The 138,710-nt window shown below is 53.4% G+C and overlaps 7 protein-coding genes and 1 non-coding gene across 10 annotated transcripts in view; 2 read left to right on the top strand and 6 right to left on the bottom strand.

Annotated features, from left to right (window-relative positions):
• The window catches only part of ANKRD54 (ankyrin repeat domain 54), a 10,164-nt gene extending 7,810 nt beyond the window's left edge, over positions 1-2,354 (top strand). The window contains exons 5-8 of the mRNA XM_052640145.1: positions 201-248; positions 320-444; positions 603-710; positions 1,026-2,354. Coding sequence (XP_052496105.1) covers positions 201-248; positions 320-444; positions 603-710; positions 1,026-1,100 — 356 coding nt within the window. The 3' untranslated portion in view covers positions 1,101-2,354. The remainder of the gene's footprint in view (positions 1-200; positions 249-319; positions 445-602; positions 711-1,025) is intronic.
• Positions 2,355-10,022: 7,668 nt separating this feature from the next.
• GALR3 (galanin receptor 3) lies at positions 10,023-11,767 on the bottom strand. Its single transcript, XM_052641163.1, has 2 exons — positions 11,409-11,767; positions 10,023-10,803 (listed from the first exon to the last, which is right to left on the bottom strand). Exons 1-2 carry the CDS (start codon positions 11,765-11,767, stop codon positions 10,023-10,025), a joined length of 1,140 nt encoding a protein of 379 aa, XP_052497123.1.
• A 4,807-nt stretch (positions 11,768-16,574) lies between these two features.
• GCAT (glycine C-acetyltransferase) lies at positions 16,575-23,246 on the bottom strand. Its single transcript, XM_052640456.1, has 9 exons — positions 23,004-23,246; positions 21,410-21,540; positions 19,804-19,905; positions 19,188-19,334; positions 18,432-18,586; positions 18,228-18,310; positions 17,882-18,053; positions 17,167-17,288; positions 16,575-16,886 (listed from the first exon to the last, which is right to left on the bottom strand). Exons 1-9 carry the CDS (start codon positions 23,197-23,199, stop codon positions 16,735-16,737), a joined length of 1,260 nt encoding a protein of 419 aa, XP_052496416.1. The 5' UTR covers positions 23,200-23,246; the 3' UTR covers positions 16,575-16,734.
• A 1,603-nt stretch (positions 23,247-24,849) lies between these two features.
• Positions 24,850-25,996, bottom strand: LOC128047863 (histone H1.0). The gene has a single exon (XM_052640249.1). The coding sequence runs from the start codon at positions 25,723-25,725 to the stop codon at positions 25,141-25,143; it is 585 nt and encodes a 194-aa protein (XP_052496209.1). The 5' UTR covers positions 25,726-25,996; the 3' UTR covers positions 24,850-25,140.
• A 26,820-nt stretch (positions 25,997-52,816) lies between these two features.
• TRIOBP (TRIO and F-actin binding protein) lies at positions 52,817-109,767 on the bottom strand. The gene is made up of 22 exons (XM_052639761.1): positions 109,654-109,767; positions 104,391-104,530; positions 102,920-103,094; positions 101,671-101,842; positions 93,932-96,002; positions 89,433-89,547; positions 87,641-88,747; positions 84,253-84,330; positions 81,708-81,845; positions 72,273-72,329; positions 69,549-69,617; positions 69,335-69,424; positions 68,838-68,947; positions 66,661-67,186; positions 65,907-66,017; positions 60,189-60,336; positions 58,354-58,456; positions 57,394-57,553; positions 57,201-57,314; positions 56,120-56,206; positions 55,128-55,291; positions 52,817-53,483 (listed from the first exon to the last, which is right to left on the bottom strand). Exons 1-21 carry the CDS (start codon positions 109,765-109,767, stop codon positions 55,130-55,132), a joined length of 5,847 nt encoding a protein of 1,948 aa, XP_052495721.1. The 3' UTR covers positions 52,817-53,483; positions 55,128-55,129.
• On the top strand, positions 97,607-97,679 carry TRNAG-CCC (transfer RNA glycine (anticodon CCC)). Its single transcript has one exon. It is a non-coding gene; the product is annotated as a tRNA-Gly (tRNA).
• Positions 109,768-117,733: 7,966 nt separating the features above from the next.
• NOL12 (nucleolar protein 12) lies at positions 117,734-124,164 on the bottom strand. Of its 2 annotated transcripts, none has more exons than XM_052640070.1 (7): positions 122,812-123,887; positions 122,608-122,713; positions 122,285-122,333; positions 121,628-121,770; positions 120,245-120,342; positions 118,902-119,936; positions 117,734-117,912 (listed from the first exon to the last, which is right to left on the bottom strand). In XM_052640070.1, the coding sequence occupies exons 1-6, from the start codon at positions 122,826-122,828 to the stop codon at positions 119,771-119,773; spliced, it is 579 nt and encodes a 192-aa protein (XP_052496030.1). In that variant the 5' UTR covers positions 122,829-123,887; the 3' UTR covers positions 117,734-117,912; positions 118,902-119,770. The 2 variants fall into 2 exon arrangements, with proteins under 2 accessions (XP_052496030.1, XP_052496029.1); XM_052640069.1 differs by lacking the exon at positions 122,812-123,887 and adding an exon at positions 124,028-124,164 and having other exon boundaries at positions 117,737-117,912.
• A 3,477-nt stretch (positions 124,165-127,641) lies between these two features.
• LGALS1 (galectin 1) lies at positions 127,642-130,976 on the bottom strand. Of its 2 annotated transcripts, none has more exons than XM_052640740.1 (4): positions 130,831-130,976; positions 129,432-129,511; positions 128,182-128,353; positions 127,642-127,844 (listed from the first exon to the last, which is right to left on the bottom strand). In XM_052640740.1, the coding sequence occupies exons 1-4, from the start codon at positions 130,837-130,839 to the stop codon at positions 127,698-127,700; spliced, it is 408 nt and encodes a 135-aa protein (XP_052496700.1). In that variant the 5' UTR covers positions 130,840-130,976; the 3' UTR covers positions 127,642-127,697. The 2 variants fall into 2 exon arrangements, with proteins under 2 accessions (XP_052496700.1, XP_052496699.1); XM_052640739.1 differs by having other exon boundaries at positions 129,432-129,514; positions 130,831-130,957.
• Between the last annotated feature and the right edge of the window lie 7,734 nt (positions 130,977-138,710).

Below are 138,710 nucleotides of genomic sequence, written 5' to 3'. Positions count from 1 at the left end.
CCCAGCCTCAGGTTCCCCAGCTGTGTAGGGAGGGAGTTGGGTTTGATCGCTGAATCCCCCCAGTTGCTGCCTCAGTGATGCCTCTTGGGGCTTGATCTGGCGCCGGAACCCTGAGAGACACAGTCCTGCTCCCTCCCGTGGGCACCCAGGGCCAAGCCCCCTGCGGTCCTGAGCTCTCAGTCCCTATTCTCCTTCCTCAGCGGCCTGCACCAACCACGCCCCCGTCATCACCACGCTGCTGCGAGGAGGTGAGTGCTCCCCTCCCCCTCCTTCCTCCTCCTCCCCTGCTCAGCATGCTCACCACTGCCTGTCCCCCCAGGGGCCCGGGTGGACGCCCTGGACCGAGCAGGCCGCACACCCCTGCACCTGGCGAAGTCCAAGCTCAACATCCTGCAGGAAGGCCACTCCCAATGCTTGGATGCTGTGCGGCTGGAGGTGAAGCAGGTGAGCGTCCCGCTCGGCTGAGCCTGCAGCACCGAGCAGGCGACTTCATTCACCGTTCATGTGGACCCCAGCTGACACCTGCTCCAGCGCACCCCTGGGCACAGCCTCAGGCTGCTCTGTGCCTGTGGGCACAGCCTCAGCCTGCCCTCTGGTCTCAGATCATCCAGATGCTGAGGGAGTACCTGGAGCGCCTAGGGCGGCACGAGCAGCGGGAGCGGCTAGATGACCTCTGCACCCGCCTCCAGATGACGAGCACCCGCGAGCAGGTGAGCGCGGCTGCGGTCCAAACCCCAGCCTGGCAGGAGCCTCAGGGCGAGCCGGTCCCCGCTCTGAGGCTGGAGAGAGAGGCATGGCTGCTGGTTGCCATCCTCTGTGGGCCTCAAAGCCTCTGTCCACCTCCTTGGAAGCAGCCTGGGTCCTTCTGTCTGGGGCAGCGAGGATTCATCCTTGGACAGCTGCTCCCTAGTCCAGGGTGAAGCCCTCACAGGCCCTGAGAAGAGACAGTGCCTGCCTCTGCACCTGTGGTGCTGTGGGGGGAGACCCGGGGCACCCCACCACAGAGCCTTGGTTTCCTCCCACAGGTGGACGAAGTGACTGACCTGCTGGCCAGCTTCACCTCCCTCAGCTTGCAGATGCAGAACATGGAGAAGAGGTAGCGAGAGCCGCTCCCCGCCGTCCCTCCTGCTGCCCGCCCCGCCCCGCCCGCTGCCCTCTTGCTACAAAGAAAAGGCCTGGCACCTGGGACCCCGTCTGCCGGGGCCTCATCCCAGCTGCTGGGAGGCAGAGGCGTTCTCTCACTGACCTCAGCGCCACTCCCAGCCGCAGTCTCTGTCGTGTCCATGGGCCGAGACCACAGCCCCCAGCTTCTTCCTTTGGCTCCCGCAGCAGCACAGCCATGCCTCTGCCCTGGCTGACTTGACACACGCTCTCCTCACAGGCCTCGTTCATCCCACAGCCTCCCTGGTGCCCTCAGCAGGCCCCAGACCCTCCTCTGAGTCCCCTCCCGGCTGTGGGCTTGTTGCAGCCAGCCGGGTGGGCTTAGGGCAGGCACCCTCTGGCCTAGGGGGCTTCTTGGCTGGCCCTGCACCTCTCACCAGCACTTAGATCAGGCTTGTCACCAGACTTGCAAGGAGACATGGCAGCTACTTTCTTTGGTTTGGAAGGGGTCAGGGGGTTGGTGAAGCCTAGACCTTAGAAATACAAGGTTAGGGAGGACCTAGCTGAACCCAAAGCAGAAAATCCCTGGCCCTTTTTTCCCCAATCACTGAAACACCGGGAGGGTGTAACCTTTCTGCAGCCTAGTTGTAGTAGGCGAGGAGAGGTCCTCAAGATGGCCACGTTCTAGTCCCAGGAACCAGTGAACACCATCTTATATGATGAAAGGGACTTTCAGATGTCATTAAGCTAAGGTCTTTAGACAGGGCAATTATCCTGGATTATCCAGGCAAGCCTGATGTAATCACATGGATCCTTATTAGAAGGAAGCAGGAGCTCAGAGAGGAAGTAGGGGACAGGGTGACCAAATCAAGAAACGAGTAACGCAAGGCAGCGGTCACAAGGCAAGGAATGAGGCGGCCTCCAGTAGCTGGAAAAGACAAGGAGGGCTTCCCTGGTGGGCCAGTGGTTAAGAATCCACCTGCCAATGCAAGGGACACAGGCTTGATCCCTGGTCTGGGAAAATCCCACATGCCTCCAGGCAACTAAGCCTGCGTGCCGCAACTACTGAAGCCCGTGCACAGCAGTGAAGACCCAGTGCAGCCAAAAAATAAATTAAAAAGATAATAAGGCAAGGAAATGGATTTTTCCTTCATAACTTCCTGAAGGAACCAACCTGCTGACACCTTGATTTTAGCTCAGAGACAGGTTTCAAATTCTGACTGCCAGAACTGTAAGAGAATAAATTTGTGTTGTTTTAAGCTACTAGATTTGTGGTAATTTGTTGCAGTAGTGAAGGGAAACTAATACTCTGGTGAAGGCTCAAAAACCCACAACCCGGCCACTTCTACCCTGGCAGAAGCCGACATTCCCCTTGGGGCTCAGAGATGCAGAAGGCAGCGCCCCCTCCTGGCAGGGATCTGCCACAGCGGGGAAGTCTGAAGGGAAGGCTTGCGAGACCCAGCTGTCTCTCAGAAACATTTGACTACGGAGTTAAGATAGACTTTTCCCAAATTATCAGTCCCGGTTCTGCTCTGGCTCTGCCCTACTTTCCCTCTCACCAGACTTGAGTCCTGGCTGCTTTTCAGGAGGAGGGGAGTTTGTCTCCCAAATCCCAGCTTGATCAGATCTGAATTGAACTCATGGGACCTAGCTGTTCCCCAGACCCTAAAGAAGAAAGGACCTCTGGGCAGGCAGGGGTGAGATTCAGGCTGGGGGCTGCCTCCTGGGCCCTGGGAGAAGGGAAGCTGCAAGCCCCATCGGGTTGCCAGGGTTGGGGAGAGAGGAGGGCAGAGGATGCAGTGTTATCCTGCATGCCACAGCCGAATGAATAAGTAAACATTTAAAAAAAGAGCAAATGCTCACGTGGGCCCTGAGTGGGCTGGGCTGGGCAGGGCGAGATGGAGAACCCGACAGGTTGCCCACGCAGGAGTCAGCTCTCTCACTAGCTGCTCCAGAAATTAACTGCGTTTGTGGGGGAAGCAGTGGGGAGCGCGGTGGTGGCAGGAAGGAAAAAATCCACGTCTGCTGATTTCACCTTCTGGGTAGGGTCCTTTTCTCTACACCTCCCATTTCATTCGCGTTGGAAGTACCTCTCGGGCACTTGCTTTACACTCACCAGGGTTCCAGGTGGGAGCACAGCAGGGGAAGAAAACAAAATCCCTGCCACGCAGATGGTGGTGATGGTTGGAGAAGGGTATTCACGGGTTCTCACAGCCATCCTGTGAGACAGCTGGCCTTCCTGCTGCTTTGGATGGGTAAGAAAAGGCAGGTTTGCCAGAGTGACCCAATGGGGCAGCTGGGCTGGAACCTGGACTCATCCCCAAAGCTCGCTTCCACCACGCCTGAAGTCCGAGTCTTCTCAGAAGCAGTTTCCTAAAACTGAGGGCCACAACATTTGTTGAGCTCCTGTTACGTGCCAGCAGGCCCATTATACAAGCCCTTTGATTTAGTGTTTGCAGTCAAAGGGTAGCCGGTGCCCTTGCTCACTATATTATAGATGCACAAGATTGAGGCTCAGAGAGAGAGTAACTTGCTTGAGGTCAGATAGCAGCACGTGACCCAGCCCAGCCCAGGAATCTCTGCCAAGATTCCCAAAGTGCCGATCTCCCCAGTGTTCGTAAGACACAGTAGACACCCATGGACCTTACTGAGTAAGTCTCTCTCCCCATGTGGAGAGGGGCGGGCCCTTTCCTTGCTGAGCACGTGGTGCAGTGTGCCTGGTGTGCGAGGCCTGCACCTGGCCACCAAGAGCGGAGTCATGGGACTGAGCTGGGTCTGGAGTGGTCTTTGCCCATCTTTGGTGGCTGCCCATACTATTATAGGCCTTCTGAAGTGGTCAGAGAGCTGGGAGCAGCAAGAGCCAGGCCTGGCAGACGGACGGCCACAGGCTGACTGTGGGGCCAGGAGATGGCATGGGAAACGTGGGGCCCAGGAGCGTGAGGGGCTGGCCAGAGAGGGAGGTGAGACCAGGCCACAGAGATCCTGCGCAGAGGTCAGAAGATTTGCCCTGGCGACAGAAAGCAGGTGACGCAGACTCACCTCCACCCTCAAGGTCATATGCGTCCTTACCCAGAGCAATCACCTTGAGCTCCGGGGAAAAGACCCCCTTCCACCAGATCCCCAAACTGCTTCAGAGGCTGAGCCCAAGCCAGGGTCAGGAGGACAGGATGCTGGACTGATACATACCTGGGTAATCCAGCAAAGTCCCCATCTCACTCCAGCTATAGGGAATGAAAGCCCAAAGCCCCTGATGCTAACTCTCCAGTGAACACTGAGGCTTTGGTACATGCAGGGAGATATGATCAGTTCACTTGACAGTTGAGGAAACAAACTCAGGGAAGCAAAGGAGTCTTGCCCAAAGCCCCAGACCAGGGCCCAGAGTGGTCCCTTGTCTCTGTGACTGGCCCGTGCCAGCCTGGTGACGTTCTCCCACTTTGGAAGCTGGGGAGGATGGCATGTTTATTAAATGCCCTAGGCCATCAGAATGCCCAGAGGGGGCATAGGCAGGTGAACTGAACCTCCTCCACAATTGAGTTGGATTGTGAGGTTCTTGGAGTTTTGTTTTCTTTTTTTTGGCCACACCATGCAGCTTGTGGGATCTTAGTTCCCCAACCAGGGATTGAACCTTGGCCCCTGCGGTGGAAACTCGGAATCCTTAACCTCTGGACAGCCAGGGAAGTCTCAGATTGTGAGGGTTTTTAGGGTTCTGATGGAGGCAAGGATCTTTCTGGGAGAGCCCTGGAAACCTCTCATATAGGTAGCAGCAGCCAGGAAGCAGCCTGTGGCGGTGTGCCTACCTTGCAGCCTGGCTCAGGCAGCTCAGTTCCACAGTCCTAAGAGGTCAGCTGCAAAGTGCAGGAGCCACGATTCAAACCCGGTGATGTGGCTCATAGTCCGTGGCTTGACCCCTGCACTGTGCCACCTGTCTGAGTTGACCTGGCAGGCCCACCAGATGCCCAGTCCAGCACCCTCCCCAGAACCACAGCCATCCAGAGCACCCCCAGGAACTCCCAGCTGGCACCCCTGTCCCCCTCAACCCCTCCTCACAACCCTTCCTCCTGCTTCAGTCTCACCCCTACTCAGAGCCCAAGCTGCTAAAGCAAGGTGGCACCAAGCAGATTCCTCAATAAATCAGTCTTGTCCTCTTAAGCCAGAAACAATTCCACCCCCACAGCCAGTCCTTCTGGCCTCATGACATCTTGGATCCAGCCAGCAACTTGCAAATGAGCCCTGCATCCAGGCTGAGGACTAATGTTCATTCATAGGGAAACTCAGGGTGGTTAATTGGTATTTATGTCCCCAGGTACACACCTTGAAGTTGATAGATGGTGCTGTTCCTGTCAGCCAGAGGCAGGGAGAGAGACTGGTTAACACAGTGTGCCAAGGTCCTCACCTCACCCACCCTCCCTGAGGCTGAGTTTCACCTTGGCTACATTTGCTACCCGGGGTGGGCTGGCGGTGGGGGTCACCATTGCACATTCGAATTCCTCCCTCCCCTTAAAAAAAACAAAACTATCTGCCTCTTCTCTTCCTTTAAAACCATGAAACTGAAATCAGACCAACTTGAATTAGACCCCAGCTCTGTCTGGGACTATCTCTGTGATCTTGGGCCAGTGACTTAATCTCTCTTTGCCTCAGTTTCTCCAAATTCAAACTCTAAAGCAGATGAGACACACCTTCCAGGGCCAAGTACGAGGTCTGAAATACAGCAGGTGCCCATTTCACCACTGCCCCACGGACACCCTCACCATGTGCCCCAGGCCCCTCGTCTCAATGGGTTCCCACCAAGCTCAACATCCCCCCACTGCCACCCCCAGTAGCCTAAGCCAGAAGACTGGGCGTTATCTGGGACATCGCTCTCCCCCACCCCATAACATTTAATCACTATTTAGCCTCAACAATTGTACCTCGTATGTGGTTGTCCCATCTGTCCATGTCTCTCTACCCACTGCCATGTCTTGGACACCTTCATCTCTCTGGGTTCTCACACCAGCCTCTTAACTAGTCTGCCTACCCTCAGCCTCATTCTGCTCTCCCTCCCCAAGTATAGTCTGCCTTGCATCCAGAAAGAGTCCCCTCTAGAGTATATCTGATCCGGTCACTCTTTTGTTCAAAATCTTTACATGGCTCCCCTTGCCCTCGAGACAAAGTATAGTCTTGGTTACAGATAGGATTTAGAGAATCCTTTGCAGCTGCCTCCCCCAACCTCTCCCACCTCACCTCCTGCTGGGGCTCCCTTGTACCCTGTCCCAGGCCCTGGGCTCGTCGTGTTGTGCCTGAGCCCAGGTGGAGGACTCCAGGTGATCTGTGCACATGTTCTCCTGTCTCTCCCTTCCACATCTGCCCTGACTTGCTCTTCAGGGCTTGGCTTGGGCATCAGCTCCTCCCGGAAATCGTCTCTGCCTTTCCAAGCTGAGTAGGACCCTCCTCTGGGCTCCCACAGTCCCCCATGCTTCTGTCTTGCTTTCCTGCAGGAGAACTCTGTGCTGAGTAGGTGTTCAGACTTGAATGCTGCAGGATCATCCCTAGGAGGTTGGTACAAACGGGAGGGTGAGAAGGTTACATAATTCAAATCTCCTTTCAAATAAGAGGAGCTCCCTCCTGACCCCCAGGCTGGCCCGAGACCTTGTAGGAGGCTCAGGTCAGGTGGATTCTCCTGGACCCTAGGGGCAGTGGCTGGGGCTCATTCAGCCTCTGGACAGCCCAATTGCCTGCCTGTGGTCCTCCAGGGCTCAACTCTCTCCACCAAAGTATTACAATCATCTGCTCTTCCACACATTTCATTAGCCTCCTGAAGCAGACCCAGGAGCCTCAGGGGCTGAGCCTAAGCCCAGCATCAGGCCATCAATCTTCCTGCCAAATCCATGGCAAAAATAATCTCCCAGCTCCAGGCCAGGCCCTTGGTGGTAGCTTTCCTGGCCCAGGGCTCACAGAGCAGCCTCTGGGTTGGATCCTTGCTGCCAGCCTGGCACCTCCAACCCAGCCTCTACACAGCAACCATGGGCCCCTCCCTTCCTGAAAACCTTCAGGGGCATCACTGCCTGCCTGAGAGGATGGAGTTCCTGCCCCCGCAGCTGACCTAGGAGGCACACATGACCTCACTGCACCCACCCTCCCTGCCTCCCCAGACCCTACCCTACCCTATCCAACCCTGTTTCAGCTACACAAATCCACATACTGCTCCCACCTGTACCTGCCTTGGCCTTTGCTCTGCCTGGCAAGCCCGTCCCACCTTTTCCCAGGAAAAATGCCTATTAAACGTCATCTCCTCTGGGTATCCTGCTTGGACTGGCCAAGGAAGGGAGGCCTTTCCTCCTCTGGGCCCTGTGAGCTCTTCTGTCATGGCCCCATGACGCAGTGCTATCCTTTCTTCTTTTGGTTTTTGGCTCTCCAGCTAGACTAAGCACTCCCGCAAGGCAGGGGCCAGGCCAGATTCACGTCATCTCTGACTTCCTCTCGAGGGCTAGATTAAGGCAAGCACTCAAATGTTTGAGGGATAAAGAAGGAAGAAAGGGTCACGCTTTGCCTTGCCTGGCACCTCTGTCCTCATGTATCATATGTCAGCCATGCGCCTACTCTGGGCCAGGCTGTATGGCCCTCCATTAGTCGGGGTGTCTGGGCTTCTTTAGCTCCATGGGCCAGGGAGACCCATTCAGAAGCAGGAGTCAGAAGCAGGTGGCCTCGGGGTCCAGCCAGGGTCCCTCTGCCAGGCCACTATGCAGGGCTTCTGCTGACGGACCCCTCCCCCAGGCCTGGCTCTGTCACTCCCTGGCTGGGCGCTTGTCTCCTGCCCATTCTCTTTGCAGTCGGTCACCTGTCCGTGCCCACAGAGGTGACTGTGGAGGAGCACCAGCCCACCTGGGTGGCTGGACCAAGCATGGCAGAGGCCACCCTGAGAGATTTTATTCTGTGCTTTGACTTTGCAGGCTCTCACCATTGTCGTGTGTAGCAACCTTGTCAGATGCTCTTAGATGTTTTTCCAACACTTCCTGGGCTGCCCAGAGAGCCACTCCTCTCGCCCAGTTAGGATCCTGGCTCTTCCTCAATTTTGCCAGTTGGCTATGATCAAGTACCTCATCTCGAGCCTCAGTTTTCACTTCTGCAAATGGAGGTGATATCCCTTGCCTGTTGGTGCGAGGCACAGATGAGGCAGGGGAGGTGTGAGTGATGGCCGTGGGAGACAGAGGCCACTCTGGGGGCTGCAGAAGTGGCAGCATCACAGCCCCTGCCCTCCAGGAAACTTTCCCACTGCTGCAGCCTGCGTCAGTTGGGGACATCTTGGCAGAGACCGGGGAGAAAGAGCCTGGGACCAGGTGTCAGCCCTGGTGCTGGGCCCTGGCAGCACTGGCTCCCCAGCTGGCTCTCAGCCTCCCCCTGAGAAGGCTGACTGCCACTCTGATCTCTGGGTCTGTGGCAGGTGGCAGGCAGTGAGGAGGTCTCAGCAGCTGCCCAGTGTCAAGGAGGGCCTTTCCAGGGTGCCCAGCAGCTGGGGTATGTGTGCCGGGGAAACAGAGAATTGGAAGGTCTCAGCCAGAAGCTAATAAACAATATTGGCTTACGGTGAAGGAGGAAGCGGGCAGCTCCACAACCATCGAGACTGATCTATTGGTTAATTAGGAGGTTTCCACAGCCACAGACTATGCCTGCTGTGTGTAGGGCCAGGTAGGGAGGGGGCCACAGGGTAATCAGGGCTGCTGGAAGGCCAGCTGGGGTCTGAGTGCAGCTCAATGTCTCCCCTGAGCCAGGAGCCTTAAATGGCTGAGGAATAATGCAAGAGGTTGGGGTCAGGCAATGGACCTAGGACTTGATGCCTGGGGCCTGCCCATCAGGACCCACTGTCCTGAATATCTAAACAGAATTCTGCTATAGCAGGGGCTGGGTGCCCTCTGCGGTTTCCAGGGCAGCCAGTTGAGTATGGGGAGCTATAGGTTTGGGGAAGAGAGCTGATGCAGAATCAGGAAGAACCAAGAAAAACACTGGAAACCATGGCATCTGAGAACAGAGGTCCCAGAGGTGGAGAAGTCGGTTCTTCTAAGTAGAAAAAGGTAAATAGCAGTAGGTTTGAATCCAGACTCTCCCAAACACTAGTTGTGTGGCAAATCGCTAAACCCCTCTGATTCCTGATGTCTACATTTTTAAAGAGGAACGAACGATATCTACCTTGCAAAACTGTAATTAGATTGAAGAATGTAATACCACAGTAGCTGTTCCCTTCTCCAGGGGATCTTCCCAGCCAAGGAAACGAACCCAGGTCTCCCGCATTGCAGGATTCTTTACCAGCTGAGCCATCAGGGAAGCCGCATGGGATACATATGAAGTGCTTAATATTTGCTATATTTATTTTGTATCTGTTAGTATTAAGTTACTCTGACTTACCTGATGGCTCAGATGGTAAAGAAATTGCCTGCAATGCAGGAGACCCAGCTTCCATCCCTGGGTTGGGAAGATCCCCTGGAGAAGGGAAGGGCAATCCACTCCAGTATTCTTGTCTGGGAAATCCCAAAGGCAGAGAGGCCTGACGGACTACAGTCCTTGGGGTCGCAAAGAACGGACACGACTGAGCGACCAAGACTACCACTACACTATTAAGTTACTCAGGACAGCGCTTCGAAGGGAGAAGGAGCTTGGTAGAGGAAGCAGGGCTTCCAAGATGCTAACAGAGTTGGCAGAATGGGCAGAAGGATTACCCTCCTTCCTGCCAGATTTGCTATGGACACAGTCTGGGGGATTCCTGGCCTGGGGGCCTGCGCTTGGCTGCCTGGAATCATTTTCACCGTCCAGGGGTGTCCACTCCGTGGACTGAGTATCCACTGCTCCTCAGAGGGCTCCTGGCTTTGGCCCCATCCCCTAGTACTGTCCGGCCCTGGAGGAAGAGGAAGGAGAGACAGACGGACAGCCGGCAGAGCGGAGGCACACAAAGTTTATTCTGGTCCTTTGACAGGTAGGTCCCTGCACGCCTCTCCACCACCTGCGGGCTCCGGACCTCGCTCCCCGCCCCAGTCGCCGCCCGCCGGCAGCCTCCCGCGAGGCCGGGCGTTCCCGGAGCAGCCGTCGGGGCCCGGGGACCCCGGGCGGACGCGACGGAGGGCGCGGCGGGCACCACCCGCGGGGCAGCGGGCGCGGGGGCGGCGGCGGCCGCAGGGCCACAGGCGGCGGAGGCGCGCGCGGAAGTGGCGGGAGGCGAGCGCGTAGACGAGCGGGTTAAGGCAGGAGTTGGCGTAGGCGAGGCAGTGCGAGGCCAGGCGGCAGGCGTAGGTGGCCGGGCTGAAGGCGAAGCGGCCGTACCAGAAGCAGAGGATGAGCGCGTGGTGCGGGCCCCAGCAGAGGGCGTAGAGCGCCGCCACCGCCAGCATGACGCGCCCCGCGCGGCCAGTGGCTCTGCGCCGGGCCTCGGCCGCCGCCGCGCCCGCGGGACCCACGGCGGCCCACAGGAAGCGCAGCGTGCGCCCGTAGGCCAGGCTCACCACGGCCACGGGCAGCAGGTAGCCGGCGGCGAAGGTGGCCACGTCGAGGGCGCGGCGGCGCGCGTCCTCCCAGGCGGGCACGCAGAGCTCAAGCGCGCCGTAGCGCACTGTGCCGTAGTAGCTGAGGTAGGGCGCCGAGAAGAGCGCCGCCAGCAGCCAGACCAGGCCCACGGCGGCGCGGGCGTTGCGCGGCGTGCGCAGGGCCCGCGAGCGCAGCGGGTGCCGCACGGCCAGGTACCTGCGGGCGGGCGCGGTAGTCAGACCCGCGGCGGGCGGGTGGCCTGGATATCGCCCGGATCTGAACTGCCGCCGCGGTGACCGCGCGCCGGGCCTCGCTCGCAAGGTTGTGGGGATGAAGGGAGTTAGCGTCCAAAGCGCTTGGAGCAGCGCCTGGCACCTAGCGAGGCTCGGTCGGAGCTCAGCGAGAAGTGACCAACCGGCCCAAGGTCATCAACGAGTCAACTAGAGAGTGAGCCTGGGCTTGACCCCAAGTTTCAACCCCTGAAAGCCGGTCTGACCACAACTCGGGCCAGATGTGGGCGGTAATAAATTAGCTGATGAATTTCATTCGTGTGTTCCTTTTGCCATTCATTTCACGCTTTCAGAGCACGGACTAAGTGCCAGGCCCTGAGCTGACACTTGGAACACAGAGATGTTCTCTGGATTCTCCCAGTGAAGATGGGGTGAGGGCAGGATGACCCCCTCAAGTATGCCCTGCAGGTGCCCCGAGACTGGGTGGTGGGGGCCAGACAGCTGTTCTTTTTCTCCCTCCCCCTCCCTTTTTGGTCCCCCATTCCCTCCTTCCCCTCCTCCAGACCGGGCCGCGTTCCCAGCCCAGCGCACCTGTCCACTGAGACAGCCGCCAGGGTAAAGCTGCTGGCGTACATGGTGAGGTAGATGAGCAGGTGCACAGCCTTACAAACCAGGGCCCCGAAGAGCCAGTCGTCCAGCGTGTAGATGGCGGCCTGGAAAGGCACGCAGCACAGGATGAAGCAGAGGTCAGCTGCCGCCAGGTTGAGGATGAATAGATCCGTCGTGCTGCCCGGCTCCTGCCAGGTACTCGGGCCAGGCTGCAGCAGCACTGCCAGCACCAGCCCGTTGCCCACAGTGCCCAGCAGGAAGATGAGGGCAAAGACCACGGGCACTGCCACAGCCCCCATACTCCCTGGGTTGTCTAGCGAAATGTTCTGGATATCAGCCATCTTCCCAACAGACGGGCACCTAAGGAAGAAAAGCTGGAGTCCTCAGCTCTGGTCACTCAATTCAGGGGTCTAGTTCCCCCACCATAGGCCTGGCCAAGTCTGCTGGGGTGGAAGCTTGTGGGGGATAGGGGTGCTGGGCAGAGACAAAAGTTATCCCTGAGACCCACTGTGCAAGCTCCTGGCAATCTCATTGGTGTCTAAGATGGGTTTCTCAGTTTCCTAGGAAACATCCCAAGGCCTGAAGGACTGATTAGGTAGTTGATAGACACCTTCAACCAATGATGCAGGTAAAGACACAAGCAAAGTGAGTGCGGGGAGGGGCAGTTCCAACCCCAGGATCTGGTGTATTTTCCTCACTTTTCAATGGGGATCTGAAATACAGGGAAGACTTTTGGATATTAGTCAAATTCAACCAAACATGGGTGACACCCCTGAGTCACTGGATAGTCCAGCTTAGTGAGAGCACCACATGGCACAGCTGGGAGCGCCATATAGGTCTCTGCCTCCTTCACAGATGAGAAAACTGAGGCTCAGAGAGGGGACTTGGGAAGCTAATATCACACTCTGAGTGGTAGATCTGAGGTCGTTGCCACCCTGGTACTGACTCCCAGGCTGGAGCACTCATCTGAGAGCTGTTATAGGCGGTGCCCCTGACAACCTGCATGTGTGCGTGTGTGTGTGTTACATCTATGTAAGCCATGATCACCTGACCCGTCACACCCCGTGGCCCACATCGGCTGCTACCTGTGGGTCTCTGTGCATGCTTGGACCTCTGGGGTGGCTAGATGAATGAACGGTAAGGGGGCCAAGCAGGGAGGAGGAAAGAAAGGTGGTATCTTTGAGACCCCCCCCCCCATCCCAGCATGCAGGAGCACCCCCCGCCCCGCTCCCCTCCCCACCGGCAAACCCAGATGGGCGACACAGACCTCAACCCTGGGCACTGGGCTCCTGCTCTCCCTGGGTGAACTGACCAGGCTGAAGCTGCCTCCTGGCTCAGTGGCTGCCTCTTGGTGCCTACCTGCAGGTACAGCTCTGCCTCCCACTGCTCCCTCTTCTCCTTTAAGGCCTCTCCTCTCCCTCCAAAGAAGTAGCCGCCGCCTCCTCAGCCCCTGATTTTCCCTGGGTGGCATGCTCTTCTGCCTGGCTCTCCTCTCCTCCGCCTCTCTGCGTTGCTTCTGCCTTTCTGCAGCGAGTAACCCATTGATCTCGCTCTCTGAGATTCTCGCTTTGTGGTTAACCCCTCTGTGCCCAAGGCCCAGTCCATTCCTGGCCCTCTCACCTCCTATGGTCCTGCCTGCTCACTCCACTGCACATCCTCTCTGCTCCCTGCTCCAAGAAGGGCTCCAACCCAAGTTCAGAAAGGACTTCTAGTCTTTTTTTTTTTTTTTTTTTTTTGCCACATGGCCTGTGGGATCTTAGTTCCCCAACCAGGGATCGAACCAGAGCCATCTGCATTGGAAGTGCAGAGTCTTGACCACTGAACGGTCGAGGAAGTCCCAGGACTTCTAGTCTTGAATGGAGTGTCCAGCGCTAGGAAACCAGATTAAAAAGTCTCTTTTTTCTGCAGACTAGGATTCCTCCTGGCCTGAGAATTTCAAGACCCATCAGGTTCCCTAAGCTGATTCCAGGGCTTCAGTCTGCCTGAAGCCTGGAGGGTCTATGTGCATGTCTGGAGTCTGACTTTTAGTCTTAGGACAGTGGGAAACTACAGAAGATTCTAGGGCAGAGACGTGACCTGCTCATTTATTTTGTAATTAGCTTATTATGGCCTGGGGTTAAAAGAATGGCTAGAGAGGGGAGTGATTTAATGAGAGACCCATTAAGAGCCTCTCCTCCAGGCAAACAGGTTACCAGTCTTGGTGAATGACGGGTGATTCGGTCATAGGGTTCTGGTCTGGACCTCCTCTTGGAAGGACCACATGGCCACATCTTCCAGAGGGTTAGAGGCCAGTGGAACAAGATGCATTGGATTTAACAAGGTGGTTGTTGGTACTAGACAAGTGTAGTGGGGGCAGAAGGCAGTCTGCAGTGAATGGGGAGGAGAGGTGGTAGGGGTTGTGTGGTCCTTCTAGAAGCTGGGAGGGTGGGGTGAATGTCAAGAAGTCTGTGCAACGGGAAAGAAAACAGTCTGAGAGGATGCTGACGAAGCCAGGACTTGCAACCAAGGTCTGAGGAGCTGGGAAGAGACTCTTCAGAACTGGCTTCCCAAGGCCCTGGGATGCTCACCAGTGCTCAGGCTCCTCTAAAGCCTGATGCCACCCATCCCAGATGTGAAATATCCCCGAACTTTTAGAAGCAGAAACTCATTGAATTGAAGATATTAGGGATCATCCCTAGATTCTGCAAAGCTGAATTCAGAACTATCAAAACTGCATTAAGGAGTTAGAATTGTAGAATCTTGTGATCTCTGAAGAGCAGAACTGTAGGATCTAGACTTAGAGTGGTGGGATTTGAGAACCTGGGGGTCCACAACCATCTTGTATGGAAGGAATGCACTGTGAGATGCCCAGAAGCCTGGACTCACAAATGTGGCAGGCCTGGCCCCTGAAAGTCCCTGACACACTGCCCTCCCTCCCTTTGGGAACCCCAAGCCAGCTATGCCCAGTCTGGGCTCTGGATGGGTTGGAGCAGTTTTAGGGCAAAGAGCTCCCAGGAGCAGCAGTGCTGAGCTGTGATATGACAGCAGAGGAGAGGAAGATGGTGGCAACCAGAGGGGGACCACCTATGAGGCAGGCAGGACAGGCACCTCGCCACCGCCTGAGCCCCAGCGGGCCCCGGGCACCCACACCTCCCCTTGTTCCAACTGCTGCTTCTGGCGGCTGTGGCCCTGAACCAATGCAGAGGGCAGATGGTGCGCCCTGAGAGCAGTCCCTGGAGATCTGGGGCCTGCAAGACATGGAACTGCGACTTTGTAGCTGGCCCTCAGCCCCATAGCCTGTCTTGGCCTCTGGCAATGACCCAGAGTATGTGCTGAGCCCAAGCATATGTGCCCAGAGGTGCCCTGTGCCTGCTGGCACGTCCTCTGACCCCTCGGGATAGTTGCAGAAGACCTGCGCCAGTACAGGTCACATGCTGAGCCATGAGCTAGCTGAAAACTTGGCGCCCTACTGCGACGAGCTGGCCCACAGTGTCACAGTGCTGGGCTGTCCCCAGGCACACAATGTCAGCAGCTGGTGGTGTCGGGAAACTGTAGGAGGAAGAAGCATGCACTCTGTGCCACTGGTGGGTAGACCTCACCTACGGCTGTCTTGTCTTGACATCGCCGACCGTGACCCGTCATCCCGTGGCTGCTCATGGCCACCTGCCATGACCTGCCAGCCTGAGCAGACCACACACATCAAGCTGCTGGCCTGGCCAGGGGCTGGGCACCAGGCGGTGGGTACTTGCTGCTGAAGTACACCTGGTGCTGGATGCCCTACCCCATGTGTGTGCCCCTGACGTGGCCACACCAGCCCCCTTCCCTGGGGCTGTATCCTCCAATACCCCAAACTCCTGGAACCCTAGCTTCAAGCTGCCTAGGATCACAGGCTAGGATTCTCAGAATCCCAGCATTAAGACCCTGCTGGCTGGGGCCAGAGCTCACCAGGCTGTCCCTCTCTAGACATCCAGGCTGAAGGGAGGGCTGGGGGTGTGGGGCACCAGAGCCGTGGTCCCCACCTTTCATGAAAAAGGGCTTTTTCATCCTCCCTGCCCCCTCGCCAGCAGACTATCAGCTCCCAAGGCCACACCATGCTGAGGCTGGTGACTCAGACCCATCCTTTACCCTACCAGGAGCCCATAAGGCTGAGTGGGGAGGGCTATGGAGAGAGAAGGGCTGCCACTGTGGGAAGGGACTGTCACCTCCAGCAGGGGAGCAGTGAGCTGTTGTCGGGGGGCAAGGGAGAATGGGGTCTTGCTGTGGGGCTGCAAAAACATCCTGTCCAAGGCCTGAAGTCTAGAGGGGGCTGGAAAATAGCAGCCAGAACCCGAGCTCACTGTGCCCCCTGGCGGTTCCTCTGACCAGGCCAGTGAGCCCTGGGAATATGGAGATGGAAGGGCCCCAGATACCAATGTAACAGCCAGTCTTGGTATAGCAGGGAAGACCGACGCACACATGGGGGAAGGGGCTGCCTAAGGCCACAAGAACGGAACGGAACGTCGCTCAGTCGTGTCTGACTCTTTGCGACCCCATGGACTGTAGCCTACCAGGCTCCTCTGTCCATGGGATTTTCCAGGCAATAGTACTGGAGTGGATTGCCATTTCCTTCTCCAGTGGATCTTCCCAACCCAGGTATCGAACCCAGGTCTCCCACATTGTAGACAGACGCTTTACCGTCTGAGCCACCAAAAGGCAGGGATAAAGTGGGGATAGAATATAGGGTTCTAGACTCTCGGGGCCTCTCCAATAGTGACAGACATTCTTTCCTCTGGGGCACAATCTTCTGCTTCTCCCAAACATGGGCTTGGGTGTCCAGCACCTTCTTATCTGGGCAGCTGTAGGCCATCCTTGGGGTGGGGAGCAGAGGACGAGGGGTTCACCAGGGCTAGGCTCTGGAGGCTGCAGAATAGGGGGGCGGGTGGCATGGGAAGGGGCCTGTAGGGCTGGTGCTCAGCTTCTCTCTACATCAGGAAAGCATCCAACTGAGCCAAACGGTGGCCCCGGCCTCTGTCATCCCACCTGCCTGGGTCCCTTCTTAATTTGGGAGAGGTGGTTAACTCTGAGAGCTCAAAGCCCTCAAAGCCCCATCTCCTGCCTGATCCTTTGACCAGCTGCAGGACTGGGGCTGCTCCGAGAGAATAAAGCAGACTAACACGTCACAGCTGATTTCCACACTGTTGCTTTAACCTCACACCCACAAGCACAGGCCTCATCCCAGCCTGGCGCCAGGACTGACAGAGCTCAGAGCCTCTGGCCTGGGCTGATCAAAGGCCCTCCTTTTCACTGTGTTGGGAGGGGGACCTCGGCTCTGCTTGTCACTACCCAGAACTCAAGGCAGTGCCCCGTGCAGTCGCCCCACCTCCACGAAGGCCTCCACACAGCGGTCAATGTCCTCCTCGCTGTGCACTGCTGAGATCTGGACTCGAATCCGGGCCTTGCCCTTGGGGACCACAGGGTAGCTGAACCCAATGACAAAGATGCCTGTGAGGGTAGAGAGGGTCAAGCTGGGGCTCACCAGAGCCAGGCAGGTTCTGGGGGCATGACAGATAGCTCCTACTTTTCTGGGGGCTACAGAGGGCAAGGGAGCTGCCAAAGGTCTCTCAAAACTGGGACTGCCTCACAGCCGAGGGTTTTCAAGCTTCGACAGACATCTGATCTAAGAAGGGTAGTAGGGCTGGGGGAAGAGGGGATATTCACAGTCTAAGGGTTCCCTCCTTTTCTTTTAGGACCCACAGCCACATCTCAAGCCCCGCCTCCTTACCTCTCTTAAGCATGTCATCCGCTATGTTTAAGGCCAGCCGAGCGTCACCCAGCATCACAGGGCAGATGGGGTGATTGGCTCCTGAGATGGTGAAGCCAGCAGCCTCCATCTGACTGCGGAATCTGTGGGCATGAGCTGGGTGTCACTGGGAGTTGGGGGACTGTGGAGCAATCACACCCACTCCTGATGGACATGGATGTGACCCAAGGCTTGTGGCCAAGTCTGCAGGAGGAACCAACAAAGACAGAGATGGCAGATGGGGTAAGAGGCAGAGGAACAGGAAGACCAATTAGGAAGGAAGAAAGACAGGACTGTACAAGAAGGGGGAATGCAGGATCATTTGCAAAGAAATGCACCGGGGAGACTTCCCTGGGAGTCCAGTGATTAATACTCCATACTTCCAATGCAGGGGGCGTGGGTTCGATCCTTGGTTGGGGAACTAAGATCCCACAGGCAGTAGGGCCAAAAAATAAAAAAATAAAAATACATGAAATGCACCAAGAAATGGAAGGAAAAGACAGATAGAGAGAAGAGGGCAGGGGCAAGCAGGTAGCCCCTGGTTAAGAGAGCCAAGTCCCAGTGCAACCCACTGGGGACACGGAGGTGGGCAGAGGCAGGACGCAAAGGCAGGGAGTTACGGGCCTGTGCAGCCACACAGGGCAGGCCCTCACCAGCTCCCTAGCCCCAGCGGGCCCCACCCTGCCCAGGACCGCACCGCAGGGTCTTGGCTGCCATAGACTGGACGATGGCGTTGCTCTCCATGAGCAGGTCCAGGGCTTTGGAGGCACAGCCAACAGCAGCAGGTGGCAGGCTGTTGGAGAAGAGGTAGGGCCGGGCACGCTGCCGTAGCAGGGACACCAGGGCCCCAGGCCCGGTCGTGTAGCCCCCTGTGAACAAGGGTGAGAAAAGGAGCCAGAGCTTACCCCATGGCCCTCCTGAGAGGACCGTCCATGCTGTCTTCTTCCCTGCAGCCCCAGGTCTCCCCTTCCCACCTCCCCCAAGACCCCTCCAGGGCTGTGCATGCAGATAAAGGGAGCCCAGGGACCCAAGCCTGCAGACACCTGATGCTCCGCCCAGGGCCTTCCCCAGTGTGGAGTTGATGATGGTGACTTGGTCCATCACGCCCAGCAGCTCATCTGTGCCCCTGCAAGGGAAGCTGCCACCTGAGCACCCCGGCTCATGGGTTGGGCGTGGGGGCTGGCCTGGTGGTTTCCCACCCACCCTGACGAGTCCAACCCAAGGCCTCAGGGGCCATGTGCTCCCACCGTCCTGTGGGCCCCAGGAAGCCAGTGGCGTGGCTTTCATCCACAAAGACCAAGGCACCATATTGAGAGGCAAGGTGGCAGATCTTCTGCAGGGGTGCGATGTCACCATCCATGGAAAAGGCCCCATCAGTGGCCACCAGGCGCAGCCGATGCTTCTGCAGGCAAGATATGGAAGGCAGTGGCTGGTATCACGATTTGGACCAAGTCACTTCCTTTCTGTGCTGCTTGGCGCTCTGAAGGCTCACTCTGCCTAGTGCCCAGAACAGAGGGGAGCACACACGTACCCTCGTGCTGAGGCTGGCACATCCTCTCCCTCCTCTGGGCCTCTCTGGGCCTTCCCCATCTCTTCCAGGGCAGTCTGGAGACATGCTTAGCCACTGGGCAGTAAGAATGCTCCCAGTCTCCTCTCCAGAGGGCTGGGTGGGGTGGGGTCAGTTCTGTCCATAAGCTTATCCCACTCTGATGCTGGGCAGGAGCCTGCCACACATAAGGTGCTTTCTGGAATTCAAAACAGCTTTGTGCCATGGGATAAAGTTTTGGGTCTGAGATTGTTGATGTTGTTTAGTTGCTAAGTCATGTTGGGTCTGAGGATCTGGGTTCAGATCTTGGCTGTTTCGAACTTTCAGACTATTTGCCTGTGAATGAGGAGACGGCTTCTGCAAGCCTCTTTCCCTTCACCAGGGTAGGGAGCAGTTTGCGGGGGAGGCTGAGGATAAGACCAGTCCTTGGCCCTGGAAGTATGAGGCCCTGCCGCACCTGGGCCTCCTGCAGCTTGGCCTCCAGATCAGCCATATCCAGGTGGCGGTAGCGGTATTTGTGGGCCTTGCACAGACGGATGCCATCAATGATGGAGGCATGGTTCAGCTCATCTGACAGGACTGCGTCCTCGGAGGTCAGCAGGGCCTGGTGGAAGGCAATCAGAAGCAGGGCCATCACCCAACCACCATGGGGTTCTCCTTCCCTCATGACTCCCCCTGAATCAATATTTCACTGCCAACCAGGGAATTCTTCTGGGCAGGGAGGCAAGGAGCCCTCTGCCTCTCTTGATCCCCAGGTGTTCCAGGACTGGGCTAAATCAGGGGCCCTGCTCTAGCAAAAGCAGGTGAGAACATGTTTGGTGAATGCCCGGCCCCTAACACCCTCAGCCTTCCAGCTGATGTAGGTTACCTCCCAAACACCCTGGAAGCTGGCCTCCTAGTAAGCCCCAGGATTCCTCCTGGAGACCTGCTAGCCCAACCTTGACCTCCAAAGAAATGGGCACTGGAGCCTCTCTACATGGCCCTGGCATCCTGCCAAGTTCTCTGGACTGCACACTCCCAAGCCCTGCTCAGCCTGGCAGGCCTCACCAACTCCCACCCATGGCGTCACATACCTCAAAGAGGCCAGCGTTGGCATCAAAACAGCTGGGATAGAGGATGGCATCCTCCCTTTGGTGGAAGCGGGCTATCTTTGCTTCTAGATCTTTGTGGATGCTCTGAAGTAAAGGAACGAAATACATATTAATGCCTTTGGGGCCACATGGGACAAGTCCTGGAGACAGAGGCTTAGAGGGCCACAAACAGATCCTCCCCCTTCTTTTTGCACCCCTCTGTTCTGGGCACAAGGGTTCACCCGGAGCTAACACAGGAATCTGAAGCATTAGGGGTCCACTGGGTGCCCCTCTTCCTCGTTGGGTTTTCATTTTACAGTGGGGGTCTGATGGTAGAATTATGATGCTAATGGCAGAGGAAGATATTTTCTCTATCAAACTGAGTACACTTTTTTTCTATTTTTTCTTTATTTTCCTTTTATTTATTTATTTTTTTGCCACACCACACAGCATGCAGGATCCTAGTTCCCTGACCAGGGATCAAAGATCAAATCTGCGCCCCCTGCAGTGGAAGCAGAGTCTTAAGCACTGGATCATGACAGAAATCCCTAAGTGCCTTTTTCTGTTGTTTAATGGCAAAAAGGAGGATTACGTAAGTACGCTAGGTTCATTTGGGCCTCCAATTGTTAGATTTGGAAGCTGTCCAGCCTAACTTGCCCTGGTTGGAAGTCAAAAGTTCCGTTCATTTCCCTTCATCTTTCTGAGAGAACAGTAATGATAATCACAAGGACTCAGAAGCACTGACTCTTGAGCGAGGCCATATGGGTTCAAGTTCCACCACAACAGGCTGTGTGCTCTGGGCAAGACAATTAACTTCTCGGGGCCTCAGTGTCCTCATCTCGAGAACAGGGGCAAGAATAGCACTTAGAACTTGGGATTATTATCTGCATTAAGGAGTAATTTGCAATGTTCTTAAAATAGCACATGATACATAGTCAGCACTGTAAGTTTCATGTATAAAGGGTTCATTTTGTAACATTTACAAAAGAAAATTATTAAGCAACATTTATTGAGCACTGCTGTGTGCCAGGCCTTGTTCTAAGCATTTTTACATGTATTGGGTTGGCCAGAAAGTTCATTCAGGGTTTTCCAATAAGAAGTTATGGAAAAACTTGAACACACTTTTTTGCCAACCCACTATTAACTCTTTAATTTGGGATAATCTTATTAATTATTATTTCCACTTTACCAATGAAGGCACTGATGCTCAGACCAGTTAAGACACTTGCCCATGGTAACAGAACCAATATATGGTGGTACTAGAAACCAAACTCAGGCAGAATAGCTCCAGAAACCTTTATCTCAATCCCTGCCTTCTATTCTTCCTTTCTTGAAGAGGAACAGGTAAGAAGCTCTGTTCTGTGGGTGGGGAAATGGATGCTCTGAGAGGTTAAATTTCTTGCCCAAGGCTTCACAGCAAAACAGAAGCTTGAACCCAGTTTTTCCAGTGAACAGCCCTTAGGCTAAGCATGGGCCCAGAGTTCTGGGATGAGCTGAATTGCCTAAACCAGCCCTTCTGACTGCAGAAGCAGACATCTGAGGTCAGTGCCCAACACTGGGGACCACCCCGTCCTCCCCCGCCCCAGCCTGGGCCATACCCTCGGTGTACCTGGGTGCCACAGATGAAACGGACAGAGCTAAGGCCGGCTCCAAACTCCTTTAGGTTCTGCAGACCTGCCTGGATGACCTCCGGGTGGCTGCTCAGGCCCAGGTAGTTGTTGGCACAGAAGTTAATAATTCCTGAGATGGAGTACAGGGGATGGACACAGGAGCTCAGGACAATCAGGGCCTGTAAAGGTGCCAGACCCTGGGGACTCAAGAGAGGAAATGAACCTGGAATCGCCCTTGAAGAGGCAACAACCACACAGTACGATCTGTTCCGGGGCAGAGGCCAGGTTGGGGAGCGGGGAGCCCCTAGAAGGCACCAAATTCAACAGCTATAGGAGAGGGAGGGGCAGAAATGGACTCCCAGAGCAGCACTTTGGAGAATGAGAAGGTTTGGATCACATTCACCCACAGCCCTTCCTCTCTGGCTTCTCCTACCTCTGAAGACAACCAGTAACCCCTAATCTGGCCCTTGGCTCTTTCTGGGTAAAAGAAGAGAGCATCACAGAGCCCTGCTATGGTCTCCAAACTCCACACAGTTGACTTTGCTGCCTGGTCAGAACTGTATGCCCAGCAGGGTGGCCTCTCTGAGACCTTGACCCTTGCATTTTAAAGCCCAAGGTGGACACAGCTGACCCAGGGAGGAAACTAAGGCTCCAAGAGGGCAAGGTTTACTCAGTTTGGGAGAGGCAAAACAGGATGGGAACCTGGGTCTCCTAATTTCCCACTGTTGGATCTGCTCCAAGGTTCCCTGGAGGAGGATAGAGACCTCTGTTTTACAAATAAGCACAACAGCACCAAATATTCCAGGCCTATTTCCTGGGCAGAAGACAAGTTTGGAGGCCTGTTGGTAACCAGCACCCCCCTGGGTCCTGGCACAGACAAGATGAGCAGTGACCACAGATAAGACAGAAACCAGGGCGGCCTGGTGGGCCAGTTTACAGTATGACTTGTGGGGCAGCCCTCAAGCCCCTTGCTCAAACAGTGATTTTGGCCAGAAAGTCGGTCTGTATGGACAGTTACATGACCTTCCAGCTTCAATATACCAGAAGAACTACACTAAAAGCCTAGCTCTTCCTGCAGCTAGCTGGGGGTTTATAGGCAAGACACTTCAAATCTATGAGCATCAGCGTCTCTTCGTTTGTAAATGGGACCAGTCATGCCCATGTTTTGAGATTTGCAGGAGTGCAGGCGCAGCAATTAGCAGAAATCTGAACAAAGCAGCAGCTCCTATGCGGTATTTCTTGCTGCTGCCTCCCCATCACGCTTTCTTGAATCCGTATGGTGGGAGCCAACTGGCTGTCTCTCTTTCTTCCTTACGTTCTCACAGGCTGGATCTCGGATCGAGCCCTGGCCTCTAAATAAAAATGGTGCTCAAAGGGCAAATAACCTTCTTTCTGGAGGAACGGATCTAATCAGGTTAGAATTAACTGTGGGAAAAGGCAAGTCGGCCTGACAGATGGGAAGCGGTCCTGCAGCGGCTACGTGTGCCTGTGCTCCGGCCCGCTCACTGCCTCCAGGACCTCCACTTCAGCGAAACCCTCAGGACACCCCGAACACCCGGCCAGGTCTGGCGATTCCCAGGAGGGGGTTGTTACCTCCCGGGGCGCCGTCCACGTGGATGTGCGGCCCCTGACAGGACGTGATGACTCGCTCGCTCTTCCAGGTGCCAGCTCCGCGGATGCTTTCCAGCTCCTCCTCCAGAATGCCACGCAGCTGAGCCAGCGCTGACTGCGCCCGGCTGCCGCGGGGGGCCCGGGACAGCGCAGCATGTAGGACGCGGCCAGCCCACATTTTGCCCACCTCGCCGAAGCTAGACTGCCCGCTCAGGTCCCTGCGCACAGAGGCCGCGGCGTGATCACGTGCGGGGGCTGGGCCCCGGCAGCCAATCGGAGCGAGAAGGGCTCTGTTCTAGGGCAGGGGAGGCGGACCTAGGAATAGGAGGGCGGGACCTGGCGGGATCAGCAGAGGACGAAAGTGGAATGACTTGTAAGTTGAGACTGGAGCTGTCCGTGTTGGGGGAGAGGAGGCGACGGGGATTGGAAAGCACATCAGGGCCAGACCCACCAGACCCCCACCCCATTCCCATGCTGTGCCTACACACACATCTCCCGGAAGGTAGGGACGCCCTCTGGACGCGGGCGCCTAGAAGCAGGCTGAGGCACGTTCCATATGCTCCGGCCCTAAGGTTTCCTGGGTTCTGTCTTGCTCTTGGAACTCTCCCCAGTGCTTAGGTGCAAAAGCCCCCAGGTTTCGCCCACCATATTGCTCCGCATTCTCCTTCAGTTTTTAGAAGTATGGAAAAACACACCAATCAGATTTTTTCTTAATTTTATTTTAAAGTTTGAAAATTACAAAGACAGCAAATTCTTCCAGGCACAAATAACACTTATTTTGAAATAAAAAGGGGCGAGGGGGGTGGGGAGACCGCAAGCGCGCCTATTTTAAAAAAAAAAAGGAAAGACTGTACAGGGTTTTTTTCTCCCAGCTCCCGGGTATGAAACGTTAAGTACTAACCCTAGATATGTACACACACACACACGTTAAGTACTACCCCTAGATATGTGCACACACACACACACACACACACACACACACACACACACACCCCAGACCTAGCTCTGTAAAACTACTTAGCAATTCAAAGTCGACTGCAGTATGTCTTACTGTCCACTCCACTCCCCGCCCTCCCCTCCTCCCCCCGTCTACTACTACATATAAAAAAAGTAGAGGTCTGGAGGTTTTTAAGTGGTGGGTGGTAGGGCTGAAGCCCCACTGGACTGCCAAGCAAAGCCACCTCTTATACAAGAACCAAAAATCAGGGGGGAAAGGAAAAAGGTCCTCCTAGGAAACAATACAATTGTGTGGAAAAACTTAAGTTTTAACAGGGGCACACTGAGGCACTTGGCTGACTGACTCCTCACCCTTCCCCTAAAGTTTCCACTCCCATTTAACAGGAGACTTTCTGAATCCACAGAAACCCCCACAGTGGCTAGTTTCTAGCTGACTGAAAGAAGCTACAGTTTCTAAGACCAGCTGTCACTTTAACCCTCCCTCCCATTCCCTAGGACAATAGAGAGGCTACAGGGACAGACTAACAGAAGTGAGAAGGAAACTGGGTTTGGACGTCCCACTCTCACCACGGGAAGGTGGCATACAGCCAAGAGAGGGCTTCCCCCCACCCCCATCTACCTCCTTTGCCGTCCAGCTGCTGCCATCCCTCTCTCCTCCCCACCAAGGTTCTGAAACTCTCACAAGGAGTGCTCAACTTAAAGCTTGATGGTCTCTGAGAAACTCCTACAAATCTTACAGTTCCTGGGCTCCCTGTCACCTAACCCCAACAAACTACCTTGCCCATTCCTCCCCCCAACCCGCCCCACCCCCGGCCCCGCCCCGCCCCGCCCCGCCCGGCGACTTTTACCTTCAGAGTGAACCAACCACCCAACTAAAGAAAACACACAAACCCACCCAAATTCCCAAACCCACAAGCAGATTAGTAACAAATAAAACAAAATATAAGTACATTCTCATCATTACAGAGATATTTGTTGTTGCTGTCCTTGCATGGTTGGTTAAGGAAAAATGAATTACTCCCTAATTTCTGAGGAATACAAATTCTGTCTCTTTACAAAGTCAGAAGGGAAAGGGGCAAAGGATGGCAGATGAGACCAAGAGAGAAGGAGAGAAAGTATTTACAGAAAATAGGCAGGAGTGTCCACAAGAAAAGCCTCATTGTCACTTCTTCTTGCCGGTCCTCTTGGCACTGGACTTGGCTTTGGGCTTCACTGGTTTGGTCTTCTTAGGCTTGGATGCCTTGACTGGCTTGGCTTTGACAGTCTTAGGTTTTTTGGTTTTCTTGGGCGTGGCAGCGGGCTTCTTCTTGGCCTTCTTGACTGGGGTGGCTTTGGGCTTCTTGCTTGGGGTTTTGGAGGCAGCCTTCTTGGGCTTGGCTGCCTTCTTTGGCGTGGCCACCTTCTTGACTTCTTTCTTCGTCTTCTTGAAGGCCACGGACCTTTTGGGCTCGTCGCTCTTGGCCAGGCGGAAAGACCCCGAGGCACCCACCCCTTTGGTCTGCTTGAGGACTCCAGTAGTGACCAAGCGCTTGATGGACAACTTGATCTGGGAGTCCGCGTTCTCACCCACCTTGTAGTGGCTCTTGATGTACTTCTGGATGGACTGGCGCGAGGAACCAGCGCGGTTCTTCTCTGCTTGGATGGCAGCCACGATCATGTCTGAATACTTGGGGTGGTCTGTGGACTTCTTGGAGGCCTTGGCCCGCTTGGGCTTGGCCGCAGGGGTGGACGTGGAGTTCTCGGTCATGGTGGCCTGCCTGGTCCTGCTGTTGAAGAAGGGACCTTCCAAAGGGCCAGCCCTCGTCGGAAGCCAAGGAAAACCTGATTCGGGATCTGCTCTAGAGCCTCTGGCTCCCAGGCCAGTTCAGAGGCCGGCTCTCGGGGGCCCGGCTCGGGTCGCGGGGAGGACTCACTGGGCCGTGTCTGCGTGGCCCAGCCCCGCCGGTCTGTCGGTCGGTCTCGGCGCCCGGCTCTGCCTCCGCCTCCTCCTCTTTCGGCCTCCCTTTTCCCAGCTCCGCGTCTGGCGCTCGGGCGGCGCATCCGGGTATTTAGCGGCGGCGGGCGGACCGCGGTGAGGACAGGGCTGCTGGCTGCCTGCTCCCGGCCCAGAATGGCGCCGCGCCGCCGCCATCTGTGTTTCTTCCGCCGAGCAAATCCGACCTTTCCCCCTAGCCCGGGCCTTCCTGCTCCCCGCCGCCGTGCCGGGCCGCTGCCTGGCTCTCTGAGCTCCTCCGCCAGGCGTCCAGCTGCCTCGGCCGCCGCCCCCCGCGCCCGCCACGCGCCCCAAACAGCGCTGAGGACCGCTGGCGCGCCGGCACATTTCCCCTTTGCGGGGGGCTGGCTCTGCGAGGCCTGGGAGTCCCGCTGCTTGAAAACCCCCGTAGGAAAGCTCCCCCCTGGGGCTACCGGAGACCCCACTCCCGGCCCGCGGCGGGACCCCCCAGCCCAGCAGAGGAGCCCGAAAGCGGCCCCAACTAACACACGCGGCCCCGAGACGGGCGACTCCCAGCCGCGCCGAGCTGGGACAGGGGGGAGGGGTCGCTCCCCCGGGGTCCGGTCACCTCTCGGGGGTCATCCTGCCACTGGGCCCCCCGCACCTCTACCATCTCTCAGTCCATGGGACCCCTAAGTAAACTTTCCCTGGAAGAGTTGGAAGGGCACTTTCAAACTTTGTCCCTTCCCCCTCGTCTGTGATCACTTCCCCAGCGCGCCCCCGACATCTGCATCAAGGATCTCTCCTGAGGTCGAACCCCGAATGCTGCATGGGTCCCTGAGGGAATGAAGAGGGGTCTCCCAGGTCTCCTTCTCTCTTCAAAGCGCCCCCCCCCCCCCCATCCTCCATGTATCCTAACTGGTAATTCATATATAGTCCTTCCTCAGCCTAGGAGCTTTGGGATGTCAGAGACAGAGCTTGCTGCCCCCACTCCTAGGACCCAGCCTGGGGGTCTAGTCCCCCTCCCAGAGCTCCCTGAAGACAATGAGCGGGGAGGTCCACAATGAAGGCGCTGCTCAGAAAGCTCTAAACCAAAGACTGTCTTGGGGACCCCTGGGATGAGGAGAAGCCCTGAGAGCTTTGGGAGTTTGGGAAAACGGGGCTCTGGCGGGGAGGTCGAGGAGAGGGTCATATTGTTTGAGTCCTGAGTGATCTTCAGAAAGTGTGAGTTGTTCAGGGAGCCCCGGCCGGGACCACCTCCATTTTGCTGGGAAGATGCGATGTCTTTGTTAAAATGTATGTATCTTTTCCCTTGCTGCTTGGCAGGTACAGATAAAGAAAACAAGGGGCACCACCGTCTGTGGGGAGCCTCGGAGGCTCAGAGGGCCTTTAGTGGTCAGAGGCTCAGTTCAGCGTTCCTGGGACCCCTCATCTGCCATAGACGTCCTATATTCACATGCAGGGTCCCTCTTGGCAGGGGTCCTAGGTTGAGATTCTATAATGCTCCCTCTCTGAGCCGCCTCCCGCAACAACCCGCTTTTATTCTGCAAGCAAAAAAGCCGACACTCTTAGCTTAAACAATACCCTGGTGGTGGGGGTTTATAGCTAGTCAAAGTGATGAAGGCATCTGGGTAGTAAAGTCCAGGAGCTGTTTGCAGACACCAGCTGTAGACGGGGAAGGGTTGGAGGGTTTAGATGGGGGAAGAGGGGGGAAACTGGTCGCAATTGGGAGGTGTGTATATGTGGGGAAAGGCTCCTACTGGACTTGGGAGTCTCTGAGGACAGGGAAATTAATGGGTTCCCCCCCACCTCATACACACACCAAGGGTTGGATTAATCCAGATGATTGGGAACGGGGAGGGGGAGTCTTGAGACTCTATCGGTATGGGATACTTTCTCCGGGGCTTATCTTGGTGGCACAGATGAGGAAGAGAAACCAGGAAGGGCCAGGTTAGTTCAAAAGCTCAACTTTCTTATTTGAATATTGTCAATTACTCCGAAGTCTCCTGGCTTGAAAACACAACATTCTGATGGGTTTGCTTTGGTTACTGTCAAAGACAGTTCTTCCGGTTCCCACTAAGATCTGGATGGGAAAATAGGCATCCACGTGACAGCCACAGGTCCGAGATGTTGTTTCACTCAGCGATCCTATAGACATGTCATCCCCTTATCCCAGGTCCCCGCGTGTCTAAAAATAAGGCCTGAATGAATTCAGTGGCACCATGATGAAATAATTTTATTTGCATAGCCCTCTCCAGCTGCTTCTTGATCCTTCGCGCCTCCTGCCTAGGGAAGCAGGTAACGCGATCACTCTCCTGCATCACCCGCATTTTACGGTGAAGGTCACGGGACTAGGAAGGATGGACGTGGAGGCGCTTTGTGAGGCTCAGCTCCCCACGCCCCGATGCCTGCACTTCATTTTGTAGTTCTCACATCTCGAATCCCCGCCCATCCCAGCAACCGGTAAATTCTCTCCCGGTCCTGAAGCCAGAAATGGAGGGAGGTGTCACCTCGGAGTTTCGGGGGCTTTACCGCCGGCGGACATCCTTTCTCCCTGCAGGCGCCAAGATTCTCTGCCCCTCCCCTTGTAAGGGAGAACTGGATAAGAAGGTGGGGCGCGGGGGTGGGGGTTGGCAGGGGTTTCCCCGGAGTTAGCCATAGAGTCCCAGACCGAGGTGGGCACGAAGAGAACAGGGTGCCTCCAGATTGGCTTGGGCTCAGTTCGCCTCGCAGACCCTGCAGAGTCTGGGGGGGGGGGGGTCTTCTAGACCGCGACCCGGCCCCACCCGCCTACCCTGGCAGGGTACCAAGCTTCGAGTCGTTTAGTGGCCGGCAGAAGGCGGAACTCCCTCCGCCTCATTTAACGCGAGCCCTTTAAAAACCAGGGAGCCGCAGAGCTGCGGGCAATTCCTCCTGGGAAATGTAGTCCCCGGGTGGCAGCCCCGCACTGCGACCCGCCGGGGACCTCCCGAGCCTCAGAACTGCGGAGCCGCCCCAAGCATGGGGAGGGGGTCAGACCTCGCCGGTCCATTCATGTAGGGAGGGGCCCAGACCTCCTTGCAGTTTTTCGGTTGTCAAAAGAGGCCCTTGGTGTTTTCATTAATCATAAAGGGGCTCTACCTACCTCTGGGGTTGGTGTGAAGGTGAAATGCAATCCTGTATGGAAAAGGGTAAATCGAGCTAGAATGCGGGGGTCTTCTAAAATGCCTGGGTGAATGTGCCGGTAAATTTACTGAGTACATTCAAGTCATACTTAACATCTCCATTTTTCAGAGAGGAGGTCTGTGATGGCTAAATGATTTGTCCAAGGTGGGTGAACCAGGAGGGTGACGGGTGACAGACTCTCAAGCCAATGACTTTCCTGCTCCAGATGTGAACTCATTCTGGTCTTTGGAAAACTAAGGTATTCATTTGATATGTGCCAGGCCCTGGGCTAGGGCTGTGAACAAGAGACCTCTGCTCTTGTGGAACTACTTTCTAGTGGAGAAACTAGGTAAGCAAAGAAGTCCGTTGTATGGTATCTCCGAAAGCCTTGATTGCAAAGACAAAAATTAGAGCAGGGGGACTCCCCAGGTGGTCCAGTGGTTAACAGTTCACCTTCCAATCGGGGGAAACAAGTTCGGTCTCTCCCTGGTTGGGGTACTAAGGTCTCACATGCTGTGGGGCAGCAAAGCCCAGGTGCAGCAACTACTGAGCCCAGAGGTGGAGCAGGTGCTTCACAACAAGAGAAGCCCTCGCACCACGTGAGAAGACCATGTGCCACCACGAAGACCCAGTGCGGTAATTTAAAAAAAAAAAAAAAAGCAGGGTAAGGGGGAGCTAAGAGTGCTGAGAGAAGAATGTTTGCAAGTTTAAATAGGGTGGTCAGAGAAGGACTCATCAAGAAGCGCACATGTGAGCAGATTCAAAGGAGATGAGAAAGGGAGCCATTTTTATTCTTGGAGGAAGAATCTTTCAAGCAGAGGGAATACCCAGTGCAAAGGCTCTGTGGCAGGAATGTACAGGGTGGGTGAATTAAGAAGGACACTAAGGGGAGATGAGGGTTAAAAAAAAAAAAAAAGATCTGGGGAACAAAGGAGGCACAGGTCACATAGCTCGGGATACCATTGTAGGGACTTTGGCTTTTACTCTGAGGGAGATGGGAGCCACTGGACAGTTTTGAGCAGAGGAGGGACATGATGGGACCCAGGCAGTAGCCAACCAGTCACCTGTTGCAGCTGTGTGGAGAAGCCGCAGACGGCAAGGACAGAAGCAGGGTAGGGAGTCTGTTGCAGTAATCTAGGTGAGGGATTATGGCAATTTGGTCCATAGGGCAGCAGTGGAGGGGACGGAAAGTGGTCAGGTCCCAGTAGGGCACTGCGGATTTTGGCTTGAGCAAGCAAAGATGGAGTTGTCATTAAGTGAGGCAGGCAAGACAGGGGTTTCAGAGTTCTGGCTGGGTTAGGTTTGAAATGCCTCCCAGATGTGGAGTAGAAATGCTGAGAAGGCAGATAAATAGAAGAACATGAGTCTAGAGTTCAGGGAGAGAGATCTACCTTCCTTTTCTCCCATTTAAAGACCCTCTACTTTGGCCAGGTGGGAACAAAACAAACTTGGTTTGGTCATACTGGGCTCAGAGGCCACTGGGGAGACACCACTGATATCATTGCAAACTGTGATTGTGTCAAGCGCAGATAAGGCTGAGAACCAGGACCTGAGAAGGAGGTCACAGGTGGGCTTTTGCAGATCAAGCGCCAGGGGAGGCCATGTGGTTAGAGGGGGGCAGGATGGGGAGTGTGATGGGAAATGTCCTCAGGTTGAAGTGCCAGCTGGAGCACGTGAGGCTTTGAGCCACGGCAACAGGTGTAGATTTTGCTTTGAGTGCAGTCAGAAGCTGCTATAGAATTTTAAGCTTAAAATTTTGTTTCTTAATTAACCCAGTTATTTTAAAATAAAAAATTTAAATCATGACATACATCACCCATGCAAGAGAGTATGCAACGTATATTCAGTTCTAAAACCAATGTGGAGACAACTGTTTCTTTTGCTCAAGTTAACATAAGAAACATCATCAGTCCATTGGAAACCCTGTTTATTGCTCTCCCTGATCACGTCTCCGTGACCTTTACCCTGAAATTCTGTAAGCAGTTCTCTTGTGTTTCTTTCTTTATGGTTTCCCCATATGTGTACTTAACCCCATACACTACTGTATAACTTAGTTTTGCCTGTTTTTGGACCATAGACAAATAGAATCATATCATGAGTATTTTCTTCTGTGACTTGTTTCTTTTTTTCAGTGTGTTTTTCAGAGTCATCCCATTGGTGCAGGCAGCTGTAGCTCAGTGGTCAGAGCACATACTGGTTGTGTAGGACCTGACATTTATACAATTTTTAGAGAGTCCTTTAAAAAAATACAAAATTTTAATAGAATATTAGGTAACAAGTGAATTTATATTTAGAGTGAGAAAACTCACAACAAATCCTAGATTTTAAAAAAAAACCTGGTAAATATCACAAAGATCATAAAATCCAGAAGTACATCTTTTCTGATGCACTGTTTGACCCACATTGCTAGGATCCCTCTCACGGCCATACAAGGGGCTTGCGCAAGGGAGAGAACTTTCACTGAGGCAGCTTCACAGTGAATCCATCCCAGAAAGTGGTATGTTCCACTGTAGGAAGAAGCTGCAGTTTCGCTTCATGCTACTTGTGATAAATGGCTCCCAGACCTGTCCACATCCTCTTTCCTGGAACCCGGGCATATGTTCTGTCACGTGGCAAGTTTGCAGATGGAGTAAAGTTTGCCAACCTTGAGATGGAAGATTACCCTCGATTATCCAGGGGGACTCCAGTGTAATCACAAAGGTCCTCAAGTGGGGGAAGAGGGAGGCTGAAGAGTAATAACCATAGAGATGGCATCATGAAAGAACTGACCATTGTGGGCTTTTAAGATGGAAAGAGCCCACAAGCCAAGAGGCGGGCTGCCTCTTGAAGGTGGAAAAGGCAGAATCCAGATCTTCCCTACAGCCTCCAGAAAGAACACACACCTGCTGACAGCTTGATTTTAGCTTAGTGAGACCCTATTTGGATTTCTGACCTCTAAAACTGTAAGGTAATAAGTTTGTGTTGTTTCAAGCCACCAAATTTGAGCCCATTTGTTTCAGCAGCCTTAGGAAATTAATATACTACTGTTTGGGTTGATATTTAGGTTGTTCCAGTTTCTTACTTTCCAGATAACGTTGCTGTTTGTGCAGCCTCAGCTTTACCAGGTCGAGGCAACTGCTTCTCATAGGCTACAGTTTGGCTGATTTGGGGAACGGCAGGATGAAGGTGGTGAGACCATTAGGGGCCATCTCAGTGAGCTAGAGGAGAGAACTGACAGTGGAGGTGGGAAGAAGGGTCAAATGTGAGAAATATTAAGGAGGGCTAGTCCGCAGGACTCCCTAAAGGGTTCCCTGTTGGAGGTGAGGGAGCAACCAGAAAGAGTCCCGAGTTCTGGAGCAGAAGCAAGGATGGTGGTGGAACCAGAGATGCTGATGGCCGGAAGTCTGATACCAGGACCCGTCCTCAAGGGCATCCCCATTCCCACCCTCGCTGGTGGCTCTCCTGGTCCCTTCTCATCCTTTACAGCCTCATGCCTTGGAAGCTGACCTCTCACCCACTTCTCTCAAGTTAGGAAAATGATCGAAATCCCATGTGAATTCAGAGCCAAATGATGGACAGAAAGATAAACACACACTCCCAGGACAAAGGAATGAAAATGCAGGTGATAGCTTCACCATTAAACTTTAACTAATCTAGGTGAACTAAACTTTAACTAGTTTCCTAAGATTTAAAGCAGCAAAGACATCAGCAAGGCAAAGACTGAGAGTTTTGATTCTTAGAAACAGTTTAATCTCCTGCATTGGCACCATCCTTTGGGAACACATGTGACTCTTCCACAGGAGAGGAGGCTGTGTGTGCAGATTTGGGAGGTGTCTGTAGTACACCAATTCAGAAAAGCAGACTGAGAACAATTTATGTGGGGATCTAATTTTTATAAAATAGGGCACTTCTTCCAGGTATATAGTAATAGTTCACATGGAGCTATTTCTGTGTGCCCAGCATTGTGCTGAGGGCTATCTGCTCTGTTGATAGGTAGTAATGTGACAGAGGGTGAGATGGTTGGATGGCATCACTGACTCAGTGGACATGAGTTTGAGGAAACTCTGGGAGACAGTGAAGGACAGGGAAGCCTGGGAGTGCTACAGTCCATGGGGTCACAAAGGGTCGGACACAACTTAGCAACTGAACAACAACAACAATGCATTTGGACCTTTTTCTGTTATTGTCACTTCCTCTGACAGGAAGGAACCTGTCCTAAGGGGTCTGACTCCATGCTCTAACCAGTTCTCAAAGCTTCCCCTCCCTTGGAATTCCCTGGTGGTCTAGTGGCTAAGATTCTGTGCTCCCAATGCAGGGGGCCCCAGGTTTGACCCCTGATTGAGGAACTAGATCCTGAACTACACCCATTTGGGTGTCACAAGTAGAAGATCCTGCATGCTGCAACTAAAAAGATCCTGCATGCCACTGCTAGGACCTGACACAGCCAAAGAAATGAATAAGGAAAAACAAATGCATATTAAACAAACAAACAAACTTCCCCTCTCTTAATCTGGGGACTAGGAGGGCAAATTTGTGGCTGTCCCTGGGAGCCCCAGGAGGAAAGAGCTCCGAGCACCAAGCCCTCTCTTATACAGGTCATTGAGATTAGCTGCCATCTGACCCATTGAAACAGTCCTGACCAAGGTCATCTGGCAAAGAAGACACCTATGCCCCTGAAGAGGGAAGTCACTCTGTGGGAAGGCAGACATCACATGTGGGCGGGAAGCCATGCTCTCCCCCAGCTGTGCCCCCACCTTCTGGCATCATTCCCATTTCAGGGATCAAGAACTGAGCTCCTGGTATGAACCTTGGGGCCAGCAACAGCCAGGCTGGGAGCTGTGGAAGTGGGATTGGCCTTAGAATCCAGTGAGCTTTGGGAATCTCAGGCTATTCTGGAAGAGACCTCAAGAGGGAGACACTGGGCCTTTTTACCAATAAATGCATGCGTGTGCATGACAGATGGTTTTTAAAAAAGCAACCACAGGACTTCCCTGGCAGTCCAGTGGTTACGACTTTACCTTCCAATGCAAGGAGTGTGGGTTCGATCCCTGGTCAGGGGGCCAAGATCCTAAATACCTTGCGGTCAAAATGAACATAAAATAGAAGCAGTATTGTAAAAAATGTAATAAAAACTTAAAAAAAAAACAAACATGCTGAGCTGTGACCAGTAGGTCATTCTCCAGGCTGGACAAGTGGGCTATGGATATGTGTCTGTACATCCATGTTATTATTGCCAGTTTTCTCTGAGGAGTAGAATTAGGTAATGGCAGGCTTTTTTTACTTTTATACTTCTGTTTTGTTTTCATTTTTGAAACAATAAGCATGCATTACTTTTGTAATGAACCTTCAGAATGTCAGAAACATGCATATGAAGAAAAGGCAAAAAATAATATGAAAAAACTGCTTCAGAGTAAATATGATGAACATTAAATGTTCAAAGCATATAGAATGTTACAAGCCCTTGGAAGAACAATGGTCACACCACAGTGGGAAGTAGTACATAAACAGATAAATTATAGACAAGTAAAAACAAATAGCTCATTTGATCTCATATATAAGCTAAGATGTGCAGCATTAAACAGTAGCAATGTCAGATTTTCCACCTTTTAGGATTTTTTTTTTTTCTTTTGGTCGCACAGCTTGCAGGATCTTAGGTCACTTAGTTCCCTGACCAGGGATTGAACCCAGGACCTTGGAAGCGAAAACATAGTGTTAACCCTGAAGGAATTCCATAAGATTTTTACAAATGGTAACAGGACTGGGAGTGAGTCAGGCACACCCTTCGCCTGCTCGTGGGAGAGGACATTAGATCAACATGTTTGGATAACAATTTGCTGCTAGGACTCAAGGGCCTTGAATTGTTCAAGGATCTAATCATGAGAAGAGAACCAGACAAACGCAAACCAAGGGACATTTACAAATGTCCCTGGAACATTTACAAATGTCCTGGAACCTCCAAAAACATTGAAGTCATGAAAAACTACAAAGTCAGAGACATGTCCCAGATTACAGAAGACAAAAGAGACCCAACTAAATGCTGTACGTGCTTTCTGGATGGACCTTGGATCTGAAAGAGAATAACTTCTAACAGACATTATTGAAACAGCTGAGGAAGTTTGAATGTGGGCTCTGCAATAGATAACATTGCACCTGTGTTCCATTTCCTAAATACGATCGTTGGATTGTGCCCTTGTGAGTGAATGTCTTTTTACTTAAGAGATGGATGCTGAAGGGCTGAGAGAGTGTTGTGATGTCTGCAACTCAGATCACTGAGCAAAATATATATATTTTTATATATTTAGATAGAGATTTAGAATACATATAGACAGAGATGTCAACAGAGAACATGAGAGACAAAGCAAGGATGGCAGAATCTCGACAGTTGGTGAGTCTGGGCAAAGGATACATGGGAATTTAATTGGACTATTTTGGGGATAAAATTTTATTTATTTATTTTTGGCTGCACAGCATGGCATACGAAGATCTTAGTTTTTGTTTGTTTGTTTACTTTTTGGCCATGCCCCCGGCATGAGGGATCTTAGTGTCCTGACCAGGGATCGAATTCACGCTCTCTGCATTGGAAGCACAGAGGCTTAACCACTGGACCACTAGGGAAGTCCCAGCAAGGATTTTAGTTTTCATATGGGGATCTTAGTTCCCTGACCGGGGATCAAACCTACATTCCCAGCACTGGAAAGCGAAGTCTTAACCACTGGATACCCCAGGAAAGTCTCCCTATTGAACTTTTCTTGCAGCTCGTCTTTAGGTTTGAAAATGCGCAGAATAAGTTGGAGGAGAAGTGTTTAAGGTCAAGTGAGTCCAGTGGCACAGCCCAGTCTCAACTCAGGCTTCTGAGTGACAGGCAGGATGTGCAACCTGGTGGGGCTGTCCCTGGCACTGGTTCCAGCACCCCCCAGCTTGCTCCTGTTCTCCTCTGTCCTTCGGGTCCCAGCCCTCAGCACTTCCGGGCTGGGGACCCTTTGCAGACCTGTCTGGGGGGTTCATGCCACATGCTGCTACTGCACCCTGGTTTCACTCCAGACCCCAAGCCAGTCCTTTCTCCTCAACCCCTCATCCCACGGCCAGGATGAGGCCAAACTGGGACCTTAATCTCAGCTCTCCCTCTGCCTGTGATCTTTTGCCCTCGTCTACCCCTCCGTGCTGCCCTGGGACCACTTCCTCACTGGACTTGCCTGTCCGTCCTCCCTAACCCTGGAGGCTTGTGTCTTTTCCGGCAAGTGTTGCATGGGCAGCCACAGCCTGGAAGATCATGGAAGCCCCCAGAGGTGGGGGTCTCCTGGGAGAAGCTGGGAGCACCCCATCCCAAATCTGAGGCCCTGCTTCTGCCACCCCAGTGCAGGCCCTGTGGAAGCCCAGGGCATGTGGAAGGTCTGTTTGATTTTATTTTTTCAAAAACCAGCAACACCCAACGTCAGCAGCGGTTGTTCTCCTTAACCTCGGGCCACATGCTCTGCTATTGAAGTGGTCAGCTGAGCTTGACCTTGGGGCCCTTCCAGTGAATAAGCGCCTGCCTGGATGAGGAAATAAAGTGGGGTCCCTGGGTATGAGCAGGGGGACCAGGGCGTCTTGCAAACAACACTCAACACAAACAAAACCAGAGTTTCTGGGAAAAGATGGCAGAGTACACAGGTCGTGGCCCTTTCCCTCTGAGAGACCGAAACCAGCCTGTCAGCTCTGATGTTTTCCAGGCAGCCACTCCCTGACTGCCCAAAGGAGGGACCGTTGGCATTCCTTGGCCCTAGCTTTTGGGAGTGAAGGTCAAAGATTCTAGAATCAAAGAATTCAGAGAAATCATGGAAGCCAAGAATTCGGTCCTCATATTAGAATCCTCACTTTCGTTAGAATTCTTAAATATTAGATTCAGAATCTCTTATAGCTGGACTTCCCTGGCGGTTCAGTGGTTAAGACTCTACACTTCCATTACAGGGGTTCGATCCCTGGTCGGAGAACTAAGATTCCAAGTGCCACGTGGAAAACAAAAAACAAAACCAACAACATAAATCACCAACCTCTTATGGCTGGAAAGTGATTAGACAGACGGGCAAATACAATTTTTCTACTCCATGCACCACACTCTCAGATACCCTAACTAGTACTCTGACCAGCGCCAGCGGCTAAAGGAACCTGGAAGCGAGGCTGGGATGCCCAGGATGGTGAGGAGGCCTACATACTGGGTCTAGCTGCTCTCTGGTGAGAGCCATGCCCAACTGGAGCCCGCACCTATCTGGCGTCACTCCCTGCAAGTGTTCAAAACATGCTTTGGTGCTAGCTGGGGTGGAAAGCAAAATGCTGCTCCCAGGAAGGGATGGGCAAAAACTCCAGGTCTCTGCGGCATCTCTGCAATGGTTCAGGCCTCTCCCCATGGGCACTGAAGGTGTTTAAACACACCTGAGGAGGCAACACGGGTGGGAGAAACACCCGAATCTGCTATGTGACCTAAAATATCTTGCTAACCCTCTCTGGGCTCGTGTGCTCTCTCCTATAAAAATCAGCATTGGGAAGGCCTCACTGACCCACTAGAAGTCTACCAAGTCTAGCCTGGTGATGAGGTCCAAGCACCATAGATTTATGTTATCTGGGTTCAGATCCCAGCTTTACCACTTACGGGTATGCGGTCTGGGCAAGCTGACACTTCTGTGTCTCGATTTCCTCCCCCTGTAAACTGGGGACAATAGTGGCACATCCCTGGTAGAGTTTCCACAAAGACTAAATGTGTGTATATGTGTATAGATAAACATGTGTGTGGGCTTCCCAGGTGGCTCAGTGGGAAAGAATTTATCTGCCAATGGGAAGACTCCAGTTCCATCCCTGGGTTGGGAAGATCCCCTGGAGAAAGAAATGGCAACCCACTCCAGTGTTCTTGCCTGGAGAATCCCATGGACAGAGAAGCCTGGTGGGCTATAGTCCACGGTGTTGCCAAGAGTCAGACAAGACAGCAACTGAGCACGCACGCATATGTGCATATGTAATATGTTTATAGTAAATTATATGTCATTTACCTAACATCTATAATATTATTTTAATATGATATGATTATATCTATATCACTTAGAAGAGTGCCTGACACATACTCAGCACACTTTAAGCATTAGCTGTTATCATCATTGTTGGTATTTCATCACCTGGACGGAAATGATGTTTACCCACAGTAAGACGGGAGAGACTCACAGATGTGTTATGTTAAGTGTCTTTCCTTTTGGCTGAGATGCGTGTCAGTTCAGTGTGGAAACAGTGGATTTGCTCCTGCTGATCCAAACCTCTGACTGGCAGTTCCATATGGCTTTCCTTAATTTTTTTTTTTAATGTAGAGATCTATTTCTGAATGTAGGTTGTTTGAGAGACCAGAAATTTTAAAACATGAAAGAGGGCCACTTAGAGGAATCCAACCTAATGAGATGACCCTTAAATTCACACAAATATTTCTGCATGAGGATGTTCATTGTAGCATTATTTTTAACCCTAGAAAAATGGAAAGCATTTTATTCTGAAACAGAATAATAGTGGAGTAAATCTTGGTCTTATCTCATGCCAGTAAGCATAATGGTGGAGCTCTCCAGTTTGTTGTCATGAAAAGATGCTGATGTGTCAGGAGGTTAAAAGATTTCAACAGAGCATTTTTAGCATTTTGCGGTTTTTGAGTAGCCTATGTGTCGTGTGATTCCATGAAAAGCATATATGTTTTACATTAAAAGAAGTATACAAATGTGCATGGTCGTGTGTATACATAGGGTTGCAAAACAGTCTGACAGGATATTCAACAACTTCGTAAAGTTTTGCTTCTAAGTGGTAGGTTTACTGCTGATTCTTCTTTTAGCTCATCTGGTTTTGCTCACTTTCAAAAACTCACAGACTTCACTTGTATAGTAAATGTTTTTAACATATAGGGGACAAAATAAAAGTGACCAAAAAGCTGGTTCCTGCTGTACCTGAAGAACTCCAGGCCCCTTGGTGGCTGAGCCCCAGTCCCATCCCAGTTCCCCTAGATCTTTGCCGGTCAGGTGATCTCATTCCCCTCCTCTCAGGGCTGGTTTTCTGAGGATCTCCCCATGGCACTGTGCTGAGCATCTTGTGTTCATGATACCATCGTATCTTTAAGATCTTCCTTTGAGGCAGGAGTGATTTTTCCCATTTTATAGATGAGGAAGCTGAGAGTCACAGAAGTTAAGCTACGTGCCCAAGGTCACACAGCTGAAAGGCACTGGAGCCAAAACCAAATGTACTGGATTCTAAAGCGCTTGCCTATAATGATTGAGTGGTCCTCTCTCCTTCCTCTGAACTCTGGCTGGAAGTCACTGCCAGCCCTTCTCTGCACAGGCAGTACAGGCTGGGGTACATAGAGTCCTTTTTTTTAAGACTCTTTTTTTTTTTTTTTTTAACTGCAGTTTTTGTGCTCCCAGCCTGGCAAAGAATTCCCAACATACTGTCTGAATTTTAGGGAGTTGGGTTGGTAAATACTGATGATGGTGGAGTCAATATCCACATCCCCCTTGGAGCACAGTGACATATAGTCTCCAATGTTTGGCTTGGGCATGTGACCACCCAAAGTGGAGGCTGCCTTTTCCACCCTCTTTTACAATTAAAAATGGCCATGTGACCAAGTTCTGGCCAAAGGAATATAAATAGAAGTGTTGTGCTAGGGCTTCCTTAAGAGAAAGCTGGCATAGGCCCTTTGCCCCTTCCTCTTCACTTCACTTCTCCTACCTCCTGGCTGGGATGCTGATGTGTTGACTGGAGCTAGAGCAGCCATATTGGACAATGAGGTGCATTTGTGAATGGACCCACTGTTTAAGATGGGGTGTAAGTCCTAGATATAAGTATATAAGGAAGCAGGATCCCAGACACTGTGACTCAGCTCAGCTTGGGATCCTTCCTTCAGACTTTTCCAGATAAGGCAAATAAATATCTTTCTTGTTTAAGCTACTGTTTGGTCACACACAGCTGAATATGTCCTAACTAATTCACTCACTGATGACTCTCTTTACCAGAATTTGGACTGGGTTTTGGGAACAAAGACAAATCAGACATGAGCTTTATCTTCTCGACACTCACAGTTTGAGGAGGAGACGAAGATGAAATAGATAATCCCGGGACGACTCTAGTCTCAGTTTCATACAATAGGCAGCCAATTGTTCATATAGTCAACTCTTGCCAAGAGATGGGCCTTCTGTTCAACACCAGGCACTGTACTGGGTGCAAGAACACAGATGCCGCCAACCCTCAAGGGGGCCCAGGCTGAGAACACACATCACGATCCTGGAGCCTTCTTTGCATTCAGAGTAGTAGCCTCTGACTCAGTGCCTCTGGAATGTGGTTTCTGGCCTCCTATCAGTCTGGGTCTGCTATTAGCGAGTCTGAGAAGGCAGCTGGGGCCTGGGGAACTGGCTTGGTTCAGGCTGGGGCAGCCTTTCAGACGACCTGCCTCACTGCCCTGTGTGCATATTTTGCTTGGGAAGAGAGGGCGGGAGGTGAAGTGAGCACCTTTAAAGGATGCTTGTGTGCAGACACGTGTGTGTTTGAGGGTGTGCGTATACATACATATGCACATGTTTGTAGGCATACATGAGATATGTGGTGTGTGCTAACAGGCTTTTGCGTATGTATACATAAAATACTTATTTAACTTATACCCACAGTACATCATGAGAAATGATGGGCTGGAAGAAGCACAAGCTGGAATCAAGATTGCTGGGAGAAATAGCAATAACCTCAGATATGCAGATGACACCATGCTTATGGCAGAAAGTGAAGAACTAAAGAGCCTCTTGATGAAAGTGAAAGAGGAGAGTGAAAAAGTTGGCTTAAAGCTCAACATTCAGAAAACTAAGATCATGGCATCTGGTCCCATCACTTCATGGGAAATAGATGGGGAAACAGTGTCAGACTATTTTGGGGGGCTCCAAAATCACTGCAGATGGTGATTGCAGCCATGAAATTAAAAGATACTTACTCCTTGTAAGGAAAGTTATGAACAACCTAGATAGCATATTCAAAAGCAGAGATATTACCTTGCCAACAAAGGTCCGTCTAGTCAAGGCTATGATTTTTCCAGTGGTCATGTATGGGTGTGAGAGTGGGACTGTGAAGAAAGCTGAGCACCGAAGAATGGATGCTTTTGAACTATGGTGTTGGAGAAGACTCTTGAGAGTCCCTTGGACTGCAAGGAGATCCAACCAGTCCATCCTGAAGGAGATCAGTCCTGGGTGTTCATTGGAAGGACTGATGCTGAAGCTGAAACTCCAATACTTTGGCCACCTCATGTGAAGAGTTGACTCATTGGAAAAGACCCTGATGCTGGAGGGATTGAGGACAGGAGGAGAAGGGGACAACAGAGGATGAGATGGCTGGATGGCATCACCAACATGAGTTTGGGTGAACTCCGGGAGATGGTGATGGACAGGGAGGCCTGGCATGCTGTGATTCACGGGGTCGCAGAGTTGGACACGACTGAGTGACTGAACTGAACTGAACATAAAATACATGTTAATATAAATCCTCTAGGCATGTATTTAGTAAAACATTAATAGAGTCTATGAAATATGAACACATCATGTAATGATATTAATGCATCATTGAGTGTGTTAGAACTCATATTAACATGCCTATTAGAAATCGTAACAGTGGATATCTGTTGAACAGTGTTCTCAGTACTCTACAGGAACTACCTCATTTAATCCTTACCATATTCCTACAAGGTCAGTACTGTTATTATCTCCAGGTAAGAGGTGAGGAAACAGGCTCAGAGAGGTTAAGTGATTTGCCTGTGGTCACACAGGTGTTCAGCAGTCTGTCCCCAGCCTGCACCCCCCACCTGCAAGGCCCATCTGCAAGGTCCTATGTGGGCTGGATGTCTGAGTGAGGCAGCGTGTGAGTGCAGAGGATGGGGTGGCCGTGGGCACAGGTGTTTTCGACAGTATGCATCTACAGCTCTGTTTACATGGTGTGGCTCCAGGTGTCCCTGCCCACTCCCTCAGCCTGGAGTGCCCTTCTCTGCCTTTGTCTCCTGATGACGCCCAAGTCTGTCCCCAGAGACTCAGTGTGGGCATCACCTCTCCCTACAGGCAGCCCTGACTCCTCTCGCTGAGGCAGTTGCAACATCCACCCTCCCTGGTACTGTCTTCATTGGGGGTGAGGGTATGTCCCTCACATCTATGTCACCGAGGTCCTGGGACAGGCCTGACCAGGACATTAACAGCAATGATGACAGCTGCCACTTGGTGGGCACGGGCCCTGTGGCCAAGTGTGCTCAGGGGCGGTGCCCCCATGACCTCACTGAATCCTGTTTATCAATCCATTCCAGATGATAAGGAAGTAAGTACTTGGCCAGACCAGAAATTGAACCCCAGGCTTGGCTTTAGCTCTGTGTTTCCCGTAGTGTGCTTCTTTGGGGCTCTTTTATTTATTTATTTTTTAATATACACCAGGTCTTAGTTGCGACACATGGGATCTTTAGTTGTGGCATGTGGGATCTAGTTCCCTGATCAGGGATTGAACTCAGGCCCCCTGCTTTGGGAGTGCAGAGTCTTAGCCACTGGACCACCATGGAAGTCCCTTATTTTATTACTTAAGCTTTTATGTATTTGGGAATAGCTATCACTTCACCTGGGAAAACTCAGGACAGCCTACAACTTCAAAATAAGAGTCCCTTCCCCTGTCACCCACCCTTCCAGACCCCTCCCAAGGCAACCACTGCTCCAGGCTTTTGCACGGCCAGGGCCATATTCCCCCTGGGTTTTCCCACTCCATGTGGCACATGAGTGTGTCTCCTTCCAGAGAGGTTCTAAGCATCTCTAAGTACACATGCCAATCATACCTGTTGTATTGTCTTTCTTTTACATAAACAATGGCACACCCCACACCTGGATTTGCCTGTTGATTTCCTTACTTCACATCTTGGAGATCTCTCCACATCAGCATATAAGAACTTCCTCACTACTTTAAAAAAATGAATTAATTAATTTGGGGACTTGCTTGATGGTCCAGGGGTGAAGACTTCGTGCTCTAAATGCCAGAGGCCCGAGTTCAATCCCTGGTGGGGGAACTAAGATCCCACATGCTGCACAGTGCCACCAAATTAATAAAAAAAATTTAATTAATTAATTTGGCTGCATTGGATCTTCGTCGCTGCGTGGGCTTTCTCTAGTTGCAGCAAGTGGGGGCCACTCTCTCGTTGCAGTGCTTGGGCTTCTTACGGAGGTGGCAGCTCTTTTTGCAGAGCACAGGTTCCAGGGCACCTGGGCTTCAGCAGTTTTGGCTCGAGGGTTCCAGAGCACGGGCTCAGTAGTTGTGGCTCATGGGCTTAGGTGACCCACAGCGTGTGGAATCTTCCCAGACCAGGGATTGAACCTGTGTCCCCTGCATTTGCAGGCTGATTCTTTACCACTGGACCACCAAGGAAGTCCCCTCACTGCTTTTTATAACTGCTTGACTCATGTGGTGGGGAATTTATTAACCACTTCCTATTCCCAGGGTGGCAATGAACGTCCTTGTACAGGTGCAGACTTTGACTTAATAAATGGATCAGTGAAGGGGTGAGAGGATGCCTGAGGTTGGGGCCTGGGTTATGGGGAGACCATGAGTGTGGAATCAGAGGTACCTCCAAACCTGTCTTCCTAAGGAAATGGGAGAATATGAGAATCTCCTGGAGTCCTGAGGGTCCCGGCCGGCTGGGTCCCAGGTGAAGGTCTCCCAGCAGGATCCCCTCGGCTCCTCCTCAACAGTGCAGCAACGTCTCACTGCCGGTGAGGTATGTCCACCATGAGTCACCTTTCACGCCCGCTTGGCCAGATGCCCCCATCTCTTGAAGCTAGAGATGCTTCGCTGAGGTGGCAGGACCCATGGGTGGCCACACCACATAAGCATCTTTGGGACACAGGCTCCACGCCTTGCCCTGATGGCGGAGACGGAGACACAGAGACGGCCACTGATCTCGGTGAACCATGATCTCAAGGAAATGCAAGGGCTCTTGGAGAGTGGCCAGCTGGGTCCAGCGTGCCCAGAGCCGGGAAGGGTCTGGTGTGGGGGTTCAGAATGGGGTTGGAGGTCCAGGCAGGGAGCCACACTGCAACAGCTCAGGAGCTTTGAGAAGAAAGTGTGTTTGGCAGCCACCCCAACCCAGATCTCTTCCCTGGTGGCTCAGACGGTAAAGAATCTGCCTGCAAGGCAGGAGACTCAGGTTCAATCTCTGGGTTGAGAAGATCCCCTGGAGAAGGGAATGGCTAGCCACTCCAGTATTCTTGCTTGGAGAATCCTATGGACAGAGGAGCCTGGCGGGCTACAGTCCATGGGGTTGCAAAGAGTCGGACACGACTGAGCAGCGAACCCTTTCACTTTCACTGACGTGGGGTGATGCTGGAGCTGTGGGATGGTGAAGGGACAACAATGCAGGCCCCTTCCTGCCCCTCCCAGGGGCCCTAGCCTTCCTAGCCCACTTGGGAGGAAGTTCTCTTGATCTGCATAACTGGGGAAACTGAGGCAGGAGTGTGGAGGTGGCTCATCAAGTTAGACCGACAGAGGTGAACCCCTACCTCCCTGCAAACCTATGTCCCAAGCAAGAGACCCAAAGCATGTGGTCTGTGGGTGGTTTCCAGTAAGAAGACCTGGGTCAGCCTGGGAAGACCCCTGTCCTAAGATACCCACTGACCTGGACCCGAGCTCTCTGATTCCTGCGCTGCTGGGTCCCTGCCCCTTACCTATAAAGTGGAGGTAACAACAACAACAAAACAAAAACAGAAAAAAAATTTTTTAAGAAAAAAACAAAAAAACCCAAAACAAACAAAAAATTAAATGGAGGTGACTATGCACCTCCCTCACTGGCTGTTCTGGGGATTAAAAGAGACGATAAATGCAAATGCATATTCTAGAACCTGGCACACAGCGCTCCACAAAAGGTAGATATTTTTCTCTTCGGCAGGTAGCCTGAGTAAGAAGATTTGGGCTCTAGAACCAGACATGCTGTAATGTGACACACTAAGTCATTGACCTTGGTGAGTCCTGTCCCCTCTCTGAGCTTCAGCTTCCTGCTCTGCAAATGGGGACAACACATCAAAGAGGTGTTGTCTGAAAATCCACTCACAGCAGATGCTCCCTCAATGTGAGCTCCTCCTTCCCTGGGCCTCAGAGCCCAAGGGGCCCTCATAAAAGCCAGAAGGGGACGCTGGGATGACAGGCTGACTCACGGTTACAACCTGGGCCCTTTCATGTAAAGGAAACTGCCATTAGCTTCCAGTGCCTCCGGCTGGTTGCTGAACTTCCCAGCTGGTTTATGGGGAGACCTCACCTTTTGCCGTTCGGCATGGGAGTGAGGCTGAGGCTGTGTCTGTGCCCTGTCTGGAGGGTGCCTGACTGGGTAGTCATTCATTTCCAGTCAGTCAGTCAGGGAGTCAATCAACAAACAAGAATCCGGCTGAGACTCTAGGTGTTCTATGCTGGGTGCTGGGGAAACAGGAGTGAGAGCTGGCCCCTGGCTTCAGGGGGCTCCCAGACTGAGTGAGCCATGCAGAGAGAACATGTCAGGTGGAAAGGCTGTGGAAGCCAGAGCAGGCATCAAGCTCCATTTGAGGGAATCTGGGTGGGCTTCTTGGAGGTGGCAAGTGATGACTAATCTGCGTCCTGACTCTGCCAGGGGCCTACCAAGGGAAGGGCAGGAAGTGGCAGGTGCAAATGGAGGAGAAGGGTGAGGACAGACAGGTGCCTGGGTGGGCACACTTGAGAACTGCTGGTGCCTTTGTGGAGTGGAAACCCAGAGCCCAGGGGTCCTGAAGGGGCAGGGAGAGGAAGCCATGGTAGGGGCGCATGTGCCGAGACTCGATCCTAAGGACAGCAGGGGCTCAGGGCAGGGTTTCACAAAGGGAGATCTCTGTTTTAGAAAACCCACGCTGGTGGTGTGTGGATTGGATGGGAAGGGAAAAACCAGAGGCTGGGGACCAGGGAAGAGGGTGACTCAGGTCCCAGTTGTTGGGATGGGGGAGGACGCAGAATGAATCATGGGCTTGGAGACAAAGATAAGCAGAAGGAGCAGCCAGTTCCCCACGGCCAAGTGGGCTCCTCCCAGAATGCCAGGTGCCCCTACTTGGGATCAAGAGGGCGCGGGGATGAGATGGTGAGAGCTTGCTAACAGGACTCTTTTCCAGAGGATTTATCAGAGCCCCTGAAGGGTGTGGCTGACATGGCAACAGATCCCTGCCACACCCCCCTAAAGAGAAGTCTCAGGATGCCCTGACAAGTGATAAGTGGGAACCTGCCAGATGGGATAAAGAGGCCTGGATTCTCGCAGGCCATGGAATTGGGGTTTGGACCAAGTTCAACCGGATCTCCTGGAAATGGCAAGGGGCAGGGGCAGTCGGCTAACCTCTGACTAAAAATAAAAAATAATAGTTCCGGTTTCTGAAATACTGTATTGTGGGCCCCATGCCATGCATTTTACTTCCATCATTTCATTTAATCCTTATAACCACCCCATTACAATAACAATCATGGCAATAATAACATTTTTATTGGATTTTACTAGATCCCAGGCACTTTTCTCACCGTGTTACATCTTTTGGCTCATTTTTGAGCTTCACAGCATTCCTCAGAGGGATGTACTACTATTCCCATTTTACATATCAGGAAACTGAGGCACAGAAAATTTATATAACTTGCCCAAGTTTGCCTAGGAGCTAGGATACGGTTGAAGGACCCTCTGGGCCCCTTACTCCCTGCCACCAACCTGAGCTCTTCCTCGCTCCTCATCCTGCCTCCCACAGGCATCAGAGGAGGCGGAAGGGAAGGGCTGCATCACCAGCGCCTTCTGAGCCAACATTGCCCTGCTCTTCCCAGAGGAGCTGCGGGTCCCTGGAGCTGAGGGGCAGAATAAAGTCTGACAAGGTGTAAAAAGTGAAGGTGGTAAGGAAGTGACCAAACTTTGTCCTCTCCCCATAGCCCCTGTCCCCCACACAGCTCCCCACCCTCCGTGGCCTGAGCAAATCCAACAGGCCCTTGGTGGGCCTTTTCTCCCAGTCTGCCAGCCAGTCCCTTCTCAAAGCATTCGCTCCCTGGGGCTGTTGGGAACCTACCTAGTGCTCTTCCTTGGGTCCTGTCCTCCCCTCCAACCCCCACTACATGCCACCCCTCAGGCCAGCGCAGAGCCTTCACCAACCCCGTGTGCTGAAGGGCTTGTGCACACTCCCATCTTTGCCCAGACCCTCATCCTGAACGAGGGCAGTGCCCACTTAAAGCTCCCCAGTGGCTTCCCACTGGGTAAGAATGCAGCTAGAGCTTGGACCCATGCTACCCGCCCTCCTTGCAGTTTGAATTCCAGGTCTGGCTTGTTCCTCCAGCCTCATTTTGGATCCCTCTATACATGCCAGCCTCCGTCCACATCCAGCTGCTCTGTCCCTGAATGGACTTCTCTTTCCATCCAGTATCTTTTATTTTTTTGACCATGCCATGCAGCACACGGGATCTTAGTTTCCCAACCAGGGATTGAACCCATGTTCCCTGCACTGGAAGGCAGACTCTCAACTACTGGACCACCAGGGAAGACCCATCAAGTGCATTTAAAATTTTTGTTTATTTATTTTTACTGAAGTATAATTGATTTACAATGTTGTACCAATCTCTGTTGTATAGCAAAGTGACCCATATATATGTATAGACCTTCTTCTCCCATCTAGTGCCTTTGAACCTGGTGTTCATTCGACCTGGAATACGTTCTCCTAGCTAGTTCTGGCTTAGCTCCAGGGCCACCTCCTCCAGGAAGCCTCCCTTGACCTCCCAGGCTGGATTTGCTGCACCCTCTGTGCTGACTGCACGTTCTTGACTGAAGAGGAGTGGGCTGGAGGGAAGACAGGACTTTGATAGCAGCCCTGAGATTGAGGCTGCCCAGGTCTGGAGTTTCTGAGAAAGGTCTGGACTGGAGACAGACAAAAGCCAAGGACTATGGCACCCCACTCCAGTACTCTTGCCTGGAAAATCCCATGGATGGAGGAGCCTGGTAGGCTGCAGACATGGGGTCGCACAGAGTCGGACACGACTGAGCGACTTCACTTTCACTTTTCACTTTCATGCATTGGAGAAGGAAATGGCAACCCACTCCAGGGGTCTTGCCTCGAGAATCCCAGGGACGGGGGAGCCTGGTGGGCTGCCGTCTATGGGGTCGCAGAGTTGGACATGACTGAAGTGACTTAGCAGTAGCAGCAGAGATCAAAGACAGAGAGCAAGCTTGTCACAGGAGAACGTGTAGGAGAGCTGAGGTCAGACACTGGGGAACCCCAGCATTAGAGGGCTGATAGCAGAAGAAAATTCCACAAAGGAAACTGAGAAAGAGGAGCTGGAGAGTTAGGTAGAGAAGCAGGAACACAGAGGAAAAAGCCAGCTCCCCGTGGACCAACCCCCAGCACTCATGCCCTGCTGTCGTCCCCCTCCCTTGAATCTGGGCTGGCCCTGTGACTTGTTTTTGACAAATGTGATGGAAGCAGTGTCACAGCACTTCCAAGCCTAAGTCCTAAGGGGCATGTAAATGCTTCCAGCATCATTTGAAACTCTCTGGGGAAGTAAACCACCACGTAAGCAGTCAGACTACAGACTGCCCGGAGACTGCTGTGTCGTGAGGAAGCCCAAGCTAGCCATATGAAGTGACCACATGGAGAAAGAAAGAGAGATGTCCAACGGCCTCTGCTATCACCACCATCCCAGTTGAAGCCCAGATATGAGCGAAGAAGCCACCTACGATGGCCAACCCAGGTGACCGTTCGGTAACTCAAGCCCTGCCACTACTGACAGCGACTGCAAAACGGACAGCAAGAGGACTGCCCAGCGGAGCCCAGTGTATCCACAGGACCAAGTGCGGTAATAATAAAAACTTTCTCAACCATTAACTTTATAGTAGTTGGTTACATAGCAATGGATCATTGAAACAGTTGGTAATTCAATACCTGAATAACTCGCTGTGGCAGGCATTATCATCTCCACTTAAGAGGATGGGGAAACAGGGACTTCCCTGGTGGTGCAGTGGTTAGGACTCTTCGCTTCCACTGCTGGGGACTCAGGTTCGATCCCTGTTCAAGGAACTAAGATCCCACAAGCTGAGAGACTCTGCCTAAGTAAATAAATAAAAACACTGGGCTTACATGCCTAGGGCAGGGGTCCTCAAGTTTTTTGACAACAGGGATCAGTTTTGTCGGAAGACAATTTTTCCAAGGACATGGGAGTTGGTTCAAGTGCATTCCACTGACTGAATTTGTTGAGCAGGAGGAGGAGCTCAGGTGGTAACGCAGGTGATGGTGAGTGGCTGTAAACACAGATGGAAGCTTTGCTGGCTTTCCTGCCGCTCACCTCCTGGTGTGCAGCCACGTTCCTAAAAGGTCCATGGCCTAGGAGGTGGGGACCCCTGTTCTAAGGGGAAAAAGAGAGGTGGGGAAATAAACCCAGAGAGGGATGTGACTTCGTGAGGTTCATGTAGCCTGCTGGAGGCAGCAGTTGGGGTTTGAACCCAGACAGGTGTGTCTGATACCCTGCCCTGTGCGCTTTCCACAGCACACGCTTGGCTGCCTGAGGAGACCAGACCTAGCAGCCAAACCATGTGGCTTTGGCCAAATTCCTGGTGTGACAGGTTATTGCGGTTTTCCTAGGAGCTTCACCTGGGCACCTGCTAGAAACTTGGATTTCTTAAAAAATTAGACACGATTCATGTAGTCAAATGCACAAATCATTGCGTGTAACATGGTAGGTTTTTACATGTGACCTCCCTGGTCAAGATACAGAACATTTCTGGCACCCCAGAAGTTTCCCTTGTGCCTACCACTAGGCCCTGTACTCAACCATACCAGAAACCCAGAGGTACCCACTGTTCTGATGACTATCTCCATAGTGACAGTTTTGCCTGTTCTTGAACTTCTATAAATGACTTGTACAACATGGACCTTCTTTGAAAAAAAGTATTTGACTGTGTCAAGTCAGTGCAGCGTGCAGGATCTTCTGTCTTCATTGCAGCATGTGGGATCTTTTTTTTTTAAGTTGCAATATGTGGGATCTAGTTCCCTCTTCAGGGGTCAAACCTGGGCTCCCTGCTTGGGAGCTTGCAGTCTTAGCCCCTGGACCACCAAGGAAGTTCCAACGTGGGCCTTTTTGTGGCTAGCTTCTTTCACTTAACATTATGTCTGGAAGACTCATTGTGCAGTTGCATGTAGCAGTGATTCTTTCCTATTTCCCTATTGTATTCTAATGTATGAATATGCCACCATTTATTCAATCTACTGTTGACAGACATGAGTCCTGTCTTCAGATCTGGGCTACTATGAGTAATGTTCACATGAATATTATTGTACTAGTTATTTTGTAGACCTCAGCACTCATTTCTCTTGAGTGTACATGCAGGAGTGGAAATGTGAGGTCACAGGTAGGTGTGTGTTTAACTTTATAAGAAACTGCCACCAGTTCCTCATAGTGCTGGTACCTAGAATACTCCCACCAGCCCTGCGTGAGAATTCCAGTTTTTCGGATCCTCAAGACACTTGGTATTGTTAGTTCTGTTGATTTGAGCTATTCTAGTGGGGTGGGGTGGGGAGGGATATCTCATTGTTTTTCAACGGCTGAGGTGGGGCACCTGTTCATAGGTTGGCCTGATTTTTTAGTTTGCCTGGGAAGCCCTGCCTGTGGAGCGGGTGGGGTGGCAGGGAGCTGGTGGGGAGGGTGTTGCCACAGCCCAGGTGCCACATGGGCAGCCCAAGTTGGACTGAGAGAGTCACAGAGGCAGGGGATGGCCTAGAATGATGTTCAGGAGGGGCTGGTCTGGGGTAACAGGGCCTGGTGAGGATGGGCAGGGCCCTGGATTCAACTATCTGGTTACCGGGGCTGCCCATGGCATGCTCCTTACCCCATGAGACGGGAAGTCCTGAATCAAGGTAGCACCAAGCCTGGGTGATTTAATGGCTCGGGGATTCTGGTTCTTCTTTCTGCTCCACCATCTTTAGCATATTAATGAGGCAAAATGGTGGCAACATGGGGACTTCACCCAGCACTGTCTGAAGGTCAGGGGGAGGCCTCCCTTCCTTGTGCCCCTTTCTAAGAGTAAGGAAGACCTCTGAGGATGATCTGCTCCATCCCTCCACCCCAATCAAGACTTTCCTGGGCCATCTCATTGGCTGGAACTGTATCCCATGCCCATTCCTAAACCCATCACTACAAGGGAATGGGGCACATTTCCCCCACACCCCACAAGCTTGCTCCCCCACGGGTTCCCTGAACACACTAGGGAGGTTCATAGGGCATTTGCTCATGCTTTCCCCTTGGAATTGGAAAGCCTTCCCGATTTTTTCATCTTGTTTTTCAGTCGCTCAGTTGAGTCTGACTCTTGTGACTCCACGGACCCATTTTTCCATCTAGAAAAGTCATATTCCAAAGCCACCCCAAAAACCCTCTTCCACCTGTGGGCTGGGGGGTCTCCCCTGGGTTCCCACAGCCTTCTAGAACCCAACCCTATGGGACCTGTTTTTGTGGCCTCAGCTGGGGGCAGGGCCAGTTCTTGTTCAACTCTACACACCCAGTGCTCAGCACAGAGGTGCCCCAAGGGCTGATGGGAATAGCTACAGGGGGTGAGGCTGGCTTGTCTCATCACCTTCGCCACAGCCCTGCAAATTGGACAGCCCAGGCTGGACCGACGGCATCACAGAAAGCGGGCCTCTTCCCAGCCCCAGGTGGGGCCATCCACGATCAACACAACAGCCAACAAAGATGAGGCCCCCAGCGTGGTGGCCTGCGGTGACTGCTTCTACTTCCCTGCCCCTAAGCCTGCCAGGCTGGACAAAACCTCTGCGCACAGCATCAACATGGGACTGCGGTTGAAAGATACCCATTTGATGGAGAATCAAATTAAGGCTCTTAGAGAGGGGCATGGCTTGACCAAGGTCAGTCACGGGCAAAGCCTCAGGTCCTGGTCCTTCCTCCAAGGCTGGCCCAGCACCCACTCAGGGCTTCTCAAAGTGAGATGCCCCTGATCCCTGGGCGGGGTGTGGGGGGCATGTTAAAGTGCAGATTTTGACTCAGGAGGTCAGGGCAGAGCCTGGATTTGGGGTTTCTCACAAGCTCCCAGGTATCACAGCTGCTCCTGCTGGCCTGCAAACCCCATATGGAGCTGCAAAGCCTGGTGGAGAAACCAGATCCTCAACCCCACCCTCAGAAGCCCACATGCTGCTCCTCCAGAAAGGGTGGAGTGCTGGAGGGCATGGGTGGTGAAGCCACTCTAAGAAACCCCAACCTTAGAGACAGTGTTCTGTATGATGCAGGGAACCTAAGGTGGTGCTCTGGGACAACCTAGAGGGACCGGATGGGGAGGAAGGTGGGAGCAGGGTTCAAGAGGGAGGGGACATATGGGATGCCTTTCTCTCTCTCTCTCTCTCTATATATATATACCTACGTGGGTTTCCCAGATAGTGCTAGTAGTAAAGAACCTGCCTGCCAACGCAGATGTAAGAGACAAAGGGTTCAATACCTGGATCAAGAAGATCCCCCGGAGGAGGGCATGGCAACCCACTCCAGTATTCTTGCCTACAGAATCCCATGGATGGAGGAGTCTGGCGGACTACATATAGGATAGATATACCTATATATCCCCATGTACCTATGGCTGATTCATGATGATATATGGCAGAAACCATCACGATATTGTAAAGTAATTATCCTCTAATTAAAAAAAAGAAAGAACCCCCAACCTCTGCCACCCACCCTGTGTAGGCCATCCAGGACACCAGAGCTGCCAAAACATTTTATTAAGTTAAGAAGGCTCACGGAGCAGGAGAGAAATGCCTGCATGGGGCAGCTCCCACAGATCCATGCCCAGCACCCCCTCAGAGGAGGGGGCAGGGCTGTGGGGACAGCTACCGGCTCCCTCTGTCCATCTGTCCCTCTGTCCAGAGTCCCAGGAGTGGGTCCCCCCCCAGGGCAGGAAGTAGTTAGTGGGAGGTAGGGTAGGAAGAGGGTGGCCGGCTCCCTGCCTCTCCTACCGAGTCCACCCTGCAACAGCTACTGCCAGGCCTCCGCTAGACCCCAGACAGGGAGACAGGCCCAGAAGCCCAAGCAGGTGGCTGGGGACAGAGCAGGGGCTGGTGCTGGAGGCATGTGCCACCAGGAATTGCTCTTTAAAAAGTATAAAGTGTTTTTGGGGAAAAAAAAGGAAAAAAAAATCTATATAAAAATCTCTTCACATATAAAATCCTGAAGAAGGTGCAAGGTAAGACCCAGTGCTAGGGGCGCGCTCAGATACGCAGAAAGTGTACATGTGTATGTGTGTGTGTATGTGTGTGTGTGCATGTGTGTGGTGGGTGTGAGTGCACGTGGGTGTGAGCCCACAGAGGGTGGGAAGAAAGCTTGGCTTCTGACGTCCGTCCAGCAGGGAAGGAAGGCAATTGGTCCCCTTGGACTGGGGGGGCTGCAGCAGGCTGGACCACAAGGACCTAGAAGACAAGAGTGGGGGAATCTGCTAATTAGAAAAAAAACATGCACCCCAAAGTTCTCAGCAGCACTATTTACAACGGCCAAGACATGGAGGCAACCTAAGTGTCCATCGACAGGTGAATGGATAAAGTATACAGATATTAATACAATGGAATATTACTCAGCCATAAAAAGGAATGAAATAATGCCATTTGCGGCAACATGGATGTGCCTACAGATTATCATACTAAGTGGAATAAGTCAGATAGAGAAAGGCAAATATCATATGATATCACTTGTATGTGGAATCTAAAAGAGATACAAAGGAATTTATTTACAAAACAGAAACAGACTCACAGACACAGAAAACAAACTCATGGTTACCAAAGTGGAAAGTGGGGGTGGGGGAGGAATAAATTAGGAGTTTTGGATTAGCAGATATAAACTACTATATATGAAATAGGTAAATAATAAAGTCCTACTGTATAGCACAGGAAACTATATTCAATGTCTTAAAATATAATGAAAAAAAATCTGAAAAAGAACGTATCTGTATTTCTATTGGGTTGGCCAAAAAGTTTGTTCCGTAACACTTTATAGAAAAATGCAAATTTTTTGGCCAACCCAGTATATATAACTGCATCACTCTGCTATACACCAGAAACTAAAACAACATTGTAAATTGTAACACTGTAAACACTGTAAATCAACTACATTTCAATTTAATAAACAGAGCAAGGGAATCTGGCTAAGGCCAGGGAAGTGTGACCAGCAGGTCCTTCTAAAGCCTCTCGACCCCAAAGGCTGGGCCAGACCTGCTCCTCTGGGCCTCTCCCCATGCCTGGCCTGCAGGGTGGCCTCTCCCGAGCGCCTTAGGAAGTCCCCAAGGTCGTGTTAGAAAGAGGAAGGTCCAGGTAGATAGGGCAGGAGGAAAAGCATCATAAAAATAGCTCAGAGGGATCTCCCAGGTGGTCCAGCGGCTAAGAGTCTGTGCTCCCAATGGAGGGAGCCTGGGTTCAATCCCTGGTCAGGGAACTAGATCCGACATGCTATAACTAAAACCCAATGCAACCAAAAAAAGAAAAGTCTCAGACCCTGCTAAGGGATGACTATGAGACTGAGTGGGACAGAACACGGCCTCCAGTGATGTCTGGGGTGTGAAGCTCAGAGGAAGGAACCTGTGGGCGATTAGCACACACACTAGCAAGCTGTGCTGCTGGGTCTGATGAGGTAGGCACACCCACACCGGATATGCCACCCAAGCCCAGGCGATCAGTTAGGGCACTGCCAGCCCTGAGGAGGGGCGTGGACGGTGCAGGGCTGCAGCTGTGGCTCTGTGTTAAGAAGCTTCCACTGTCACATGGCAGGGACAGGGCCGATAATCACAGACTTGAACTGGCTGGCCCACCTCTGAAGGAAACACGCTTCAGCTAAGAGAGCAGCCTCTGGGCGAGTCTGATGTATCCCTGGGATGGCCCTGAGTTGCCAGCGTCACTGTCCCCCAATCCAGACAGGGAAATGGAGGCTGGGAGGAGGAAGTGCCCTGGCTCCGGGGGCGGTGCAGGCTTTCAGGTGCAGGTGAGCCTTGAGGTCACACCTCCAGGCCCGGCGCCCGTGATGGTCTCCCCCTGCCCGCCCTGCGGTGCCCACCCTGCGGGGCCCACCTCTACTCGGCCAGGCTATTGCGCACAGCCTCCTTCTCCTGCAGGGCAGCCATGGCGAGGCGCAGGTGCTCTTTCAGCTGCTCAATCTCCCGCTCCGACCGCGTCTTGATGTGGTTCAGCTCCACGTACACGTCCTGGTACTTTCCCGAGGTGAAGCGCTTGTCCTGGGGACCGGGGAGGCACTGTAAGGGCAGGGAGCCCTCCCTCCTGGCCCTGCCCACCTGCCAGCACAAACAGCCAGGCCCCTCCAAGCCCCCAGGTTGGTTTTCTCCCTCTAGGTGGCCTCCCCAGAAGGCTCCCCCACTCCACCCAGTGACACAGGTTTCAGCATCATTTTCATCCCATTTAAGATGAGAGCCGAGAGTCAGGGTGGTGAAGCTTCTGTCCGAGGCCACACATGCAAGTGAGTGGCTGGGAGGGCAGGTCAGCCTGGCCCAGGGCTTGGGCCCCTTCCAGGAGTCTCCCAGAACCACCAACACACAAAGGGTTGTCAAAGACACATGGACATGGCACCAAGGGTGAGTCAGATTGGGCCCCAAATCTCAGCCCCCCGCTCCCAGAAACACAGGTTTCTGGGAATGCATACTCCACACTGGAAGGACAGGGATTTTGGTCTGGCCCACAGCGAGTTACCCAGCACCCAGTATAGTGCCGAGCACATAGTAGGTATTCAATAAATATTTTCTGATTAAATACTGGGTTGGCCAAAAAGTTCGTTCGGGTCCCTTCCGCAAGATGTTATGGGAAAACCCCAAAGAACTTTTGGGCCAACCCAATAAAAACAAGGGTGGCCTGGAGCAAATCACTTACCCTTTCTTAGCCTCAGTTTCTTTGTTTGTAAATGGGAATACTGACCCCTACATGGAGGAGGCACAGGGAGGGCCTGATGAGGCCAGGAGTGGCCGGCACAGAACAGGCACAGGATGAGGGTGCAGCTGGATCCAGGGGCTCCCCACCCCTCTGGCACCCCACCTCAGCTGGCCAGGACTCACCTTCTGCATCATCTGGAGCTCATCTCGGAGGCACTGCACCTCCTTCTTCAGATACTGCAGCTCGTTCTCCTTCACTCGCAGCAGCACCTGAGGTCACAGGTTCCAGGCTGACCTGGAGCCAGAGTCCAGAGCTACCCTGGCCCACCACATCCCAAAGCCTGACTTCTCTCTGCTTTGGGCCCCTAGAAGGCAGCTCCTAACCTGCACCAGGGTCCCTGGGGGAAGACTCCTCCAGGAAGGCCTCTCTGACTTCTCCTTGCTCTCTCAGCCCATCTGTACCATGTGAGTGGATATCTTATGGTCATCCCTGCTGTGGTCACAAACAGCACCAGGCCCTCAACTTGAGGGCAAAGATCATGAAAAGAAGCCACAGTATGGCCCTACTGTAAGCCAGAGAGGGCTGGGCTTCCTCATTAACCCCTCCTCAAACCCTGATGAGCAGGTACTGCTATTTTGACCTGACCGAGAAAGAGACAAGTTCAGCCAGGGTGAGGGAGACTTAAAAGCTTAAGGCTCTGGAGCCAGGCTGCCTGGTTCAAATCCCAGCTCCCACACTGACAAGCCATGTGACCCTGGGCAAGGTACTTGACCTTCCTGTGTCTCAGTTTCCTCAACTGTAAAATGGGGACAGCAACAGCATCTTTTTCATAAAACTGCTAGAAGCTTCAATGATTTAGCAGATATAAGGGCTTATAGAAATGCCAGGCAGAGAGTAAAGCTGTGTACAGATTTTTGTTAAACACAACCAAAGACGAGGGTGATCCTGGGATCACATATACATTTTCTCATTTCGGCTTCTCTCAGTAAGGGAGGGGCTAGCTCCATTTTACAGATGAGCCACTAGGACTCAGAAAGGTGAGGTGACTTGCCATGGTCACACAGCAGGTAGGTGGTAGGACTCAGGTGGAGAGCTTTCACCCGGCTCGCCCAGGAGTGCTGGGTGCACAGTAGGCCTCCTTCCGAGCTGCCCTGTCCCCTCCCCACTGCAGGGCAGACCCAGCCTGTCCAGGTACCCTCCCCAGGCCCAGGCCCCACGCCCCAGCTAGGAGGCCTGGCACAGGGTTGGGGGGTGTGGGCGCACCTCCAGCTCACAGGAGCTCCGCTCGCTGCTGCGACCACAGCCGTTGCCCGTCCCCTGAGAGGCGATGAAACTGCGCAGCCGGTCAATCTCCTCGGACAGGCGAGTGTGCAGCTCCTGGGAGGGGTGGGGGATGGTCAGTGGGGGGCGGGGCAGGATGCCCACGCCCCGGCCCCCCCGGGGGGCTAAGGCCCACCTGGTTGTGGCGCAGCAGCTCCTGGCCCTCCTGTTGGCAGCGCCGCAGTGTGTGTTCGCGCTCCTCGGCCTGCCGCGTCAGGGCCCCGATCTCCAGGCACTTCTGCGAGTACTGCTCTGATAGCACCTGCAGCTCCCGCTTCAGCGCCTCCACGTCTGACCTGCCCGGGTAGAGGCAGGGAGGATGGCCCGGGTTCTCTGGCCCTCGGCCAAGCCGAGTCAGGTCATGCAGACTTGAAGCAGCTCAGGACTCCTGATTCTCGCCCTGGTTTTGCCTTCGGCCCACTGTGGGGCTATGAACTGGTGTGTCAGCCTCTCTGGGTTGCAGGTGCCTCCTCCGTGAGGGGGGTGGGCTGGAGAAGCCCATCTCTTAACGCCTCCGTAGCCCCAGCATTCCAGAGCTGTGCTCTGACAGGGAAGGACACCTACCGGCTTCTACTGTAGCCCCACTCTGCATGTGCGCGTTAAGTCACTCAGTCGTGTGCGACTCTTGTGACCCCATGGACTGTAGCCACAGGACTCCTCTGTCCATGGGATTCTCCAGGCAAGAATACTGGAGTGGGTTGCCATGCCCTCCCCCAGGGGGATCTTCCTGACCCAAGAACTGAACATGGGTCTCCAGCACTGCAGGCAGATTCTTTACTATCTGAGCCACCAGGGAAGACCATAAGCCCAGCTGTAGGGGACACTAAAGAGGGGAAGAGAGGGTGGAGACTGGGACTGGATAGACAAGAAGGGGCCTGAGAACAGTTGTGCACATTGGTGTGGGGGGTCCCACCGCTTCTGTTCCCTATGCCACATGACTGGAACAGGAATCTCAGCCTGGGGCAAACTGACATGGTCCCCTGCCCAGGGCTCTCAGCACAGGTCCCTCACTCATAACCAGCAGAGTGGACGGCTGGGCCCCCTGGCTCAGAGGGAGGCCCTGCCCCCAGGCTGCAGGGCCCCATCGCCCTCTTACTGGTGCTGCTTCCGGAGGCCGTCTGGACCCTGCTGGAGAGTCCGTGTCTTGTTCAGCTCCCGGCTCAGCTCCTCCTGGTAGGCTTTCTTCATGGCTTCAATGGCTGGAAGCAGGGCAGAGAGGTAGAAGGGCGATTGGGGAGGGGTCAGGAGCAACGAGTTCCACTTCCTCTGGGACTCCACATGGAGACAGGAGCAGAAAGTGGTAAGCAGAGTGCCGGGCTGAGCTGTGTCATGGACTGAGTGGCTCTGGGTAAGCTGCTCAACCTCTCTGAGCCTGTCTACCACAGGAAGATGACAGAACCTGTCTGAAGGACTCTGCTGGGGAGACACTTCAGTGTCTGACCGCCAGTACCTCTTGTTACTCATGATTTCTGGATAAGACTACACACAGTCCTCCCTGCAGAGCCTGGAAGGTTCTTCAACAAGGTCCATCTGCCTGGCCCGGCCTAGTAGTCAAGAACACAGGCTCTGTGGCCGGTACAAATTTGTGTGACTTTGTGCAAGGGACCTAAAGCCTCTGTGCCTTGAATCCTTATCTGGAAAACAAGGATAACAAAAAACGCCTTTCCTCATGGGTCACTGGGAGATGAGCATAGAGCATGCAGAACAGAACAATGTCTGGCACAGAGGCAGTACTCAGACACTGGCCCCCACTGGTTTATTTTCAATCTGCAAGCCCCCAAGGACTGAGTCTCTCTCCACACTCACACGGTGTTGTTGTGAGGATTAAACAAGTCCTCATTCATAGTCTTATCCATAATTCCAAAATCCAAAAGCTCTGAACACTGAAAGTGTTTCATAACTCTTTCGGTGCAATCCCCAACCTGAACAGACCCAAGGCTATTTCCGGTCATTATTATCCCACTTAAGAGCAACACAGAAATTTCACCGCAAAATCTTAGTGCTAGATTTCAAAGTGAAACCCAGACCCTGCTGGGGGAGGATATCCTGGGTTATCTTCCTAAAATGCAAAACACACTGACCCCAGGGTTTGGGACGAGGGGCCCTCAGTTTGAGTGCTTGAACACTGGTAGGTGGCAAGTTCCAAATCACATGACCTCTTTCATCATTTCTATTATTCTGCAAACCCCATGGAAGTGTCTAGGATGTGCCAGACACACACAGCAGGTCTGCAGGGGACAGAGAGGGAGAGCTGGCCAGAATCTTGGGTATACCTGTTTCTGACTTGGAAGAGCAGAGGGAAGGGTTTAGAGCATGGCTTTGTAGTCAGAGTGCTCTGTGCTCCAGCTCCATCTTCTGATACCTCCAAGCTATGTCATCTGGGATAAGTTGCTAACTTCTGAGCCCCAGTTTCCTCATCTGTGAAATGGGTTCACTCCCTGGGGCACTGCAAGGACTAAGGTTGCTCATGTGTGTAACAGGGTTTGGTTAAATGCCGACACCTTTCCTTGCTCTCCCCTGGGTCCAGCCCACTGGCCCAGTGAGACGGCACTCATACAAGAGCAGGGTCTGCGGCTGACCAGTCTCTCCCCAGCACATGGCACGGATTTTTGGCTGTGGAAGACAAATACACACTGCAGCTCAGTGTGTGTGTGTATGTGGCTTGAGGTGGACCTCCCAGCAGCCACAGGCCCTTGAGGGAAAAGACTCTAACCCTAACTCATGGTCTGCGTGTAGGGGGAAATCAATTACTGCCTTGGTCTCCCCTTCGCAAGTAGGGTTAGAGGCCGTATCTAGGGGCTCCTGACCCCTCACCCCAAGTTTGGCACCAGATCCTCATCTCTTATTTGAAGACCTGCAGCCAAGAGGAGCCACAGCTTGGCGGCTCGCGGGGCCGGGCCCTGCTGTGCTGCTCCTGCCCGGGGCCCTCACCCGAGGCCGTGGCCGCCGTCTCCTCAGCCAGAAGCCACTCCTTCTCCTGCTGCAGCCGCTGCAGCTCCCGCTCGTGGTGCCGCTGTAGCTCCTGCATCACCTGCTGGTGCGAAGACTCCATCTCTGCCAGGCTGCGCTCGCACGCCTCCTGCAGGTGGGAGGCCAGGCCGTCACGGGGCTGCCCCCATGGCCCAGGTAGTGCCCCTTTCCCAGCCTGAGGCAAGAAGCCTCGGGGGCAGGCCTGCCCTGGTCCAGGCCTCACCACCTCCCCCTCAAGACCCTGGCATCATCAGCCTGTATCTGCCCCTGCTCCCCGCCAGCCACAACCCCCAGCCTGTCATTCTGCTTCAGATCCTTCTGGGCTTCCCATTCCGCAGAGCAAGTCCCTGCTCCAGTGTCTGCCAACCCTGATGGTCTCAACCTAAGCCCTCCCCAACCAAGGAACATTATAGCTACTTAAAAAAGAAACAAAACAAAACAGCTCATGGCATGTTCACACCTCTGAGCTTTAGCTCATGTTATTCCCACTGCCTGGAACTTTCTTTTACAACTTTCTCTTCCCAGGTAATCCACTTGGCCTGCAGCCTGGCTTAAATATCCTCCGAGTTCTGACTCTGGTCAGCCTCTCCCCTGTTTTTAAAGGCTCTGCTTCTGCCAGATTATAAATTCCGCCCCGCCCGCCCCCAAACAAAGATCTGATACAGCTCAGAGTCCCTGGGGTCTAGGCCAGGCCTGACTTGTGGCAGATGCTGAGTAAGCAAACTGAAATTGATGACTTAGCACAAAATGGGGCTGTGTAGACAAGACCGGCAAGTTTTTAAATGACTGATAATACCCACTGCTGGGAGAGTCAGCTGCAACCGGGTGTGTGGAGGGCAGTTGGGTGGTGTCATCAAATTTTAATGACCCTTTAACCTGGCAGGTCCACTCCTAGGAATGACCCCACAGAAAGTCACGCATGTACAAAGACTCTTAGACAAGGGTATTGCCTGTGGCCAGGTTGGTAACAGACAAAAACTGGAAACAAGCTAAGTACCTAACAGGGAAGCCCTTAAATAAGTTATGGGATTGCACTTTACAAAGGATCCAGGCAGCTGTTAAAAGACAGAGCTGCCCACGCAGACTGCTGTGGAAAGGTGTCTCAAAAGTTAGGTCATGAAAGCTGGTTTCTCATGATACACGTGATGTGACCCCATTCACGAACCAAAAACGCTTAAGAGCTGTAGGTCTAAGTACCTGTGCATAATGACACAGAGAAAGGTGTAGAAGGCTACCCTGGAAAGTAGAGTGGATGACCCTCCAAAGATGTCCACGCCCTACTCCGAGAACCAGCAAATGTGTTACCTTACACAGCCCAGGAGACTAGAGATTGCTAATCAGCTGACCTTAAAATAGGGAGATTATCCTGGATTATCCTCTGGGCCAAAAGTAATCACAGGGTCCTTGGATGTGGAAGAGGAGGCAGGAGAGCAGTGAGAGGGAGAGGGGACTAAGGCAGGAGCCCAGTGGGAAGTGAGGAGGACAGGACTCTCCCGCATGAGTTCTGAAGATGATGGAAGGGGCCATGAGCCAAGGAATGCAGGCGACTGCTGGACGCTAGAAAAGGTGAGGAGACGGAGCCTCCCCGGAGCCTACGGAAAGGAACGAGATCCCGTGGATGCCTGGATTTTATTAATAGCCTGGGGAGACCCACGTCAGACTTCTACAGAACTGACATGATTAATGTGTGTTACTTGTGTTTCTGGCAATTCATCACAGCTGCAACAGAAAACTATACAGACATGCTCAGAAGGTAACCAAGGTAACCCCTGGGGGTGGAAGCAGGCAGGGGAAGGAGAGTTCACACATTTGTTTCTAACCTTTTGTTTGAAATTATTTTTGAAAATGTAAACAAATTTCTTACATGATTAATATATGGTTAAGATCATTCAAAAGGGAAGGGGAAGAGCCAAGGGAGAAATGGGGGGCACAGATAAGAGACCCGATGCAGATAAGAGGCTGAGTCCTCCCCCAAGGCACAGGGCACCTCACAGCTGGGGACAGAGGATGACCCCCACCTCACCAGCAGCCACATCTGGGGGGCTGCATGGGCCAGGTCTCTGGGATCCAGGTGTTCCAAACTGTGGGCAGGGGACACCTGTCTCACTGAGCCTCTGTGCCTGTCCTCTGTGTGTCCCCTCAGGTGGAATAGAACATGGCCTTGGGAGTTCCACAGACTGGGTCCTAGTCCTGGCTGTACCACGGAGTGAACCTGAACAAGCCCGTTCGCCTCTCTCAGCCTCAATCTCCTCATCTGTAAAACAGACCCCATGAGACCAACTCGCAAGGCTTCCTGAGCTAAGTCAGCATCCACTGTAGAGATCACCCACCTGTAGAGACAGGAGCCTTACAGGAGATGGGACTGCTGTTCTTAAAGAGCCACATCAGGCCGGCAGACCCAGCAGCCAACAGGGCGTCCAGAGGCTGATGTCAGGAGGTGGGTACTAGCCCACGAGGAGGGGCTCCGAGAAGGCCAGGCACTGCTCCCTCTGACCTGCCTTTCTGAGGGCTCAAGTGTGTTGGCTGCCACAACTGACGTGGATTAAAGTAGGTGAAGAAGCGCCCGTGGCCCCTACAGCAGTAGGCACTGAAGCCCCAGGTCCCCTGGCTGCTGTCCTGCGGTGGCAAACCCCACAAGCTGGAAGGGGGGCATCCCCTCGGCCTGAGATATCAGGCTTGGGAATCCCTGCCCCGCTGTCACCTCACTAGGGTCCACTGACTCTCCAGCTGCCTCCCCTGGGGCCTGAGGGGACACAGATGGTTCAGCTCCTCTTTTCCGTTACCCTCCCCTACCCTGCCTTGGGCTGTTTCCCCATTATGCCCTTCTCACCCGCCATTCTACCTGCCACCCCTGCCCATCCCAATCTAACAGGATGAAACGCTGACAGCCTTGGGGAGCCCAGCGGGCGCCTGGAGACCAGGAAGCCAGGACTGCAGACACAGGTCTGCTGCCAGCTTGGAGGACTCGCCTCCGCTCTGGGCCTCCATTTCCCCGTCTGTACCCTGAGAAGTCAGAGCAGTGCTTTTCCAACTTCATTTTAGTGACAGAAACCTTCCTGCAAAGGGAAACTAATGCAGGTTCTACCAGTCAAAGACAGTGCTGCTCCGGGACCGACAACTGTGGATGGACCTCATCCACCCAAAAAAGGCAGCCTCTGGGGTGTCCAAGGGGTCCACCAAGCTCAGTCTGAAGCCCTCTGGAGTGGGTAGGGGAGGCATCTCTGAGGTCCCCGGAGGCCTCAGGTGGTGGTGCTGGCCCCCACCCTATCTAGAGATGCCCCACCTTCCTCTGGCCTCCAGGGAGCCCTGACAATAACTGGGCCCTCCCTTTCCCCCTCCCCACGTGATCCCCAAGCTCACCCTCCACAATACACCACCAACTCCCCTCAGCCCTGGTCTCCCTTTAGCTGAATGTTCCAGAACCACTCAGCCCCAGATGGCCCCTGGCCTTGCATGGCGGCCCCAGCTCCCGGCCAGCTCCTCTCTGCCTTCCTTGAGGCAGTGGGCCAGCCTGAAGCTCCCCTCCCACCTCTTCGCTCCCCCCTCCTTCAGCATCGTCCTAGCTCGGGTGCTAGTGATGGCCTCTCCCAGACTCTGCACACTAACCCCACCTTCCTGATATCACGTCCCAGACCCCAAACCTCCTCAGGTGTGTGGGTTGCGATCCCAGCTTCTCAGCTTGGCAGTGGGAGTCTCCTTGATAAACACTGAGCAGCCCTCCCACTCCTACCTCAGCCCCTGCTCCCGCTCCCTCGGAACCTCTAGAAGGCCTCCCTGCCCAGAGCCTGGGACCCCAGCCGTCTTTTTTTTTTTTTTTTTGCTTCAGGCAAGGGTGTGCTAGCTGGGGAACAGCAATTGTCAAATTTTTAGGAATTCTGTGGTGCAGCTATTTAGCATAGCTGTTATTAGAAATTATATAAACTTATAATTAGGTAAAACAAGGCTGAGGGACTTCCCTGGCAGTCCAGGGAATCTGCCTTCCAATGCAGGGAACACGGGTTTGGTCCCTGGTGGGGGAACTAAGATCCTACATGCTGAGGGACAGCTAAGCTGTGCGTTCCAACAAGAGAGAAGCCGGCACACAGCAATGAAGAGACTGAAAGCAGCAGCTAACACCCAACGCAGCCAAAAACAAATAAGTGTTAAAAAAACAAAGCTGATACGCAAGATTCATTACCTCCTAATTATCTCACTGCATTTTATTATTAGCTATGCTCTGAGGTTATTTACATGTCCTGTGTCTGCAGGGTGGAAATGCCACACAACGGTCGGTACACAGTTTCCCAACTCTGTTCAGGGACATCAGCCATTGCAGGAATATTTACACCATGGAAACTGGTAAACATTACAAATCAGAGCTTGATTTACTGTTTTGTTCATTGTCCAGACTTAACTAAATGACGAGAAAAAGCTATGAACGCTCACAGTACAGATTAAACTTCAAAATGTATGCTAGCTCTGACTGCCACATTGTACACAAAACAAAAACCTAAGAAATGTCCTTAAAAGAATATTTTCAAATAGTCTCAACAGTAAAGTATCCTTCAGTTCAGCAAAGAAGTTGCTCATGACATTGACCAAGTAAAGTTTAGGCATATATCTGGCTGTCTTACTCATTCACACGCACAAAAATGCCAACCAACATTCATGTTAGAAAGACACTCATTTGTCAGTTTGCTGTGGATACGAGCATTTGGAGAAATCAACAAAAGTACTCTGAGAAAAATCAATTTGCAATATGGAATTCACAATAGAAGCATGACGTATTTTTTTATTCGTAAGTTGCACACTAAACATGCTCTATATCAGTAAAATTTACAATAAACATATATAAGTGTGTCAGTGTGTACATGCACACGTATTTTTTCTGGAGAACTAGTTGTCCCAGACATGACAATCAAGTGTCTCTGGACACGGCCAAAATGTCCCCAGGGGAACAAAATCAACCCTTGTTGAGAGTCGCTGTCCTAGGCAGGCCATGCGTCCCCCGAGGGCCACTGGAGGCACCCATGTCCTGTAGACCACCTTGCGCAGGGCCTCCGCCTGGCAGCATTTCCCAGTGTTTAGGGAGCGATTTCCAGGGGCCTAGCCTTCCCTGGTGGCTCAGCTGGTAAAGAATCCGCCTGCAATGTGGAAGACCTGGGTTCGATCCCTGGGTTGGGAAGATCCCCTGGAGAAGGGAATGGCTACCCACTAAAGTATTCTGGCCTAGAGAATTCCATGGACTGTATAGTCCAGCGGGTTGCAAAGAGTCAGACACAACTGAGCGACTTTCACTTTCCCAGGAGCCTGCCCACTGAGGGTCCCATGCTCCATCAGGCCCCTCTTCCCCAGAGCAGTACAGAGGAAGGGAGTCTAAGTACAGAAGGTCACATGGGGGCTCACGCATGGGCTCTGCAGTCAGTTGGACCCAAGTTCAAATCCCACCTCTGACATCTGCAGGCCGGTTGACCTCAGGCAAGTCACATACCCTCTCATAGCTCAGTGGCCTTGTCTGCAAAATGGGCACAGTCCTCATGTCCACCCTCTGGGGAGATTAAGTGAGATGGTGCACATCAAAGGCCTCACCCGGGTTCTGCTCTGGTACAGGAAGGGCTCCCAGAATATCAGCTGTTTTCTCAAAACACGGCAACCAGAAACCTGTCCCCACCCCCCAACACAACAGCTCCACGGCCTTACCTGTGAGATGTAGCCGGGGGGTATGTGGCCGTCCTCCTGGGACTTGGGTGCACCCTGAGGAGCCTCCCCTTGGAGACGCCATGCCTCCAGCTGGGCACGAAGGGACTGGACCTATGGGGATGGGGGGAGGCAAGGTCAGTGAGGGTCTTGAAGGTGGAATGGAGCTGGCGGGACAAAGTGGCCCTGGTGTGGACACACAAGCAAGGGGGATGTTCCAGATACTTCCTGGATGGCCAGGTCAGGGACCCAGGAGAGCGCTAGCCCAGAGAAGAAGGCTCAATGGGCTGGGAACAGAACACCACGGTCACAGATATTTACCTATTATATAGGTGGGAGGAAACTTCTTGGAGCTTCAGTTTCCCATCAGTGAAACAGTGAGGCGATATACCCTATGGGACCATGAAGCTGCCATGTGACCAGGTGAGGACTGCATGAGCCAGTGTAAGTAAGGAGGGCCTCGTACAAGGCTTGGTATGCAGAAGGTGTTCAGTAAATGGTTGCTCCCTTCTCTTCCCCCTTCCCTTCTCTGGGATTGCTGAGGATAGAACAAAGATGGGGAAAAACAAAAACAAAAGATCCCCAAGGTCCAGGAAAGAAGTCTCCAGTTTACAAGGCATCTGAAGTGTCAGTGGCTCAGGGGTGAGCTCCCCAATCACTGTAGGTATGTAAGAACTAATGCTTTAGCATAAGTGCAGGGATGTTAAGGGCGCTGGTGGGGTGAGGAGGCTTCCAGAGAGCAGCCGTGCCTGCCTACCTCCTTCTCCAACGCCTCGTGGTTGTCGCTCAGGGCCCCCCGGCGCTCCCCGCGGCCTTGGTTGAGCAGGGCGGTAAGAGGCACCCGCTTGTTCTCCCGAAGGGGCAGCTTCTCCAGCTCCTGCCACTTCTTCTCAATCTCCTCGCTGAGCCGGCTCTGCTGGTCCTCGGTCAGGGGGGCGCCCAGGACCCGGCGCGGACCCTCGCCTGCCGGTGTCTCTGCGGCCCGGCTGTCCGTGGCCTCGAACCACTTGCGTCGCTCCTCAGAGCGTTGGGCCAGGTCCCGCTCCAGCTCCTCCTGCTTGGCTGGGCGGTCGAGGGTGCGGGCCAGGGTGCGGGCCCGCTGCGGGGAGCCCTGAGTCAGCGGGGAAAGCTCCACGTAGTCCAGCGACTGCCGCTGCCCATCTGCCTTCCGGGGGCCGCCCCGGCTGATGACCTCAGAGCCCACCCGCTGCTCCCCTGCCTTCAGGGAGCCCTTTGGGGTGCCGTAGCTGTGCAGCGTGTTCTCCTTGTTGCAGTCCGAGAGCCTAGGGGGCCAGCAGAGCCACGTCAGGTGGGACCTGGCCTGTTCGGTCCCAAAGCAAGCACTTCTGGAGTGTGACCCGTGCGTCAGGGCCTGGGGACAGACCCCAGTGGAGGAAGCAGGTGAGAACGACTGCTCCATCATTAACAGATCCTGGGAATCATCCCAGCTCCGCCGCTTCTAGGGAACCTGGTCGCCCTCTCTAAGCCTCAGTCATCTCATCTGTAATATGGGACAATGCCTCTTACAGGAGAGACGTGAGGACTAGACGAGTGAATGTGTTCAAAGCAACCAGGAAGGAATGGTGGTGGCAGCATTAGTGTTAAGGGAGTGGTGGGAGACAAGGCCCTGGGTTCAAGAGGCTCACAGTGGAGTAGGGGAGATGCCCAGGGTCACTACAGGTGAGGTGAACAGTGGCCTCTGGCTGCACAGGCACAAACTGTGGAGACACATAACAACCGTCAGCTCCCCTCTTCTTCCATAGCAACACTGGCTGCGTGGTCACCTGGCCAGAAACTAAAGTGTCCCTTGCCGCTACAGGTGGCCATGTGACTACTCTGCCCAGTGCCAGTGAGAAGCAGCACCCGTCAAAGGACCAGGCGTGCCCTGGCCTGGCTCCTGGCCTGGACCCGTGAGAATGTGAGCAGTGTTCTGGCCCAGAGGCAAGGCTGGGGGCTAGGGGCCGCATAGCGGCCCCACCAGGTCTGGGCTGGAGTATAAACCTTTCCCTTGCATGAACCTGTGGTTGGGGTTTCTTTGCTATAGCAGCGAAGCCTATACAGTAAATCATAGTCCAGCTGCACAGTGGGCAAGAGTTTATAAAGCGCCTCTGTGCATACCTCACACTACACCTGGTGTGACAGGTGAGGAATATGAAACTCAGTCTAGACAGCAACTGGCCTAAGGTTGCCAGCCAGGGTGTGGCCGGGCAGGCGGACACACACTTCGTGCCCCCTCAATACCACGCTTCAGTTTCTGTTGCCCAACAGCCAGAGTTTCGACCCTCACAGGCATCTGGGCTTTTTGTTTGTTTGTTTAAAAAGATGCTTACTTAAATTTATTTTTATTTACTTTTGGGCCGTGCTGCGTGGCATGGGAGATTTTTAGCTCCCTCACCAGGGATAGAACCCATGGCCCCCTGCAGCGGAAGCACGGAGTCCTAACCACGGGACTGCCAGGCAAGTCCCACATCTGGGGTTTATCTTGTGTGGGGGCTCTACCACCAGGTCACTGAACCCTCCCGCCCCTCTCCCCACAGCGACCTCCACAGGGAGTAAGTCCCCACCCAGACTAAGCAGCCATCCCCTCTCCCTGACACAGGCTCAGACACAGCCCCCTAGGAACACAGACCATCAGCCACCTCGGCACACAGACCATCAGCCACCTCATGGGCCCTTTGACTCAGCGGCACTTCTCCAAAGAGCCGACGCCTCTCACCACCCTTTCAGGGTGGGATGAGAGTCAACCTCCAAACCTCAGGGTATTTCTGGATGAGTGCCACAGATACTCACTGCCCCCTCCTCCCCCTCCCTATTTTGCTGGCAGAGAAACTGAGGCCCAGGGCCCTCAGGTGAGCACTGGCTACCCACTCAGGATGCAGGGCTGGGGGGATGGTAAGCACCTCCCCAAAGGCCCCGGTCCAGCCCAGCACATACTTGGTGACATCTGGGGCTGAGGTGGGACGCACAGTCTTCCTCAGAGCCTCGATCCAGTTCCTCCGGATGCCCGAGGTCATGGCCGACAAGGTATAGACAGCGTCTTTGGTCTGCAAGTCCACCCCACAGGCAGGTTACCACCTGGCCAGCTTCCTTGCTCCCTCCCCACTCTGGGCCCCAGGGAGGTGCCCTTCCCTCCCAGGGGCTGGTATCTCAGGTCTTGAATCTGGAGGTGAGCAGAGGATGAACACTCCCCCTCCTCGCCTCGGAAGAGCCCCGCCCCCTCCAGTCTCTCCAACATTCGAATCGGCTTGCCAGTGATGCCTAGGATTGCCCCAGACAAGCTCAGTGTCGGCAGCAGAGCTTCCCACTGGCTCTGAGGACAAGGTCTCTGGGGAAATGAGTGATGGGAGCCAGTCTGGTGAGCCACACTCCACCCCTACACCTCCTCTGGGGGGCCCTCCAAGGATACTGCCCCCAACTGCCCACAGGCTCACGTGGATCTGGAAGCCATAGTTGCGCTGCACCGCGTACTCGGTGACATCCGTGCAGGAGCGCAGGTCGATCTCGCCATCCAGCTCATCCGCCTGCAGCAGGAGGGCTCATGATGGTCCATGGACTCCAGTAATCCCTCCCTGAACCCCCTGACCCCCAACCAGGGGTCCCCTGGAACCTGATGGGGGAAGGAGCCCTCCCACTTCATTGTCTCACCTCCTCAGCAGTGGAATCCCGGTAATACTTGAGGCTTGAGTCGGTCAGCACAAACCAGTGCTTCTTCCACTGCGAAGGAGAGATGGCGGTGAGTAAGGGTCGGGGGCATGGAATGAGTGTGTGTGTGTGTGTGCGCGCGCACATCATTCCACAGGCATCTTGGGTGCTGCCAGGTCAACTGTTCTGCTTGCAGCAGGTGCCTGGCACCCTCACCAGCTGGGCTGAGGGGCGGGGGTCAGAGGACCAGTAGAGAGTCACAAAATCCACATCTGTAGTTAGCCCCTCCATTCCCTCTCTGAGCCTCAGGAGCAGCATCTGTGAAATGGGTTGCCTTCTCCTCACTAACCACACCCTTTCTTTCTGAGAGCCCTTCCCTGATTTGTTGATAATTCCATAGGCCTCCTGATCCTTTCAGCCAAGATCATCAAGGCTCCTATATGCAAACCCTGCCCAGTACAGTCCAGGAAGGGTTTGTGACCTGTGTAAGGCCATTTGCCTAGCAAGCCAGGGGCCAGGACTTCAAAAGTCTTCTTCCATATGCTACTCCTGGATCGATCACCCCAACAGCCGAGGACAAGTCTCCCAGAGAGCAGGACCAGAAGGGGGCCCAAGGAGAAGTGTCTGAGAGCTGGTCATATTCTGTTTCTTGACCTAGGTGCTGGTTACATATATGTGCCGCTATGAGAATGTATTATCTGTACATTTATGATGTGGGTACCTTTCTGCAATGCTTCTCTCTGCTGCAGATGGGGTTAGGTTGGCAGGACACATGGGGGGGGGGGGCATCAGAACAGCCTGATATGAAAGTGCCAAGCTCAGCTCACGTCCGGGCTTCTGGCCACTCACTGGAATGCCAGTCAAGATCCACCCACTGCCAGGGTCAGCCCATGTCCTCCGCAGCTCCCCCGCATCACCAAGCTCTGATTGTTAATACTTCAAGTACTTGGTTTTCTTTCCTCAAGAAGATGGTTAAGTTTTCAAGGATATGCCAGGATGATACTTTCTACTTCTTTCCACACTGGCCTCCCATGAGAAATAGGACTTTAGCATCCAAGAGACCAGGGTAACAACTATTTTATCCCTTGCTAGCTGTGTGTCTTTAGTCAAGTGTCTCAGCCTCTCTGGGCTTCAGTTTTCTGACTTGTAAAGTAGAGCTGAGTAGTCCCTAAGCCTCCTGGTGAGGTCAGAAATTCCTAACCCTCCCCGGAATGTCTCTCATGGCACCTGGCGTGGCCAGGACGCTGGGGACTGTTCTGAGAGACTGGCCCTCTTAGAACCATACTGCTCTTCTGAGTGACCCGAGCTGCTACACAGGACAACTGTTCCTCTGTAAAGTGGGACAGGGGTTCAGGGCCAAAAGATCTCTTAGGCCCTTCCAGGCTTGGTCTACGACTGCCTGGGATGGCAGCTGGCTGGAACTCTGTGGGCCTCAGGCGCCCCAAGTTCTAGGCCTGGGTTTGCCCAAGGTGCTGCTGGGCCTGGAAGAGATCAAAGCCCTTGTGGGCCTGTCTCCTGTCTGTGCACCAAGGGGTTGGGCTGGCTGAACTCCCAGGGCCCTTCCAGCTCGGACATTCCAAAACCCTGTGAAAGAGAATGAGTAATGGCCAGTTCTGGGTGGGGCTCATAATCTCTGCCCTCCAGAGACCCTGGGTGGGGAGGCTGGGAAGGGTCACTGGCGGGATGCCCGGCCTTGTGTGTGAGCCTGGAGCCCAGCCACCAGGGGGCTGGCAAGCAGGCAGCGGGTTCAGAAGGTTGTGGGCCAGAGGGAATAAAACATGTGGGTAGGGAATACAATGAGATTCCCTTTGGCTCCAAGCCCTCCATGGCATGCGGGCTGCATGCAGACCCAAGCTGTGGGCGCATGCAGGACCCGGGCAGGGAGATGTCCCCCTCCCAGGCTGGGTGGGCAGGAGGCCAGCTCCACCTCCAGCCTGGCAGCCAGAAGGGTAGAATGGTGAAAAGCTACTGTCCCTTCCGGCTCTAAGGATGCACACAGTAGAGAAAGGGAAGGGCGATTAGCTAAAGCCCAAGAGGGCACTGAGGGCTCTGTGGAACATCTTATGTGCTTGACCTCTGTGACTCTGTTATCCAGCCTGGAAAGAATTCTCACTACCCAGCATGCCCATTTCACAGATGAGGCCACTGAGGCTGGAAGAAGCTGTGACTCACTCAATGGGGCCCCTGGTTGGTGAGACTTCAAGGAATGTCCTCTGAGCCCCCGACCCAGGGTTGGGGGGAGCTGCTGCATGGCTGAGCCTTTGGGAATCTGTATACATCTCAGGCTGGATGATCTCTGTGAACCCTTCCATTCCAGACCCTCAGATACCCAGCCATGGTCATCAAGAGGTGGGAGGGCCGAGGGGCTCTTAGTGAGGAGAGAGAACGGGGTGCAGGGCATGAAGGGCCAAGAGGCCGCCATCCTGGTGACCTTTGCATACTGCAGGCTGCTTCACAAAGCTGAGATGACTAGCAGCCTCTGGTCTCCCACCCCACAGCCCGAGGCCTTCTTTCCAGCAGGACAAGAAACATCCCCCTCAGGGTTCCCACTCCGGCCCTCACCCTCTAACCCCTCCACTCAGAAGCCCGGGACTCTAAATGGCTGGACAGGCCAGGGAAGCTGCTCAGCCACCTGGGCAGCCCCCAGGACCCTACAGGGCCCTGCAGCAACCCCACTTCCCACCCCCTACCCCGCACCTCACCCCACCCCCACCGCAGCCCTCCTACCTCTCCAGGCTCATCCAAAATAGACATCCATCCCTTCTTGAAGTTTAGCAGATCGGGCTATGGGGAGAGGGGGTTGCAGGTGAGTCAGGCCCAGCGAGAACCAAAGGGGCTCATCCTACCTGCTCTAAGTCCTATAAGAGTCCTGGGAAGCCAGGGAGGAGGGTTGAGGACCCAGATAACCCCCTAAATCCAGGCAGGCTCCCAGCCACTGAAGCAGCCTTGGTCCCTTTCCTGAACATCCGGCAACCTCTGAGAGGTGGGCTGGGTGACTGGCCGTCCACCACAGACCTCCGAGCTCCCCTCCTGCCAGCCTGCTTCTTCACCTGAGTGTGGAGGAGAGGGAAAGAGAGGGGGGAGAAAACTCTGCCTGAAACAAGGAACCCTTATAGAGCTCAGAGGACAGGCCAGACAGCAGGGCTGAGCGAACTGTCCAGTTCCTCTCACTGAGGCCCAGGCAGATAATGCCCTAATGATCTTACCCACCCCCAACCCACTAACCCTCCCATGGTCCAACCAGTCCTGCCCTTCCTCGTCTCCTGGAGACCCTGAAAGATGGAGCCAGGCCCAGGGTGTGGTCTGAGACCCCCTGGCCCCCCCCAGCTCTTGGAAGGGCTAGAGAGAGGGTACCTCAGTTCTGGCAAGTCCTACCTGCCGAGTGCTGCCCAGGGGGACACGGCCCTGGGGTCTGGGGGCTGCCAACTGTAGCATGTTCCATAGGGACCTGGAGCTACGTCCCCCCCACCTAGCCCCTACAGGACAAAACTGCTCATCTGGGCATTTCCTCTGGCCAGGCCAATCCTCAGACCCTCCTGGCCTGCTGGGGAGACCTCTCTCTCTCGTCTAAGTCCCGGTCCCCCTGCCGTCTCAGCTCCTGCTCACTGGTGGGCCAAGCTGGCCAGCAGGGAGGAGGCTGCCACCTGTTGCCATGGCTCTGAGCCCACCTATCAGCACCTGCATCACAGCTCCACCGGGCCAAGGTGTCTGGTTGCGTGGAGGGAGCGGGTGGCATGGCTCAGCGGGGTGGACAGTGACAACAGTTGGAAACCTGGAAACTGGAGCCACCTGACCTGGCCACCTGCCCTGACCCGCCTTCCTCCGAGGAACCCCATTCTCCTCTTTCTCCAGTGGAGGAAGAGGCCTGAGAGGGGCTTTGCCAGCAGCCTGGACCTCCTGAGCCATCCCCAGCCATGGCCTTGGGACCAGGGCCCCTGGATCTCAGCAGGCTGGCGGCCCAACCCCTGCATTATGCCCCTCCCCGCAGACCTGTCTGACGGAAGGGACACGGGCTCTGCTCAGACCTGGGAAACCCCAGGCTGTGTACGCCCTGTCTGCTTTCTTTTCTTCCCCGCCCGGTTCCCCACGTGGGCCAGAAGCTACCCAGGGTGGTTCCAAGCTCAGACTGAAGACCAATAGCCATGCTCAGGGCCACCAAGTCATCTGGGTCCACGTGCAGACAGGGGCCTCCCGTGGCGTCAGGGCCTGGCATGCTGTGACCCCAGCGGAAACCTGCTGATTAAATATCCACCCTCCTCTACCTCCCTGATCTAAATTCCTGTGCTTTGGGGGCTGTTCCCAACCCACCTCCTGGCAGCTGAGGAGCCAGGCTTTTTAGGATGGACCACAGAGCTGGCATCACTGTGCAGACCTGGGGAGAGCTCCCCGGGAAGGACCAGCTGACCACCCAGCCAATCAAGACAGCCAAGCTGGGGCTGGGAGAGGCATGGGCTTCCAGGGGCTGAGGAAGGGCACGAATGATAGGTTGGGACCCCGAGGGCTGCCTGGGAAGCAGAGTGACCTTCCTAAGTCACATCCCCTCCCTGAGCCCGGATGTTTGATGTGGCAAATGATTGGGGGGGGGGGGGGTTCCTGCCCTCCCCCAAGTTCCATGAGAGAACTGAATGGGCTACACACAGAGACACTGGTACCCACATACCACACACACACCATCAGGCATGAGATGGCATGGTGACCTTGGGGTGAGAAGGCCACCAGTGTGGGTTTTTAAACCTGCCAGCGGGCGAGGTCCTGCAGTTACCTGGGAAGCCCCCAAGGTCAAAAGGTCAGAAAACCTAACTCTCTGCCTCCTGTAACTTCACACATGGCTCCTCAGCCCCAGATACCTTCCCTCCACCTGCAGGAAGCTCCCTTTCCCCATTTTTTCCTTCCGGAACATTAATAGGACCTTACAGCAGCCCTCCCTCCTTTGACCACAGGTCAACTCTGCCTCAAGCCAGCCTGGACCACGGACACAGACCCCTGTATGCACGCTCTGGCAGGGGACCCACTCCAAAAGGCCTAGTGTCACAGGCCTGCCTCAAACCCTCAGGGACGGCTTCAGAACAAGGTCTGGCTGCCTCAGGACAGAACGAAAGGCTCAGCCTGGCCTCACCCCTGCTTAGGGGGCCCCATGTTTTACGTCATCACACTTCCCCTCTGATCCCCAGCACACCAGGACTGGGGCCCTCCACACACACCTATGTCCTCTGCTTGAAATACAAGGCCTCCTCCAGCTCCTTCACCCAGGCAAACCCCTTCTCATGCCTTGAGACCTGGATTCATTGCCACCTCTGAGGCGCCTTTCCCAGTACACACCACACCAGACTTCCCAGGGCTTCTGTGGCATCTGTGATCGTCCTGAAGCCACTCACTTATCCCTCACAGACTAGACCAGAAGCAACTCCATCAGGGACACACGCTGTTCACCCCTCTTCAAGGACTCTTCTCAAGTCCCTCTTCTCAGGACTCAGGGGACATTCATACAAATTTCTTTCTTCCCTTCTTTCATCTCTCTCTTATTTTTTTGAACCAGGCCCTGTTCTACACCAGGAAATCAGCGGAGAACAAGAGATGCAGCCTCTGCCCTGGTGGAACTCTGGAGACAATAAACAAGTGAGCAGGTATATAATTTGATGCCAGGCAGCGGCTGGGGATGAAGCTCCAGGGGCAAGGCTGCACCCGGCTAAGGCAAAAGGAGGTGGAGCAGAGCCTGACTCCATGCCCAGCTTCCTGAAGCCTCTAAGCATTTACACGTTCATAGTACCTTTGTCACTTGCTCGTTCAGATTTCTGAGATCGAAGTCAGGGAGATGGGGCCAGGAGAGAGGAAGAGGATGTGAAGAAGCAATGGGCAGGACACCAGCCTGGAATGGGCTCAGGTCTGAGAGCAGCCAGGATGAATCCGGTAAACACTGTCAAAGGTCATTACGAACCTCCTCTCTGCTCCATAACCTTTCATGGCTCCCCAGTGCCCCTGAACAAGCCCAAGCTGCTCTTCCTGGCCTCTAAGGCCCTCCTTCCCAAGTCCTTTTTCTATGTTTTCACCATTTCATTCCCCAAATATGGCCACCAGCCTTGGTCCACACTGTACCCCCACCTTCCCTCCCATCCCTCTCCATTTGACAAAGTCCTATAGTCCCAGGAGGTCATTTCCCTCAGGGAGCCTCTTCCCACCAGCAGGGATGGGCCCCCACATGTTGCTTCTGGCAGCCTTACCCAAGTTCAGCATGTGCTTCCCCAGGAAAGGCAACTATGTACATTTATCTGATCCTGAGACAACACTGGGACAGACCAAGTTACAAATTCTGGCTTAGCCAAGGCCGGCCGTGTCACCCAGGGCACCTAAGTTCACTACCTACAGTGTGAACTCATCGGAGTCCTCATCGGTTAGACCGGGAGTTACCATCAACCTGCAGGGATCGAAGCTGGTAATGTGACAGCACCCAGTTTCAGGGCCTGGCAGGCAGGCACCCCGTAGGCAATGCAACCATTCTCCACTAGCCTAAGGCGGGGATGGGGGGGTGGGGTGGAAGACACTGACTCAGCTCCTCCCCCCACATCCCTCTCTACTCCCAGACAGGGGAGGGGAGGCTGCTGACAACAGGAAGGGCCAGTAGAGAGGTGGCAGGATGTGCAGAGGCTGAGGAAGTCCAGGCAGTGAGCAGGTCATCACACTTAGGAGGCAGGGGCCCTGCGCACACCCACGCTGCTCAACTCCCAACTCTCCTCACCAGGCTGTCAGAGACTCCCTAAGGCGCCTGCCAGAAACCAAAAGCAGTCCTGCCCCTCCCTTCCAGAACATCACAGTCAAGGGGCCAGAGTGACCTGGAAAAGGTCTACTCCTTCCCTTACACTCAGGGTAACCTCTGGCAACTCACGGACGCCCCTCCCCAAGCCTCAGTTTATTACATTGCGGAACGGGGCTATTGGTGAACTCAGCTAAGAGACCCAATATGATAATTAAGGTACAAGTACTGATAGAGGTTGGGTATGGCTCATCCCCAAGAGAAAGACAAATCCCTGCCACCGTGTTCCTCACTCCCAATCTCTGGCTTGCCCCACCCAAGGTCCCAGAGCCACCGCGAAGTGGCAAGTCCAGGAAGCACGGTATCCTGCTACTTCAGAAGTCCCAGGATGGGCTCCAGAGGCCCCTTTTCACCCAGCCAACCTGCGCCCAGCGCCCACAAGGGCGGACAGGCTTCCCAGACCCGCACCAGCGAGACCCAGACCCAGGCCAGGCCCATCTCCGCTCCTCCCGCCACCCAGAACCCTGGGAGACCCTTAAGGACCTGGCGCAACTTGGGGGAATCAGATCAGGTTTTCACTAAGGGGAGCTGGAGAAGAGAAGGGGAAAGGGCCACCCCGAATCTGTCCATGATTAGACCCGCAAAAGTTAGGGGGTGGTGCCTGAGAGCGAGAGTTCCCATCTTCTCTGGGTGGGGGTTGCCCGGGCTCCTGGCTCGGAAAGGTGAGGCCGGGAGGTGAGGCAGGACAGCCGGCCCGTGCAGCCGGGGTCACCCTTCTTCCGGCCGAGACCTCTTCGCGCCTCCGGGAAGTGAGGAGGGGGTTGCCCAGAGGGGAGCGGCGCGGCTCCGGCTCTGGCTGTCGCTCTCCTCCCGGCCTGGGGGTGCAGAAGGGCTGCACCCCCGGCGTGGGGGGGAGCACTCACCGTCATGTCGGCACCCAGGGGCGGCGAGAGCAGGAGGCAGGAAGGTGGAAAAGGCTCTCGGGCCGGGCTCAGCGGAGCGGGAATCCCGCCGCCGCCGCCGCCGCCGCCCCTCTCGGCCGCCAGCCGCCGCTCCTCCCGGCCCTTCCCTTCCCCGGAGCTGCCCCGGCCCCTTCCATCCGCCCATAAAACTTTTTTTTTTTTTTTTCAAACTTCCTGGGAGGATCCGGAATGGCCAATGGGCGGCGGGGTAGCCGGGACAAACAGCGGCGGGGGCAGCGGGCGGGCCAATGGGAGGGCGGGAGAGGCCCGGAGGCGGGGCCTCTTGCGACGGGACGGGCGAGCGGGGGCGGTCCCCGGCGGGGCTGATGGGGGCGGAGGGAGCGGAGGGGGCGGAGAGAGCGGAAGGCGGGCCGGGCTCTGGCCCCGGGGGCGCGCTGGGAGGAAGGAAGGGCCCAGCGTGCAGGTGACTCCGTCCGGCCGCTGCGGGGGAGTGCGGGGTGGGGGCAACGGGGTGTGGCACCCTCGTCGCCCAGCAGCGGTTCCCCCGACCCAGTCGCCCGGCGCCAGACGGGAGCGATGGGTCCATTAGGGCTCTGCCTCTCGATTTGGTGACGACGCGGGCAAAGCACCCAATACTACCAACTCAGCGTGTCCCACTCGCCCAGCCCGGTTCATTACCTATGTAATGGACTTTCGTCCTTAACCACAGACCCGACAAGGGGGTGTCCTTGCCTCCATTTTACTAATGAGAAAATGAAGGCTGAGAGAGGTGAGCCAACTTGCCCAAGATCACACAGGAAGAGGCGGGGATTCGTAACAAGTAAGAGTGGGCTCTAGTGGTTAAGAACCCGCTTGCCAACGCAGGAGACACAAGAGACACGGGTTCCATTCCTGGGTTGGGACGATCCCCTGGAGGAGGGCATGGCAACCCACTCCAGTATTCTTGCCTGGAGAATTCCATGAACAGAGGAGCCTGAAAGGTTACAGTTCACAGCGTCACAAAGAGTCAAGCAACTTAGCACAATCTAAGCGCAAAGTAAGTTCTAGAATCATAGGGCCTTCGCATTTAAATGCCCCCTCCTCACAGGGAGTCTTTCTCTGCTTAAGAACCTCATTTTGTGTTCTTGGGTGTGGACTATACTGTTTCTCTTTCCCAAAGCACTTTGTGGTTTTTAAGAGGTTCTTTGCCTGCAGGAGCTCCTCTAAGCCTACAGCTGAGGAGGGACTGTGATGGAATTTGTTGTTAAGTGCTTGGAATGGCTTATGGAGCATTGTGACTCAAACCCTGTGTTACCTTAAGCAAAGTACTTAACCTCTCTGTGCCTCAACTTCACCTTCTGTAAAATGAGATGATGCTATGATCTCACAGGCTGCTGTAAGGATTAAGTGTTTAAGTAAAGCACCTAGAACACCCCCTTTATCCCTAGTTAGTTCTCCTTAGATAGGGGCATAGGGGGATTAGAATAACTACCATCTCAGTGATTCTGCCATCTCACTTTGGGGTTCAGAAATTATTTCTGTCATGATTATAATTACTATCCCCATTTCACAGATAAAGAAGTGGAGGTCCAGGGAGCTGAAGTTTTCCCAGCATTTCCCACTGGAATTCTCTCCACCCTGAGAAATAAGACCATGGATAAGTCCTCCTAGACACTGGCCTTTGGCATTGCTGAGCAGTGTTCTCACCCTACACCCTACCCCTGTACCTCACGCAGGCATTTATTTGGTCCTTGGGAGAGTGAGTGAACAAACAGAAGACCTCAGCTACCACCCTTGCCCAGTGGCATGGGCACTGGGCACCTGACAGTACCAGCCTCCTTGCTGGTTTCCTGGCCCCCGGGACTCTCTTCCAGTACCCTCAACACAGTGATTAGAACACTCCCCTGCCCAAAGTTCTTCAACACTTCTCCACTGCTGAGAGGTGCATTCTTGTAGTCAGTGTTCATTATCATATGGCCCCTGCCTGCTGTCCATCATTAGACACGCACACATTTCACGTGCTAGGGCTGCACAAGCACCAGGACGTCCCAGAATAAGCCAGGTCCCCTGTGCCTCCCTATTGGCACATGTTGTTCTGTGCTGTGTCTGGAACACTTCCCTTCCTGTCCTCTTATGCCCCAACACACACACACACACTCACTCTCTCCCTCCCCTCCCTCCAAATGTTTGCCTGGAAAATTCCTCCTCACCCTTCAAGTCTCAATCCAAATGAAGCCAGAGTGCCCCCAGCACAGACTTAGAATTTCCTTGTCCGGAGCTCCCTGCATCTGTATACTCTACAACTCAAGAGATGACCACACTGTGTCCTGACCAGTTCTATGTCAGTATCCTTACCAACTGTGAGCTCCCTGTGGGCAGGAAGAGTGGTTTTCGTCTATATCATGTAAAGCCCAGGGCCTCAGCCCATATCAGGTTTTTCACAAATGTTGGTCCAGTGAGTGAATGAACAAGTGAAGCAACAATGACTCCCTTACTGCAACTTGCCCTGGTCAGAGGGATGGTACAGCTTTAGGGACCCAGGAGTGACTTCTTAAACAGAGCCGCCAAACTTTGGGGTTATCCAGTTTCAGACCATTCTTCTATTGAGGATAACAATATGAGGCTCAGAGAAGGGAGACAACGGCCCAAAGCCACACCAGTTAGGAGCAGAGACCAGAACTCAAGCCTTAGGTTTCCTGGCTCTTGACCTTGGACTAATTTCATTATCCAGCCTGAGAGATGTTTAAAGCTGCTCTGAGTAACTGTCTGGATGGTTCCACTAGCAGTTCTGTCTCTCAGCTCCTGATTTTCCTCATCCCTGGATGAGAGAAGAGTTCACTGAGCCAGTTCATTGAGCCTCAATTGCCGTATCTGTCCAATGGGGAAAATCTGCGGAGCCTCTTGGAGCTGCAAGGACTCTGCAAGGAGACGTGGATGCACGGAGGTGGTAGGGACAGGGTGGGCTCTGAGGTTGGCTAGAGCAAGCTTCAAATCCTAGCTCTCCCCTATGTGTGACCTAGAACAAGTGAGTTTCATTCCTTCATCTATGAAATGGACAATGTGAACCATACCTGTTACACCCAAGGGCGAGGATTCAATGCAATCAGGTGTGCCACTCACTGAACACAGAGCCGAGCACATAGTAGGTGCACAATAAATGCTGGTTATCGTCACCGGCAGCATCCCAGAGTCCATTTCCCCATTTCTCTCCCACCAAGGACTTACCTGCTCCCTCCCGCTGGAACTACTGTGTGTTAGTGACCTTTAGTTAGGCTGATAAGGTAATTCCCGCCCCTGGCTTAAAGATACCACCCTGCCTAGATAACCACGTTTGCTTCGTTATCTTTGTGCCTTAACCCCCATAGAGCAGCAGAGAGGAAATTAAGAAGTGGATGGGGAACTTCCCCAGTGGTCCAGTAGTTATGACTCCACACTTCCCCTGCAGGGGGCAGAGGTTTGATCCCTAGTTGGGGAACTAAGATCCCACATGCCATGTGGCAAAAAAATAAACAAAAATAAATAAACTGAGCCAAGATATATATTTTTTAAATACTAAAAATAAAAAGCAGCAGCAGATGGGAAAGTTAGTGTTTGGACACTGCCCCCCACCCCACCTCCTCACACCTCTGTACATCCTGATCTCTCTGAGCCAGTCCTCCCCGCAGCCCTGATCATCGGCATATTTTTTTTTTTCCCATTAGACAGATGTGGCAACTGAGGCTTGGTGAGTTTGGCTGCAGCCATGCTCGCATCAAGAAATGAGGAAAATCAGCAAGTGGCTGGCTCTTCTAAACCCTAGTCATGCACCCTTGGGCAAGTCCACCTCACCTCCCTGAGTTTACACTCTGTCTAATTACAGCGTCTAATGTGCCCAGCTTAGAGCTAGACCCCCAGCTTATCAGAGTACAAGAACCAGCCTGTCACTGAGAGAATAGAGCCCACAAGCCAGCCTGTGGCCCCTGGAGGTGGCCAGGCCTGCTCCCTCCACCACGGGGCCAGAGAGAGCAAGTTTCAGCTGCCTCCCCTCCCCTCTCCTCGCTCTTGAGGAAACTCTGAACCAGAGGCCTGAGTGTTTACAGCCCTCTCTGGGTAGAGGATGGGTTACGTAATGCCAGATGTTTGTGCAACTGGCTCAGGCCCAGGTCTGAGACACACTTTGCAATCCCAGAGCCCCTCGCAGGCCCTCTCTCCCTCTCCCCCTTCCCCCCTCCCAGCCTGGCTCCCCTTGGCCTATATGCTGATTGGGATCTTCAGCTGTGTGGATTATTCCATCACCCTTCACCCTGCAAGCTGAAAGCGGCCCCAGCCCGGTCCTGCAGGTGGGACAGGCCTCTCATCGCAGAGACCATGGGAGCTCAGGGCTCTGCTTCCAGCTCTCCTTTCTCAAGTGTGGGTCCCACATCACTCCCTGTCAGCCCCTACTGGTTTTTCTCTGCCTAACATCAGCCTCCTCCCTCCCCTCCCCATCTCTCTCCCACCCTCGCCCCTCCCACCCCACTGGAACCAGCCTACCCTTTGCCACCTGAGGACCCCCAGAGACAGCAGGAACGGATTGAACAGCGTGGGACGGTCCCCGGGCATCCGCCATGAGGTCACCAGTCGGCCCTTGAGTGGGCTCTCAGCCTTGCCCTCCGCTGGCCTCTTGTCTGCCTGTCAAACAGGGTCCAGTGTTGGCCCCCAGGTCCCTTTGGTGGGATGGGGGAGTCCCTGATGACAGCCTCCCCTGCCCGTGCTGCCACGCCCACCTCAAAGGCCCAGAGTTGCCATCTTCCTCCATCCCAGAACTGCCGAGAAAAGAGCTTGTGAACTCGCTCACCCGTGCGGTATTGGCAGGGCTCTGGGGGCTTAGCACCCTTGGGAACGTGCAGCTCTTCACCCTCAAGTTGGACCCCAGGGAGCCAGCGGGAGGCAAATGCAGACCACAGATGTGTGTTCAGCCCACATAGGGTTTTCAGATTATTTTGCATTAGGTTCCAGTGTTAAATAATCAAGAGGTTAACACATAACTACGTATTTCCAGCCTCTCTTGAAATATCTAAAGATGGAAAAACTCTGGGTCCCTCTTCCCCATGGCAACAATCCTCTGGAGCCAAGGGGTCACCCAAGTGTCCCCTAATCCCGAGTCCCCCGTCTGCCTACTCTCCTTAGCTTTGTAAGAGGAATGAGTCCCAGACATCTACAGTCATACCCAGCAGAGCCCCCAAGTGCACCCTCTTTGGAGTCATCCTTGTTTGGGGATTCCCTGGTGGCTCAGCTGGTAAAGAATCCACCAGCAATGCAGGAGACCTGGGTTCGATCGCTGGGTTGGGAAGATCCCCTGGAGAAGGGAATGGCTACCCATTCCAGTATTCTGGCCTGGAGAATGCCATGGACTGTATAGTCCATGGGGGTCTCAAAGAGTTGGACACGAGTGAACGACTTTCACCTTCACTTGTTGGGGAAAATGAGGCCTCCATGAAGCAGAGGCATTTGCCCAAAGTCACAGAGGAGGTTACTGGCACAGGCAGGACAGAACCCAGGTGACCCAAGTCCCCAGCATCCAGAGATTCTCTGGATGTGGGACATGAAGCATCAAAGCACAGGTCCAAAGGATGCTGGGGGTAAGGACGGCCCCGACCCTGCACCACATCCCCATCACAGCCCTGACCACTAGACCATGGGCTCCATAATGGCACTCCAGTTCACCTCTGGCCTACACCCAGGCATATAGAAGGTGCTCACTAAGTATGTGAGTGAATGAATGAATGAATGACGCAGTTGTCATTCTGTCCAGTCTACGCTTCCTGGGGGTGGACTGAGAGGTTTTCTGGGTTGCTGGGGCAGGCCCATTTCATGGAGCCTCGAGGGGGACCCCTGTATTTCTATTTCCTCTTTGTTCGCAAAACCCTGGCCCCAGGAAATGTGAAGACATAACACAGAAAGAGGAAGAGCAAAGCTGCCAGAGTCCCTGGGAGAACTGGAAGCACCTTTAGTGACCAGTCGCCATCACCTCCCATTTCACAGACGGCCCACTCAGCAGTTAGCATGCTGCCTCTACTCTGTGAGGCCACGAAGACAATCAGGGCAGAGCTGGGAAGCGGTGTTGCGGGGGGAGCAGGGAGAGGCCTGGGTGAGGGGTTCTGAGTCCCGGGTCCTAATTTGAGCCCCGCCACCGGTGGGCTATATGATCTAGGATGACTATCCTGCCCCTCGTTTCCTCCTCTGCCCAACAGTCAGAGGTCGGGCAGAATCCCCCCAGCTCAGGCTAGGAGCAAGGCCAGACAGACAACCCCTCAGGTCGGGCAGAATCCCCCCAGCTCAGGCTAGGAGCAAGGCCAGACAGACAACCCCTCACCCCGTCACACCCGGCTTTTCAGGAGGCAGCATGAGAAACAGCAGAACAACAGGATTAGAGAAGCACTGGCCCCAAGCAGCCTGGTCTCCCTCTCCCGCCTCCCCCTGCCCCAGGCCCTCGGCTCTGACCTCACCGCTCTGGAGGCTGAGGGTGATGAGAACAGTCTGTTTGGCAGGTCGTGGGGAGGGGCGGGGCAGAGCGTGTGCTCCAGCTGCAGCCAGGCTTCCCAGCAGCCTTGGCGGGTCCCACCACTTGCATACATCTCTCCCGCCCAGGACCCTGGAGATCCTCCAGGCCCAGCTGACTTCTGCACCTCCATGGCCCTCCTCAGTGCCTCTCTGGCTCCAGCTCCTGGGAGCCTACCCTTTCTCCCAGGGTGGCCAGCCCTCCAGACCCAGGAGGACCTTGCCTTCCGAGACTATCAGAGTCAAACTGCCATTTGCCCAGGGAAGGGCAGTGACCTTTTCAGGGCATCCTAGCAAGTTGAAAGCAGAGGCCTGGGCTTCTGACCCCAGGCCTGTCCACCCACCCAGATCTCCAAGCCAGAAGGTAGCCCTGCTGCCCAGCTCCTCTAGTGCCCCTCTTCTCAGTGACCCCAGGACAGAGCCAGCCTTGGTCTGGATGACTCCAGAGCTCATCTCAGGACCTCAGCCCACCTCCTACCTGATTTCCCTTCCCTTCCCCTCCCTATGACCCACACCCATGACCCAATGACCCAACTACCGAGTCGGCCTGCTTCTGATCAGTCAGTGAGTCTTGGCCTCTGCTTCGTTCTGATTTCTCAGGCTCCTTTGATTGGAACTGGAGATAAGAAAGAACACAGCTGCGATTATGGTATTTCCCTTCCCAGGTTCTATCCATCTATCCAACTTCTTATCCATCCATTCATCATCCATCCATCTAACGTCCATCTAGAATCCAACATCAATTGGTCCATATATCCATCCACCATCCAAAATCTATTCTACATCATCTACCTACTCATCTATCCAACATCTATTATCCCAATATATCCATCCTCAATTAACTCATCACCTATTCATCCATCCTGTATCTATGTATTCTTCCTTAATCCATCCAACATCCATCTACCCATCTGCCAACATTCATTCACCATCCATCATGCATATTCTACAACATTGACCCATTCATGTGATGTCTATCCAGAACCCATCATCTGTTCCATTTATCACCCATCCATCCAACCACCCACCCATCTGTCATCCATCTGACATCTTTTTCTCATTTGTCCAGCATATATCATTTATCCATTACCCTTTCACACATCTGTCATCCATCATTCATTCATCATCTACCCACTGACCTACCCACCCTCCACATGTTTCTTGTAGGCCCTCAAGCATCCATATATCCACTGGTCAACCAGCCACTGAGCTGAGCTCCTCCTTTGTGTCAGGCCCTGGGCTAGGGGCTGGAGGTATGGAGATAAAGTAGGTGCATCTCCTGCCTGCAAGGAGCTCATGTTTTTTAAGGGAAGATGGCAACAACTGAGCATGACCCAATGAAGAGTAGCAGAACGACCAAGCCCAGAAAGGAAACATCACCAACCCAGGGGTGGGGTGAGTATTTAGGAAAAGCATCTCAGACAGAGCACCTGATCCGAGACTTGAACAAGGAACATACACGTACATACACACAATGGAATATTCCTGCTAAGTCGCTTCAGTCGTGTCCGACTCTGTGCGAACCCATAGACGGCAGCCCACCAGGCTCTGCCGTCCCTGGGATTCTCCAGGCAAGAGCGCTGGAGTGGGTTGCCATTGCCTTCTCCAACGCATGAAAGTGAAAAAAGAAAGTGAAGTTGCTCAGTCGTGTCCGACTCTTAGTGACCCCATGGACCGCAGCCTACCAGGCTCCTCCATCCATGGGATTTTCCAGGCAAGAGTACTGGAGTGGGGTGCCATTGCCTTCTCCAGTGGAATATTACTCAGCCATTAAAAAAGAATGAAATAACACCACTTACAGCAACGTGGATAGAACTAGTCATTATCATACTAGGCGAAGTAGGTCAGAAAGAGAAAGACAGATAATACATGATATCATTTATGTGTGGAATCTAAAGTATGACACAAATGAACATATCTGCAAAACAGAAACAGGCTCACTGGCATGATCTGTGGTTGCCAAGGGGAGAGGGAGGTGGGGAGGGCAGGATTGGCAGTTTGGAATTAGCAGAGGCAAATTATTGTGTATAGAATAAACAACAAAGTCCTACTGTATAACACAAGAAAAACTGTATTGAAGATCTTTTGATAAGCCAGAATGGAAAAGAATATGAATATATGTATATAGGGAGGGCTTCCCTGGTGGCTCAAGGGTAAAGAATCTACTGCCAATGCAAGAGACGTGGACCCGATCCCTGATCTAGGGAGATCCCGCATGCTGCAGAGCAGCTAAGCCCGTGCACCACAACTACTGGGCTTGGGCTCTAGAGCCTGGAAGCCACATGCTGACACTACGGAGGCCCACACGTTCTGGAGCCCATGTTCCACAAGAGACGCCACCACGATGCGAAGCCTGCACGCTGCAACTAGAGACTAGCCCCCACTCTCTGCAACTAGAGAAAAGTCCATGCAGCAACAGCCTCAGCACAGCCAAAAAAGACAAAGAAAAATTATTTTTAAGTGAGTTGTTTGCTTTTGAAAAAGAGTATAACTATGTCACTTTGTTGTACAGTAGAAATTAACATAACACTCTAAAACAACTATAAAAAAAAACAAACAAACAATCTTGGGCTTTGGAGTCAATACTTTGGTCCCATTTCTCTCATCTTATACATGAGCTTCCCTGGTGGCTCAGACAATAAAGAATCCACCTGCAGTGTGGGAGACCTGGGTTCAATCCCTGAGTTGGGAAGATCCCCTGGAGGAGGGCATGGCAACCCACTCCAGTATTCTTGCCTGCAGAATCCACATGGACAGAGGAGCCTGGCGGGCTACAGTCCATGGAGTCACAAAGAGTCGGACACAACTGAGCAACTAAGCACATATATGTGTGACCCACAGCAAACGCTGAGTGCGTCTGGGCACTGTATCTATCTGAGGCACATATGGCAAAGTGTGTAAAGCCCCCCGCCCCAGGCCCGACACACCGTGAACCCTCCCCTGTCATCCATGGGGGAGGCAGCATGGGGCTGCACATCATGGAGAAGAGGAGAGTTTGGATGAAGGAGCAGGAACCTCCACATTGCCCCAGTGGTGCCTGTCGGGGGAGCAGTTGGTCCCACACTACCGAAGACTGGGACCAGGAGAAGCTGGGCGTCAAAATATGCTGTGTCCCTGGTGAGCTGAGGCCAGGTTGCAGGGGTCTGTTCTCTAGGACCCTTCCCATCTTCACATAAATGCTCGGGCAGCACTGACTCTGTGACCCTGCCCCTGGGCCAAAGAGATAAGGCAGGGACTTGGTGGGCATCCACTATGTGCCAGGCACTGGGCCTGCTTTCCATACAGGCCCCCACTGAAGCAGCCGTCTCAGCAGTGAGCTCAGACCAATAAGCATTTATACAACTCCTTCCCTGGGCCTGAGAGGCACTGCAGGGGCCAGAGAGGGGTAAGTGAAGCCGTCCTGGATTTTAAGGAACTTGGAATACTGCCGTGGGGAGGGGACGTGACCACATTGGCTGCAGTCCCAGACAGGGCCAGGTAGAGGCCACCAGAAAGCAACACAAACCAAGTATTGTAGGGCCAGAAGGGGAGAAGGCCCTGGTCAGAGCATCTTGTGGGAGGCCTCAGGGTGATCTGCACAGAGCAGACCTGCGGTCCACCCCTACCCTAGCCCTTACTAGCTGTGTGATCTTGGGTGAGTGGCTTAACCTCTCTGTGTCTCAGACTCCCTATCTGTAAATATTGCCTTTCTCATCAGATTGCCGTGGAGAGTAAATGAGGAAAATACCATAAAACATTCATATCAAGATTTAGCACCTAGTAAATGCTCAAAGAAAGGGCTGGGTGTTATCACTGCAGTTTGGTGGTAGGAACAGGTTTTGGTCAGGAGGGAGATGGTGTGCAGGAGCTGAGGCGTGACCTTTCGGGAGACTTGTGTCGGGTGGGGCTGACTTTCAGGCTGTCCCTGGTTAATGAGACTGACTTACCTCCCGCCGTGGCGAGCTGGGGCCCTCTGCAGGGCTCCTGCTCCCCAACTGACCCGTCTCCTCCAGACCAGTCATAGCTGAGGACTCTGGCCCGCTTGTCACTTTGGTCTTCGGCCACTGAGTGGAGATCCTGGTGGGGCTGGACGGCTGAGCGGAGCTCTGGGGCCACTGCCCTGGGTCGTATCCATTGACTAGGGCAGCCCCTGCTCCTCCTTCAGGCTGGCTGTGTCGGTCTTGCTCCAGCTCCAGGGTATCCTTGGTGCCTGGGGAAGCCTGGCCAGGGCCAACCCAGTGTCCCGCTGGGTCCTTGTGGAGCAACTGGGCCTGCAGGAGCTCCAGGAGGCCCTCCCAGTCCAGCCTCGGAAGATGGGAGGTGAGTGTAGGCTCCTCCGGGTGGCTCCACATCCCCTCCCTGGGTACCCCGAGAAGGCTCACCAGGTCCCTCCAGTCAAACTCAGCTTGCCTCTCAGGGCCATGCAAGTGTGGGCAGGCTTCCTCAGCGCCCCTGCCCACGGCTGGTAACGTCTCAGCCCTCTGGGATTTCGAGAACTCCCCTGGGCCTGCCCTGGAGTTCTCTGGGGGGCTCACAGGCTGGCGAGGACTGGACAGCTCCTGTAGGCTGCCCCAGCCGCGCCGAGCTGACCTGTCCGGGGGCTCCTCCCAGGTCTCTGACTGCCTCCTGTGGCCAGAGAGGCTGCCCAGCAGGCTCCAGCTCTCAGACTCCCTGGGAGGGCCCCTCCACACTCCCTCTGGGACTCTGGCAGGCCCCCGGCTGGACTCCCCGAGTCCTTGCCAGCCTCGCAGGCCCGGGCCCTCCTCCTGGCTGCGCCAACCTCTCTCCAGGCATCTGTGCGGGCCCCGGGATCCTGGTGGCTCCTCCTGACTCCGCCACCCTCCCAGGGGCTGTCTTGGGCCTGCCCGGCCACGTTCCAGGGGTCTCTGTGTCCGCTGTTCCCTCTCAGGAGTTCTGGCTGACGTCCTCGGGGGCGGCGAGGACCCCTGGAGCCACCGGTCCCCCTCAGGCCGCCTCTCGGGGCTCCTGGGATGAGGGGCTTCTGTGCGGCTACGTCGGGCTGCTTCCGCCTGCTTCGCGGGGAGCTTGGTTACCTGAGGATGAGGTGAGGGGGTGGGTGGGGCTCCAGGCCCCTGGCTGGGTGGGGTCTGTCTAGGAGGACAGGCAGCTGGGGTCCTAGCCAGGCCTCAGGGGAGTTGCAAGCTCTCTCCTCACAGCAGGCTGGATTAAAGCAGGTCAGAGAGTACCTAGGGCCCCTGAATTCCCTTCCTGGGGGTGTCAGCCCCTCCCTCTCACCCACCTTCCTCACTTCCACAAAGAAGAGCTGCTCACTTTCCAGGTTCCCCTACCACCCCTCCACCCAAGATACTGATTCCAACCTGGGCTCTCAGGGGCCAAAATCTCCACCACCAACACCCTATCCCTGGGTGGGCCTTGCCACCTAAGAGCTACTTTAAACACGCAAATCCCCACCCTGGAAGAGACAGCCTGTAGAGCTGGATTGACCCATGGGAGGTTTCCCTGAAAACTTCCCAACTTGGTAGATGCCTAATGAAGGAAGAGGGCAGCATGGAACAGCCGTCTTCAAGATGGATGAACTGGGGTCTGCCTCATTTTTGCCGACTCTTTGGGAGAGAGAGGAGCTGGACACCCATGATTGGGATTTTGATCATAAAGAACCTCCCTCCCAGGACCCCCGCCCAGCATCTGGGGGAGAGGAGAAGCAATGGCCCACCCCTTGGGGGTAGAGGGGCCCCCCAGCAGGCTGGCCGTGCTCACCTCCCTGCCGAGGGCAGGGCTGGACTGTCTTCGGAGAAGTTGGCTCTGACCTTGGCTGGGCCACTGCGACCGCCCCTCGTCCTGGGCCTGGAAGGCCCCCGGTGCCTCGGACTTCCTATGAGCAAATGCAGCCGCCCCTCTGAGGGCCCTTGGGTCTGTCCCACTCCCGGCACCCTAGCTCCTCCACTCCCACCCCCAGCAGCAGATTCAGGGACCTACTGCAAGCTAGATGAAGGGCCCGGAGTGAGGGAGGAGCCTCTTGGGGCCTCAGTTTCCCCTTCTGCAAAATGGGGATAGTAGTCTACCTGCCTCACGGGGCTGTTGTGAAGATGCAGTGAGAAAAGGGGTGAGCACAAGTAGGGGGCTCCACCTTGGCCTTGACCCCTCCTGTCTCACTCAGTGCTTCCTTCTGGCCACTATCCCATGAGTGGCCCACAGCTCACCCACAGACATCTCAACTGGTCCTTGTGGGAATTAAGATTTATTCAGCACCTACTGTGTACCAAGCACTGCGCACACATGATCTTAATGGTAAACATTTATGGAGCACTTCCTGGGTTCCAGGCACTTGTACTATCTCACCTCAACTCCTGCAAGCCATGAGGAGGCGATCAGAGATGCATAATGTCATATGCTACCATCTCCCATTCTTTTTGCCTTCTTCCTGCCCATATGGTAAATTTTGGACTTCTGAGGCCCACCTGTTTTCCCCCTACTACTAAAAGGTTTGCAGCCATCCTAGCTATCAGTAAAAGTGCTCTTAGCAAGATCAGAAGAACGAAATATCCCCTCTTCTCCACAATTGCAGAAAGGCCAACATAAAAGCATTCATGCAAATGTCATTTATAAGACACCCAAACTAGGCATTGTCACCACATCCAACAAAGATAACCCCTAAGTCCCTAGTTGCAGCTAGCTGTCTTGCTTAATAATTGGTAGCCATGGCTATTAACATCTAACATGACATCTCTGTTGAAATGTAGGAACACTGAACAGAATCTGGGCACATCTCTCCCCTCCCATATATAAGACCTAACCACTCCACTGGACATTTAGGATATTTATTGCGAGAGGGTTTGAAAGTCAGACTTCATTTAAACTGACAAATGAAACTATGTCTCTGGTGGCTAAACCACACCAGGAGGAGCCTGGGAAAGATGACCAGGTGCTGACCTTGATCAAGCCAGCAAAACAGGAAGAGGAATCTCTGCTCAGGTCTGAGCAAGGCCCTGTGCTATGGAGTCTGCCTCTAGCTTGGAGACTAGGCTGAAACTCTATAGAGGTTTGGAGAATAAAACAATTATGGGCTTGGGCTTTGTTCCTGTCTTATGGCTTTTGTCAATGTCATTAGAATCAGATCCATAAACTAATTTGCTGTTTTAGCACTTCTTGGCATGTGACTCACAGGGAACTGAAGTTCCCCACTCTGGAGTGTTTCTGAGTTTGAAGGCTGCCTAATCAGGTTTGATTTTTAATCCAATTTGAAGTGAGAGAGTTTCCTTGCTCTGTGAGATCTGAACCTTAGAGTGAGTTTCTCTTAGAACCAGGAGCCTCTGTGAAGTAAAAACCCCAACGCTGAGTAGGTGGGGAGAATGGCAGGAAAGACCCTGTGCAGCTGGTGAGGCAAATGTGTGTTCTCGCCCGAGTGAGGGCATTTTCCATATAAACTTCAGTGTGTTAAATGAGTATTCCTTCTGAGATGTCCCCCGCCATGTGGGATCGAGAGATCAAGAAGGTTCTGACCCTTCAACCGAGACCCAGCCTTTCTGATGCTGAAGCAACAGTGTCTCCTTGGACTACGTGTTCCTGAGGGTTGGTGTGGCTGCACCAATGGTGACAAAGGAAATACATTTCCTTTGAAAGCTTGGATGGGCTCTTCCACTTGCAGACTGTATTAAAGAACAACAGCTGTCAAGTCTAGCAAATTCCGTGAAGGCTCTGTTTTGAATTTAAGACACTAGGAAATGCTTATATGATTCTAAGACAAGAGAGTCCACATTGTAAAGCAACTATACTTCAATTAAAAAAAAAAAAAAAGATTCCAAAGGCATTAAGAGGGTAGGAAATGAAGATGTCAAGCCAAAATTCCTAATGCTTTAATGTGATAACCCTTTAAGGAAAATTTTCCAGGCTCAGTGAGAATGATGCTTAGAGTAGATGCTGGATAAATATATTAATGAATAAATGAGAGAAAAGTATCACTTTATAGCCACCCATTCATGAATTTCAGCCTGTCCCTTACAGATACTTAAATAGGTTTTCAAATTTTATCTTCAGAGGACAAATGGTTTCCTACTTGGAAAAAAATACCATACAAGAGGGGAAATGTTAATTACTCAGTAGAGTTGTAAAACGTTGGTTAAAAGGTAAATAATCTACTTTACCAAAACATATATGTTAAATATACAACTTTTATATATCAATCACACCTTAATAAAGCTTTTTAAAAAGATAATCTACTTCAAAGGGAGCAAAATAAAATGAAGAATCTGTGTAGAAACAATTAAATGGTTAATCAAACTGTAAACATATTCCAGACTTCTGCAACAAATCTTTTATCTCTCTAAAAGTTACCACAGTAGGAAAAAAAAAAAAAAGAAAATTCAATTTTGGTTTAAAGACCCTGCTGAGTTACCAGATAAAGTCAAATGTATGCAAATTGACATTAAACCAAAGAGAGTTATGGAACTTCCCTGGTGGTCCAGTGGTTAGGACTCTAGCCTTCCAATGCAGGGGACTGGGTTTGATCCCCGGTGGGGGAACTAAGATCCCATATGCCATAAGGTATGGCCAAATGATTAAAACAGTAAATAATCTTTTTTTAAAAAGAGTCATAATAAAAAGTCAAAGACAAAGGGGGTTTGCAGGGCAGTGAGACTCCTCTGTGATACTCTGATGGTAGACACGTATCATTAAACGTTTGTCTGAACTCAGAATGTGCATCGCCAGAGTAAACCCTGCTGTGAACTGTGGACTCCGGGTGATAATGCGTCAGTGTAAGCCTATGGCTCATAACAAGTGGACCACCCTGGCAGGGGATGTTGATAGTGGAGGCAGCTGTGCACCTGTGGGAACAGGGCCTACACAGGAGATCTCTGTACTTTCCACTCAACTTTGTTGTGACCCTTAAAACTTTTCTAGAAAAAAAAAAAAACTAACAAAAAGTGTATTTTACACTGAGGCTGGAGCCCACAAAGGTTGTCACCTGGGTAGTAAATGGATAAAACTTTTTGGGAAAGGAAATCTGAAGAAGAAGAGATAAGATTTTTCATGCAGATTCAAATCTAAGAGAAAATGTTGTCTAAGGGACAACGAAAAGAGGGACTGTGGATGCAAAATATTACCGGCTCCTTACAGTGATAGAAATGTTCTAAAATTAGGTTGTGCTGATGGTTGTACAACTTGGTCTCCGTAAATACGCTGTAATTTATTGACTTCTACACTGAAAGTTTCAAGACTTTCAGACCTATATGTTTTTGGTTCTCTTGACCCTAACTGGGATTGGGTCCCTAACTAATTAATTCCAGCCCTGACCCTTAAAGACTATGAGGCTGGAACTGCTGATGAAAATCTCAGCTGGATCCGGAGGAATGTTTCTCCTCCCTGAGGTTGTGGAAAAGCAGATGCTCTGCTGGGTCTTAAATGCCCGTGTAAATGAAGCCGATGACCAAGGAGATTCGTGTGATGTCTGGACTTCAGGTGCTGTCACCGTATCCCAGAAAAGGGACATTGAACTTCCAAAGAGTCTGCCATCCTGCGGGTTCTCTTATTTAAGATATATGGCTCTGGCTATATTTTTTAAATAAATTTATTTGTATTCATTTATTTGGCTGTGCCAAGTCGTGGTTGTGGCATGTGAACCCTTAGTTGCAGCATGTGGAATCTAGTTCCCTGGCCAGGGATCGAACCCAGGCCCCCTGCATTGGGAGCACAGAGTCTTAGCCACTGGACCACTAGGGAAGTCCCCTGGCCATACTTTTAAATTGACATCTCTGTTTTCTGAAATGTATGGGACCCATGAGTTTTGTTTGTCAAAGCAGAAAAAAAAAAAGGACTCTTTTCTTCCCCCCTCACATAAGGTGGGAAAAAAATAAAATAAACTTGTGACTCTCCAACGAAGAGTTTGACCTCATTTAAATAAATGTATTAAAGTCCCAATTTTACAGATGAGGAAACTGAGGCTCAAGTAGGTTAAATCACTTTGCTGCATCACATAGGTTGGGGAATGGCTGTGACCCAGGATTTGAACCCAGCCTGCCTGACCCTGGCCTTTGCTCTTAACTACTAGGCTATGTGTATTATCATTTAATTGTCAAAAACAACTCTAGCACTTGGGAACAGAGAGGTGGAGTGCCTTGCCCAAGGTCACACAGCCAGGAAGTGGCAGGCGGGGGATCTAAGCCCTTTCCTCATCTGGAACCTAAGCCTGCAGACTTTCCACCTGGCCTGTTGCCAAGCCTCCTCCCCAGCCCACCTGGCCACCCCCATCCTGGGCTCACCTGCGCTCTTGCCCGAAGAGGCGCTCCACCTCTGCGCGGCCGGGGCTGCGGGTGCGGCCCCCGTTGCGGCCCTGCGGCCCCGGCTCCCTCTGCGCCAGCCTCCTGGGTGGGGGCAGATCGGCCAGCACGCTGTACTCCTCCCTCTCCAAGTTGTGCCTGATCTCCCCTGGGGGTGCCGAGCCCCAGGAGCCCCCCGAGCTGCCCGGAGGAGGAGAGGGTGCCAGGAGTGCTAGGTCACTGGGCGGGTGGCGGGGTGGGGAGGAGGCGCGAGGGGCATCCCGGTGCCCGATGCACACCTGAGGGGGCAGCACTGGGGAGCCACGCAGAGAGTCGCTGGAGGGGGCCAGGCTCTCCATACTCGTCCCAGGAGGGTCCTGAAAGAAGAGGGAGGGCTCGGGGGGCTGGCGAGGGGGAGATGAGAAGGAGGGTGCGTCGCGGTGCCCAATGCATACCGGTGCGGGGATGGCAGGAGGCTCGCGCAAAGAGTCCATGGAGGGGACCAGGCTCTCTGTACTGGCTCTGGGGAGATCCAGGAACAAGAGGGAGGGCTCGGGGGCTTGGCGGGGCGGGGAGGAGGCCCGGGGTGCATCACGGTACCCAATACACACAGGTGGGGGGAACTGAGGAGGGTCATGCTGCAGGGACTGGTTCTCAGCATCCAATGTGTCTGGGAGGAAGGGGAAGGGGTCAAACTGGGTGTGGCGGGGGGGTGAGGAAGCCCGGGGGGCATCCCGGTGTCCAATGCATACAGCTGGGGGCATATAGGGGGGATCATGGTGGGGTGATTCACTCTCAGATGTGTGGGGGTCTGGGAAGAAGGGGAAGGGGTCATGCTGTAAATAGCGAGGAGGCGAGGAGGCCCTAGGGGCGTCCCGGTGCCCAATGCACACAGCACATGGAGGCTGGGGGAGCTCGGAAGAGGTCTGGGGTGCACCACGGGGAGTGGGATGCAGAGGCGAGGAGGTCCTGGAGGCCCCGTGGTGGCCTGGGTTATGGGAGGTGGCAGTGGCCTGGAATGGTGAGTTGTGCTGGGTGGGCCCAGAGGAAGACTGGGGTGAGTCCCGCTGAGCTGGTCTAGCAGGAGATGAGGTCTGAGGCCGGTCGCCCTGGGTTGGCCGGAGGGCAATGGATGCCCAGGGAACCTCACTTTGCTTGGAGCGAGATGGGGAAGACGTTCGGGGGCCATCGCTCTGCGTTGGCCGGAGGGGAAAGGAGGCCCATGGGATGTCTTTGTTAGTACGGTGGGGAGAGGCATTCCGGGGGTTGTTCCGCTGAGAGGAGTGATCGGGAGAGGATGCTCTGGGATTGTCTTGTTGGGTGCAGCCCTGACAGGAGGTGCTTCCAGGGTTTTCCCGCCGTGAGGAAGAGGATTTGGGATTGTCCCGTTGGGTACGAGAGGTTTTAGGGTTGTCCCTTTGGGCAGAAGAGCTTCTAGGTGTGTTCTGTGGAGCACAAGAAGGCCTGGGGTTGCCCCGCTGGGGAGTACAAGTTGGAACAGGAGCTTGAGGGTTGTCCTGTTGGGTGTAAGAGGCTCTGGAGGTGTCTTGCTGGGTGGCTCTTGGGGGAGAAGAAACCCAAGGATTATTTCGCTGGGTGGATGATGTTCTGGGGCTGTCTCGTGAGACAACTCTTGAAGGAGAAGTTGCTCTGGGGGTGTCCCGCTGTGTGGAAGAGGCCTTGGGGGTGTCCTGTCGGCTGGACGAGGTTCTGAGGTTGTCTCGTGGGGAAACTCTTGAAGGAGAGTTTGCTCTGGGGGTGTCCCGCTGCATGGAAGAGGTCTTGGGGGCATCCTGTTGAGTAGGTGAGGTTCCAGCGTTGTCCCGTTGGATGATTCGGAGGGGAGAGGAGGCTCGGGAGGCCCCGCGTTGTGGGGAAGCAGCCTGGAGAGCGTTCCTTGGGGCAGAGCGATGGAGAGAGGAAGCCTGGGAGGTGGCACTTCGCGGACCACTCTGTGGTGTCGCGGGGGAGGCAGGGGTCGGTGCCGACCGGGACTGCTCCAAGGAAAAGTACCCGCTTTCTCCCCGGAGCTTGGCCCAGTGCTGTCCGGCACTTCGGTTCCCACCTCCAGAGCCTAGAGAGAGGAGGCAGTTTCAAGACAAGCGGAGAGGTCCAGGCGGCTCCCACAGCCTACCTTTCCTGGTCCCCTAGGATGGATGACTGGGGCAGACCCCATACCATCTCCTTGGAGGTCCTCACACACCTCTGCCCCTCGGAGCAAGCAGACTGCAGGAGGGCTTAGGCGGCCCTCTCAGGCTGAAGTCAGGCATTTGAAGTTGAAAACCAGGCAGACTCCATCAAAGTGGGGTGGGTGGTAGAGCCAAAGGTCACATAGTGACCTTCAGAAAAGAAGCAAACTCTTCAAGAGTAGTTTTGAAAACTGCCTCTGTGAGCCCAGAGAGGAAGAGCTGGATCTCATAGCAGCTACCAACAACTTTCCATTTCTGTTCTACTTTCTGCAATTGGATTCCCAGAACTTCCTCCCTCCCTTCCAGTGAGACTCCTGTGTGATAGCTCTAGAAATTTCTTTTTATGAACAGGCAGCAATGGCCTCACCTGAGGGGGTTTCTAGAAATGCAGGCTCTCAGCACCACCACCCACACTGGGCACACTGCATCAGAATCCACATTTTAATAAGATTCCGAGGCCATCTGCACACACGCCAGAGTTGAAGAAGCCTTAGTCTAAGGGATTCGCGTAACTTCCCTATTCAGGGAGGGACACCCTCACAACCCCCATCCCCATGAAGGGGCAGCATGATGGTGCCTCTCACCCTCCACCCGTCTCAGTCCCTTGGTCCCCAAGCATATGGTAGCCACCAGCCCTGTGCACGTACGTCCCTGGGTTGGTGCTTCAGAAGAGAAGTAAAGACTATTGTGGCCTCAGCTTGACGGGGCCATGACTGCCTTCACTAAAGGCCATGCTTCAGAGTCCTCTTTTCTGGGAAGTTCCCTGGTGGCCCAGTGGCTGGGATTCACTGCCTTGGCCCAGGGTTCAGTCTCTGGTGGGGGAACTGAGATCCCACAAGCCGCATGGCTTGGCCAAAAAACAAAAAAAGTAATCCCTCTTCTCCTACTTCGAAACTTCTGCCTCCTCCAAGCTCTCTGAGCTGGTATCATTGAACGCTGAGTCTCTAGTGCTCTTCAGGGGACTGGAACCGCACACAGAGTGGCACTTAAAGTTTTCATTGCTGGGAATTCCCTGGTGGCCCAGTAGGTGGGACTCGGCATTTTCACTGCCAGGACCCGGGTTCCACCTATGGTCAGGGAACTAGGATCCTGGAAGCCAGCATAGCACTGCCCCCGAGGAGAAAATTTTTTTGCCTGTTGTTGCCTGATGGACTGACGTCCCATGACATTCCAAATCTGCCACCTTCTCTCATCTACCTCTTCCCACCTCCCCGCTCTCAGCCTCCCTCCTTTTTCACCTGGATGGTTACAATAGTCCTCCAACATGTACACTCCGGGCACAAGGTCATCATCTACCCAGGGAGATCCTTTCAAAGAGCAAACCTAGCTAGACCACCCCAGCTTATAAGGAGACTGAGAGCTATCTCAGAGGGGAGAAATTTCACAAGACATAATGATTAAATGCAAAGTGGGATTCTGGATTGGGTCCTGCAACAGAAAAGAGACATTTGAGGAAAAGGTGAATCCAAAGAAAGTCTGCAGTGGGAATTCCCTGGTGGTCCAGTGGCTAAGACTCCACACTCCCAATGCAGAGGGCCCAGGTTCGATCCCTGGTCAGGGAACTAGATCCCACATGCTGTAGCTGAGTTCACATGCCTCAACTAAAAGATTCCACATGTGGCAACTAAGACCCAGCACGGCCAAATAAACACATAAACGTTTAAAACAACAAAGACAGTCTGGAGTTTAGTTAACAGCATTGTTACCAGCGTTAATTTCTTAATTTTGATGATTGGGCTATAATTATGTAAGATGTCAGCAATGGAGGAAACCGAGTGAAGAGTATAATCGAAACTCTCTGTACGATTTTTGCAACTATTCTAAAAGATTTAAAAACAAGCACACAAACCACTTTCGGGGCTCCCAACTGCACTTGGAATAAAACCCAGGCATTTCCCACGGCCAGCAAGGCTCTGCCCACCTCCTCTAGCCTCCAAGGTCCCTGTGGGCAGGGGTCTCACCTTTTCACTTACAGCTGTGTCTCCTGTGCCTAGTACACCATAAGTGAGCAGTAATGTTGCACCACCACCTTCCAGCTCGAGCTCTGCCCCGTCGTGGAGTCTTCCAGCCCGGTGAGAGCCTGGGTGCTGACTGAGATGGCATTTCCTGCCCCTCCCAGAGGCTCACAGCTGGTTTAGCACCCCAGGCCCAGTTCCTTCCCTTTCCCCTCATCAGTGCATCCTTTGAGCCTGGCCCAACCAGGATCTGACTTCATTCCTGCAGCCCCTTTATTGAGCACGCGGGGCAGACTATGCAGATGGTCAGGGCATCTGTGTTTTGTCCCTCAGCCAGCCGGGGGCTCGGCACAGCCTGCTCCATCCAGTGTGTTTGCAAACTGGGAGGAGCCCTAGAGGGATGTCAAAGCGTTCCCAGCATCTTGCACCTGTCTGATTCCTCCCAGGCCGTGGCCTCCTGCTGCAATTTGGGAGCTTGCCACCAGGTGGACAGCAGTCACTGCCGTCACATAGTGAGGGTTCCCCCACCCCCACCCCCCTACCCTGTGTTTAAGAGCAAGAAAGCAGATGTCTACTACAAAACCCCACCACGATCAGCCCATTCACACTGGGGAGGCACTTCTTCCCACAAGCCCTCTCCCCAGGGCCTGAGAGGGCAGGGCAGTGGGGGTGGGGTGCTGACAAGATCTGATGAATGTTTTTAAAAGATGGCTCAGCTGCTGGAGGGAGAATGGACTGAAGGGGCCTGGCAAAACCAGAGACTGGAGGAGGCTCCAGCAATATCCCCTAGTTTGATCAGGGAGCAGTGGCAGAGACGGCAAAAAGGAGACACATTTTGGAATGTGTTTTGGAGGTGCTGACCAGAACTGCTCCTGATTGGACATAAAGCATAAGGAGGGACTTCTGTGCTGGTCCAGTGGCTAAGACTCTGAGCTCCCAATGCAGGGGCCCCGGCTTCAATCCCTGGTCAGGGAACTAGATCCCACACGCCACAACCGAAGCATCCTGCGTGCTGCAGTGAAGACTGAAGATCCTCTGTGCTTCAAGACCCACGTAGCCAAATAAGTAAATAATTTTTTTAAAAAGACCTCATGACAGTTCACCTCTAAGCCATCCATGAAAAGTGTTAGTCACTCAGTCACATCCAATTCTTTGCAACCCCATGGACTTTAGCCCACCAGGCTCATCTGTCCATGGAATTCTCCAGGCAAGAATACTGGAGTGGGTAGCCATTCCCTTCTCCAGGGGATCTTCCTGACCCAGGGATCAAACCTGGGTCTCCTGCACTGCAGGCAGATTCTTTACTGTCTGAGCCACCAAAGAGCCCTTCCATGTGCCCCTCCTGAGTGAGGACAGGCTGCTTCTGTCATCACACTCAGGAAGTACAACATGGATACAATACATAAAGTCCACATTCAAACTTCCCCTCTATCCCAATAATGTCTTTCATAGCTCTTTATTTCCTATCCCAGATCCAAGCCCGGATACACATGGCATTTCGCTTCCCTGACTCTTTTATTCAAGAACAGTTCCTCAGTCCTTTTTGGTCTTTCATGAAGAATCCTGTCAGTTAGTTTGCAAAATATCCCTCAGGTTGGGTTTGTCTGATGTTCTGTTGGGATTAGAGGCAGGTGATAGATTCTTTTTTTTCTTTTAGCAGCCAAACTGGGAAAAGATGCTGTGTCCTCCCCTGTGCACCAGGCAGGGGCACCCAGCCAGTTTGCCCCATGCTAGGATGCTGAGCGACCACTTGGTTAAGCTGGTGTCTGCCGGATCTCCCCATCCTAAGGATGTCTTTTCCCTTCGTAATCGATGTGTAATCTGAGGGGTGATACTTTGAGGCCACGTGAATATCCTGTTCCCCAACAACCCTTCATGCAGGAATTTAGCATCTGCCAGTGATTGTGCCTAAACCCGTTATTCCTACAGTGGCCACGACAGTCTCTTTACCTGGTTTCTCATCCTGCAGTCTCACCCCGCATCTTTTGCATCCTTGCCCTAGTGAAACTCTTTTAAGGCTCAGGACCAATGACATCACTCCCCTCCTCAAAAACCTTCCGTGGCTCCCTACTACTTGGAGGAGAAAGTCCAGGGACTTTTCTGGTGATCCAATGGTTAAGAATCTGCCTTGCAGTGCAGGGGATGGGGGATCGATCCCTCCTCAGGCAACTGAATATCCCGTATGCCTTGGAGTAACCAAGCTTGCATGCCACAACTCCTGAAGCTGCTTGCCACAACTAGAGTCTGTGCGCCACAATGAAAGATCCTGCATGACAACGCAATGAAGAACCCACATGCTGCAACTCAGACCCGACACAGTCAGAGAAATAACAAAGAAAAAATAAAGGACATAGAGACACTTTTAAAAAAGAGAGAGAGAAGAAGAAAGTCCAAACCCCTTGGCTCAAGTCGAGGCCCTGCATGGTTTGGCCCAACTATACACCTCCCTCTTTGCTGAAGCTGTGCATACCAGGATACTCCCTCGTCACTCCTAGCCTGTACTCAGCAGTTTCCTCAGCTAGAGCGCCACGTCCAGAAGGTGTTCCTCTGAGTCCTTCCCTGGCTGGAATGCAGCTCTTTCTGCTCTGCCTCTGTCCCTGCAGCTGTTTCTGCTCTTCCTGTGTCCTGGGCTTCTGATCTCCTGTCTGTTTGCTTTACTGAATGATGAGCTTTCTGGGACAGAGACCATGTCTATCTCCCCCTGAACACCCAAGGTGTCCAGCATAAGGTCTTACGCACAGTTAGTGCTCATATGTTTGATGTCTGAATGCTACAGGGGCCGTGGAAAGCCCAGACTGCCCCGTGGGGTTAGGACATGGATGCCCCATCTCACATCTCCAAATCCTCGCGATGCTGAAGACACGGGCCTGGAGGCAACACAGTGGAGTAGTGATGGACGGCCCAGCATCCAGGGTGGACCAGTGTCACAGGCATCAGTGGGCTTGGCCTGACCAGCGTCTTTTGTTTCTTTCTGGAAACATCACCTTAATTTCCTCCAGGCCATCTCCTCTCCCTGACTCTCAGACCATGAGGTTTGCACAGGGGGCTGATCCCATCCCTGGTCACCAGTTTGGGCATGAGAACCATGCTGGGTCCACGGAGAACCCTTCCTGGGACCGCAGCTACATCAATAGGGAAGACTGTACCCTTTTACTGTGGGAGTTGAAAATTAGGTTAAGATACAGCCTGGCACTGCTGCTGCTCAGCATGTCATCATCAGGGGAGGATCTGGCTGAGAATGAAGCCAACACAGAAGTAAGCAGAGCAGAGACCAGATTTCTGATGCTGTCTGAACACCTGGATCCAGCCAAACCTGAAGTCATTCCCTTAGACTTTCACTTAGTCAGTTTCTGTCACTTGCAGCCTGAAGATCCTGACCCACCAGTTGTAAGATGATGTATTTAAAGCAAGTTGCATGGCACATTATGTCTGCTCCATAACTATATGGGAACTGTTACTGTTATTGATCTAAGCTGTCAAAATAAGATGTAACCAGGGGACCATGTGACCAGAAACCTGGCTATCTGGCTCCAAGTTCCCAGGCCATCACCACACCTGTGGTCACAGGGGCCAACCTGGCTTGGCAGAAGGTACTTACCCTCCTTTTTCTGGCCTGTAGTGTCTCCTCCTCCCACAGGGGCCCGGGTGAGGAGAGGAGGAGCCTTGCGGGCACCGTCAGCCCTTGGCACCTCCTGTGACTTCCGTGGGATCATCACGGTGAAGTTGTCCCCACTGGGGGCCTCCTCCCGTCTCTCAACAGTGTCCCAGTCCTGCCCGAGAAGGGGAGGAGAAAGTCTGTTTGGAATGCAAAAAGAGAGAGCCCAGGGCCTGCACTCCCCGCGTGAGATGGGTAGATGGAAGGGAAAAGAACTGACGTTGAAACAGCACCTGCTCTATACTCAGGACTGTGCTGGGAGCTTCAATTGACCCTGTGCAGTAGGTACGTCCACTGGCGCTAAGACTTTGCCCAAAGTCACACAGCTGGGAAATAGTTTATATGGGAGGAGACTTGTACCCAGGGGAGTCAGACTCCACGTGATAGCAGGGCCTTGGTATAGGGGCCCCACCCCAGAGACATTACAGAGTCCCCAGAGAAGTAGGTGTTTTCAAAATCTAGCCCCACTGCTTCCCAGATGTATGGCCTCAAGTAAAATGATTCTCTTCTCTGAGACTCAGATTTCCGGCCCCAAGTCAGGGCCATGAAAGTCTCTGCCTCAGAGAGGGGTGGTAAGACTTCCCAGGACACTGCCCACGGGCTGGGATGTTTTATTCTGAATCTTCTCACTTTCCCTTATGCTCTCATGGACAGTTTGCCTCTTGCGGCCCAGGACAGACCTTTGAGGGTTTCCCTCAAAGGAAGTTCCCCTGAGTCTCCTCTTTTCCCGGCTAAACGGCCACCACCCCCAAACCCTGCCCTTGCCAGGCCCCCCAGCCTTCTCTCTTTCCTCTGATCCTCCAAGATCTATGCCAGGGCTGGTTATGGGGCTGAGCAGTGTGTGACCAGGGCAGGGCCCAGGGCCAGTCTCACTCTTGCTCTGGGCATCACACCCAACATCCCAGCCTCTGTGAGCTGAGAGATTTTGGCAGCCGGAGCTCGTGGGTGATTCACCGGGAGCTGAAATGCCTGCTTCCATCTTGTCATAGCCAGACCTTCAGCCCCACTTGGCCAGCCCTGCAGAGTCCCCGCCCCTCCATGGACAGCGCAATATGCTGGCTAAGTCTGCAGAGGACCTGGGCTCCTCTCCCTGGTGTGAGAGGCTCAGCCCTGTCTGGAGGCTTGGGTGGGATCCCAGGGCTGACCTGGGGCTGACACCTGCTCTTGCCCTAGCCTCCCACCCCCATCTCACCACCAATGATGAGTCGCTGGTATCATCAGGGGCTTCACTGGTGCCAGAGTCAGGGCTCTCGTTGAAGCTGCCACACGGGGAGGAGGCCAGGCCCTCCAGGTAGGGAGCTGCCTCAGGTTCCCGGCTCCTGGAGGCAGTTGTGAAGCCCTCTGCCAGGAGCCCTGCTGGCGGGCCCCTGGGAGAGGAGACAGACTCATGACTTTTTCCCTCAAAGTAATAGGAGTTAAGGAGTAACAACCCACCACCGCTCAGGTACACACACAGCCCATGTTTGGGCGGAGGAGAAAGCTAACACCAAGGGCGTCTGTGCTCCGCCCTTCTCAGGGCCTATCTCATTTAGCTCCAAAACCCTCCCTTTTAAGTGAGTGTAATGATTCCCATTTTACAGATGAGGAAACTGAGGCTCACAGAAGTGAAGGGACTGGACAAGGTCACAGAGCTAGGAAAAGGCAGAAAAGCATTGTGACTCAGGGCTGTCGCCCCAGCCCTAACCATGTCCCTGGAGCAGAAGAGAGAATCCCAAGCTCAGTAAGACTAAGCAGACAGAATCGTGCTGGGCTAATGGGGGCTTTGAGAGGTAGCAGGGCTCCAGGGGAAGTGACAGGGCCACCAGTATGGATACCAGGGACGGGGCTGTAAAGAAAGCCCTGCTTTAAAGAAGCCAGTAGGTTAGAGCTGGCTTTATCCCCAAAGAGTGACCCACAGATCAGCCTGTGAGATAGAAAAGGGTGATGACCTTTAAAAGAGGCCTGTGATCAAATAAGTTTGAAATATATTACATACTTCTACCTTCCCCACCCAAAAGCACAACGCATACTAGCAAACTAAAACCTCTGACAAGTCCTGCAAAAAAAGATACTCAAATTTGTTTATCCCAGACTTTCTGAAACATTTGAATTCAGCACTGTTTTGTTTTTAAATAGGAACACACAGTCCCAAAACAATGCTGATGTGATTCAATAACTCTAAAAAAAAAAAAACAGGGAAACTGAGGTATAAAAAGAGGCCAAAACTTGCTTTTAAGTTCCCGCAGCCCATCAGGGAGGGAGCTGAAGCTAGAACTCAGGTTTCAAGACTCTCATACATGGCCTCCAAGGCACCATGGCCCCAAAGAGGGACTTCAGTCCAACTGAGGCCCAGAGTGGAGACAGCCTGGAGCAGTGCATGGTCAGATAGGTGCGTGATAACAAGTGCCCCTGGGTGTGAGACTGTTTAATCTTTTAAAGCAAAAGGAACCAGGAGATGTGAGCAGGCTGTGGGCCATGCCCACGCAGGGTGGGTACACGGCTGCTTCATCCCCCAAAGGAACGTGCTCACTGCTCCTGTGCCCAGACCAAGTGGACAGACCATGTGACCCACGCCAGCAGCCATCACAGGCAGAGGCTGCCATCATGAAGGGGTGCGGGGTGGGAGGGGTGAGGGCATCCTACCCTGCGAATCCCTCCTCAGGCCCCAGGGTCCTACTACCCACCTCTCAGGCTCTGGCCCACGGCCCGGACCCACCACAGACTGGCAGCTGGAGGTCGGGGTGCTGAGCGAGTCCTCAGGGGCAGGCCGGCGGCGGGGCAGGTCGCAGTAGGGCACCTCAGTGCTCAAAGGCCTCCCAGGCTCCTAAGACAGAGTTGGAGAGGAGGCAGCTCACGGCCCACGTGGAGGCTCCCCTCCCCCTGCGCAGCCCCTCCCCCCACCAGGCGGTGTGAAAGTCTCCAGACAGCTCCTCGGGGATCTCCGCTTCTCAAGGAGAGCTGTCCGTCAGACTGGAAGCGCCCCTGGGGACCCAAGCTGGGGACTGGCAGAGGTACAGGGTGTGTGCATGCGCACATGTATGTAGGTATGTGTTCGTGTAAATTCCTGCGGTGTGTGCAAGGATTCACGTGTGCACGTACGTGTGCATGGCCAGTGGGTATGTTGGTGCGTCTGTTTGCAGAGTGCATATACGTTTGTTTATACGTATTTATAAACACAGGCATTAACATACCCACTAGATTTGTGTACACAAGCAAGCCTCTGTGTGTTGGCACACATGTGTGAGTGTGTGCCTGAGGATGTGAAGCGCACAAAAGGATCCCAAAGGGTCTTCTGTCACCAAGAGACCTGGATGAGGACCGACGGGGAGGGGGAGGATCAAGTTGACCAGAGAATGTAGGAAAATGTCTAAGGGAGGAAGAGATGGGAAAGGAGACCTTGGAGAAAAGGAGAGAGATGCCCTCCAAAAGGAGAGTCTGGGGCTCCAGGGCTGGAAGGTCAAGGTCCCAGGAGTGGGGAAGGGGTCCCTGAACCAACTACCGGCTCCTCGCTGCCTCCAGCCTTAAGCAGGGCCACACCTGCGAAGGCAGGTGCTGGGCTCACCCGGGGGGAACGGCTGCTCACCTCTGGGATGGCCCCCCCATTTTTCCCCATCTCCTGGGGTGGCAGGGCCCTCCCTCAGTAGGGGAGACAGCGGCCGCGGCACTCTGCACCCCGCCTCCTCTCCGGTTACCTGGGCGGCGGGCTCCGGCGGTGGCAGCTGTCGGCTGTCAGCACCTTTGTCCCCGGGGGGCTCCGGCTCAGGCCCCCGCGCTGCCGCCCTCCCAGGCCCCGACTCTGGGCCGTGGCGGCGGCGGCTGAGGCAGCAGAAACCTTAGAGGGCCCAGCTGTGGGAGCAGGGGCCCCTCATTACTGTTTCATAAGCCGGGGCCCAGCCAAGAACAATGCAGGACATGAAACCACAGGAACCTGATCCTCGCGGCTCACCTGAGAGCAGGGGCAGGCGGGGGGCCTGGGCACGGGCTCCCTGGGGAGCCTGGAGCCCAGAACCAGGGCAGAGGCTACAGCCCCAGGGTGGGCACAGAGTCTCCGGGTTCCAGGGAGGCCACCCCTGGGGGACCTGGGCAGTGCCAAGGAGTGGGCTGGAGTGTCTGCTGAGCCAAGCTGAGCCAGAGAATGCCCAGCTGGGTTCAGTTTCACCCCCTGCCCCAGAGCCAGATTCTGATCAGCGCCCAGTGGCAGGAGGTGTCAGAACTGCAGCCCAGCCTGGCTCCTTGGCTGCCCTGGGGACCTTGCCACGTGAATGAAGAGGAAGTGGCTCTTGGGGCATCGTCAAGGGGTCCCAGCCCAGCTGGGGCCACCAGGACCCCCAGTTTGTCTTGGTACCTGCTCCCTGCTTTTACCTCCAGCCCCATCACTACCCCTCACCCGCACGAGTAGGCCCAGCAGCTAGTCCCCAGCTCTGATTTCCTGTCTGGCGGGTCAGCACGTGCTCTGTTTCTGGCCTCAGACAAACATCAGGCCCAATCCTGGCGCCTCTACTTCCCAGCTGAGTGATCTCGGCCTAGTGACTTCCCTCTCTGAGCCTGGTTTGCTCATCTATAAAGTGGAGGTAATTAATGGACCCACCTCCTAGGGGTGTTATGAGAATTACATCAGTTAATGAGTAAAAGGCTTATAACACTGCCTGGTCTGTACATATTAATATCATAAACAATGTAAAAACAATCAATGGAACTTTATTAGTTTTAAATCAATGATATGTTAAATACACTTAAGAATAGATGCATTGGAAAGGAATACGTGGAGCCTGACATACAGCAAGACCCTTGCACTTAGCCCCTCACCCCTCCATCCAGAACCTGGCCATGACCTGGTCAAGACTGTGTGACTTCCAGGGATAAGTCCGCCCGCACCTTTCAGCCTGGGAGACTCAGCTGAGAGCACAGCAGAGAGGTATCCAGAGCCTAGGAGCCTAGGGGAGCTGAAGTAAGCTTCTGGGAAAGGGTTCTGGGGCCTGGGGCCATTTCTGCATTTCCTTTAAAAAAAAATTCTCGATTTTATTTTAATGTATCTATTTTTGGCCATGCCCCATGGCATATGGGGTCTTTAGTTCCCCACCAGGGATCAGACCCCATGCCTCCTGACTTGGAAGTTCCGTGTCTTAACCACTGAACTTTCAGGGAACTCCCTGCATTTTCCAACATAGGTGAAGACGTCAGAACTGGCTCTAACCCCAAGTGATACATTTATCAGGCCCCTCAGGGATGAGTTTGCTCCGCAATGTAATTAAGGATTCAGCTGGGAAACGCACAGCTCCATCCATGCCGGGGGGTGCTTTTTTAACACACAGATTTTGTGACTCCACATGTTTGAACCTGTTCATCTGTGAGTAGGGCTTTCATCAGTGCTAGATCCTGATGACTCGAAAGCCTCTATCTTCCGCTGAGTCTGGTTCCTGAGCTCGTTATAGTAAGTAAAGCCCCCTCATCCTCACTGTGTCCCCCAGGCACCTTGCGCTTACCACCCCAAACAACTCCAAACAAACCTCTTATCCCAGGAACCCTTCCCCAGGAAAAAACTTAGCAGTCAACCATGTTCTGGCCCCTCACGCTACTCAGCGGCCAAATCCTTTACATTCTCCTATTCAGTTAGTTTTGAAATGTGTCCATTTGCCTCCATCCCCAAATCCCCATCATCTCTGACGAGAGTAATTGCACCTTTTCCTCTTTGGTCACCTGGCTCACTCACACTCTGCTGTCCATTCACTGTCCTGCAGTCAGAGTGACTTTGGAAAATGCAAATCTGATCACATCGCTCCCGTGTTTAAAATCTTTAGTGGTTCCCCATGCCTCTCAGGGAAAAGTCTAACGTCCCCACAAGGCTGGTGAGACCAGCTCCCCACCCCACTCTCCATCCTGGGCTTCTCTCCCTTCTCAAGTGTGCCTCCTACTTTCTGCCTCAGGGCCTTTGCACACACTGTTTCCCTCCTCTTCCCCCAACCTCACTGGCCATGCCCTCATAGTCCTCACCAGGCAGCTAAAATATCATTCACTTGGAGTAACATTCCCCAATACCCTACCATTTATCCTCATGCCACTTGCTGTTCCTTTACAACATTTATCTCAGCCATCATGAACTATTTGCCTGATTACTTTGTCTCCATTTCTCTTGCTTGACTACAAACCTCATGAACCAGAAACTCTGCCTGTTCTATTTAGCACTGTTTCCCCAAATCTAGCATAATGCCTGACACATTTTAAGCACCTCTTCAGGACTTCCCTGGCAGTACAGTGGTTAAGACTCCATGCTTTCACTGCAGGAGGCAAGAGTTTGATTCCTGGTCAGGGAACTAAGATCCCACATGCCATGTGGTACATCCATAAAATTAAAAAAGTAAAAGAAGAAAAAAAGCACCTCTTCAATACATGTGAACACACGAGATGGCCCAAGGTCTCATCTGGGAAGGGGTAAGTCTGAGACTAGCACTCAGACGTGTCTGAACCCAGGTTCCTTCTCCTGTTCCAAGTTTGCCATCCCCCCACCCACTGGGAGAAGGTCATCTGCAGGGGAGACGGACTCAGAGGGCTTTCAAGCATCTGCTTCCTGAACTTTGGGCTGAGGGCTGGGGAGCTATTTTTGGCAGTATCAGGACAGGTAGAAAAGAATCTCCCAGGTTTATTTTTCTGGTTGGGAAGATGGAAGAAAGGAAACTAGTGTGTACTGAATTAGCCACATGTGACTTGGGTTACGCAGAGCTGGATGCCCTGAGAGAAAGGATTTGTTGCCCCACTTTACCCATTAGGAGAGTGAAACCAGAGAGGTCAATGACTCATGGTCACACAGCAGGTGAATGGCAAACTAGGACTGGAACTCTGGTCGGCCTGGCTCCAAAGCTGAATAGCAACTCCCTTATAATGACCACTTCTCAGAGCCTAATGCTTGCATGGAGACAGCCACCAGGCTCAAGAGAGGCACTGGGAATAGCAGAGTCATTAGGAGGTCAGCGTCAAGCACTTTTGAAGAGTCACGGTCCCATGCTTCTTATAAGCCCAGGTTTACACAGACCAGGGCTGAGCCTAAAACTTCATCCATCACAAAGTGAGAAAGTGCCTCCCCTTTCACTCCTCCAGTACCTTCAAGGAGAAAGCCCTCAGTGGGTATCGGGTATCTATAATGCCTAACACCTACCAATCTCCCTTTTAACAGACAGACAGCAGGACCCAGGCTCAGAACCCCTTTATAAAAAAAATTTTGGTCACCCTACTTGGCATGTGGGATCTTAGTTCCCCGACCAGAGATCAAACCAGCACCCTCTACAGTGGAAGCACAGAGTCTTAACCACAAGACTGCTGGGGAAGTCCCAAGCCCAGAACCTTTAGCCTGTAACGATACTTCCTGGTTAGAATTTAATGGCATTTCTGACTTTCTTTTTCCTTTTCCTTTCTTTCCTTTTGATCTTCTATATGAAGGACATGATCCTAGTTTTCTATCTGTGGTGGTGTGGATTTAAAGAATAATACAGCAAGTAATGGGCTTCCCAGGTAGCGTTAGTGGTAAAGAACACGCCTGCCAATGCAGGAGACTTAAAAGACGCAGACTCGATTCCTGGGTCAGGAAGATCCCCTAGAGGAGAGCATGGCAACCCACTCCAGTATTCTTGCCTGGAAAATCCCCATGGACAGAAGAGCCTGGCGAGCTACAGTCCACAGAATCGCAAAGAGTCAGACACAACTGAAGTGACATCACAGCAAGAAATAGGTTATAATGAGGCTTGGCAAAAAATGGTCAGAGCAGGAGAACGACTGGCATTCGGGAAACATGAGCATGGTTCTACCGCCTCACTGTACAGACTGGGAAGACAAAGGTTCTGACCACAAGGAAGGTCAGTGTCTGGGTTCAGCTGCAAGTTAGTGGTCCGGCCAAGCACCCACATCATAGACTGCCTTGTCCCAAACCACCCCAACCACTCTGGGAAGCCTACCCACCTGGTGCCTTGCTCTCTGGGCCTCCTCAGGGTGGCAGCAGTCCTGACAGCAGCTCTGGGCCAGCACATCAGCTTCAAAGTGTTCGCAGGGGGCATTTCCAGCCACCCCTTCCATATCAGTTGAGTCAGGCCAAGGCAGCTCCTTCAGTCCGATGGTGCGGCCTGGGAAGAATGGCAGGGGGAGGCAAAGACCAGCTGACCTGAACTCCAGCCCTGGTTTAATCCCAGACAGTCAAGGACCAAGGAAATGAGGTTATCCATCAATTCTTTCATCTGTTCGTTTATTCACTCAACAAACACTCATTAAGCACCTCCTAAGCACCAGGCACTCTGCCAAGCATTTGACATGTGATTTCTACTCATTACTGCAGTATTGCTCGAAGTGTATTTTGAGGACCCTGCATTAGACTCAGCTGAGCTGCTTATAAAATGCATATTCCCAGTTCCTTCCCTGATCCACCCATTCAGAATCTCTGGAGATAAGACACACAAGGCATTTATACAATGCATTTTATACAAGTCTCCTAGGTGATTCCAACGCACCCCAAAGTTTCAGTACCCTTGACTTACAGTTAACATGCATTGTAGATAAAATGAATGCCAATTTCAGATGAGGCAGCTAAGTCTCACAGAGATTCCATAACTCACTTAAAGTCCCAGTGGCTGAACTGGATTCAAACCCAGGCTGTGTGTCTCCCTGCACTCTCAGAGGTGGGCATGAGGGACGCTGGATCCCACTGTCCACTCACACAGATCCCCTGGGAAACCCTGGGAAGAGAGGCAAGTGGCCAGCCAGGTATTTTCAGAGTTGAGGACAAAATCAGGGATGAAAGTGAACAACATAAGGTCACACAGCAAGTCTGGCAGAGCTCAGCCAAAGAGAAACCCTGGAGTTGTGAGGAGCACCCGGCTTTCCCCATCGGGCTCCACTGAGGGCTCCAACCCCATGCCCTGGCAGGGGGGCAGGGGAGCCCCACTAGAAGAGTGTGACTTGAAGATGCTCTTCTCACCCCCATCAAGGGGGGTGGAGTGAGAGTAATCCATATCCCCAAGCACACATGCACCTTACCGTGCCCCCAGGTCAGCAGCTCATACCTGTCAAGTTTCCTCCAAAGTGTCCCAGGGGATCTGGCCTTAGTTGCCAATCTCAGCGGAGACCTGGGGGATTTCACATCCTCCCCTGGGGCAACCAGGGAGAAGATTCCTGGCTCCTTGACCATCAGACCTGGGGAAGTAGATGGGCACTGAGGGGGCTAGGGAGCACCCACTGGCCCTTGGTTAGCCCCAGGGTCTCTAATCCACCCAGGGCCATTATCTCTCCTTGTCCTTCCCTGCTCCCAGTGGTGGAGGGTGGGGGGGACGCATCGGTCTTGCCCAGTCTGGGCGGTTCCTTCCTGATCCTGCCACATAAAGGAGCCTCAGACGAGAACGCTGCATATTTCCCTGCGGGCGAGTTGGGGTGCTCAACTACACGTGCCCTTCACCGATCCTGCGTCCTCCTCCCATCCCCAACCAATTAAGAACCCTTCTCTAAAATGCACTTTAGGTATGGATACAATGAGAAACCTTCAGCGGACATGCATGCCCCACCCGGAGAATGGATCCCTGGACCTCTCTCCATCCAGCTAGTCAGACAGTCCCTCCCCGTGTCCCTCACTCCTCTACCTTTCCTCACTAGCCTCCCCTCCTTTCTCACCTTTCCGCTCGCGGTACTGACCTCGGCTCGGGTTTCCACACACAGTGGGTGCCGGGGTGGGGTGCCAAGGGTCACAGCCTCTCTATTTTAACAATGAATCAGAACGTTGCCCGGGAGGTGGGCGAAGACCACGCCTCTGCCGCTCTCGCATAGGTTCTCCCTAGGTGCTTCATTTACATGCAGAGTGTGGGATTGGACAACCCGAGGGAAAGGGGCGGGGCGGAGGCGGGGCGGAGGCGGGGCGGAGGCGGGCGGAGCCCAGATGTCTCCGAGTGCGGGACCCGCCGCACGTTTAGCCTGAGCAGCCGCGTCAGGGTTCCCAGGGGGCTCTCGGGGCGGCTGGCACTGGCGAGCCTGGATCTTTCTAATCTCTTTCCCTTCAGTTCATTCCCGCCGCAGTTCCCTAGCCTGGCTTTAGCCCATACCCTGGGCTAGAGACTTAATCTCTCTGTGCCTCAGTTTTCTAATCTATAAAATGGAAGTAGTAACTGTTGAGGACGAAATGAAAAGCCGAGGAGTTTTCAACTATTTGCACATTCATTTGCACACTTCCACTGATGTGGAGCTCACTCATAAAATGCCCAGTTCCTCCTTTTTAAAAAATATGCCTTCTTTTTAAAGCTGATACTCTGCACTGTGTGCCAGCTCCTATTCCAAAATCTTTGAATCTGTGAGGATGTAGTAACCTGAAGGATTCTGTACCAAGGTCCTCATTTCACAGCAACTAGGATCAGAGAAATTAACTAACTCATCAGCGTAACCCAGCTAGTAAGTGGCAGAACCAAGACTAAAATTCTGGTGTGTCTGGACTATGCTGGTCACTACAGAGCATCTTCAGTCACTGATTTTTTCAGACACTTACAGGTACCTGGCACATGCCAGACCTGTGCTGGGCACCAGGGAAATGGTAACGTGAACAAAGCGTGGCTCCTTCTGAAAGGGCACCCCACTGACTAGTGGGAGAGATGGACCTCTGAACAGGTCATCCTGGCTCGAGATGGAGTGAATGAAACAACATCTCATAACAAGGATAATGATCTTTCTGCTCAGCCCCAATCACTGTAAGCGAAACAGGGAGTATTCAGCATTTAGCACTTCTTGGCTGTGTGACCTTGAGACAGTTACTTGATCTCTCTGAGCTGGGGGTGAGGTGGGTGCTTGGTTTGAGTTTGAAGCTCAGATATGGCCCTCTACCCACCATCAAGCAGTAAAACCGGGAGCCAACTCAGGGTGGCACTACTGACAGTTCAATTCATTCAATACTTACGGAGCCCCTGTGTTGTCAGTTGTATATGCTGAGGACTCATCAGTGCACAAAAGAGCTAATCTCCTGTTTTCAGGGCGCTTACATTCTAGTGCAGACAAACAGATCTCAGACAAGATAAATAAGCAATATATGGAGTGTACTGGCTGGTGGTAGTGCTAAGGAGAAAACTGAAGCTGGGGTGGGGGTGGGATTGAAAGTGGCTGGTGTGGGGAGGGAGTCACTTCTTTTTTGGGGGAAGGACTTTTATTTTTATCCTTTTTTTTTTTTTAACTGGAGGATAATTGCTTTATAGTGTTGTATTGGTTTCTGCCATACATCATGTCGGAGAAGGCAATGGCACCCCACCCCACTCTTGCCTGGAATATCCCATGGTCGGAGGAGCCTGGTGGGCTGCAGACCATGGGGTTGCGAAGAGTCGGAAACGACTGAGCGACTTCACTTTCACTATTCATTTTCATGCATTGGAGAAGGAAATGGCAACCCATTCCAGTGTTCTTGCCTGGAGAATCCCAGGGATGGGGGAGCCTGGTGGGCTGCCGTCCATGGGGTCTCACAGAGTTGGACACGACTGAAGCGACTTAGCAGCAGCAGCAATACATCATGAATCAGCCATAGATATACACATCTTCTCCCTCTTGAACTTCCCTCCCACACAGGGCATCACTTCTTAGATAAGGTGGTCATGGAAGGCCTCTCTGAGACGGTGACCTTTTAGCTAAGACCTGGAGAAGACAAGGCCGAGTGAGCCTGCAGGTCCCAGGGAAGAGTGTTTCAGGCTGAGGGGACAGAAGCAGCGAGGCTGGAGTGGAAAGAATAAGAGGGTGAGGGGGAGAATCAGTGGGCAGGGTTGGTGGGCTGTTCCGAGGGGCTCTCTGTATCTCTGGAGCCTGCCTGGTTGTACTTCTCCAAGACAGGGGAAACCGTGGGGGGTTGGGCAGCAGTCAGGGTCCAGAAGAAGGCAGGAGGAGGGGGCTGGGGAGCCAAGGGTGTGTTGGGAGGAGCGAAGGGGGCTGTTTGAGGAAGCCCCCTCCTGTAGGGGACGGTGGTAGTTTCAGCCCTGATATGGGAAGGCCAGCTACAGCCCCATTATATAGATGGGAAACTCAGACTCGGTTCCTCGATGACAGTGCCTGGTCTAAAAACATACTCTGAGTTCTCTGGGGTGGCTCAGGGCATGATGGTGGCGGCCAGGCAGCATCACCTCTTGTCACCATTTCGCCCGTCTCCCATTCCTCTTTCAGATCCCTAAAGAGTCTGTGCCTGCTCGCCTCCACCCCTCTGTTCACACCATTTCCCTGGGCCCAGATAACCTCTTCAGAGATCTGGGGAAGCAGAACAATAAGTGACAGTTCTAATCCCCTCTATCCCTCTGAGCCTCAGTTTCCTCACTATTCAAGCAGGAATGGTCATCCCAGGCCTCCTGGCTCACCAGCCTGTTGGAGAATCATGTGGTCTCGGCAGGCAAGATAGTGATGAACGGGGCTGTGACTCAACTGAGCATGGACAGGAAGGCATGAATCTCTGAAGGGGTCATCAGGGCAGGCTCCAACCCAAGGCTACCCTGTGAAGTAAGTGGTGATTCAAAGCCACCAGGCTTGTTTTTACTGGAGAAGCTGAAAATCTGAACATTTAGATGAAACCTCAAATTTTTAAAATACGGCTAAGTCAAATTGCTTTTAAACACTGTGTGAGTAACCAAATGAATCCTCAGGACTTTTTCATGCAGTGTCTCTGGAATGGTAAATCACAGATTGTCATCCATTAGCAATGACTTAGGACTTCCCTGGTGTCTCAGCGGTAAAGATCCCCTGAACAGGTCATCCTGGCTCAGGATGGAGTGGGCAATGCGGGAGACATGGGTTCAATTCCTGGGTTGGGAAGATCCCCTGGAGAAAGAAATGGCAACCCACTCCAATACTGTTGCCTGGGAAATCTCATGGACAGAGGAGCCTGGTGGGTTACAGTCCATGGGGTCTCAAACGAGTCGGACACGACCTAACAACTAAACAACAAGAAGAAGTGATGATTTAAATGCCACCCCCTCCAGGACGCCCTCCCTGGTTACCGCATACTTGGGGGAGGGCTCCCTCTGCCAGGATCTTGGGCACGACTCCCGTTGGTCCTAGGTTGTCTTTCACATTGTCGACCTCGTGAGTGGCGCCCCCTGGAGGTAAGATCCTGGATCTCCACTTTCCATTTCTCAGGCCTTCTTCAGCCAGTCTGGCAGTGTTAGTATATGTATCTAGAGCATGACATATGTGAGGAAGCACCCACGACTTGGGCATACTTATGTTCTGGGTCTTTCCCTGGAGATGTACATGTGCCCAGCCAGAGACCACCTACAGCTTAAGTCCCAGCTCAAACAGACAGTGAATAGTTAGAATTCAGCTAAAGCCACGTCCTGGCACACATCAGGGTGGGGGTGGGGGGTCACCTAAATCTGCCTCACCTGCAAAATGGGCTCAATGGAATTGCCTACCCTGTGGGGTTACCATGAGAACTCGGTGAGTTAAACCAGGTAAAGAGGGGCTGCTAAACAGTGAGTACCGCAACAAATGTTTTCTCTCTCTTCAAGTCTCCTCCTCTCCATCCCCATAGAGACAGTTCAGGGAATGTAAGTCCCTGGAGGGCAGGGACCACCCTGTTCTGCTCAGTGCTGAGCGTGTAATAGTACTTTACTAAGCACTTCCTTAATGGTGCTCAGTAAATACTTGGTCCCAGTCTTCTTCGCACCCTCAGTGTTTCCTGACCATGCCATCAGGGAGATTTCTCTCAAATGAATCCCTGACTTTGACCCTCCTCAGGCTAAACCCCCTCCCCAACTCAGGGACTCCTGCTGGCCACCGGATAAGGGTCCAGATCCTTAGCTCAGCATCTGAGACCCTTAAGGTTCTGGTCCCTTCAGGCCTCTGCAGATTTCTCCTCTCCTCTGACCACCCCTCCCCAACCTCTGCTCCCCAAGGGCTCTCTGCCTACCTGTCCATCCCCTCTCCCATCCACCTGGCCAAGCCATCTTTCAAGACTCATGTCAACGTCACCTCTTCACTGTTCTGTGCCCCACCCCCAGGCCTATACATCAAACCCTGACCTCCAGGTTGACCTCCACGTGTCTGTCTCTCCCATGAGATGTGAGGGTCATGTCTTATTAGTTCTAACAGGGTAATCTGAGACTCAGTCTTCTCCTCTGTCAAATGGAGCTAGTACCCACGTCACAATACTGTTGTGAGTTGATAATGTCACTAGCACATTGGAGGCGCTTGATAAATTTGTTTCCTATCCTCCTTCATCTGATTATTTGCCAGTCATGGTGACTAAGAGAAAGGGAGAGAGCAAAGTTCACTGGACAGGGAAGGTTTCAGCAAAGGCCTGAGGGAGATGATTGTGGTGAGGAGCAAAAACTAGATTTAGAAACTTGCAGACAGGCAAGCATGGCACTAGGGCCAAGAAAATTCTCAAAAAGATTATTTCAAGGATTATATGAGAACACTGGTGGGGAGGGGGACTGAGTTCAGTGTAATCCAGCCAGAACTGGCTGAAAACCTAGGGGCTCCAGTCCTGTGCGGGGGTAGACACACAGAAATGATCGACACAAACTTCCCACTCTGCTCAGGGAACCCAGTTAGAACATGATCGGTGTTTAAAAGGAAGAAACACAAAGTATACCTGAAAATAAATAAATAAATAAAAATAAATAAAAAAAACAAAGTATACCTGGAGCCCAGATGAAGAAATGACTAATTCCCAGGGGTCGGGGAAGGCTTCCCAGAGGAGGCAACTGAGAGCCAAGGAGAGCAGGACAGGCTGAGGGCGGCCTGTGAACACCTAAAGAAAGGGCTTCTATAGTGACTGAAGGAGGCAGATGCTTGTTCAGAACAGGACTTTGCTAAGACAGATCTGCTCACGAGAGTAGGGAGTGAGCACCCCACACTAGGATGAACTGGGAACCTCTCCCCAGAACCATCCACATAGCCAAAGGAAGGGCAACAGCTCAAGTCTAGGGAACATCAAGGTCAAGGGAATTTTTTTTTCCATATTTATTTAGTTGGCTGCACAGGGTTTTGGTTGCAGCATGCAGGATCTAGTTCCCTGACAAAGGACTGATTGGGGTCATGGAGCCTTAGCCACTGGACCTTCAGACAAGTCCCAGGATCCAGAGGATTTTGGAACAGGAAGCTAAGGCTTCCCTGACATCCAGTCCCTCTCCTCCTCAGTTCCAGACCCACAGGGCAGCTCCACCTGGCCTCCTCACCCTAAGCTCCAGGGAGAATCAGGCTACCCCAAAACCAGAGCCTACTGCTGAGCCGAGGCCTGGCTCCCGGTAACTACAACCATGGCTTTGTTTTACGAGCACAGGCCTGACCCATCAGGAAACTCGTGTAGTAACAGGAACCGATAAGCCTCTGGTATGGCTTTAGTTCCACGGTTGGAGCCCCTTGTCAGCCCTTTACATTTCTGGCTCCTGTAGGAGACTCTGCTCCTTGCACCCCAATACCAACTCCCCCTTCAGCAACACAGTCCCCAATTCTTAGGTGGGTACATGGTTCTCCAGAACAAGCCACGCTCCTCAGCCTTCCTGGCAGCTAGAAGTTCCTTCTTCCTCCTGCCCTAAAGCCTTTGCTGCCTGCCTAATAGCATAAGCACCATGTGTTTCTAAAAGGAGGGACCTGACTTTCATTCCTTCTTCCTTTCTGTAGCTGAGAGGCAGATATGATGGCTGAAGCTCAGGCAGCCATCTCAGACCACGAGGTAGAACCCGTGTGTTGAAAATGGCACAAAACCAAAAGCTAGAAGCCTGCCCTCTCAGCTTCAGGCTCACTGCCTTCCATTTCTGTTAACCTGAGAACTCTAGTTTTACATAAGCCAGTTATTTTTAAATCTTGTTTCACATTATATGTAGCTAAATCTAATCTTTCCTGATTAAGCTCCTAAAGGCCCCAAACCGCAGGGCCTGACAGATGGACAGTGACAGGAAGAACATATAAAGAACATATAAAGTTCTCCAGAGGGTTCTCACTCCACCATTTTCGATCTTAGGATTGACAAAGATCACTATGATTCAACTTCCTTGGTCTACTGGATGAAAAACAGGCACAGGTGGGAGAGAGACGGATGAGAATTTAATACAGGTCAACGTTACAAATGTAGATTGTAAGCTGTGAAAAGACCCTATGGCACTGGGGATGGAAAGCAGGGTCAGGTGTCAGAAGCAGCTGCGCACACGGAAGGTGCACCCAGGAAGGTCAGGAGCCATGGGAAGTGGTTCAGGCACGTGGTCTCACTTCAGCCTCTGGGCAGGCCTGAGAGGTAGATGTCTTGTGACACTTTACATGCGGGGTGACAGTTCCAGGGAGGTCAGCAGCGGGGAGCTGGCATAGCGGGCCAGCAACAGCAGTAGGCCCTGTGCAAAGCCCCCGGGCTCGTCTCTGCTCCTGCTCATGAGGGCCTGTCAGGAGACTCACTGCCCTGGGTCAAGTACCAGAACCATCTAGATGGCCCAGTAACAGACCCCGCCCTCTGCCCTGGACGGAGGCAGCCAAATGAGGAGGCAGCCAAGTGAGGCGAGTGGCCCCACCCTAAGTCACATGGGGAGGACAACAGGAAGGCAGCAGGGAGATCAGGTGAAAGGAGCCAGAGAAGCCAGGTTACAGGGCCTCCCAACCATATGTTCCCACGGCCAGGTGTGGCCTTCGGACATGCACAGCCAGCACCAGACGGTGTATTTGTCTTCACTGCTGCGCAGGCTTTTTAGTTGCAGCAAGCAGGCTCTAGAGCAGGGGCTCAGTATTGTGGCACACAGGCTTAGCTGCTTTGTGGCATGTGTGATCTCCCTGGACCAGGAATCGAACATATGTCCCCAGCACTGGCAGGTGGATTCTTTACCCGAGCCACCAGGGAAGCCCGATGGTGGGTTTTGATGGTGATGGGAGAGCGCCTGTCCAATGCAGGGCCAAGACTGTGTCCAGCAGGCCCTCCATGGTGAGTGAAGGGGAAGGCCTGCCCTGCAGACCCCAGATCCCTGCCCCCTTTTCTCCAGGAGCCCCGAGTGCAGGGGCGGAACTCGCATTCCCTTCACACACACTCAATAGCCCACCAGCTTCACAGGGGCCGAGAGCTCACCCTTCAGCCCTCTGCAGTCCTGGTGTCAGGGCTGGGCACGGCTCCCCAAATCAGGGTAGCACCCAAAATTCCTGGGCCCTGGTCCACAACCACAGGAACCAGTCAGCGCAGGCAGGGTCTGAATCTCCAGAACAGGTGCTCCGGCTGCCCACCCTCGCACCACACCCACCTGCAGCAGGCGGACCTACACCCTGCCACCAGCCCAGCTCCATCACTAGAGCGGGGAGTGTGCTGCAACAAGGCTGGTTTCCGTCGGCTCTGAAGCCGCACCTGGAAGAAGTGTGAAGAATTGGCAGCCCTCACCCAGCACCCGCCAGCCACGCTTTCAGTGAGGAGAGAGAGATTTTCTTTACAAATGACTATCGCTCTTTTTTTGTTGGGCTGTCTGGGAGCTGCTGGAAACCTACGGAAGCTGCCCAAGTTTGGGGGTGAGAATACTCCAGGACTCCCCATCTCCACTCCTTTGATGTCAGCTGAGGAGACCAGCAAGGCCAAGGGGAGGGACAGGCCCAACGTCCCAGCTAGGAAAAGGCAGAGGCCATCCCTGCTCACCCACCAGCCGGCGTTCCAGGGCTGCAGGCAGACTCTGCATCTGCCAGGGGTGGCGCTGGGCCTCACCCCATCAGGGGGCCCAGGCCTAGCACCACTTTTACACACCCATAGGGAGAACTGTTGGACAGCGAGGGTGACCCATGTCCAGCAGTTTTCACCCCCTAAAACGCCTGCCCTTGGTGTGTGGCATCAGGGTTAGGGACAAACCAACCACACATGTGCTTAGTTTCACAAATCTGATGAAGGTCCAGGGAGGTTCACATTTGGGCAGATGCCCCAAACTTGGTCCCCAGAGGCTCCTCCTGGGGGAAGCCAGCTCTCGGCTGCCCACACCTTCTGGAGTCCGAACCCCAGGCTGGAGGGGTGCTGGCCTCCCAAGCTTGGGCTGTAGTCATTGCCTGGGTGCAGGCTGGGTTATGAGATAGCCCAGCTGAGACAGGACAGGTCCTTCCTGAAAAGGCTGGTGCCTGGCCAGGGTCTCAGAGCTCACTCCCCGCTGTGCGGGGCTTTGCCTGTCAGCCGGCGGCGCTGTGTCTTACTGGTACGAGTGGCGCTTGGGGGCTTCTTGGTGGTGTCCTGGGCCCGGCGAAGACGTTTCTTCTTGACCTTCTTGCGACTGTGTGCATGCAGTGAGGCCGTGAGACAGGAGATCCTATGGGAGGAAGGTTGGTGAGGCCTGAGCCTCGGTTTATCCTGGGGAATAAGGTATAGGCGGAAGGTTGGGTTGGGGGGTGCCTGACAGCCTAGCTCATGCAAGGGAAGTCAGGACAGGCCCCAAATCCCATTCCAAAGGCAGCATGCTCTGTCCCAGCGGGCCTGCCAGCTCCTCAGCTCACAGCTACAAAGGTCCTTTACCCCAGGCACTCTGCCCCACACCACCCACCATGGGCCAGGGGGAGGTGACTGTCACAACACCAGCCATAGGAGCAGGCTCACAGGGGAGGACAGGCCAGGGCTCACCGCTGGGACAGCAGAGGGTCTCTGGACTTCCTGGGTAAGGCTCTGGTCGGCTTCTCTACGGATGACACCTCCTCCTCAGGCCCAGACCCGGCCCCTTGCTAAAGAAGCAGAGAACAGGAGTGGCGGATCAACAGGCCTGCACCTACCTCCTGAACGGTCACCCCTCTGCTGCCGCCCATGCCTGCTCGGCACTCAGAAGGCGGCTCTAGGTGGGGAAAGGCCACGTGTGCCCTGAAGCAGGAATGACATGGGGCAGAGCTGGGTTCTGAAGTCCTCCACCGCCATGGCCCACAGTGGGCACACTCCAACACTCGCAAACTCAAGAATTCTAAAATGGAGACAAGACTGGTCTTTGTATCAGACCAGACAGAAGAAAGGGCTTCCCTGGTGGCTCAGACTGCAATGCGGGAGACCTGGGTTCAATTCCTAGGTTGGGAAGATCCCCTGGAAAAGGGAATGGCTACCCACTCCAATATTCTTGCCTAGAGAATCTCATGGACAGAGGAGCCTGGCAGGCTACAGTCCATGGGGTCTCAAAGAGTCAGACACAACTGAGCAACTTTCACACACAGGTAACAAATAGAAGAATAAGCATCAAACGCAAAGCAAGTGTGAGCTCAGAAAGGATGTAATTAAAGCAGTGGCTCTGGAACTTAAAGACACTATAACCCACGCAAGGGGATGTGGTTTACCTGGTAACTAACTATACATACGTGTGTGTGTTAGTTACTCAGTCATGTCCGACTCTCTGCGACTCCATGGGGTGTAGCCCGCCAGGCTCCTCCATCCATGTGATTTTCCAGGCAAGAATACTGGAGTGGGTTGCCATTTCCTTCTCCAAACTATACACATTCATGTGCATAAATCCCTACACAACCCAGACACAAGCTTAACTGAAACATACTTTCATAAGACAACACCTGCTGGGATGCTTTCTGATACTTTTGATAGTTTCCTTTTTTCTTTTTAAATGCTGGTTGGAACTTGCTATGACTCACACCCCACAGGTCAGAGCAGAGAGACCTGTCTTGCAGGGGTAGCAAGCACAATCAGCCACTCTCGAGGGCTTCTAGTGGACTGACCACCCTTATCCTCACAGCGACCCGGGCAAGGCAGCTGCTATCATCAGTGACCCCCAATGTACTGGTCAAAGGAAGAAGCAGGCGAGGCAGAGAAACTTGCCCAAGCTCCCACAGCTGCTCGTGGTAGAGCTGACCTCTGAAGCCCCAGGGTTCAGGGCTTTGGTCCAGGCCCTGGAGGGTTACCCAGAGGAAAGAGCCCCTTGTACTGGAATCCTTGACATGGACCAGCGCTTACTGACTCGCTTGATAAGCCAGGCTGACCCTGTGTCCCTTCTTCCCCCAGGCTAGGAGGGAGCCCCACCTCAGGCGTGGGCAGGCCGAGCAGCCGGGCCCCTGAGAGGTCCAGGTCGCTGATGGTGGTCACAGTGACTGTGTGGTTGGGGTGGTCGTACTGCACCGACTCCGTCTTTGCTGTCACCAGCCGGTCTAGCTCGTCAGCCTCCTCTGTGCAGGGTGGGTACAGGACCAGGCCTCAGCCCCAGGACACAAGCAAGCAGGCTCCGGCACACACCCCACCCCTGACTCCAGCCCTGGAATGTAACGGCCCCCTCTACTCTATAGAGTGGCACCCGGAAGTCACTGGCTCCAGAGCCTGGCCTGCAGACAAGTGCTGGAAATGACCCAACTCCTCCCTTCATGCTCCAGGGATACCCCAGACCACCTGGTCCCCACCTGGACCCCAGGAGCTGCTGCCACCCCCAGTCCCTCCAGGCCTCAGAAACTGGGCTTTCTGCTCAGGATCCGTTTGCCAAGAGGTCTGGGTCTCCTCCTGGTCTCTGATCCACTGACATTTAGAGGTACCTGAGGACACCCCTGGCTCCTAGGGCACCACCAAGATCCCTGAAGCTAGGGACGTCAGCTTCTCTGCAGTCTTGTACGCCTTCCTTTCCACCCACCAAGGGATAAATAAACTCAACCGACTGGCTATTCTCCAGGTCAGGTCAAGGACTGGACTTACCCAGAGCCTCCTCTCTCTCTGCCAGCATCTTCAAGTATTCCTGGTGGCGCTGAAACCAAAGGGAAGGCAATATGATGAACATGGCCTCTCAACCCAGACACTGCTCCCCTCCAGGATGAGTAAGACCATGGCTTGGAGGGAAAGATCAAGGGATCTTACCCTGAACCTTCCCCACACCTGGACCACGGCATCTCTATCTGCATAAACTGCACCCCAGGCCTGCCCGCCCCCTCCCCTCAGCCCTGCAGGGGCCCCTATTTGGGCCAGCGAGGCTGCAGGTCCCCTGGGAGTCAGAGACACTTTCCTGCCCTCTCCCTCTGCACCTCTTCCCGGAGCTTCTTCTGCTCCTCCTTCAGCCGCTGCTTGATCTCCTCAATGGCTGCCTTCTTCCGCTCCACCTTCCTCTTGTGGAAGCCTGTCAGGTACTCCCTATAGCAAAGAGGCAAGAGAGACAATCAGGACACAAGGAAAGAAGGGCTCACTCCAGGAAGGGGGCGGGGGGGCAGGGACGCTAATACTGCACTCACCATGTGCTAAGCACCATTCCAAAAATGTAAACGTATTAACTCATGTAATCTTAACAACATGCATATTGGGTGGTTATTGTTGTTCGGTTGCTCATTCACGTCTGACTCTTTGTGACCCCATGGACTGCAGCATGCCCTGTCCTTCACTATCTCCTGGAGTCTGCTCACATTCAGATCCATTGAGTCGATGATGTCATCCAACCATCTCATCCTCTGTCACCCCCTTTTCCTCCTGTCCTCAATCAGATACCCATTCCCAATTTACAGATGGGAGACAATGAGGCAGAGCAGGTCAAATGACTTGCCCACGGGGGTCAGAGAGTGTCAGGTTAGGGAAAGGGAGGGAGGTGCTGCCTCTCTCCCCACTCGACACCCTCCTGGGCTCTTAGTTGCCAGCAACAGGGCCAGGTGGTGGGCATAGGCTGAGAGCCTTTGAACCTAGAGCAGGTGAGGGTCCCTTCTTCACTGGCAAACTCTATTCCTCAGTGAATTAGGCCGCTTCAAGTGGGGCTTTCAAGGCCACCCTCACCCAGACCTCCACAAACTGTCCATTGGACCAACACCCATTTCCCCAGGACTCTGCCCCTCGACTCGTCTGTAGGTCCTGTCGATGCCTCCCTGAGTTTCCTGACGATACCCCAGCACTTCCTTCCCCCACGCTCCATCTTATCTCAGCCCCTCTCATCTTCCTAGATCCGGCCGCACCATTCCTATCTGTTCTGGGGCCCAACACCAGGCTTTTCGCTGACCCACTACCATAGGTCCAGGTGGCACTCTGAGTGGGGCTAGACCAGACGCTAAGGCTTAGAGGACCGACTCAAAGGTCCGGAGGCCTTTGTTTCATTCGCTAATTATTCATCCAAAACAGCTGAGTCTACTGTGAGTCCACGGGATCGCAGAGTCCGACAGGACTGAGAGACTGAACACCACCAACTGCGAGCGAGACCGCCAGGCTGGGGAGGGTGAAGCCCGCTCTCGGGCCGCGCACACAGCATCACAAGGCGGCCTGGGGAGCAGAAAAGCGACGCGAGGGCGGGGCGGACGATTCCATCCCTCCGGGCTGGGGGGCCCAGAGCCGCGGCTTCCACCCGCCAGGGCTCCGCACCACGCCGAGAGGGCGGGACCGGAAGGGCCTTCCGCGTGAGCGTGTGCGGACAGACCCGGCCTCGGCCTTGCCCGGCGGCCCGAACGGGGTCCGCTCAGCCTTGGCACTCACCGCCGCTTCTCCTCATCGAAGCTCAGGATGAGCCGCTGCCGCCTGTCGTCGCCATCTCGCTTCTTCTTCTTGTTGCGGCCCATAGCAGGAACGCTTCGGCGGCGAGGATTCCGCGCACCAAAGACACTTCCGGTTGTAGGACGGCCAGCCTCCCGGAAGTGCTCCGCAGCGACGCTCGCCCGTTCCGCTCGCCGGACCCCGCCTTTTAAAGGGGCCACCCTGCGTTCCTCCCGTCCCTCTCTTCTTGTATAACAGGCGGGATCTCTGCCCCCGCCCCTACGTTCCCCACTCCCCGCAGCTGAACAACAGGGTGATGAACAACTGTCTCTCTGGCCCTGCACTGCCACTAGTGGCCATGCCGCTTGCCATCCTTGGCACCCTACTGGGTAGAAGCATTGCCTTGGCTGCAGTGGTGCGCCCCGCCTTACCCCCAGCAAGATGCCGGGTGAGACGCCTTCCGTGGAGGCTCAGAGAGGGGAAGTAACTTAAAGTCAGCTCGTTCTCAAGTGGTGTGCAGCGTCACCCCCGATTGTTGTCCTGTGTGTGGAGTGCTTCTGCCCTCCTAGAACGTCCGGTCAGGTGCAGAGACTGGAACCGAGTAAGAAGACAGCTGCTCTGTGGGGATCTCTGTACAGTCGGCCCTCGCAGCCCACCCATTTGGAGCTGCCAGCCCAGGAAGGGCTCAGGGAGGCCACATCTGCGAAAGTTCCCAGCGCAGAGTGAAGCACGCCACCTCGGGCAGGTGCCGTTGTTCCAAACTCTTTCCTGGGAGTTCCAGGTCCCCTTTACTCCAGGGAAATAGATGTGGGACTGGCAACCCCACCCAGACTCCAAAAGCTTGAGAGCCCTTTGCTGCAGTTAGCTCACAGTCTAACACACTTCCCTTTTGGATCACTTTCTCCTTGTAATTATTTTTATGTTCATTGAGCATATTTTTATGTTCAGGCACAGCAAGAGATGGCACATTTTCTTAATAGAAATGATGATGAAGGTGATAAGCCAAAGAATTAACAGCAGCTGCCATTTAGTTCTTTGCACGATTATCTTTTTTTTTTGGCCTGTGCCACATAGCATGTGGGATCTTTAGCCCTCCAACCCGAGATGGAATCCATGTCCCCTAGAGTGAAAGTGTGGAGTCTTAACCACTGGCCCGCCACGGTCCCTAAATGATTATCTTTTTTGAGATATGAGTCCCATTATAATGAGGCTCAGTGAGGTGTGGTCACTTACCCAAGGTCAGATAGACAAGAAGAGCAGGTGCTGAGGGTAGAGCCCTGTCATCTAAAGACAGAGCTCTACTTATTGTTTCTCTGGACCCAGTTTCATAGGCCCTTGGGACGCACGGGCCTCTGAAAAGAGGTGAAGGGAACCAATGTTTACAGAGCCCCTACTTTGTGCTAGGCACAATGCAGTTCTCCACATTATCTCAGCTAATCCTTGCAACAGTCACACAAGGTGGATACTAGTATTAATGCAATTTGATAGGTGAGGAAACAGGTTCAGAGAGGTTATGTAACTGGTCCAAGGGCACATAGTGATGGAACTGGGGTTTGAACATAGGTCTGTCTGACTCCAAGCCCAGTTTCTTTCCTCCACAGTCAGTGATCTCTCTCCTAATCTGCCCCAGGAGCTTTCCTCCGCCTGGTTGTAGTCCCAGTCCTGGTATATTGTGTGTTCAGCCAGTGTGGGGAGAGTAAGTAGGGCGAGAAAAAGGCAGTCAAGGAGACACTTTCTCCAATGTCCAGCAGAGGGCGCCCCACCCACAGCCAGACTTCCAAAGCTGTCTCTCTCTGGGTGGCCACTTGGGTGCCCCAGGAGAGCCTGGAGATTGGCTGTGGCTCACGGCAGCTCCTAGCCTGTGTGCTCCATCCTCCGAGGCCCACATAGAAATGTGTCCTGCAGCGGACCCACTGAGATGGGAGTGATCCACCCAAAGAGGACAGTTGAAAATAATAGCCTGCATTTTACAGGTGAGAAAACTAAGGCTGGGGGAAAGAGACCTATCCAGTGTTTCACAGCTGATGCTAGCTCTTCTGGAGACTGAAATTAGCCAAGCTCCCACCCCACACACACCTCAGGAGTCTGCCCTGGGATTTGGGGGTTGCCTGCTGAGGTTCTGATTCTAAGCCTTTTGGGAACACTGGCTCAGTCCCCAGGGGCTGTTTCCCAGGGAGGTAGGGGCCCTACAGGAGGGAGCAGAAAGGAAAGGGGGCAGAGGCGTGGTCAGTGTGCAGGGTTGCCCAGCAATCAGCTCATGTCCCATCCCTTGTGACAAATGAGCATGACGGAGCTGGGTGAAGCCTTGCCCTCCAGAGTAACACAGCATGGCTGGCCTTGGAAAGCACATCCTCTGGAAACAGGCAGAAGGGCTCATGGAGGCCTCATCACAAGCTGAGTCCCCTGCACCCCTCTGCTCTGCAGGGAAGAAGAGGCTGTGTGTAGCAGGAGGCCTACCTGCCTCTATTTCTAGGCTCTCTGCAGGGGCTAGCATTCCCCTTCCCCCATTCCTCCTATCAGAAATGGGGCAGCAGGTGGTGCCAGGGCCATCGCCCAAGCCCATCTTCCCATTGTTGGGTTAAGGGTCCTGAGTTTCCAGACTGGCACCCTGGTTGCCCTTACACTCCAGCATTCAAGGGTGTGGCCAGGCACCACAAAGCTGGGGTGCTTGGGGAGCCCCAGAAGGCTCAGCTGGGCCTGGTACAGACCAGGGAGTCACCACCCAGAGCCTGTTTCCTACTCTTCAGATTCAGGGGATAAGATCTCAAGTGATAGTGGGGCAGGGACGGGTATACTATCCACTGCGTGTTTGTCATGTGCCAGCCCTACGCTTGTCCTCCTTCACACACCTCATTTCATCCTCACAACAATCCCGTGAGAGGCTCCGTGCTATCCTCCCCGTTATACACATGAATTAAACAGGCTCAGTGAGGTCAATTAAGGCCCAGAAGGGCACACAGCTGGTTTCCCTGCACTGTCTGAAATCAGACGGCTTCTTAGCTTACGAAAACAAATGAGGGGCCCCAGGTATTCTTCCCTCTACCTCCCTCTGTGCTGCCTCAGATACCATGGCATGAATCAGCCTGCTCTTGCCTGTTTCATTTATTCAGCACCTTTTGAGCATCTACTGTGTGCTGGGGTCCGCTGAGTTGGGAACTGTTTGAGGGTAATGACTGGGGCTTATTTAGTATTGAGCTCACTACTGGGTACTGAGCTTTCTGTTCAGCCCAGGGGACCCAGGGGAAGAAGATGTCAGTGGCACGTAAGAGGAATGCCTGCACTTCAGTCTTTGCGACCCTATGGACTGTAGTCTGCCAGGTTCCTCTGTCCACGGGATTTTCCGGGCAAGAATACTGGAGTGGGTTCGAAGCCCACTTAAGAGGTATAACATCAAGGGAGTTCCCTGGCGGGTCCAACAGTTAGATACTTTCACTGCCATGGGCCTGGGTTCCATCCCTGGTCAGGAACTCAGATTCCATGAGCCACATAGCGCAGCCCCACCCCCAAAAAAGGTATGCATCAAGGTAGTGAGTGAAAGTGAAGGAAAGGGCAAAGACAGGGCTTGGGGGAGTTGGTGGAACCCTCCTCTTCCACACCCACACACACAGGAGGCTGGATCAGGGGGAGCACAGGCAGCTGCCTTTATTGGGGGCCATGGGCTGGCTGGCCCATGTCACTCAAAGGCCACACACTTGATCTTGAAGTCACCACCTGCAGCCAGGTAGTTGATGGCCTCCAGGTTGAGGCGGTTGGGGAACTTGAATTCGTATCCATCAGGCAGCTTGACGGTTAGGTCTGTCTGGTTGAAGGAGACGCATACCTAGGGATGCAGAAGGGCAGTGAGCATGTGGACCCCACAGAGACCCTTGACTCCACAGCCACAGCTGCAGCCTGCAGATCCTAGGCCCTCTCAGAGCCCTTTCCTCACTCGGCCCTGACAACAGCCCTGCTTCATGGGTGAGGCCCTGAGGTTGGGAGAAGGGGATATTGCTCACTGAGGATCACACAACTGGTGAGGGAAGGGCAGGGAGCTGGGAAGGGAGAGGAAGGGGGACCGGGGTTGGAGGGTTGGGACCTAGGTCTCTAGCCACTCAACCCAGCTCTGCCCCAGCCCACCCAGTGCCCTGATCCCCCGCCGCCCCCAGGCCCCAGCCCACCTCCGCGACACTTCCAGGCTGGAAGGGGAAGGCAGATTCCCTCTGCTCGGCCCCCCAGGCCCCAGCGTCCTTGCTGTTACACACGATGGTATTGATGTCCCCATGCGCTTCGAAACGAGGGTTGAAGTGCAGGCACAGATTGTTGTCATCTTTGCCCAGGTTCAGCGAGAAGCTAGGGGGTAACAGGTGGGCTTGAGGCCACCCCCACCGGCTACAGCCCCCTCAGACCCTCTAGTCTGTGCCACCCAGTCCGTGTGAATGCACCTCGCTGGGGAAACTCACTGAGCTGAGAAGCAGGAAACCTGGATTCTAGCTGTGTCCCTGCCTCCTCCTTGCTTTGTGCCCCTGAGCAAGTCCCTGCCCCTCTCTGGATCTCAGTATCCATATCTACACAGCGGAGGCTGCACAAAGAGCATCTCTTAAGGGTCTTGCTATGCTGACAGCCAGGACTCTTGCAGACATGAATGTGTGTCCCAGCCCCTTTGATCAAGGTCAGAGACTCCCTCCAGATGGCGTCCTCTGGGAGAGCAACTGTCCTGTCGGTCTTGTCTATCTGTAGCCCTGGTGCCCAGCACGATGCGTGACACACAGCAGGTAGGTGCTTAATAACTGCGGGGCTCATGAACATTTGCTGAGTGGAGCTAACAGCAATGCCTATCTCTGAGGGTTTGGAAAGAATGGCACAAGTGGTGCACGTGAAACCTGCGGCTCTTTCATACGGTCAGCTGGTCATCATCGTCACCGAGAGATCCAGCATTTCACCTTCACACAGCAACCTCCCCCCTCCATGAACTGATTAACAAATAAGGCTCAAGGCGGTGGGTTGAGTGATCCAAGGTCACAAGAGTCCGGAGAAACTAGGCCAGCTGGCCGAATGATGAGTTCAGGAAGAAGTGAAAGAAAAAAAAACGGATCTCGGAAGGCGGGCAGCAAGGGTGACGCCCTTTCTTCCCTTCTCCCCGCCTCCTCAGGCCCCGCCCACACAAGGGGCGGGAGGAAGGCCTGCCGAGGTAGATGACGAGGCCGCAGCTGGTTCAGTTTAAGGGTGAGACAATGGTGGGGGCGTCCAGACCCCGCGGAGAAAGTGACTCATCCAGAAGACACTGCCTCAGCGGCCGCGGACCTGAAACCTGCCCCCGCCGGAGGGAGGGGCCGGGCCCAGCCAGCCACGCCCCTGACCGGGCCCGGCTCCTCCCTCGAGCTGAGCCCCCGCCCCTGCCACCCGCCACCCCAGCCGTCGTCCCCCTCACCTCTTGGCGTCTGCGGCCACCTCGCCCCGCACTCTGAGGCACTCCCCAGGTTTGAGATTCAGGTTGCTGGCGACCAGACCCTGCTAGACGAGACCCCGCCCAGCCGGGTTAGAGGACGCAATGGCGGGGGCGGGGGGTGTCTAGAGAGGTGGGTTGGGATTAAGGGGTGGGGTCGTCCCCTTTTTAGGGTGCTCTAACCAGGCCGACCTGAAGCCTGAGGAACCCGGCTGCAAGTTCTAGGCTCTCCTTCTTTGTGTGGTCCTGGGCAAGTCCCTACTCCCAGCTGGGTCAATTTCTTGTCTGTAACAGGACTGAGATTCTAAGACAGGATCTAGAAGTTTCTGCCATTTAGCCTGGGGATTTTAGATGCCCTGTCTAGCCTGGGAGGTGGAGTGCTGTCTGCTCCATAGCCTGCCTCGCTGAATAGATGGAGAGAGTCAACCTCCACATGGTCTCTGCGAGTTAGGGGCAAAGGAAGGCAAGTGAGGCTGTCGTCTGTACATCTGCTGGAGAGGGAAAGGAAGAGGCCTGGAGCTGGGCGGTGTCCACCATCCCCTTCAAGCCCCTCTGTGCAGAGAGGGACAGGGGCTGGAGAGGAGTCCCCTAAGGAGCACAGTTAGACCCCTCTAAGAAGGGAGAATGGGCCCCGGGGTAGGAGCCTGCACCCTGGCTGGTTCAGGGTTAACAAATGCAAATGCAAAGCTTAACTGGTGTGAGTGGTTCCTCCTGCCAAAAACTGGAATCCTGTCCCTCGGGGCCTGCAGAATCTTCTAGCTTCCTCCTTGATATCCCTTATCACACAGACACACCCCTCCTAGCCTGGAGGAAAGGGTCGTAGGGCACTCTCCCCTAACCTTCATCTGACCGTCTGGACAGAATCACCCACTGCTGCGGGCTAACCTATGCAGGCTCCCCCCAGGGAGTGTGGCTCAGATCCTGGCCACTTTTCAGAGCTCTCTGGAGCACAGGGTGACTCTGCCCTGGCCCAGGGACTGGGGACAGCTGCAGGGGGGAAGGGAGAGGAGTTTCTATGGGGTGGAGGAGGGGGAAGGGAGAGTGTCCTGGGCACTAAGAAAATGCTCCCCCCGCCCCCATGTCCAGTCGGCCACACCCTTTCCACTCCCACTTCTCAAAAGAGCTGCAGAAAGTCAGATCTTGGCAGAAATAATTGTGCTATCAGACTCTGGAGGAATCCAGAGATTTCTTAAGCCAGAGAAGGCCTTGGGGGACTGTGGCCCTACCCTCATTTTACAGACACGGCCACTGAAGCCCAGAAAAGACACTTGTTCAAGGCCGCACCACGGGAACTAGAACCCAGATCCTGATCTACCCTCGCTCTTCCCGGCTGAGCCCCCAGACCATCTCTGGGCCTTAGGGTGGGGGGGGTCCGCATACTCACACAAGCCATGATTGAAGAGAGAAGGATGTTCCTGGAGTTTCGGCACCAGCTGTCTGAAGACTCTGCAGGAGAAATGGGCTTTGGGCCGCTCCCACCCTTTTAAGTGGACCAGACCCCGGTGAGTCCCGCCCCCTGGATGCTGAGCCAATTGTAACTCAGGAATGGGATGGGGGCCACAGGAGGCGGGGTTAATGGAATTTTGAAGCCCGTTCTGGAGCAGAGATGACCAATCGGAGTGGAGACCCCCCCTCCCCCGCCATTCCTTCTTAGCCACTCCCACAAGGTCCAGGGTCCACCTCCCAATTCTCCTACCCCTTCCCAAAACTGTGCTGTGGCAAGGATTGGGGGAAGCCAGTGGAAAATAGTTTGAGGATGAATTAGGTCCAAGAGTTAGCGAGAAGAGGGCCAGGGCTAGCTGGCTGAGCTGGGGGGATACCCAGAGAAAACAGCTGAAGGGGTGCAGGGTCCCTGGAGAATTAGATCTGGGGTTCGAGAGGCTCTGTTCCTTGGCAGGGGCCAGGGCGTGGCCCGCTCTGGGCGCCTCTGCAGAGGGCTCAGGACCCATTAACCACAAAGCCCTGCCTCCTCCGGAAACAGGGATTGCGGCTGCTGCTCTGCTCTTCACTAGCGCTAAAGAAAGGCTGGGCTGGTGCCAGGCTTGAGGCTGCCGCCGAGACTCGGGACTCAGGCCGCAGGCTTTGGCCCTCCTGAAGGCCCCGCTGCGGATCCTCCAGGAGCCCCTGCCTAACAGCTTCTGGCCTGTCCAAGGGGGTCAGGCCTGGAAGGAGGCCCAGGGTGAGCCAGGCCATAAAAAGTTGGGGTCCTGGGTCTGTGCACCCGCCTCCATTCTTTCTCCCTCTGACACCAGGCACAACTTCTTTTCCCCATCCGTTTAGCAGGTATTTTACCGAGCACCTATTATGTGCCTGGCCCTGAGCTGGCCTCAGAGGATTCAAAGATGAAGCCCTCAGTCCCTGCCCTCAAGCAGCTCTCTGTTGGGGGCAGAATTTGACTGTGAACCTAATTAGGAAGTAGCACGATGCTGGCTCTGGGAGAAGTCATGAGAAAGCACTGTGGTGGGGTGGTCCAGAATGGGAAGAATGTGGGTCTTTCCTTTTTTGGGCCACCCCACGTGGCATGCGGGATCTTAGTTCCCTGACCAAGGATTGAACCCGTGCCAACTGCAGTGGAAGGGCAGAGTCTTAACCACTGGACTGCCAGGGAAGTCCCAGAAGGTCAGTCTTCAAGGATGGGTGAAGAAGCAGGGACTGGCATTCCAGCATGGGCACAGAAATGAGACAGCACACGTCTGGGGAACTGTGAGCATCTGGGCAACTGTGAGCATCTGGGCATGGCTGGAGTTTAGAGGGTGCTAGGGAAAGATGGGGTTATGAGGCTGGGCGGCCAATGGTACTGGATCATGAAGGGCCTCACCGAGGGGTTTGGGTATCGTTTGATCTGAGGGTGCTGGGTAGGCCACAGAAAGTTATATGAAGATTGAGTAGTGAGGCCAGATTTAGTCTGCAGGGAAAATCACTGTAGCAAGAGACTTGAGGGTGGGTTCAAGGGGTGCTCACCTCACATTCAGAAACCAAGTGGAGGAGCATGGGGAGCCCTGGGCGGGTGGAGTGGGGGGCTTGCTAAGAGAGGTGCCAACAGGACCTCCTTCACATCACTGTCCCCCTTCTGAAATCACCAGCACTGAAGAGCTAAGATGTGGACCAGGGGTGACTCACATCTAGAGGCCCTGCCCCAAGCTCGCTGCCTCCCCAGCCCCCATCTTCCTCCAGAGACTGAGGCCCACATTGGCACAGGAGGAGAGGGGAGGACAGCGGGCTGAGAGGCAGGCCCAGAGAGGTTGGGTGGCACCCCCCTGTGAGCCCCTCACCCCTCCTCCTAGACCAAGCCAACTGCCTCAGAAACCAACCAGCAAAAGTGCTTCCCTTTTTCCTCCAGGGCCTCCCTCCAAACCTCCGCATTAGGCAGGGGTGGGTGGTGCCCAGCTCCACTGCCTTTCCTCTGTGCTTCCCCTCTGAGGCCCACAGACACCCTCTCTGCCTGGACAAGGAATGAGGGTATTTCAGAAGGAGCCCTGGACCAAAGCCAGAGATGCTCCAGATGCAGTCCCTGCTGTGACAGCCGTCAGGTGGGCCTGGCTGGCCACTCCCCAGCGCTGGGGCTCTTGGGGCCTCAGGAGCTGCTCCTTCATTTCCTCCCCCATCCTGGAAGATGGGGTTCGGCACCAGGAAGTGTATGTTGTTGGATGAGGGCTGCTTTACTCCTCTGTGGCATTTGGCCTGCCGAGGACTTGCAGGGAGACGAAATGGGATGGTGACGTGGCATGGAGGGCCCCGGAAGGCCCCTCTGGGAGTCTGGAGACTCAGGTTCCGGTGCTAGCCCTGTCATGCCCTCCCAGGGCATCCCAGCAAGTTGCTTCTCCCCGCTTGCCTCAGTCTGCCTGTCTGTGAATTGGGCATGAGCAGCCCTGCTCTCCTGCACAAGGTTAGTGCAAGGTGGAGTTCAGGTCTGTTGTATATCCTTAATAAATGATTCTTTTGTTCATAGAGTCTCAGAAGGTTTTTGCCTTCTTGTATCTTCTTCCAGACTGAGTTCACCTTCCTGGGTCAACATTTCTAGGAGGCCGCCCTCTCACCCCCACGTCATCCCTAGGTAGTCCCCCTATCCCCAGGCTCTGGTGGGGAGTCTCTACAGAGTCCAGTGTCCCCTATAAATAAGAGGGACTGTTTTTCTGGGGGTGGGGGGGCAGGGACAAGCTGCTTTATACCCCACCCACCCACCCACCCACAGTCTCAGGGCCTTCTGCTGGTGGCGTCCACTTATCTATTAGACCCTGTGCCAGGTGCTTCGCTTTCGTACGTTATCTCATTTCATCTTCACCTCCCTCCTGAAGCAGCCACTTGGGTCGGACTTCTGCACAGGGAAGCTGCTCTGGGGCCCTGAAGCGAAGCTGACATCAGAATCGGAGAGGAGGGGCAAGTCCTGATTTGGGGGCTACCGGGCTGTAACTCCAGCCAAGGTCCTTGTACTCCCTGAACCTGTATCCAGGCCTGGAAAGTGGGGATGTTACCCATCTGCCTGGAGGGTTATAGGAGTGATGTGAGGGGGGCTGAAAGTCAGCTCTCTCTCCTGCACTCTCCAAGGCCAAGCCCTCCCCATGCAGAGACTCTCCTGTGCCTCACTGCAGTGGAGGCAGCCAGCTGTCTGGAATTCCTCCATCCTGCAGCCTGGCCCTACGGGCTGGGCCTTGGCTGCTGCTGTGAGAAATGAGTTGAGCTTGTCCAGACAGGAGATCCAGGCCAGCATGGCTCTTCCTAGGCTGCCGGCTCCCACCCAGCCCCCAGGAAGGCTGTGGCTCCTCCAGGTGTCCGTGGTGGGGAGGGCTACCAGACTCCCTGAGATACCCTCTGCACCCCCAGGCAGCCTGGCCGGCCAGCTCCAGAGCTCCTTCATTTAATGATCTGGAGACCACCCAGAGAAGGTGGCCATTTGGCCAGGGTCACATGGGGAGCTTGGGCTGCAGTGCTTTCATCTGCTGAGCCAAGGGAAGAACAGTGTGATGCTGGGATTCTTGGACCTCAAAAGTGATCTTTTCCCTTTGTTCCATGAAGGATTGGAAGGACTAGTTGGGGGATGCCCCCAACTTCAGATACTTTCCCAAGCAGATGGTGCTGAAGCCCACCTCCTCACTTGCCTGCTCATCCTTTCTCACCTCCCTGCCTTTGCTTGCGCTGCTCCGTGTGCTCAGCCAGCCATCTCCCCAAACACACGGGGCTCTGTCACTTTGCCTTCCCACCTAGTGTTGGTCCCTCTCTGAACACAGGCCCCAGCTTGCCTTTGGAGAATCACCTCTCCTCTCGTATGAGGTCTAGGTGAGGTCCAGACCCTGTCCTTCATTATCCTCCAGGGCTCAGGCATGAGTCTTTATTTTTTTTTTAATGGTTCTTTGGTATGTGTGTGTATGTGGGCAGGGGGTGGGTGACATAATTACAGACTCAGAGGAAGCTAAGAGCTTTTTAAGAGCTTAGAAAATATTTGAGACTTGAAGGAAAAAAAAATGTGTTGGCCCCCAAATACTAAGACTGCAGAGCTGAAGTTAATAATGTTTACTTTGGTCAACCTAACCCTTGCTAGTCATAAAAACTGTATTACCTTTGAAAACAATTTTGTGGGTGGAATTTTCTTCTTCAAAAGCATGTCCAAGCCTTCCTAGAGATTGATCACTCTTACATTAGATCCCATAGCCAAATAATGTCTAAAATGAAAGTATAAAAATCACTGGAGATATGTATAGTTCAGTTCAGTCGCTCAGTCGTGTCCAACTCTTTGCGACCCCATGAATCGCAGCACGCCAGGCCTCCCTGTCCATCACCAACTCCCAGAGTTCACTCAGATTCACATCCATCGAGTCCGTGATGCCATCCAGCCATCTCATCCTCGGTAGTCCCCTTCTCCTCCTGCCCCCAATCCCTCCCAGCATCACAGTCTTTTCCAATGAATCAACTCTTCTCATGAGGTGGCCAAAGTACTGGAGTTTCAGCTTTAGCATCATTCCTTCCAAAGAAATCCCAAGGTTGATCTCCTTCAGAATGCACTGGTTGGATCTCCTTGCAGTCCAAGGGACTCTCAAGAGTCTTCTCCAACACCACAGTTCAAAAGCATCAGTTCTTCGGCGCTCAGCCTTCTTCACAGTCCAACTCTCATAGCCATACATGACCACAGGAAAAACCAATAGCCTTGACTAGACGGACCTTTATTGGCAAAGTAATGTCTCTGCTTTTGAATGTACTATCTAGGCTGGTCATAATTTTTCTTCCAAGGAGTAAGCGTCTTTTAATTTCATGGCTGCAGTCACCATCTGCAGTGATTTTGGAGCCCAAAAAATAAAGTCTGACACAGTTTCCACTGTTTCCCCATCTATTTCCCATGAAGTGATGGGACCAGATGCCATGATCTTCATTTTCTGAATGTTGAGCTTTAAGCCAACTTTTTCACTCTCCTCTTTCACTTTCATCAAGAGGCTTTTTAGCTCCTCTTCACTTTCTGCCATAAGGGTGGTATCATCTGCATATCTGAGGTTATTGATATTTCTCCCGGCAGTCTTGATTCCAGCTTGTGTTTCTTCCAGTCCAGCGTTTCTCATGATGTACTCTGCATATAAGTTAAATAAGCAGGGTGACAATATACAGCCTTGATGTACTCCTTTTCCTATTTGGATAAGTATAGTAACCCCCCTATAAATATATTTAATGGGGGCTGTGGATGCATTTTAATGTTTTCTATAAATGCTTGGGACCAATGTATCAGGAGAGTTTGGGGCTGCAAGTAACAGAAAACTCAAGAAAAACTGCTTTAAAATTAAGAAAAATTCGCATACCAAGCAGTCTGGAGCTAGGAGGTTTCCATAGCAGATTAATTCAGTGGCTCAATGAAATCATACAAGATCTGGGTTCCTGTATGATCATGGACTATGGCCATATAGAGAGTCCTCACTCTTCTGCACAACCACAATCCACAGTTAGCCCCTGCTTTTAGGACAGACAATGTAAAAGATTTAAGATGAACTGTCTTCACACCTGTAACGTACTCTCGAACAAGCCTGTTTAAAAATGTCAATATACATACAGAGCAACTAAGCAAACTGGACAAATAGAAAACAACTGGGAATGTAGATGAAGGGCATGAGTGTTCATTGTGCCATTCTTACACCTTTTCTAGGAGAGGGCAATGGCAACCCACTCCAATACTCTTGCCTGGAAAATCCCATGGACCGAGGAGCCTGGTAGGCTGCAGTCCATGGGGTCGCGAAGAGTTGGACACGACTAAGCGACTTCACTTTCACTTACACCTTTTCTGTTGGTTTGAAACTTTTATAAATTAAGAACTTTCCTGGTGGTCCAGTGGCTAAGACTCTGCGCTCCCAATGCCGGGAGCCTGGGTTCTGTCCCTGGTTGGGGAACTAGATCCCACATGCCACAACTAAGAGTTCACATGCTGCAACTTAAGATCCTGCATGCCACAGGTAAGAGCTGGTGCAGTCAATAAATAAATAGTAAACAACTGAGGGAGTGTGACATAGTAAGAAACGTGTATTTGGTTTCTGACCCTGGTTCCTGACCTAGAGCTCCTAAATCCTGTGGAATTTCCTGGGTGATAGGAGCATTTTTTGTTCTGATGAGGTGACTCTTGGTGGGCACTTGGATGGCTTCAAGGTGGGGGCTGGTCACCAGAAAGATTAGGCAGTGTTCAGAAGCTTGGGACTTTCGGCTCTGCCACCCGTCTTCCAAGAAGGGGAGAGGAGCTAGAGACTAATGATCTATCATGCCAACATGATAAACCCCCTCCATAGGAATCCCCAAGCTACACAGTTTGGAGATCATCCAGGTTGGTGGACACGCCCACATGTTGGCAAGGTGGCACACCCTAACCCCACTGGGACAGCAACTCTTCTCTTAGTACCCTCCAGGACCTCACCCTGTGTAGGTCTTCATCTCGCTGCTCACTGGAATGCTTTGTCATATCCTTTATTATAGAATAAACCCATAATCATAGTTTCCCTGAGTTTTGTGAGCCATTGTAACAAATGATCAAACCTGAGAAGGGGGTTGTGGGAACATCTGATTTATAGCCAGTTGATCAGAGTACAGGTAACAACCTGGCATTTGGGCCTGGCACTGAAGTAGGGGAAAGTCTAGGGGGGCTGAGCCCTTAACCTGTGGGGTCTACACTGACTCCAGGTAGTGTTGAAATTGAATTAGGTTGTAGGACCCCCAGGTGGTATTCGCAGAAAACTGGAGAATTGCTTGATGTAGAAACCTCGCACATTTTGGCGTCAGAAGTACTGTATCCTGTGGGTAAACAGTTTTCTCTTTCAGTTGGTGTCAGAGAAGTGGGATTTGCTACAAAGGCCCTGGCTCATAGAAATGTGTGGGTTGAAAAGAGAAAGTATGAAAGGGCAGGGGTGAGGAACCTTTGATTCCTAGGTGGTCACGTGGTCATCCATGCTCCAAGCAGCAGTGCAGCCTTGCCTCTAAAGTAAACCTAGGAGAATTCTCTGGCACTGCACTGGTTAGGACTGGCAATTTCATGGCCCAGGGCCTAGATTCAGTCCGTGACTGGGTAACTAAGGTCCTGCAAGCCACGCAGCTTGGCAAAAAGCAAAAAAATTATGTGCCTTCTTAAAAATTTTTAATTAAATAAATGTTACCAGTGGAATTTAGACATGGCTCCAAGTCCTGGGGAGTCAGCTAAATGGATGCATAAGGAATTGCGAAAAAAGTAAGATTTACAGACCTGTAGTTATGATTAACTGTAATAGATAAAATGAAATCAAAAGGGAGTGCTGTGTGGGACTCTGATGCTAGACTAAGCTCAGATTTATTTCAGCGAGTCTGAACTTTGACCCTTAACTCAAAGCCTCTCCCAGGGGGAAAAATTATGGCAGGAACAACAGAAGGTACCTCTCAGGCTTCTGTTCACCAAGAAAGTAGTCAACAGGCAGGGGTGGGGGTGGGGTGAGGCAAAACTAGGAAACTATTGAAACCAGGGGGTATAAAGTGAAGGAGTTGTTTCATCAATCGGTGTCACTGGTTTCCTGAAATATTAGCTAGAAATCTAGTGAAGACCATATGGTATTCATTGTGCTGTTCTTAGACTTTTTCTGATGGTTTGCAACCTTTAGAGGTCTAGGGAAAATACCCTCAAGTGCTTCCCATTTTTCTGAAGCAGAGTCACAGAGCAGAGAAATATACTGGGCCATGCCTTGTGATCACATAATGGCTGCAACCGCTTCCACATCCAAAGCCCCTAAGGGTGAGGATGAGGGGGATGCACCTGGAGGGTGTTGGACCACTTCACGGTGC

Source organism: Budorcas taxicolor, chromosome 5 (assembly GCF_023091745.1).
Source record: "Budorcas taxicolor isolate Tak-1 chromosome 5, Takin1.1, whole genome shotgun sequence".
In the NCBI taxonomy this organism is placed as follows: Eukaryota; Metazoa; Chordata; class Mammalia; order Artiodactyla; family Bovidae; genus Budorcas; species Budorcas taxicolor.
This window is presented reverse-complemented; position numbering and strand designations above follow the sequence as displayed.

Excerpts from the sequence above, each read along its gene's own strand:
- GALR3 (XM_052641163.1), bottom strand. The coding sequence starts at position 11,767 with ATGGCTGATATCCAGAACATTTCGCTAGACAACCCAGGGAGTATGGGG. Across the intron at positions 10,804-11,408 it reads GCGGCTGTCTCAGTGGACAG|GTACCTGGCCGTGCGGCACC; the intron begins GTGCGCTGGGCT and ends GCCCGCCCGCAG.
- GCAT (XM_052640456.1), bottom strand. The coding sequence starts at position 23,199 with ATGTGGGCTGGCCGCGTCCTACATGCTGCGCTGTCCCGGGCCCCCCGC. Across the intron at positions 18,311-18,431 it reads TTCCTGGGGCCCACAGGACG|GGGCACAGATGAGCTGCTGG; the intron begins GTGGGAGCACAT and ends CTTCCCTTGCAG. Across the intron at positions 16,887-17,166 it reads GGATGACATGCTTAAGAGAG|GCATCTTTGTCATTGGGTTC; the intron begins GTAAGGAGGCGG and ends CTACCCTCACAG.
- LOC128047863 (XM_052640249.1), bottom strand. The coding sequence starts at position 25,725 with ATGACCGAGAACTCCACGTCCACCCCTGCGGCCAAGCCCAAGCGGGCC.
- TRIOBP (XM_052639761.1), bottom strand. The coding sequence starts at position 109,767 with ATGGAAGGGGTGGCTGGAAATGCCCCCTGCGAACACTTTGAAGCTGAT. Across the intron at positions 81,846-84,252 it reads ATCAGAAGCAGGCCGACTCG|GCAGACAAGAGGCCAGCGGA; the intron begins GTAGTTGGGTCA and ends CCTGTTTGACAG. Across the intron at positions 69,425-69,548 it reads GGGATTCCACTGCTGAGGAG|GCGGATGAGCTGGATGGCGA; the intron begins GTGAGACAATGA and ends CTCCTGCTGCAG.
- NOL12 (XM_052640069.1), bottom strand. The coding sequence starts at position 124,110 with ATGGGCCGCAACAAGAAGAAGAAGCGAGATGGCGACGACAGGCGGCAG. Across the intron at positions 122,714-124,027 it reads TTCGATGAGGAGAAGCGGCG|GGAGTACCTGACAGGCTTCC; the intron begins GTGAGTGCCAAG and ends TCTTTGCTATAG. Across the intron at positions 122,334-122,607 it reads AGAAGAAGCTCCGGGAAGAG|CGCCACCAGGAATACTTGAA; the intron begins GTGCAGAGGGAG and ends CTTTGGTTTCAG.
- LGALS1 (XM_052640739.1), bottom strand. Across the intron at positions 128,354-129,431 it reads GTGGCCGCAGACGCCAAGAG|CTTCTCGCTGAACCTGGGCA; the intron begins GTGAGGGGGACG and ends GTTACCCCCTAG. Across the intron at positions 127,845-128,181 it reads AGCCTGGAAGTGTCGCGGAG|GTATGCGTCTCCTTCAACCA; the intron begins GTGGGCTGGGGC and ends CTGCATCCCTAG.